This window comes from Gymnodraco acuticeps, unplaced genomic scaffold, assembly GCF_902827175.1.
Source record: "Gymnodraco acuticeps unplaced genomic scaffold, fGymAcu1.1, whole genome shotgun sequence".
In the NCBI taxonomy this organism is placed as follows: Eukaryota; Metazoa; Chordata; class Actinopteri; order Perciformes; family Bathydraconidae; genus Gymnodraco; species Gymnodraco acuticeps.
This window is the reverse complement of record NW_022991216.1, coordinates 3,772,459-3,895,974: the sequence shown is the minus strand read 5'-3', so window position 1 is coordinate 3,895,974 and position 123,516 is coordinate 3,772,459. Positions and strand designations below refer to the sequence as shown.

The 123,516-nt window shown below is 40.9% G+C and overlaps 1 protein-coding gene and 1 long non-coding RNA gene across 7 annotated transcripts in view; one reads left to right on the top strand and one right to left on the bottom strand.

Annotated features, from left to right (window-relative positions):
* Positions 1 to 16,360: 16,360 nt before the first annotated feature.
* Positions 16,361 to 75,079, top strand: zmp:0000000846 (tenascin). 4 transcript variants are annotated; one of them, XM_034238858.1, is made up of 28 exons: positions 49,155 to 49,651; positions 50,347 to 51,660; positions 51,980 to 52,243; positions 52,339 to 52,454; positions 53,608 to 53,761; positions 55,109 to 55,378; positions 57,507 to 57,692; positions 57,785 to 57,874; positions 58,071 to 58,334; positions 58,619 to 59,020; positions 59,944 to 60,369; positions 61,039 to 61,314; positions 62,650 to 62,922; positions 63,087 to 63,359; positions 64,024 to 64,296; positions 65,012 to 65,311; positions 66,312 to 66,584; positions 66,855 to 66,977; positions 67,496 to 67,639; positions 67,734 to 67,853; positions 68,416 to 68,559; positions 68,646 to 68,776; positions 69,436 to 69,568; positions 69,928 to 70,079; positions 70,729 to 70,825; positions 70,914 to 71,075; positions 73,764 to 73,927; positions 74,373 to 75,079. In XM_034238858.1, the coding sequence occupies exons 1-28, from the start codon at positions 49,189 to 49,191 to the stop codon at positions 74,481 to 74,483; spliced, it is 7,098 nt and encodes a 2,365-aa protein (XP_034094749.1). In that variant the 5' UTR covers positions 49,155 to 49,188; the 3' UTR covers positions 74,484 to 75,079. The 4 variants fall into 4 exon arrangements, with proteins under 4 accessions (XP_034094747.1, XP_034094748.1, XP_034094746.1 ...); XM_034238856.1 differs by lacking the exons at positions 58,619 to 59,020; positions 59,944 to 60,369; positions 61,039 to 61,314; ... (2 more) ...; positions 64,024 to 64,296; positions 65,012 to 65,311 and adding exons at positions 16,361 to 16,618; positions 17,361 to 17,615; positions 40,516 to 40,618; positions 42,347 to 42,560 and having other exon boundaries at positions 49,103 to 49,651; XM_034238857.1 differs by lacking the exons at positions 58,619 to 59,020; positions 59,944 to 60,369; positions 61,039 to 61,314; ... (3 more) ...; positions 65,012 to 65,311; positions 66,312 to 66,584 and adding exons at positions 16,361 to 16,618; positions 17,361 to 17,615; positions 40,516 to 40,618; positions 42,347 to 42,560 and having other exon boundaries at positions 49,103 to 49,651.
* A 45,251-nt stretch (positions 75,080 to 120,330) lies between these two features.
* Positions 120,331 to 123,516, bottom strand: part of LOC117561456 — a 4,994-nt gene continuing 1,808 nt past the window's right edge. Inside the window, exons 1-5 of one of the 3 annotated variants that reach the window (XR_004571378.1) lie at positions 122,354 to 122,517; positions 121,618 to 122,059; positions 121,310 to 121,481; positions 121,047 to 121,195; positions 120,331 to 120,901 (exon numbers count right to left, since the gene is read on the bottom strand). This is a non-coding gene — a long non-coding RNA (uncharacterized LOC117561456). Of the gene's footprint in view, positions 120,902 to 121,046; positions 121,196 to 121,309; positions 121,482 to 121,617; positions 122,518 to 123,516 lie in introns of those variants that run through there. The other 2 variants (XR_004571377.1, XR_004571376.1) reach the window with 2 other exon arrangements.

Sequence of the window (123,516 nt, the reverse complement as noted above, 5' to 3'; positions counted from 1 at the left end):
CTCCATAATTGCACTTGCTTCAGTTGCTTGCTACTTTCTAACGGCGGTGAGAGTGGTGCAGTGACTCTATCTATCGATTAGATTTATGATTCGAAAATTATAAAAGTAGTATCCGACTGAACAAAACGTGCATTTATCTAACAGGTTCGTTTTCCACTGACCTTATTTCGAGCTATTTTCCAAAATCCTATGGAGAAATCCCATTGCTTTTTTGTCGAGGGAAACCGAGCGCAGCTTTTTCCGGGTTTTAGGATGCGTCACTGCAACACTAAGTTGATGCGATTTGATTTGATTGTGAGGCAAGGGAAGCCAGCCGCCTCTGGCTTCCCTTGGCATGGCCCTGACTAATCACAGGTTGGCAGGGGCATGATGTGAGCCTTGTCTGATTGGTCAATCCCTCCATTTGTTTTCACCTGGTTTTCACCAAGGGAAGCCAGTTTCGGCTGGCCTCCTCTCGCAACAGAGATAATCTACTGTTTCACCATAACATCTAGAGGGGCGCTGTTTCACTCTTTGTAAAATACTCAATGAGAATGGGGGAGAGACGGGCCGGCAGCAACACACAACAAAGAATTTCCGAAACTAAACAAAGTGTTTTTATTTATTTATTCAAATTATAACTACAATCTGAAAAAACAGGGGAAGCCTGGCTTCCCTTGGCCTCCGGGAGAAAACGCCACTGCTTAGAATACCTCTAAACAACGGACATAAAATCATATTTTCATGTTAACAATATTGTATTTATTCCAGTTTAATGATTGTGATTGAAAAGCCTAAGGAGGCTAGTAAACATTGCAAAGAGGGATTTGTATTCCTTACTAATATTCATAAACTTAACCATGTTGTAGCCTGAGAAAGGCCATATCAAAGAATACATTTATTAACTACATTATCTAATTTAGCTGTAGCTTTTATAAACAACAACAAATACGTATTGTTCAGTCGTTGAACCAGGGACCTTGTGGTCATGAGTCAACTGCTTTCCAGCTGAGCCACAGCACACACACTAAAGCTCCCTGAAAACACTGCAACATATGTATTCCTGTATTTATTGATGTTTTTATTCCTACATTTATTTATGCTTGTATCTATTTATACTTATGACAAGTTCCGACCTCTATAAGTGAGGGTCTGAGCTCTCTTGATTCCATCGTGTCACCGGGCCCGGGTACAGGAAGGGTAATATGGTTCTTATTATACGGATATTATGAGCGTTGTGGTTCAACGGTTCAACCGATCTGAATCGCTTCCTGAAGCAGTCACGTGGTATCGACAGGCAGCGAGGCTTCGTTTGTCATCGATGACGTCACTGGCCAAAAACGATACAAGCCTCGATACATGCTTCACAAAAAGCTTCGGGGATTACTCGACACACGCTCCAAAGCCTCGTCGCAATACGTAACATCACTAACATCTACTTTACTTGACTATTCCCATGCTATGCTAAATTATACATCTACTCCACTGCTTTTCAGATAGCACAATTGTTGTATTTTTTGCTTGGATACTTCTATCTGACCGCTTTAGTTCCTTTTTCAGCATTAACGATACAAACTTGAAGTACATTTGAGGTGCTTATCTTGAGCATGCTCCATTCTACATGCTACTTTATATTAAAACAAAAATTCACAAGGAAATGTTCTACTTTTTACCTTACTACATTTATTTGACAGCTTTAGTTGCTTTACAAATATTTAAGGAGTTTAAAAATAATTTGTCTTGTTCATAATTGAGCTACCCAACAGTGCATAAGTGCTCAACATTTCTTCAGAGTGAATACTTGATGCCTTTTCAAAATGTAATTCTCTAAGTATTTAAAGTAATTTTTAAACACCATTGTGATTTGTCTTGTTGGTTGAATGGACAGCAAAAGTATTGTGAAGGTGTCACTTTTGGACGTTGGTCATTTTGAGTAAGTTCTGTTTTCATAAGGTTATATTTAATCAGCTATTTCACAAAGGTAATTATTCCACTTTATGGTCATTTGGGAGGCTGTGGCTAGGTCCTCTATTGAATTGTTACAATATTGAATTGTTTCTATTTTCCAGTTGTGCCTTAACCCCATTTGTTCAAGGTTTTAATATCAAAACTGTTTTGTAATTAAACGCTGACGTGTTTCTGTTTTCCAACACACGGAAAATCAAGAAAGTATTTTGTTGTTTTATTTGGAGGATTGAAAGTTTGTAGGCTCTCACAGTAGAGCAGGCATGGAATACACATTTGCATCCTCTTTCCAACACTCAAATATGGACCCGTGCTGAGTGGAAGAGATGACACACTCCGGCTGCACACATCCATCTGTTGATAAATGAATCTCCACAGTTGTTCCAGTGCTGTCCTCTCTGTTTGAGGACACGTAACTGTTGTTGGACTCAGTCAGTTGTTCTTGTGTGTTATTTAGATATATGAATCACTTAGGCTAATACTATAGTGTTTGGAACACCTAGTTCATTTATTTATGTGGCTTATTTGTATAGCTCACACCTGCATTGATACATATATTTTTTGAAAATACAGGGTTCTGGCCTCTTTCGGAGCTGGGCTGCTAACAAGAAGTGGAAATTCCTCTTTGTACTCATGAGAACCTGTTTCTCTGCTGGTGACTGCTAACAGGAAAGCAGATGGAGATTAAATGAACTTCTGACTGAGGAATTCCACTTGTCCTTCTGTTTTCCTCTCTCAGCTAACACTTTGGAAATGGAAACAGTAGTGTTTGGCCTCCAGTAATACACAGAAAGGTTTTTTTGGACCTGATGCAGACTCACTCAATCTGATGTCTTTTTAAATAACCCAAGACAGAAATTAAACTTGAAAGCAGACTCTGAGAAAGACAGTGGTTGAAGAAGCCTGAACACCTCACTACTTCTGCATCAAGTACTAATGGCAGCGTGTTCTTCAGACTAAACAATCAGAGTAATGAATGTGTTGTTTGGTTTTATTGAAACATACTGGGCTTTTTCCCCATGTGGAGTTACAGGAATTTTGATCCCGATTCTGTACAGAAGTATTTATCAAACTATATGTGTAGTTATTTACTGTAGACTTGCATTGTGCATCTTTTTTCTTTGAAGAGGTTAAAGGTCAGCTTTTAGTCATGAATTTGATTTGTCTATACATTTTAAATAGTCATTTTGAATTATTAACAATCTTTTCCCTCTCACCAAAAATGTTTTGGATAAAGATAAGGCTAATTTGTTCTCTGTGTAATACACTCTAATCTCAGAATCTGAAGTGAATGATGGTTTGCAACACATTCTTATTTTCATATTGAAAACGCCTTTCAGGTTCTCAGATCCCAATGTGACAACTTGAAATTGTTTGTTTTTTCGACTCTCCAAACCCAGAGGTATTTAGCTTACAATGATATACAGTTGCAAGAAAAAGTATGTGAACCCTTTGGATTCTCCACACATAGCGTTGTGTGTTCCTTCCAAACAACTCAACTTTGGTTTCATCTGTCCACAGAATATGTTGCCAGTAGTGCTGTGGAACATCCAGGTGCTCTTTTGCAAACTTCAAACGTGCAGCGATGTTTTTTCTGGACAGCAGTGGCTTCCTCCGTGGTGTACTCCCATGAACTCCATTCTCGTTCAGTGTTTTACGTATCGTAGATTCGTCAACAGAGATGTTAGCATGTGCCAGAGATTTCTTTAAGTCTCTAGCTGACACTCTAGGATTCTTCTTCACCTCATTGAGCATTCTGCGCTGTGCTCTTGCAGTCATCTTTACAGGATGGCCACTCCTAGGGAGAGCAGCAACAGTGCTGAACTTTCTCCATGTATAGACAACTTGTCTTACCGTGGACTGATGAACATCAAGGCTTTTAGAGATACTTTTGTAACCCTTTCCAGCTTTATGCAGGTCAACAATTCTTAATCGTAGGTCTTCTGAGAGCTCTTTTGTGCGAGGCATGGTTCACATCTGGCAATGCTTCTTAAGAATAGCACATTCAAAACTGGTGTGTATTTTTTATAGGGCAGGGCAGCTTTAACCAACACCTCCAATCTCGTCTCATTGATTGGACTCCAGGTTGGCTGACTCCTGACTCCAATTAGCTCTTGAAGAAGTCTTTAGCCTAGGGGTTCACATACTTTTTCCACCCTGCACTGTGAATGTTTACATGGTGTGTTCAATAAAAACATGAAAACATATAATTGTTTGTGTGGTATTAGTTTAAGCAGACTGTTTGTCTATTGTTGTGACTTAGATGAAGATCAGAACACATTTTATGACCAATTTATGCAGAAATCTAGGTAATTCCAAAGGGTTCACATACTTTTTCTTGCAACTGTACAATGGATAAACAGCTAATAATCAATTACCGAAATTAATACATTATTTCAAATGTATGAGAAAAATAATTATATTGGATTATAAAATGTGTTGTTTATATCTATAAGGTAGAGTGGTGCAGGGATGACGTATTTACCCAGAAGTAAGCTGTATGGGTTCCCTCGACAAAAAAGCAATGGGATTTCTCCATAGGATTTTGGAAAATAGCTCGAAATAAGGTCTGTGGAAAGCGAACTTGTTTGATAAATGCAAATTTTTTCAGCTGGATAATATCCACATGTCTACTCTACTTTTATAATTTTCGAATCATAAATCTAATCGCCAGAAGCAAAAGGCTAACGTTATGCTATAAACGAACTACAACAGGGTCGCACAACTTAAGAAAAGAAAAAAAAATGCACGTCCTGCAATGTCAATATCGCACATGGGATTATCGCCACGACACGATATATCGTACAGTCCTAGCGGGAGTGTTTACGTGTTCGGCGTAATAACGTACAACGTCCTCGACAACTTCTGTAGTCCTATTCAGCCACTTGTTAACAGCCATCGTTTTTCAGACACGTAAACTCTTCAAAAATCACCAGTCGAGCTATTTTCCAAAATGCTATGGAGAAATCCCATTGACTCTGAGACGAGGGAACCGGTAGTGGTAAAATGCTAACTCAGTTCCGGGTTTTAGGACTCGTCACTGCACCACTCTATTCCCTTGATGATTAAAATAAATCAGTCTAGATTTAGAGCTCGATAACTTTCCCTCTAATTTTTCTTTTACCCAACAACACATTTTTTGTTCCAGACACCCAGACACTAAGGTCAGACAGGAGTTGACCTAACAAATAATAAATCCATTAGCAACATCTGATGTCACCATTTTAAAATACTGTGTAATGCAACTTTACCCAGGCGAGAAGCTGAGACACTGGGCTCATTTCCTAGATATGTGGCTGTTTGAAAGATTGTGGTTGGAGAGTGCTTGTAAAGTTAATGAAGTGCATTCATTTAAAAATGAGGTGGTCTGCAGGAAGGAAGAGGGTGGAGGACTGTGGATGATGTGTTGGGTGTTCGTCTTCCACTCTGGTCCAAACTGGATTATCTCAACAACGTCTGAATGGATTGCCATATTTTTTTGTACAAACATCCAGAGGACGACATCATCCAAAAGATGGATTGGCATTTGGATGGTACTATCTCTGTTCTTTTTCAAGTTTTTCCTCCTTTTGCCTTATTATATGCCGATATATAAACTTAACACAAAAAGTAAGGAAATGTGTGTTTGGTACGTGATTTGATATGTTGTAGCAATGCTTTTCGGCGATCTTATACCGTTGGAAAGCCTGTTTTCCTACCTTTCCAATGGTACCACATCTGTGTGGAACAAGCATTTGTGGGATGAGCAGCAGAGCTGAGTATGTGGGGTGAGCCCATGACAAATGTGACAAATCTCCTCTGCCAATGCCAAACAGCTTTTTTTGCTGCTGACTCTTGATGATTGAAGTCTGATAAATAAAGACATATTGTCAACAATTTATTTATTAACAATTTATTTATTTAACAAGCAGCCTCAGTAGTGTGTGGAAGAACCAAACACAGCCACACAGCCTGTCCTCCTCATTCTGTCACCAGCCTGCTCACCCTCTCCTGAGAGGTCATCCACCCCGTCGTGTCACGTGACTTGAATTTTGTATTGAGCCGTCCCTTATAGATACTATCTCTTCACGTATGACGCAGAATTTTGAATTGAGCCGTCCCTTATAGATACTATCTCTTCACGTATGATGCACACACACAGAATTTTGAATTGCGGCATCCCTTATATATACTATCTCTCTACGTCTCCCTGTGACGGAACAACAACAAAAAATGCGGCGGTGTTTTCTTTTTGTTCCGTCACAGGAACACGCTTTGCTGGCAGCGAAAATAATCCCACCAGACTCCTTTGCCCCTCCAACAGAGGGATGTCCTTGTCTTTTTTCCTTTTCGTCATTTCAAGCGATAAAAACTCGATCTTCTCTTGAATTTGTTTTCAAATGGCGGCAAGACGCCCGCCTGGCGGAAACGCTGGGTAGCATCCCATTCTTCAACCAGCATTTTTTGATTAAGATTTATTGCCAAGAAGCATTGCTACCACAAAGAAATAATCTACCAAACACAAATGTCCTTACTTTTTGTGTTAAGTTTATATAAAAAAATACCAAGTGGTGGACGCTATATTCATTATTGTTTATGAATGATGCATTGATCAAAAGTACCTCTATACGAACCAAAATTATAATCGAATAGTACTGTTTACTTCAGCTTTAAGTGTCCTCTGTTCTCTAAACATTTACCTGTACTTTCATGGCTGGCGAAAAGCCGCACTCGTCACCCTTGAGATGAAGACATATTTTCATAATGACGATAGTGATGGCATGCCTTGTCTCGAATGTTTGTTGGCAGTTAGTCAAGGCGGATTAGAAGTAACACCTGCAGTTCCTCTGTTTATTTAGTCTTCATACTTTTGAAAGTCATATTTTAAGTCCTTGTCTTTAAAGCACCGGACACTGTTGTTGCCAGGAAGCAGTGCACTCAACTAAAATGGCCTCAATATTAGATTATTGTACGGCCCACTGGACATTAAGATATCTAGACTAGAGAAACCCAACAACCACTGTAGATGAGTCAACAAATATAAAAGCAAGTCAAATGGTCATAATTGGGAGTTTGCGGTGGGAGATAAACCTGAAAACAATTCTAGATAGACTTTACAGGAGCCACAGTTTCCTTTTCCGTGTCCTGGATGCTTTTTATTGCTTGAGTTTTAGCCAAGTGAGTTTTGTAGCATGTTTCAAGACAATGAAAATGCCTCAGCTGTTGTGCTATTTGTTTCTGTGAGAAAATCAACCGCTATTCATGATTTATAGATATAAGAATCATGACACTTCAGTGTTTAATGGTACCATAGATTATTGTGAATCAATACTCAACACAAACAAACAAAGTGTTTTGACTACTGACCGTTTTTGAGGACCTCAGAGCCGGGGGTAAGAATATAAAATCGTCCTTAATGTCTCATGTTTAAAAATCACAAACGTCATTCAGATTCCTTATTGTTAAAACATTCAGTCATCCATGGAAAATACTCAGTAAACAAGAACACTGATTGGCTGGCTTGCATTGAAATCAGGTCACTCCCTGGGGTCTTGTCAATACTAATTTAAAAGAGAGTATACTGTCACGCTATCTGCACAGAATGAACCACTGTGGTGTCAGGGGGCTGTGCTAACATATACAGTAGTTAATTTGTCCTACTGTATGTTTAAAACATTTATGTATCTTTTAGGACATTTGTAAAAGAAGTGTCATTGCAAACTTGAACTAAAAACATGTTTTCCAAAGTATTCAAGACATTCAGGTCATACAAATATTTTATGATTACTCATGAAAGGGGAATAAAAAAAGTTAAATAATGACTTCTGATGTATGTGAGCTCATTCTCTAAATACTATCTCTTGCAGTCCATCTCTGCGTTTTTCTGTGAAGAAAACATCAAACTCATCAATCTAACTCACTATTAACCTGTTCTTATGATCCTACTTTGAATACTTTACTTTTTGTGTTTTGATTTTTTTTTTTTTCCCCAACCATTTGGTAGAGTGGCTTATCCGTTTAGATAAAGTCATGTAAATTAACATTTAAGCCAACGGTTTTAGTTTTAATATTTGTTTTACTTGTACAAATCTGATTGACTTTCTCCCAATTGGTGATACTTGTCGAACTGTTGAGTAAATTGGAGTTGTGAGGACTTAAAGTAAGCTGTATTTGCCATTTGTATAGTGCCACTATTTATATTAGTAAAATAAAAAACACAGGAATTGAGTTACTGTGACTTTAATAATTAAAGTAGATATATTTAGTTGACAGAAATGGCCAACTATTACCATACTGTGAGTCAAGAATTCCACATTTCATTACTGTTTCTTTTCTTTTTTTCACCACATGACTCATCTTGCTGGGCTCCAGTGGACCTATTGACACTACTGGATGTGCTTGTTTCCGCTTTCCACTCTCTGTCAAATAATGTGCTAACTTCTAGGCTAAATCAGATTGAGCAATAATGTTTTTCAGGAATCAAATAACCGAGCAATTTGATTATCATTGAATATGATCAATGCTAAACTTTAGCGGTATTATTATCTTAAAAGTCATCATCTTCTCAAAAAAGTGACATCCTCCGAACAGATAGTTTTATTAGTGTTCACTTGGATGAAGTAGTCTTTTTCAACAACTTCCTGACAGGGTCTGAGATCTTGCAGGGCCTCCTTTGGCTTCTTTTTCTTTTTGGAAAGACTCCTGGAGACAAGAGGAAAATGTTTATATCCATTACATAATGAATCAGGTTGCCACAGTCAGACTAAGAGATATATATTGATAGCCTGGTAAATGTCTACAGTGGGAAAGAAAGCCTTCCGTCCATGACTTGGTAGAAAAACAGTACCTTTTATTAAAAGCTTTATCATATCGACAAACGTTTGCAGTCTATTAACTGCAGTATATTCCTCAAGAGGAATACATTACTAAATCAAGTAGGGATTTTAGATAACTTCCTCCATCCTAAATATTTTAACCAATTTATCAGGGTAAAAAATAGTTTTAAAAAAAAGCCTTAATATCAATAAACATTGTATTATGTAAGGGATAATGTGCAGTGACGCGGTCATTATGCCGATCTAGATCCCTCCGCTTCGCGTCGGGCTCCTGATCAGCCTGTCGGTGTTCTTTTCCCCATAATGACCAAGTCGCTGCACATTATCCCGCTTATTACATGGCCACATTCTCGACAAAGTAACGTTATGACTCCCAATATTAATTGAAATGCTTTTATGGATTTAGAAAATGATTTTATTGATTTAAAAAATAGTTGTATATTGATTTAAATTGACATGCATCCGCTAACAAAAATAGTCCGTTGTTACCGTTTGAACTAACGTAGCAACGGCAGGAACTGCTTCGATAGCGTTTTTGAGGAGCTTTTTGATTACAGATTTGAAAACATCGCTGCTTGCTTTAAAAGTAGCACAATTCATTATGTCAAACCTTGGAAAGTATCTAGATATCCCTGCCCTAATGCCAAAGTAACTGCACACTGAATAGGTGTCGCCGTTTGATGTCTATGTCTGGACCGCTGCGTAAAAAGGAGGGTTACTTCTCCGCTGTTTTCTTGTCCCTCTTGTCTTTTTCTTTTCTTCACTGGGGACTCATCAGCCACTAACCATTCCTCCAAATTACTGTGCTCTCCAAATATATTAAAATTAATGTTAAAATCTTCCATGTTGCTATCACACGACAGCGGAAAACTAAAGACAATCAGACAGTTTGCTTGCTTTTCAAACTGTTACATTTGAAAAACAGTTAGAGCGTCTCTTGTCTTGTCAGTTTGAAAAGCCAACGGTAGGAACTGCTTGCGTTTTTGAGGAGCTTTTTGATTACAGATTTGAAAACATCGCTCCTTGCTTTAAAAGTAGCAAAATGCATTATGTCAAACCTTGGAAAGTATCTAGATATCCCTGCCCTAATGACAAAGTAACTGGCAACTGAATATGTGTCGCCGTTTGATGTCTATGTCTGGACCGCTGCGTAAAAAGGAGGGTTTCTGCCCCGTTACTTCTGCGCTGTTTTTCATGTCCCAGTTCGGCCCAACTGTATACAGTTCAATCGACCGGACTTCTTTCTGAAGATGTGAGCGTCCTTAACAACGGTCAATAAGTCCTTGACAGTGGTCTGTCTGTTCGGTATTAACAACGTATCACGTGTTCTGAATTGACCAATCAGAATTGAGTATTCAACTAAGCCATGTAATAATGGACATCCTAAATATTTTAACCAATTTATCAGGGTAAAAAATAGTTTTAAAAAAAGCCTTAATATCAATAAACATTGTATTATTGCTTTATAATTATCAAGCATTAATGAGATCAACTTTTAACACTGAAATGTGTTAAAATAGGCACATATTTAACGAGATAATGGGTAATTTGCATATTTAAGGTAGATACAAGGTATCTAATGAAGTGGTTCATAAACTTGTTCATGTATTTATGTTAGGGCTGTCAGTTGATTAAAAATATTTAATCGCGATTAATCGCATGATTGTCCATAGTTAATCGCGATTAATCACAAATTAATCGCACATTTTTTATTTGTTCTAAATGTTCCTTAGAGGGATATTTTTCAAGTTTTTAATACTCTTATCAACATGAGTGGACAAATATGCTTTATGCAAATGTTTGTTTATCATCATTTGATCAATGACAAATATGCTCATGAATATTAAACATACCAACCTCAATTCAACCTGGAACCTCTCTCATACAATACTGTGTGTGTGTGTGTGTGTGTGTGTGTGTGTGTGTGTGTGTGTGTGTGTGTGTGTGTGTGTGTGTGTGTGTGTGTGTGTGTGTGTGTGTGTGTGTGTGTGTGTGTGTGTGTGTGTGTGTGTGTGGATCGTTGGAGCTATGTGCAACTCAAGGCATATGCTCGAACGGGAGCTGCCTGGACGCAGCAATCATGTTGCGCGCACTATCCGTGCTGAGTGTGCTGACTTTTCGTACAATGCCCCACTATCTGGCTGCCTGCATAAAGTCAAGTGCTCGGCGCAGTTGTCGGCGAAATGTCGCTCCTCTGTTTTCATTGAAACAGCTCCTTATATCCGTTAGCGCAGCTAGCTAGCACCAGATGCTAACAACAACAATACACGTAATCTCTCTCGCTCGCGCCACACATACACACACCCTCCCGGTCCTCCCGATGGCCAGTCGGTGCCTGCCGGTGAGCGTGGAAGTGTGGTCTGCCGCAAGCGGACGGCAGGAGCTCTGAATCTACGGGGCGGCCGAGGACAAAAAATACACATGCGTTAATCGCGTTAAAATAATTAGTGGCATTAATGTTGTTGAGAGACGGTTTCTACACGGACCACTATTGCGGTAAGCATGTTGTAACTTCCGGTTGTTGTTGTTGTGATCTCCGGGTATCCCGTGTGCCTGTTCTGTAGCTTATTATCTTAACTTAATCGATCATTTTCAAACTCTTGATCACGGCAACTACCTGACGTTGTAATCACACGTTACTACAGCTTAAGCACTCATAACTCTCCTTCTCTTAGCGACTGTAACTCCACAGTTGCCTACACTCTTTTCGGGTTTGCTAACAGTAGCTACTTTAGCTTGATAGCTAGCCATGGCTCTTTCCCCACCCTCGGGTGCTATTTCCTGCTCTTCCTGTCTCATGTTTGGTTACTTCCCTACCTCCTTTACTGGCACCGATACATGTGTTAAATGTAGTATAGTTGTTAGGTTGGAGGCGGGAATCATAGCCATAGAAGCCCGGCTCCGCATCTTAGAAAGTAACTCAGCTACAATAAAGCCCTTGTTAGCCGGTGCGGACCGGCAAAAGGTAGTTCCTATTAGCCGTCCCCCGGCAACTCCCGAGCAGCAGGGAGACTGGGTGACTGTTCAGAAGGGGCATAACGCGAAACCCGCAGGTCCCTACCAACCCGTTCACGTATCTAACAGATATTCCCCACTCAGCGAGACACCCGCTGAGAAGCCAACTCTGGTTATTGGTAGCTCTATTATGAGACACGTGAATTTAGAGACCAAAGCCTCCATCTCACATGCATTCCGGGGGCCAGAGCGGGCGACGTTGAGGCGCATCTTAAACTGCTGGCTAAAAATAAACGTAAATACAGTAGGATTGTTATTCACATTGGTGGTAATGATGTTCGTTTACACCAATCAGAATGCACCAAACTTAATGTGGAGTCGGTGTGTATATTATGCTAAACAATCTCTGGTCCCCTCCCCAATCTGATCAATGATGACATGTATAGCCGCATGTCATCATTTCAGCGCTGGTTGTCTTGGTCAGCAAACAATGTGGGCTTCGTAAATAATTGGCAGCCTTCTGGGGAAAACCTGGTCTGATTAAGAGAGACGCATTCATCCTACTTTGGAAGGTGCAAATCTCATTTCGGCAAATATTTCAGGGCTTTGTGGACAAACTGAAGTTGAATGTACTTATTGTAAGTCGCTTTGGATAAAAGCGTCAGCTAAATGCAATGTAATGTAATGTAATGTAATGTAATGTAATGTAATGTAATGAGACCAGGAGGCGGAGTCGCAGTCTTACACGCTTCTCTGCGCTCTCTCCTAGGCAATCATCCATAGGAATCCCGAACCCAGTAAAATACCCAATATTAGCGGTGTGTGTGTGCCCAAGGACAATTTAAGTTAAAACCGAGGTGTCAATAGAGGTGTCATACATAATAACCTAATAAAAGTAAATGTAACAACTACTACAGTGCAACAAAACAGGAAGATTAAATATGGTCTCTTAAACATAAGATCTCTAGCATCTAAAGCAATATTGGTAAATTATTTAATATCAGATTATAATATTGATATATATGCTGTCTCACTGAAACTTGGTTGAGACGTGAAGAATATGTCAGCATAAATGAGGCCACTCCACCCAGCCATATCAATACTCATATTGCCCGAGGCACGGGCCGAGGAGGTGGAGTTGCAGCAATCTTTGACTCAAGTTTACTTATCGAGAGCGGGGGGGTTGTTTAGAATTTTGACTTGAGCCGTCCCTTATAGCTATTGTCTTTTTACGTTAGTGAGCCGGATCATTTGGCTCGGCTCTCTTAAAGCGCCGGCTGTTTCGGCTCCCAAACGGCTCTTCATGTCACCACAGTCGCAGGCACAGCTCACACGCGTGCTCCACTAAAAAAACCCAGCTCATCGCGTCCAAATCGCGCACGTTCCGTGTTGTCCTGTAGCAGGTGCCTTCGATGTCGGGGAAACGATCTTCAATACTCCGAAAATAATCCCACCAGACTCCTTTGCCCCTCCAACAGAGGGATGTCCTTGTTCCTTTTCGTCATTTCAAGCGATAAAAACTCTCGATCTTCTCTCGAATTATTAATATTTTTTGAACGCCCTCGGCTCGCGTTCAGGGCGCCCCGAGCTGAATAAGGGCGTCAAATGACGGCAAGACGGCCCCCTGGCGGAAACGCTGCTTATCAATACTAAACCAAAATTAAATTATACCTCCTTTGAAAGTCTCGTTTTTAGTCTTACGATTCCAACCTGGAAAACTTTGCAGCCAATCTTATTTGTTACAGTGTACCGTGCACCAGGTCCTTATTCAGAATTCTTATCAGAATTCTCTGAGTTTTTTTATCAACTTTGGTACTTAAAACAGATAAAGTAATTATCGTAGGTGACTTTAATATTCATGTTGACGATGATACAAATAGCCTTACTGTTGCATTTAACTCTATATTAGATTCTGTTGGTTTCTGTCAGAGTGTAAATAAACCAACCCACTGCTATAATCACACTCTCGACCTTGTTCTGACTTATGGTATTGAAATTGAGCAACTATTAGTCAAACCGCATAATCCTGCTTTATCCGACCATTTCTTAGTAATTTTTGAAGTACTGTTACTAGACTATGCATTAGTCAAAAGCTCCTGCAGCAGAAACCTATCCGTTAGTGCTATAGCCAAATTTAAGGAAGAGATTCCACCAATACTTAACTCGATAGCATGTCTGCATGTAAGGGAGGAAACTTATACAAAATGTACACCACCCCAAATTGATCATGTTGTTGATAGTGCTACAGATGTGCTGCGAATAAAATTAGACTCTGTTGCTCCTTTGAAAAAGAAGAAAATAAAACAACATAGATTAGCTCCATGGCATAATGCCGAAACCCGCAAAATAAAGCAAAAGTCGAGACAACTTGAAAGAATATGGCGTTCCACTAAACTTGAAGAATCTCGTTTAATTTGGCATATTACTCTCAATGAATATAAGAAAGCACTGCGTAAAGCGAGAGCAGCTTACTACTCTTCATTAATAAATGAGAATAAGAATAATGCAAGATTTCTTTTCAGCACTGGAGCCAGGCTGACAGAGCCATAGCTCGATTGAGCCTTCTATTCCCATAGCACTCAGTAGCAATGATTTTATGTGCTTTTTTAACGATAAAATTGTTACTCAGAAACAAAATTAATGACCTCTTGCCTTTGACCAATATAGTGTTATCAACAGCTCCCGGAAACGTAAGTTCTAATATTACACTAGATAGTAAACTAGAATGCTTTTCAGCCATAAACCTTGAACAATTAAATTAAATGATTCTCTCTTCTAAACCATCAATGTGTATGTTAGACCCAATTCCAACTAAGCTGTTGAAGGAAGTTTTTCCATTAATTAGCACTTCTTTATTAAATATTATGAATATGTCTTTATTATCAGGCTATGTTCCACAATCATTCAAAGTAGCAGTGATAAAACCGCTTCTTAAAAAACACAACCTCGATCCAGATCCATTTTTAGCTAGACCTATTTCTAATCTTCCGTTCCTCTCAAAAATTCTTGAGAAAGCAGTCGCAAAACAGTTGTGTGATTACTTAAAAAACAATGATTTATTTCAAGATTTTCAGTCTGGCTTTAGAACACATCATAGCACAGAGACAGCTCTGGTTAAAGTCACAAATGACATTCTAATAGCCTCTGACAAGGGACTTGTCTCTATTCTTGTTTTGCTCGATCTCAGTGCTGCATTTGATACTATCGACCATGATATCTTATTGCAAAGACTAGAGCACTTACAGTAGTTGGCATACAGGGAACTGCTTTAGGCTGGTTTAGGTCCTATCTATCTGAACGCTCTCAGTTTGTACGTGTCAACGATGAACCAAAGTTAGCCATGGAGTGCCACAGGGCTCAGTGCTCGGACCTATTTTGTTCACATTATATATGCTTTATAGGCAATATTATAAGGAATCATTCTGTAAATGTTCATTGTTATGCGGATGATACTCAACTATATTTATCAATCAAGCCTGATGAAATTAATCATCTAAATAAAATTCAAGACTGCCTCAAGGACTTAAAAACGTGGATGACCTTAAATTTTTTTATGTTAAACACGACCAAAACTGAAGTTATTGTACTTGGCCCGAAGAATCTACGAAACAAATTATCTAAAGATATGCTAACTATGGATGGTATTAATTTGGCCTCCAGTGAGACTGTAAGGAATCTTAATGTTATATTTGATCAGGATTTATCCTTTAACGCCCACATAAAATCAATTTCAAGGACCGCCTACTTCCATCTACGTAACATTGCAAAAATCAGGCATATCTTGCCTCAAAACGATGCAGAGAAACTAGTCCATGCATTTTTTACTTCAAGGCTGGATTATTGTAACTCCTTATTATCAGGGTGTACCAAGAAGTCAGTCAAGTCGCTTCAGCTAATTCAAAATGCTGCAGCTCGTGTCTCGTGGCGGCAGACACCCTATCCGTTTTTAAGAGTGCGCTTAAGACCTTCCTTTTTGATAAAGCTTATAGTTAGGGCTGATTAGATTCAGCCCCTAGTTTTGCTGATATAGGCTTAGTTTGTCGGGGGACACCTTACTTCTTCCTTCTCTCTGTCTATACCTGTGTACTCTCATGTTCCGATTAACCCAGCTTCCCAAATTTCTTTCTTTTTGGTGTCTATATACGCTGGGATCCGGAGTCATGGATGATCCTGCGGTCCTGTGTCCTGCATTGCTAGCCCTGGATCTTGAGTCGTGGCTGTGGTCCGGGATCATAGGTCCTGGATGGATATCCTCGTGGATTCATCTTTCTATTATACACACATGCATTTCCAAACATTTGGACTACCTATGTTGCAAATGTATTATCTTTTCAATTTACACACGGCATCTATTGCACGTCTGTCCATCCTGGGAGAGGGATCCCTCCTCTGTTGCTCTCCCTGAGGTTTCGCCCATTTTCCCCTTTAAACTGGGTTTTCTCCGGAAGTTTTTCCTTGTACGATGTGAGGGTCTAAGGACAGAGGGTGTCGTATTGTCATTGGGGCTGCAACAACTAATCGACTTAATCGATTAAAATCGACTACCAAATGGTCGTCAATTAGTTGGTGACGTCATCACGTGTGTTTTACGCGCTGACGTCATCACGTTTTTTTACGCGCTAACGTCATCACCGGTGTTTTACGCGCTTACATGTAGATATTAATATACTGGAGTTTGATAAGCGGAATGGTCCGCTAAAAAACCGAGATAGAACAAGAAGCGTAATGGCAACACCTAAAACGAAAACCTCATAAGTGTGGGATCATTTCATACTTGACAATGTGAAAAAGGTTGTTAAGTGCAACATTTGCAAAGGCGATCTAGCCTGGCATGGGAGCACTTAATCAATGATGGAACATCTCAAAAGAAAGCATGTCGGAGTTCTGGAAGATGACTCCACTCGGTAAGTCAACTAACCTAGCTAGCTAGCAGTAGCTAGCCAATGTTTAAATTGCATGTCCTTGAACACAACTTTAGTTTTGATCACAAAACAGCAGGTAAGACGTATTTATATATATATATGGCTCTGTAAACGGAAGTTGTTTTCTTGCTCTTTCCTGGCTGCTAGTTCAGTGAGTTTGAAGTAGAAAATATCGCTTTTGCCAGTTATGTGCTGAATTAGCACCGAGCTAACGCTACATTAGCAGTTAGCACGTCTTACAATAGCTGAGTTTCTTCCCGTTAAGTGGGTAACTATGCATCATTAATAGGAGGCAGCGGGGGCTAACTATTTGTACACGTTGTATGGTTGCAATCAGTATAGAGCTGGAGATGTAATTGATCGAGTGCACAAGAGAACACCGGATAATTGGGAAAACATTTAATGTGTTTGTGTCCAAATGGGATGTGTAGAAGTTGTTGTTACTTGTTACGTCACCGGGTGGTGCTAGTGCACTAGCTACAATGGCGTGCAAAGGACACACTTCAATCATATGAGAATGATCTCCAGGATTTAACTTACTCGAACGATCTCCGGATTTGTTTTATCTCGTGATTTGACTTTTGCTAATTAAAGTGATAGGCATAACAAAGCTCAACTTCATTTAATGTGAAATCAAATGTAATTGATTGTATATGTATGTTTTTAGAAACTAATGTTACTCTTTTGCCTGACAATAAAATATGTATTTTTATATCAAATGCAGGCCAAAGAGGAGCTGTGCCAGTCCCACTGCCATGGATCAGTATCTTCAAAGGAAAAGGCCTGTATCTCACCAACAAGCCACTGCGCTAACAAACTCAATCCTGACCATGCTGGTCAAGGATATGAGCCAATGTCGATGGTTGATGGTGAAGGGTTTCGTGAAATGATCAGACAGTTTAACCCTGAATACATCCTTCCATCCAGAACCCACTTTACTCACCTGATGGAAAATAAATATGAAGCAACCTTACTGAAAGTAGGTACAAGTGTTTAACTCACACAGAAATATTAAACAACCTTTCTGAAGGTACAACAAGTGTTTATCACTCACTCACATTCACTCACTTTCTCACTCCCACAGGCACGCATAGACCCATAGAATATAATTTGCATTTGTATTTATTAATTGAAAAGTAGACTTCATGAATAAGAAATAAAATCACTGATACATAATTGTATTTAAATTAAAGTATAAAGTGTCCCAAACATCTTAAACTGATTATATGTTAGATGTTTACTGTATACACTGTATGCGCTTACATTTTTTTAACTAAGATCACATCTGATGTCTTTTAAGGTAAAGGAGACCATTAAGGAAGTCAAAAGCGCCCTCACACTGACAGCTGATGTCTGAACTAGTCGTGCAACAGAGGCATACCTTGGCGTGTCCTGCCATTTCATCAGTGAAGATTGGGAAATGAAGACGTTGAATCTTGCCACCATGCCTCTTGAGGAGAGGCATTCTGGTGTGAACATCATGACATGGCTGGAGGAGGTGATAGCTAAATATGACATCTTGCCTACCAAAATAAAAGCAGTAGTTCATGACAATGGGTCCAATATTGTGGCAGCAATCCGAATGCTGGAGGAAAAACACGGCTGGGCCTCTGTGCGCTGCAGTGGGCACACACTCCAGCTCATAGTTAACAATGCCCTCAAAGAGCCCAGCATCAGCAGAGCTGTAGGGGCTGCAAGACACTTGGTTGAACACTTCAGGAGAAGTGAGCTGCAGGCTTGGAATTTCGTCATTTTAGGGGCAAGGCCATTTGGCCTTCCCGTTCACATTTTTTTTAAGGGCACAAAGGCCACATGACAGGGCACAAAGGCCGTTTGGTTAAATTACGCTGGTCAATCAACATGACTGAAAAGTGTAGCACTAACGTCAACACCAGTCGTTTTACAAATGGCTGAATAGCAATAGTGTTTCTTAAACGTATACGTTAAGTTCAGCCATAAACCACATAAGTCAGGCATGTATTATATCAAAACCGCTTAGCAAGAAAAATACTAGATTCAAAGGTGACAGCTATCTGCTAGCTTGTAGAAGCAACACTAGATGTAGACCCCTTGAAGGGAAGACGTTAGCGCTATCCAAACTAGCTAGCTATCGCTAGTTTTCATGACAAAATGTAACGAGTCGACTTTAAATAGGCTAATACAATGGTAATTACCTATCAATAGTACTTTCTATAAACACGTAAATGTTAAGTCCTTTCAAATACTACCACATACTTCAGTTAAATCATATCAAAACAGCTTGGTCCGCTTGCTTACCTGTGCTTGTCTTGCTCCCGCGGCTGAGGAGGAGGCTGTCGGGCCCCTACAGGCATTTCTGACGGAACAATTACAGCAGAGCAATCGCTCTGATCCACAGACACGGGACTATCCTACTGTGCGCACTAATATGACTTTACTAGCATTGTTTACACGGCATGTCTGACGGAACAATCACAGCAGAGCAATCGCTCTGATCCACAGGCACGGCACTATCCTACTGCGCACACTAGTATGACTTCACTAGCGTTGTTTACACTGGAACTTTTGACAGGGGCACAAAGGCCACTTTGGCCGTGAATTGCATTTTTTTTCACAGGGCATCACGGCCAAAGTGCGGGGCAACGACGGCCATGGCCGTCGTGGCCGTCGTGAAATTTCCACCCTGGCGAGCTGGCAAATACAAAACTGAAGGTGAAACAGCAGCAAATGAACACACCACAGCATAAACTGATCCAGGATGTCAGTACAAGATGGAACAGTACATACTACATGGTAGAGAGACTCCTGGAATAGCGCTGGCCAGTTACTGCAACTCTATCCGATCCTGAGGTAACTCCAAGGGGCAAACAGTACTTTGACTTGAAGCCAGATCAATGGGTGCTGCTTGAAGAGCTGACACAAGGGTTGCAGGCTTTTCAATGTGCTACCGTTTACCTAAGTGGACAGGAGTATGCAACCGCTTCATGTCTTCCACAGCTGGTCAAAGGGCTGCAACGGTCCACACAGCAAACCCGTTTTGAGACGGGCGCAGGAAAAGCATTTTTGGCAAGTGCAGAAAAAGGGATAAACGAAAGATGGGGGTGTCTGAACACCATCTCAGCAGAGAAAGAAAACCCGATTGTTCTTTCAGCTTCCCTTGACCCAAGATTCAGAAAGCTGAAGTTTATGGGAGCTGAAGATGGCACACGGGTGCAAGGGTCAATTGAAGTCCTTGCAATCAAAGAGGTAAGGAGGTCTGAAATACAAGGCTGTGAGCAAGTTCATCAGCAGAGGGTCAGTGTTCCAGGCAGAGGGGACAAATCAGCACTGGATGACCTCCTTCAATCTGACACAGACAGTCTGAGTGAAGAAGAGGATGAATCTCACGAGGACCAAAAGCTCCAAATGGCAAGGAGCGAAGTTCAGACGTACTTCGCAGAGCCAGCCATTCACAAAAAAGATGACCCTCTGAGATGGTGGAGGGAAAATAAGGGGCGTTTCCCTGTATTGTCAAAGCTTGCAAGATCTTTCCTTTGCATTCCTGCAACATCAACCCCTTCTGAGCGAATCTTCTCTGTGGCGGGGAATATCTGCTCTCAGAAGAGAGCAAGCCTCTCCCGAGATCATGTGGAGATGCTGACTTTCCTCCATTTCAACCCAGAATAATCTAGCCTAGATGCAAGAGTGTTTATCCCTTTTAAGTTGAAATAGTTTTTTTATTTGATTAAGGGAAACTGCTGTAGTTTTTATTTTATATTGCTGCTGTCCTTGGTTTAAAAATGTTGACGGACAGATTTTTTATTTATCTTTTATATATTTCAGCAGAAAGTTTAACAAATATGTATTTTTTAATCAAGTATTTGTCTATTTTGTCTTCATTGTTAGTTTCCACATGCCTAACACAATCTCAAACCTACATTTAAAAGTTGATGGCTAAATAAGAGCATTTGAGAAATTGCTCAAGTAATTGTCCGAATAATCGATTAGTCGTTTCAGTAATCGATAGTTTAATCGATTATCAAATTAGTCGTTTGTTGCAGCCCTATACTGATATTCTGTACAAACTGTGAAGTCCACTGAGACAAATGTAACATTTGTGATATTGGGCTATATAAATAAACATTGATTGATTGATTGATAATGTTTTTTTTTTGCGTTATTAACGCGTTAACTTGACAGCCCTAATTTATGTATTTGTCCACAGTAGTGTTGCATGGTGTACCGATACTTAAAAGGTACCGCGATACCCTGCCGTTAAAAACGTTACGATTCCTCCGTTTCATTAGTATCGGTACTTTAAGAATGACGGGGAAAAGTACTCCGGTGAGAAATCGCTGTTTTAATAAGAGCCGTGTGCGTTCTGCGCTCTGCTTCCACTCCCTGCACTGCAGCCGTGCCTGCAGTCCCTCCAGTCCCTCCCCTCTCTCGTGCACGCGCCAGCTGCCAGAGCATGTGAGAAAACGAGAAGCATGGCTGCAAGTCGGAGTGCAACTGCCGCTGTGCCTCGGCTTGTTGACAAAAAAGACGCTAGAAGCTACATTTGGAAGTATTTTAGCTATATCTCTGACAGTGAGGGCAAGCCTACGGACACCACGAGGCCTGTCTGTAAGAAATGTATTAATTTTATTTAATACGAATTCTTGTCATTTATTTTATTTATTGTTCTCATTGTTTAAAAGTTTGTGTTATGGTTCTGGTGTGAAATAAAGCACAATAATTACATTTAAGACCGTTTCCCTTTTTTTAAGAAAAGTATCGAAAAATAATCGGAATCGCAGTTCTTGACTTGGTATCGGTATCGAAACCAAAATGTTGGTATCGTGACAACACTAGTCCACAGACTCCCATCCGAAAACATGTTGTGCAAGGGACCCTGTATACAAGATGATTGTTAAAATATTTTTAAAAATGCTGATCTACAAGCTCACAACGAGAAAGAACCGGTGTGTGTGTGTGTGTTACATAGTAAGAAATAGCTTACCTGGTGACATGTCATCAAACACCAAGGGCAATTTTCCCTCTCGCTGGGCATATGTAAGGATTCGGTCACTCATAGTAGCCCAGTTCTGAAACAGTTTTCCCACTGCCTCTGGATGAAGCTGCTGGAAGTCTTGTGATATCTGATACATTTTGAAAAACATGAAAAACAATAGAACAGTGTTTAAAGAAATTATATGGGCTTGTAGTACCTGTTAGGAAAAGGGTTAGGGGACAATTTGACAGCCAGTGTCACTTCAACAGGTCAATTATTAAATTATTACAAAGTATGTAGGGTCTAAGTGGTTAAACATAAACTTGTAGTGCATTGCAGAGTATCAGTCAAATTGTCACGATCTGTCTGTGTTGTGTTTTGTCATGTCTAGATCTGTCTTTGGTTTCCTGTTTTATTTTGAAAAGTGTTCACCCCCCCGTCTTGTCTGTTGCTTCCTGTCTCTGTGTTCCCTCCTGCCTGATAACCCGATTGTGTTCACCTTGTGCCCCTGGGACCTTCTCACTTCGGTTAAATGGATTCCTTGCGTCCCTCACTTGCGTAGTTTCCCTGTGACTAGTCTCTCCCACCAGGGAAGCATGGAGAGATGCAAGGAAACCACGAGAAGCAGGGAAATTAGTTTTAAGAGCAATGGGACGTCCTTTCCTCCGGAGCGTCACGTGAAGCGACGTCCGTTTGTGATGACGCTGCACAGCTGATCGTCTGACAGCAGCCAGCTCTGTCCCCGTTATTTCCACACACACCCCCGCCTCTGTTAGTACACATTTACTGACACAAACATTTGTATCATCTGTTGTAGACCCAAATACGTTAAATAAAATAAGAACTCATTCTCAAAAAAGATATGTCATGAAAATGTTTCCAATAAATGAAGAAAATTATTTTTGACCACTTTGTTGTTCAGATATATCACATATTTGTAACTAAATGATACATTAATTGAAACAAAACACAGTATAAACTGAGGAGTGACTCCTGTGAGGTTCATGTATTTTCTTCACTCCGCTGGGAAACTGCTCTCATGTCAAGAAGCATCAGATCAGTGCATGCACTGCCTCGTCCAATCAGTGAGCGATACACAGTAAGGGGGCGGGGCGAGTGTCTGAGGATTTCATCGAAAGATGGTCTGGTGGTTCCTCGGTTAAAGCTCCTCCATTATCGCTCCTCAGTCCTCCGGCAAAAATAAGGCCATTGGGACGCTACTCAAGATGACGCAGACAAATCAACTTCCGGTGAGACCGAGGAGCGAGGAAATTAAAAATAAGAGAAGTGAGAAGGTCCCCCTGTGTTTTCTCCTCCCTCCTCACCTGTGTCTTGTCTTCCTTCCTGTGTTTTCCCTCCTGTGTCTGATTGTGTTCACCTGTTGCCCTTGTGTTTCTGCCTTCCCTGCCCAGCTGAGTCTTGTCCTGTGATTACCCCTCTTTGTATTTAGTCTTGTCTTCCCCTGTGTTCCTTGTCGGTTCATTGTCTTTCCTGGCACCCTCCATGTTTGTCACGGTCGGTTTTTGTCTGGATGCTACCTTGTGCTACCTGTTTATGGATTCATGGTTTTGTTTTGTTTTTTCATTGTCAACAGCTTTTTGTAATTAAAGCTCACCTTTTGTTACACTTTGAAACCCGCTTTTCCTCAATCTACATTTGGGTCCTGCCTTACCTCAAATCCTAACACAAATAGACAAAACCGCAATAGCAAAATAATGTCTTACCATGCCAGGATTGTCTACAAGCCTAGGGAACTCAGTCAAGATTTCCGGGAGTCTTTTAGATCCATTGCTGCGAATCCACTTGCCTCTATGTAGCTGTTTGATTCAAGTATTCCTCAACTTGGGACACTGGATACCTATTGACCTTCATCCATTCAACCATTTCTAGAGGTTTTTGAGGAGGCACATCAGATTCTGTTGAATGATAAGTACAGAGGTCCTCAGATTCATTATAGCTGATTTAAAACATTTGGGGTTCTGGCCTACTTGGAGAGTGTGTGAAAAGTCGCCAATCGGTCCAGCGGTGCCTGAGACTAGCTTTTTAGAAGATGGATGGACAGAAGAGTCATGGGACCGAAAATATAATCCTTTGCATTTGTCCATTCTAGCCTGGCGGGGATAATTAACATTGGTTATTAGTGTTCCTCCTGTTGTTCTTGGTGGCGTGGTCGTTTCAGCATTCTCATGCGCTTCCTGACGTTCCTCAAGCGCTCCTCCAGGAAACCTGTAGCCGGTTTGTGATTTCGGCCAGGTGTGTATACCATGCTCCCTGTAAAAGAGAAAATTAGATTCAGCTTAAATTGGCCTGGCATAAACCATGAAGATGGTTACATGGGATTTTAAGGAGCAATCCAAAAATGTGCGTGTGACTGCACTAGGAAAACGTTTGAGCACATTTCTTTTAGGTGTGTGTGTATGGAGTGTTCTCCTTTATGTGTTGATTGATTAACTTACATAGCCACTGCCTGTACCATCCAAAAGGCAAGGGAATTCATACATCAATGCCGCGGCAAGGGCTTTCTTTGTGTCTGTGGATGGCCTGTTAAAATAGACGGTAGAAGTTTGTCAAAGAACGATGAGATGAGACGGTATTAGTAATCATTGTTACAAATATATGACGATTCAAATCCATGAATTGTGATGCGCTTTTAAAGTGCATTTGAGTTCTGCTGTTCACAGCATGCACTCCTTGGTTGTTTAATAATCTCAGCTGTTGTTGAAGGTGTGTGATAGCCAGTGTTGGACAGCAACATCGTACATTTACTTTACTTTACAAGTGAATTCCCTATCCTTTAAAAGTCATTGCAGTTAACTCATGGAGACAGTAGATTATACTGAAGAGTAGACACATTTTGTAGTATAACTTCCATCCAAGTGCAGGACGGCAGCGTTCATACGGCGGTCCCAGACGAACACGCCAGCTCTAATCCCTCTCTGTCTGGAAGCACTGACCTCTTTTGTTCAGTTGATGGCTTATTACCGGTATTGATTTTGGCTCCTTTATTTGTACAGACTTTCTGCAGTGAGGCAGATGACCCATGCACATATCAGCTACTGTTGGCTACACCAACAAACGCTACACATTTGTTCTGCTTAAGATCAATTAATTGTTTACTTCAATATCTTTTTTTGCTTTTTGCTACTGAATGCTCAGTCTTTATGGATTATGAGTGATGCTTTTGGATTTAACTCTACACTTGTTTTGGGCTTTTTGTGGTCACCTATTGATGGTGGATTCTTCTACAGGACCCATTTCATCTCCTGCAGTTGTTTCGGAGTTAACAAGGGGCACACGTTTTAAACTGTAAGTGCTAAGAAATGACTGGCTGTTTGCTTATGTTTTGGTCTAATTTAGCATGTGTAGTAATGCCATTGATCTGGGAGACTAAATGTGATCAGTACTGTGTCAAAAAATATGTACCAACTAGAAAGTGTATGGATATCCGCAGTCTAACTATACATCTTACTCAAGTATGATATTATGTATAGAACATGGTATTATTTTTTAGTTCTGTTCCTCTACGTTTGACAGCAAAAGTTACTAGCTAATTTGCAGCATCAGGTTATACATGTGAACCTCATATATTTGGATGTATTGTTTTAAATGATGCCATCTAGCAGTATATAAAGTCATTTGAAATGAGTACCTCCCTTAATAGCTGCAACAGTGATAGTAATAACAGTGCATGACATTAAGGATTTTTGGAGATGGCCCTGTGGGCCATCTAAGCTAATTTCCAGATGGCCCTGAGACCAATAGAGATTGCCCTGAAAAATGCGTGGACGAAATGACGCACAAAGGGTTTGGGGGGCCTCCCCCTAGAACATTTAGATTTGTGCAGGTCTTAGATGCTGTCTGGTGCATTCTCTAGACTGAATTATAAGATGAACCACCACAATATTGTATTGTACAATTTAAATTGTATTCTTCATTTCACTTGTTTGTTTGTTCTTGTTTGTCTTTGCTCGCTTGCATGCCCTGCATAGCTATAAGAAATACTTAAGTTGTTGGTCAAGACACTTTCCATCTGATGAAGGCGAATGCCTTCCCAGATGTAAAAAAGTAGAAAACATTACATTCAGTTATAACTGCCAAAACAAACATTATTTACACTATTATGGCCCCTATAATGTCACAGCAGGATTTGGAAAAACTTGTCCATGCTTTTATCTTCAGTAGACTCGACTACTGCAATGGTGTCTTCACAGGTCTCACTAAAAAATCTATTAGAAAGCTGCAGCTAATTCAGAACGCTGCTGCTCGAGTCCTCACTAACACTAAGAAAGTGGATCACATCACTCCAGTTCTGAAGTCTTTACACTGGCTTCCTGTGTGTCAAAGAATAGATTTCAAAATACTGCTGCTGGTTTATAAAGCACTGAATGGTTTAGGCCCAAAATACATTTCTGACCTCCTGCTAAATTATGAACCATCCAGATCTCTCAGGTCTTCAGGGACTGGTCAGCTTTCTGTCCCCAGAGTCAGAACTAAACATGGTAAAGCAGCGTTCAGTTATTATGCTCCAAATATCTGGAACAAACTCCCAGAAACCTGCAGGTCCGCTACAACTCTGACTACTTTTAAATCCAGGCTGAAGACTTTTCTTTTTGTCGCTGCTTTTAATTGAACTATTCATATCTTAGACTGCACTGTAACTTTTATCCATGTACTTTTTTCTTTTAATGTTTAATTGACTGCCATGTATTTTTTTCTTTTAATGTTTATTTTATTAGCTTTTCTTTTTAATGACTGATTTTAAATGCCATTTTCTTAATCTCTTTCATTTTTTGTAAAGCACTTTGAATTGCCTTGTGTTGAAAAGTGCTATATAAATAAACTTGCCTTGCCTTGCCTTGCCCTGTTAAAAATGTTTGTAATGTTATCTACTGTAAATTGGTCGAACGAATGCCTCCTCATCCGGAAGCTGACCGAGCAGACCCGAGCAGCAGTCGAGAGGAGCCGAGCGCATCCGCGAAGCACACAAAATGTCGACGTCAGAGTTCCCGTTAGCCGGCAAATCTAAATCTCTTCGGTCAAAATCTCCGGTCAAAATAATTTAAGAAGAGTATGTGACAGACATGAATAGTCAATACTAATGTCTAACACTTAATGTGGAGAAAGAGATGTCCTGTATGGGTTGATTGTGCGTTGATCTGTTGGTAATGCCTCGGGGTTCCGGTGGGCATGTAAACAAATGCATAATGCTGCGCTATACTTTGTGGCCTCACCCAGTTGTATAGCGACACTCAGGGGCGGACTGGCCATCGGGACGTTCGGGACGAATCCCGATGGGCCGGTAATGAAGTGGGCCGGTCGGACGATGTGTCTACAGAAGGTCCAGTTGTGATGGCCACGGTTCGCCACTGCATTTCACTATCACCTATGTTTCAGTTAATCCATCCCTGGGGCAGCTGAAGCCTCAACAGCTCCTTTCTGATTGATCACTTAAAGGTCCCATGACATGCTTTTACGGTTATTACCCGTCCCCTTGTGTGTTATGAAGCTTTTTCTGCATGTAAACGGTCTGCAAAGTCACAAACCCTCAAAGTACACCCTGTAGCGAGTACAACTCTAACACAGAAAATACCTGTCTATGCTGCCCCAGAACACCTTGTTGGAGATTTTAATTTGTTTTCTTCCTGAGTATAGTGACGTGACCATACCCAGGTCCAAATGGACCAATCCATGGAGCTCCTCACACACACACACTCACACAGCCTTATCTTTTCTCAGCCGCGGCTCCGTGGATCTCCACTCACAGTTCGCCACACACTCAAAGCCTGGCTGTGAGCGGTGTCTGTCTCGCTGTCTCGCAGACCCCACACAGCAACCAGGAAACGACACCAGTAATCCAGCTCACACTGTCCGCTCCGCGAGCCTCAAAGGGCGGAGCAGTGTCCCGCCAACACGGCACCCAGACCCCATGCAGCATTCTCAACTGGTGTCCTTTTCTGGTTGCTAACAAACGCCATTGTAACACATAAACACACATCAGAGCACAGTGGGCTCATAGGGAGGGGGGAGGGGCAGGAGCTCCAACAAGGCGTGTAGGACAGAGAGTGAATACACATACTATACAGAGATGCTGTATGAGAAAACCAATGTGATTTTGGAACATTGAACAATGTAAATCTATTCTAGTAGACCTCAACAATGGAATTATGATCAGTAGAAATGGCCATGGGACCTTTAATGCAAAACGTTTAGCAGAATCTTTCAAGTTTTAAGCAGGATATTCATGGCAATCATACTAAGAGCAACATCAACGGAAATGTCTCACCTCCCACATCTGATGGCAGCAGTGTAGTCATGGTAACTGCAGATTGTTTTGGGTGGCTTAGGCGAGGTCTTTTGATTAGGTGGGAAACTCCTTCAGTGACTTGACTCATTTCATTTTTCCAATAATTAATTTCTCTCAAAGCTTAGTGTTTGATCTTCTTTTTGCTCTCCCGTTTCAACTCTTTGTAAAGCGTCACTTCATCCATATTACAAAATGTAACCCCAATTTCTAACTATTTCCCATGCTTTCAGTCCAGCAAAAGAAATGCTCATCCCTTCCATAACATTTGGTTGGAGACATAAATCCTAGAGACAAATGGCTCCAAAGCTCAACAAATAATACAGAACTTATATGCATGGTTTCATACCAGTAGGGATCATTTAAAATAATGTTTATTTTTGCAATTTGGTTGACCTGTCCCTTTTATCAAATGCATGCTGCTTAAGCCAGTTTCTTGGCAATCCTCTGGTATTGCTGAAAAGAGGACTATATTAATATTTTAAATGGATCAAAGATGTTGATTGACGTGCATAAGTGAAGTAGTCCAGGAAACAGTCTGACAAGAGGTTTGTCAAACATAAAAGTTAACACCACAACACATGTTGGGTTTATGTGTTGTGGTAAAACACTTTTCATGTTTTGGACAGTTTTGAAGGGAAAAAAGATTTCTCAATCGAGTTACAGATCTCTTCCCCAAGGACTTAAAACCAATAAATATGTGACTTCATATTTGGAAGAACTTTACTCGTGTTCAGCAGACTCGGTGGTTTGTTGCTTGCCACAGTCTATGGCATATTCACTTTGTGGTTGACTGCATTTCCATCCTTGCAACAAGGCTTGGTTTGGCCCTGAGAAGTGTTTACATTGGAACGTCAATGTTTTTGAAACCTCAAGGGATAAGTTTACATCTTTTCTGAAGAGATTCTTTACAAACAGCTTGTAATGTTAGGTCAAAATTCAGCTGGAGGTGATATGAAGCCTTAGCAATCACATTAGGCAAATCAACTTGCTCCTTGGTAAACTGCAGCAAAAGACCGGAAAATCATCTGTTGGTGTCACTCCAAACCCTCCTGTGAAGTAATGGCAAAAGGATATAGGACATTGGAACATTAAAATTGCCATTACAGGTATTATAATTTATCCTGGGGTGGAAATCAGTGGGCCCACCAAATGTTGTGGCGATATTAACAGTTAGTAGGCTTTGTCCTCGGAGCATCATAAACATATGAACACAATCTCATGTCATTCCATTTAATGGTTGTTGAGATATTTCTGTCTGGTCTAACCAACATTGCTATAACTTTTTTTTGTCATTCTACTTGCATTTCTAAAAAGACATAGGCCTACTTCATTAGCATTGGGTTTGACAGGGTAGTTTGACCTACATTTCTCACATTGGAATAGTTTGAGAAAAGGATCTCTGCACTGCCAGTATGGGCAGCAGGAATATTGATTATAACTTTTTTATGTAAAATAAAAAACGGTTTAAATGGTTTTCTTGCTTATTGTTATGACTAAATGTATATACAGTTTTGATTACATTCCATTTGCCTTTTGAGTAAGAAGTCCAATAGACACATGGCATGGCGATGTTTAACTTAACGTAGACATGTTTATCCAGTAGTTTGATCTGAACTAACATTTTCAGATAAGCATGACATCAACTCTCCTCTGAGGCTGCGTGCAGAAGTTTAAATCACAAAGTAGACACTTCTTGATAACTCTTGGACTTCACTGTTTGAACTGAACTGTCAACACAACACACTTTTCTTAACGTCGCCATGTTTATCCAGTAGTTTGACATGAACTAGTGTTTCCAGTAACCAGATAAGCATGACATCACTTTGCTCTTCCCGGATGTGTGCACAATCAGAAAGTGTGTTTAGATCACAGAGCAGCTGCTTCTTGATAAACTCTTAGACTTTTTTGTTTGAGCTGACCTGTCAACGGAAATCCATCTTCATCTTAAATCATTCTTCTCACTATAATGGTAAATCAGTCTGCTGGAAATGGTTTTAAGGTGTCTGTTAGGTATTTAGTCTGAAGTACAATAAAAACAGCTCTTCAAGATAAAGATCTCTTCTGCAAACAAAACTATTTGAAATCTTAATCCTGTTTGAAACCAAAACAATAGCCGCGTTCACACCGCTGTACTTTTCCCACTTTAGTTCCGATATAGTTCCGAAATGTCACGTTCACACCAAAAAGAGCCGGAACTAAAATTAGTTAATCAGAACCTTTTTTACCCCCTTTTGCTAGAGAGCAGGTACTTTCGTGTGAGAAAAAGGTTCCTATGTCTGATTGGCTGGGCGGATTGCAAACCACGCCCCGTAAAACTCAAAAAAAGTTTTGTGAAGCCGCCATTTTATTATCCTGGCATTAGCATTATTAACATTAGCGCAGCGCACAAACGCAGAGAGACTAACTTATGGCAACACAAAAGAAAACATGGGAGCGGTGGAGATGAGGAGGTGTCGGCGTTCTGGCGATTTACTCGGAAGGCTTCAGTAGAAGCTGCTGGGAGTCCCAGCAGCTTCTACTGAAGCCAGTCCCCAACTCCGGGGACTTCCGGCCGAGGACTTCGGGTGGCAGTATACGCAGTGAAGTTGTTTGTGGCCTGCCAGTAAACCCAAAGCAGAAGAAGAAGAAGTGATGTCAGCGGCTTCATTTGCCTAATCCTTCCCCAGGAACTTATTCCGGTGTGAACGCGATCTGTACTTAGTTCATGAGAACTAAAGAGTTCGCAGTTCCTTTGTGGGAAAAGTACTGCGGTGTGAATGCGTCTATTGTAGTCTTCTTTTCTAGTTTCCAGATTTAGAATGACTTATAAGGAACAAATATTGTTAAAGTATTTTGTGTTGACCTCACCAACTCTTTCCTGCAAATTATGCTGACTGTGCTGTATTGAAGTGGTAAACATTTGGTAAAAATTGTGCATTTGTAACTATGATATAGCTTTCTGGATATTTGCATGAGGTTGTTATGGAAACACACTCTGCTGATAGGCAACTCGTTTTCTTTTTCTCCCTTTTCTGAGTTTGTCTGCAACACTTTTGTAAATGACATGACCTCATGTAGTAAATATTTAGTTGTACCCTGTGTTTCCTTCCACATTTTATACAAATATAATCATGAGCAAAAAATGTTGATGGCTTTCACGCATCAACAGCGCTGAAGAGAGATCGTCAAAGTGACCCTTAGCAAGACAAATCCCCTCAGCGCTCCTTGAAGCCAGGTTGGCGCCCTGCATGGCAGCCTATGACATCAGTGTGTAACTTATTGTATAACTGGGTGATGTTGGCATGTCGTGTGTGCAAAGCGATTTGAGTGTTTTGTAGACTCCAAAAGCACTATAAAAATGCAGTCCATTTACCATTTCATTTCTCCTTTAGTTGACTTTAGACTGCAGCTTCCTCTGTGGTACCCTTTATTCTAAGATCCTGTAAGAAGTTTATGAGCTGATGCATTGATATAATTCAGTCTTTGCTGCAGCATTGATTTACTTTAGTGACACCTGGATGCTAAAGCCCCCAGAAAGAGCTCCAGGCTTTGAAGCCCATCTAAATCGGCAAATTACAACTTCCGGGTCTGAATAGGGATGCCAATGGCCATACAAATATTTTTTTTCTTTTTACATACCTCGGGAGAGAGGCATCTGGAAATCAGCAGATATCTTTTTTAGGTAAATCCACTTCCCAGTTTGAACACGTCAAGTTATTTGTGTTTCTGTTTATGTGAACGAGCCCAAAGCGCTAACTTAATAGGCCAATAGATGCGGAAAATCATCGGAAGAGCCGGGTGACTTTATTACTCTGCATTTAAGGCCTCTTCAGATTAAGGTGCCATTAAGCAACTTTTATAGTAGTAAACAGGGCCGGGGCCTGCTTTTAATGACGTATACAGTTCAGGAATTGACCGATTATTGGCCACAGTATTCAGCATTTTTATAATGTAGTGAGGAACCAACGACACTTTCATCAGGGAAACCATGGACAGATCAGAAGAGAGGCTCAAACCCTGTACACAATTACAGTATAGAAGTCAGACCTGCTTAGTGTAGCTGAAGAAACACTGATGCCAAGTTGTTATAAATAAGTAGACAAGTTTAATCTTTGGTGACTTCAGTGTGCATATTTGTATAATAGATTAGCAGCTGGGAGTGTTATTGTCAGGGATATGGTGTTGGGGGTGCAGATGATGTGCGAAGTTGATGGCTTTATTGCAGATGGAGGGCCACTGCAAAACATCTTCTCCATGTAACGCTAGCCACATTGTACACATGTTCGGTTTCCATTGTTAATCCCACAGATGAGCCAAATTTCATTCATCTAATCCGACGGAACATCTCATTTATGAATACCCAACCTGCTTTTATCAGACATGAAAGGATCTCAAAAAGATAATGATCAGTTGCAGACAACTCTGTTCTTCCTGTCATCTGCAGAGAAACGGTGTGCTGTGCTGCCTCAATGTGCCCTGACAGCTAGTTTGAAATATACTGTATCTATCTACATTGTGTATTTATTTTAGGCTAGCTGTACACTTTATGCCCTCTATGGAGGTCAGCATTCTCTCACATCAGATACATAATTGACCTCTGTCTGTTCCCAGTTGACTATGATACCCTTGTAAGTGCTGCCATATTCTACTCCACTTAGTCATAACTACAGTTGTACCAAAATATAAAAATAAAAAATACAGTTTTCCTGGGAAATTACCCTGATATAAGGAAAGGATATCATAATAACTTTTTGTAAGAATTTTAAGAATTGTTATAGACTAGCCACAGAGGTTTTTTCAAGCCTATTGCTCAAACAGATGAAAAACGACAGACCTCACAGTGATAGATGTCACAGCAGGAGTGAGAACGATCACTTTATGCTCCCACACAGTTTCCATATGTGATGTCCAAGGGGAGACCACAGAGTTCCTGCAGCTGTGTGCATGAAAGCGCTGAGTAGCTGCTAACTAAGGCCAGACTGAGTCGCCTCTGTGAACAGCGGCCATCTCCCACCGCGGGGAAATGTCAGCTGAATGGAATGAGGCAGGCCTGGAAGCCGGGGAGTCCCTGCAGCTCAGCAGAGAGTACCCGTGTTATAACTTATCAGGAAGCGTTTTCAGCCGTGTGCCATACCTTTTGGAGAGACTATAACTTTGTTTGGATTCAAAATATTTAGCATCCAAAAGAGTAGAATCAACAGTGCAGATATAAACTAAAGAGTAGTCAACAACTTCTGTTGAACCAAAGAAAGTTTTCTATTGTTTTAGGATGCAAAGAATTGTGTTCTGTAGGCTATTCAATACTGCATTTTGGTAGGATGATACTGATATTACTTTGGATTAAAAACAAATATTATATTGATACTTGCAGTCCTAGGATATTTTCCCATCCTTAATCAAGGACTTCAGGAGCTTAATCAATGATAAAGCTTAATCAATGGTAACAATGTGATATTAATGTTAAAAACTGCTTTAGAGACACTATATGTTTTTGCAACTATGCAAGTTGTATGAAATTGAATGTAACAGTTTGCAAGTTTATATACTGCATGTAAACATTTTACGACTTTACAAATAAATATTTCCTCATAATGTAAATTGTGGGACTTTCAGAAAGTTTTTACTGATGGCAATTAGAAATATACACCAATTATCGTGTTGAGCCCCACGGCCCCGCGGGCGGGGGCAAAAACGCAACATCTGCAAGAAACAGAGTCTGAGGGCTTCTTAACATTTAACAAGCTATGAATGTGTCATACCCACTTAACGGGAAGAAACTCAGCTAACTGACGATATGAACAATTTTTACCGAAACAAAACACAAGGGTAATACCAAGCCTCTGAACGCACTTAGCACAGAACTCACGGTAGAAATACTTTATTACTTATCGGATCTGCATAAACAAGATATCAAATTAAAGCTGAGATTCCACAGATAGAGGTATAAGTATCATCACTGTGCGACCAAAACTCAGGGCAGCGAAGGCAAAACCAGACAACACACAGCGTAGCTTTACTGAGCCTTTGCTGTTTTTCTGATCAAAATGTGTGTTCAATGGCATTAAAACAAGAAAAACGCTGCTGAAGGTTAATCCAATGTGTCTGTGTCACTTTGAAAGGATTACTGCTAATCCATCATTCAATTTTTGTCAAAAACGGAGATTTTATATTAGCTGCTATTAGCTGCTATTAGAGCTCCAACCCAGCTTCCGGTTTTGGGCAAACTGCTTGCGCATCCCTGTCACTCCTCAATGGTAATGTTTAGATGGATCTTTAGGAACTTCCCCTCGATTCTATTGGCTCTAACGGTTCAAAAGAGATGTCAATCATCAAAATCGACCGAGGGGGGCCAGAGATATGGCAAATCCACCCAAATGACCCCAGACGTGTTTTTTTTGCTAAACTTCTCTAAAAAGGTCAAATGTCACTTGTTTTGCATCAATCTTGATACAGGGTACTTATTATATGTTATCTACTATCCCATAATTCTGAGTACTTTTTTGTTTTTGGACGGACACTACAATTTAAATTGTTTTACTATGTTCAATCTGAATTTACTTTAAAATAAAAAAGATCTATATTGATTCTGATTTTTCTACATCCAACTCACAGGTTTATCATTGCTTTGAGAAAAAAGATTATTCATTTACCCCTTTTAGAAGTGAAGATATAGTAATTTGTTCTGGGAATGTCATTTTCGAGCCTGAGACCTGAAAAACAGGCTTGGGGCTTAACAGGTTAAAGGAGAAAAGGGCTGTGCCAAAGGGTTCAATATCTTGCCAAAGATCACTTCTGGATATTGATCGACGGGCCACCGCTCTACCGCCTGAGCTACAGCCGCCCCCTACCACAGCCACTCGATAATTCATCTTTATTGAAGAAAGATTAAAAAATACTTGCAACCTACAACTTTCTCCAATCTTTTCATAGTGAACTATTAGATAGTGCTATTTCTTTAAGAGAAAAATACAGCGTGCATCAAGGGCAGTCATTGCTTTGCTTAAAGGGTCTCAAGCCAAAAAGCGAAATAAAACGTGTTTACTGCATTCAAATATATTTAAATATTTCTTCAACTGTCTGTTATTTAAAAGTTAGAAGCTGAATTGTTTCATAGAAATGTTATACAGAGCTTTAGCAGGATTGCGATTGGCATGAATGTCATCAACACCCGAGAGGGGATTACGGTCTAATGCAGTGATGTAAACACCAACAGAGCCTTAGCATAATTATTCTACATGATATCTGAGTCAACACGTTTACAGCTGCTTTCTGCTGTCTGTCGGGACTTTGCTGATGTATTTTGGAACAATGCTTGAAAGCCTAAGAAGATTTGTTGAGGGGGAAATGTTTCCACTGTCTTCTTTAGTTGGCACACTTCAGTGTTATTGTGAGAACAGTATTGTGCACATAGTATAAGCTAGACATGCCATTGTCTGCAAAACACATCAAAGAGGAGCTATGAGAATGTACTTTGTCATTGGTTGTATTAAAGATTATAAAGTTATTTATAGTTGGGTAATGATAAAGTCAAAGGAAATTAGTTTAATTTAAACTTCTGACTGTGGCAGATTATATCTATCTAAATGTTCTCTTTTCATTTCAGGACATTCTTTGTGTTGTTAATAACCCCTCAACATCTTCACTTTACAACACTGAGTGCATCGGGGCATGCAGTAATGACAAAAGACTCTCATAATGCAGTCAATGCATGTCTTTATCTTTCTTTGTGTGTTTTTAATTGACAGCGATAATTTCTCTCCCACCTGAAAAAGACAATTAACTTTAGAAATTGGATTTAGTTGACGAGAAATGCATTCCTTTTGAAGTTCGGCAGTGTTTTAAATCTGTTTAGGTGTTAAGTAATGATAACGTTATCTTAACAAGTTTATGTGAAATTGCCTATCTAATATGAATTTAGACTGATTTATTTGCCACTACTTTGGTCTAAAACTAAATGTCTCCACTACTAAATACTATAGCAATCCATCTCGTAGTTACGAGATGGATTGCCATAGTATTTAGTAGATGCATTTGCATTGTGTTCCCCTCAGGGTGAATTGTAAATACCTTGGTGATCCATTCGCTTTTCCTCTAGGGCCGTCATCAGGTCAATTTGTCTGGGTTCATGACCAAAAACATGCTCAACTAATAATTAATACATACTTGACACTTAAAGGTGGGGTAGGTAATTCACTTCAGAAACACTTTTTGTTATATTTCATGGAATGCTCTTAAAATCCCGATAGCAATGCATATATTAAATGCTTTGACACTAAATACATACAAAAATGTCATCTGTGGAAGCTGTGGCGCTGTAAAAAGCACGACCAATCATCTGAGCCGGCCCAGCTAAAGTAACTGGATGGCCTACCTGCCTGTCAGCCTTCCATCTCGTGCACAAACTTATCTCGTGCTCTCATCGGTCATGTGTACGTTCGTGTGTGTTGGAGGAGGGGCTCTGTAACGGCCCGTCCACACAGCGGCGTGCGTTGACGCTTCACCATTCACTTTGAATGGGGTGACGTCACTTTTCGCCGAACTGCATTGTGGGAAGCGACGCGGAGCGTTGCTGGCATGGCTCGCTGCAAAAGTTGAGCAATGTGCAACTTTTGAAGCCTCGGCAGAAGCATCAGCCAATCTAATCATATGCCAGTACAAGCTCTAGCCAATCAAACCGCTGCTTGTGTATCAGGGGCGGGAGATTCATGTGATTGGTTGTTGGTCGAGTTTCAGACACGTCCGCCGGCAAGCTTCAACGCACGCCACTGTGTGGACGGGCCGTAAGGAAGTCTGAAGGAAGGGGCAGATTTTTTTTCGGCTGCGTAGTTTCAAATTCTAGCGCACTCGAGCTGGTTTCTCCATTCTTACCTACCCTACCTTTAAGATGCATTCATCTAATACGCAATTTTCTCAATGCAAATTTTAGTTTGTATGGCAACCTATCCTGCTAGTTTGCGCAGCTTAGCACAGCTGACATGTGAGTGGTTGCCCATTTGAAAGGTCAGCAGCAATCCAGGGCAAGTTGACATAATTTGAACCTTGAGTGGTGCTTGGCAACAACCACTGATGTTTAGGTCATGGGTTGATGCCTGGTCATTTTCAGAAGATATAAACATGCTGTCCCTAAATCCAGGATAGTCACCTAGCATTGTCATTGCAAAAGAGTTAGCGTGATGACATTAACATTTAGCTCAAGCACTACTCTGCTAAGGTGCAGAGTTGTGCTTAAAGGTGGGGTAGTAAGTTTCAGAAACCGGCTCGAGTGCACTAAAATTTGAAAGTACACAGCCGAAAAGAATCCGCCCATTCCTTCAGACTTCCTTACAGAGCACCTCCTCCAACACACATGAACGCGCACATGACGTCAGCAGACTGGTGAAAGTGGCCGCCTGTTGCTGGCGAGTCATTGAAATACTGCTGCAATGCGAGATGGAAGGCTGACAGACAGGGCGGCAATCCGATTGGTTGTACTTTTTACAGTATTACGGGTTCCACAGATGACATTTTTTTTTAATGGATTTTTTGTCAAAGCATTTAAGATATTCATTGCTATCGGGATGTTAAGAGCATTCCATGGAATATAACAAAAAGTGTATCTCGAGCCGGTTTCTGAAACTTACCTACCCCACCTTTAAGTGCTAGTTTAAATCTTATTTTAAATTCACAAAAAGTAAACATTTATTGAATCACCACTAGAGGTAGCTTTAGAGAAGTGTGTACATGTTTCTATACCCATATGATTGTGCCACATTTATAATGCAGCTAGATGCTAGGCTTATCTAATACATTGATAATATAAGTTGTATGTGCCTGAAAGCAGCTCTGTATTCCTTCTCATCACTATATTAACTGTTGTGATGAATGACTGATCACTTATCTTATTAGTAATATCTGGCCCTGTGGTTGATAAGGCTCTCGAACTCAACCCTGCCAAACATAGCTGTTAACAAAGGGCCACATTCAGTAGAGATCATTCACCAATGTCACTATAATCCTTAAACTAATGCCTGGGAGTGCAGATCCTCTAATCTGTAAAGCGCACAAGCTCATTAGAGCTACCACACGGAGACAACAAAGGGATCTCCGTGCAGAGTTTGCCGTCCGTGCTTTTGGTTAAAGCTGCACAATCAGCAGCTCTCAGCAGATGTGCTGGCATCCTCCGGAGGGAGCAGAGAGGGATTTGTGATGCCTTCAGAGCCATATTAGTTCATGTTTGTGTGAGCTGTGACATCTCTGGTCTGCTTAGTGTTTGCACATGGCCTTTAGCTGACTCAGAGTCAGACTGATGACGATGTAGCACCACATATGAGGATGCATTGCGCTCCATCTTTCTTTCGTTTCTCGGTATGTACCACAGTTATTTTGTCAATTTACAGTAATGTATTCAGTTAAATAACTTGTAAACAAAAGCTTTCTATCAATTGTAACCTTACATGACAGGCAGTTTTTGACGACCAGCTGTTATCATGACACAAACGGTTGGCAGATATAGTTTTTACAAGTGACGTGTAAATGCCATTGGGTACCATGAGTTAAAGTGGGTTGTTAAAAACGAATGAGGTCTTCAAAGAATGCGTTGCTGTGTTTATGATTACTACTGTAAGCGCTTGTTGATAATACATCAGATGACCTCTGCTGGATGCCAAAATATAAAAGTCTGAACAAACAGATATAACACAATAAGATGTTGATCTTTATACGTGGTCTCTATTAGAAACCATGCAAGGCGAACGAAAGTTCTTAATGGCCTCCTTTGTGTGGGATAACACTATTTTAACTTCCATATAATACTGTTCCTTATTCCTTCTTTCTTGTAGTATTGTACTCTTCAACTAGAAAAGATCAGACAGTAGCCTACAGTTACCTATCCTATCTTAGAGCATCTTGCAAAACACACCCTATAATTGTAGAGCAGCATAATTAAACATCAAGTAAGTTACCATGTAAATATTCCACAGTAATCCATGTCTACATGAAAAAAGGACAGTCATGTTGCAATTTTTTTTTTTACATGTTCCATTCGTAACATTAAAACATAGTATTTTGTGCAAACCCAAAACAATATAAAGGTCCAGGTTAGGCAATTATTATCCGTGATTAAAACTATATTTTCCTGACCTCATTGTTTATTTGAGGTGAACAGTGGAGCCTGAACTACCCATAACATATTGAGCTCTATGATTAAAACCCTGTTCAAAGGTCAGACTGGAGACACTTTGTTTTTCTTTATGCCAGTTCAGTCTGTTAAGATTATAGAGAAGTCGACAAAGTAGCAGTCAGAACAACTGGATGGATTGGATGACTTGGCTATCCTTTCTAAGAAAGACTGCCACTCTTTAAACTACCAATGAATGTTTAGTCTTTCGAGACTACAATTATTTTCACTGCATAAAAGGAGAAAACTTAATTCGATGTATTAAAAACAGTTTATCTAAAATGGTTTAGATTGGCTCAGTGGGAGAGTCCTTTGACATTTCCTTTACAACCACCATGAAGTAGACATTTGTTGTTCTGAGTCAAATGTATTGACAACTATTGGATGGATTGGCTGGACATTTGGTACAAACATTCATATAAAACGTGCAACACCCTCATCTGAGTCCTACTAGAAGGTGGAAAGCGGCGCATAATAATAATAAGACCTACAAATAAAGAACAGACATCGCATCAAAGACAACAGACATATTTTCCAATGCAGGACCAGAGTACATACACTTATTCACATTCCGCTTCATATAGTCCCATCTTTCTTAATTTATACAATTTCTTTAACTGAAAAATACAAATACAATTCTTTAGATCCTTCTGTTGAGAATTCCACAATTTCACACCAACCACCGAAATACACATTTGCTTTAGAGTAGTCCTTGCATAAGGATGCTTAAGATGAAATGTCCTTCTGTGGTCTTCCTTGTCTGATCCAAAAACAAACAACTGTTGTAAATATACTGGTAACATTCTGCTTGTTGCCCTGAGCATTACTGATAATGTCTGCAGCTCAACTATCTCTTTGAGTTTCAAGAGTCCTGACTTAAAAAACAGTCTGTTGGTGTGTTCTCTTGAATCAGCTTTATGTATTATTCTTACTGCCCTTTTCTGTAATATTGACAATGGCTTTATGTTGCTCATATACGTGTTGCCCCACACTTCTATACAGTAAATATATGTTTTGGTGTTGTTGTGTTTTTCTTTTCTTTTCTTTCCGTTAACTGTGAAGTGGGAAATAAGTATTTTTTTGTGTTTCTCTTATTATCCTAAGATACCGTTATGTTTGGCTGTGAATACGTTTGTCTGTGAAAAAGAAATATGAAGGACAGACCATCTATTTCTATATTAAAGGTGCTAAACATCAGCATGTGAACAGAATCGTAGTGAGCGGCCTTGCTTGGCTGTAATTCTAATTGTTGTTAGTAGCAGACGTGGTAGCTTAAATGTCACATTCTTCAGATTGCCTTGTTGTAATCATAACTGCCATTTTGTTTATACTGTAGCTGCTATAGCAAAACCTGCCAAATGGTCTCTGTGTTTTTGCCTGAACCACATGGGTTGCGTAGTATGCGTGGAACACATGTGAAGTCTTAAATTAAAAGTGGCCACCGCGTGACCTATTTACTCTGGTCCATACACCATATTCTCATTCTTCAGGGCTCCCCTTCGGACCACATCCCTGGGGTCTTCTGGAGCCGAGTAGAACATTTGAATTGGATGAATGGTGACAGATTTTATGAGTGCACCTTCTGCCTCTGAGGTACTTGGACTCTGTTTCTAACATGCATACATTTCCTGTTTTGCTTCCCAACATCTTGAAAAACAGACACTTGTTGTCCTTGTGTCTTGTGGCTTTGTTTACCTGACCCGAGCATCCTCCAATGAAATGTGACAAATCTGCTTAGCTCTGTTGTGCCGTTAGATTAGTCAGGATGTATTGTTTAAGTTTGAGGCTCCTCCTTCTTGTGAGCTCATAAAAAAACAAGGCGAAACCAACATTTCCAATTGGACTTTGTTTATTTTGCTTTAATAATACCAACGTGCAAGTCAAATCTTAGATGCGCATTCCACATGTTGTTCATAAAGAGCTATTTACTGCTTGACTTTGTGTTTTGAAAGGTACACTGAACATGTTCGGGATCTGCGGATTTGTTTGTTTTGGTTTAGGAAAAATCGTAATGATCTTAACTTTAAGTACTATGACAAACAATTATACGTGAGGTTATTAGATGTGATAAGGAGTAAAGTCACAAGGTGACATTAGGTTGAATAACTTTTTAGTTGATGAACCGTTTAAGTCGTTTTGTTTTACCAAACATCTTTTCAAATCTGAGGATTAAACAAAGAAAAAGCATCAGCACATTCATTGATAATAACAATAAATATTTGTTGCCTTATCTGAATTATTCTACTCAATCTACTGGGGTTTTACTCTAGTTTTCACAACAAACTACCCACCAGCATGTCTTGAACATGTAAACCAGTCTCACAGAATCACTTTAAAGATTTAAACCTCATCCTGATCTAATCATATTAAGATTAAAGTGTGTGGCCACTGCGTCCGTATGGTGACATGTTGCCTGTTTCCCCTGCTGAGCTTCAAGTAGTCCTGCAGGTTTAAACTCAGGATTGGCCACAACTGAATCACATACTCCCTTACAGCTTGCCTTCCTTTGAATCCAAGATGTCTGGTTCATAATGTGTCTGTTTCCTGGTCATCCCTGCTGGTAAATGTATGAGACATGAACTGTCTGTGCAAGAAATATCTGTGTCTGAGCAATGAAACATTTACTGAAGGAGTAAGAGATGGGCTTCACTGTTTAACATCCACTTCAACACTTTGAAGTCACTTTTAATAAAGCGTCACTAGATAATTACTGGAACTATTCAATCAGGGAGCGTGCCACAGATTTATTCAATTAGGAGTGCTTGCATGCATAATAAAAATGTGGTTTCAGCTGCTGTATATATGAATCACTGTGACAGAGCTGGGGAAGGATTCACGCTAATGAAGTATGGAAATAAGTAGTAGGGATGATTGAGGAGAGGGCTTTCCTTGAATGTATTATATTTCAGTATATTTGAACAAAGATTATTATATATTTGTGCAAGACAAAATCATAAATCATTATTGCAGAGTTAATATGGTGAAAGAAAACCGTCTGTCCACTGTCTGTCTTCTGACTTCACATTCCTCTCATTCCCGGTTCTCCTTACTCATTTTCCTTCACAACCACAAGAGACTGCTTGCTCTGTCATGGCTCCCAGTAACACTGGCATCTCATTTAAAGGCAGCAGCCCGGCTCTGCATCCATTAGTTCAGGAGAGGGAGGGAGGAAAGGCTTTGGAGGGAGGGAAAATGACGACTATTTAAGGGTTGGTGTTTAAGCAACGGGGGTCTGACCTAAACTACTCCTCACACTTTAAAAGACATTTACTCCCACTCTCTCTCTCTCCCTCTCTGTGATTCTCCCTCACCCTCTGTCAGTAAAAGAGCTCCAGTGTGAGCTGTGAGGAAGATAAGGAAGCTGAGGGAGGATTGACTGACAGAGCTGCCACCTTGCTGAACAAGCTGCGAGACGGAGCAGTGACACAACAGAGCAAAGCATCATATATCTTGGCTTCAATGCATTTGTGAAGACCGTGAGGTGTGCCTCATCTTACCTGCACGGGCGTGGGTCAAGAAGATTGCAGAAACACAGGTAAGAAGATACTTTCATTTGCAATTTCATGTGACAAAAAAGGCAGTTTTCCTGACTTTTCTTTGCTTCTCTGAGATAAATTCCCTTTCAAAAGTAATATTTTATAAAAATAGTAGTAGCATACCTTTTTGTTGGCATTACATTTTGGTCAAGCACAGGTTACACCAGAGGGCTTTGATTATAGCTTAGCGGTACATTCTTGGTGTGTACTGCAACTTCTTCCCCAGTCAGACTCGCAAAGCAGCCAGTGCAGGATCAGAAATTATAACTGACTGCTGAGGGAGTACATGTGGAAGCTTTGATCGTCTTAGTAGGAAAGGGCCAGCAGCCAGCACGCTTCATGCCAAAAATGATCCTGTCAAGTTTTTGTGAGGTCATTGATCAATATTCCAAAAACTAAAAATACAAAAACGTCCATCTGCGTGTGTTTGTGTGCAAGTATCCCTTTGTCTGGGTAGCTTTTGCAGCCTGATGATTCATCACATTACTTTCTGCAATGCAATTTAGTTTTCATTGTGTGTCATTATTCCATATTCCATTAAATGAAAGGGAAAAACGGGTGGCAGGATTTGCCAACGTGGGCAGGGAGAAAAAAAGTACTTCATCCATTCAGTCCATTAGCGCTGCTTAATTGAAATTCAAGTCTGGTTTATGGTGGTTTTCACTCGTGAGCATTTCAGCCGAGGAAGATTATAATCATTTAGTTCCTCTGAGCTTTTTATTTTATCCCACAGCACATCTATAAATGATCGTCCCATTGGTAACTTTTCACTCCAGCTTTACTGCTATGTGTCTGTGCTGCAGTGAGGAAGGTGTCTGTGTGAAACAAACCTCTGTCAGGGACAGCTGGTTTAGTAGCTGCTGCACTCTAAAGGTGTGTTGGTTAGGGCGGGAGGCTGTGCACAGATGGCTGTTTTGTAATTAGTTTAATTTCTGGCTGATTCATATTGGCTTTTTTTCTCTTGGTCATTCACAAACAACAACACTAGAGCTGCAAAATGTCAAATTATGTATTATTATTTTTGTTTAGCATTACAGCTATAGACTAGGGCTGAAAACTATTTGTTCTGTATTGAATATTTAATTAATAATTTCTTCAGCAGATGAACAGTTCTTTTTGGAGTTTTAGACCTTCAGAAGTGCTATGGGTCTGTTTTCCTATGAGAGGGACCTCCTTTATTGGGATAATCCAACCAATAGTGTCACATTCAATGGGTGGCTGTAACACACCAAGATATGCTGCAATGTGCAACCTAACCAAATATATTGTGTTGCCTAAATGACTAAGAAAGCTTATATATATATATATATATATATATATATTCTGATTTTTTGCTTTTTTCTCACTCATAATAATAATTTTAACATAATTTATAAAAAAAAAGAAAAAATATCTCAAATAGTCTGTCATGTTCAACAGGGGCAAGAAGAAGCTTAAAAAAACTGTTCTGGTCTTACCCCCTTAGCATACATTTTCCTTTTAAATAAAATATTAGGTCATCGTCATCAACGACATGTTTGTCTTGTTAATTTGTTTGTTTGTTTTTTATAAAACAATCAGAAAGAAATTACTTTCACAATTACAAAAAATAACAAATGGGATTGTACAGGTCCTGTTCATAACCATTAATGATTTGGCTCCTAAATAATACTTTCAGTCTAAATAGACTTGTACAATATTTCAGTGCATCGTTACAGTTATTCCACAGACTAACACCTTTTGATGAGATGCAATGCAGTTTGGCATTTGTTCGTACGGGTGGTTTTTTGAAAATGCAGTTTCCTCTCAACATGTGCATGCTTTCTCTCTGTGTGAAAAGTCCCTGGATATTTGTAAGGTAGGTAATTGTTGATTTGCGGCTTTGAACATCATTTGAATAGTTTTACCAGGTCTTGTAGTTTTAGTGTTTTTAGTTTGATGAACAATTGATTTGTTGGTTCTCTGTACATAGTTTTATGTATAACTCGTATGGCTCTTTTTTGCAGGATGAAGATAGGATGTGTATTTGTTTTATATGTGTTCCCCCAAACTTCCACACAATACATCATGTATGGAAGTATGAACTGCTCATATGAAAGGAATACAAATGTGTCTCCTATTACAAATGTTTAAGCTTTTTCTTGTTGATTGAGAAGAGACTCCATAATTGCAGATATAAACTGAAGTCTGCGCCCTTTTCAGGCTCACATGGGAACACATAAAGCTCAGGTTTATTATTGTTAAAGAACCGCTTCAGGATATCTGTGCAGCAGTGGGGGAATGTGCAATCTGCTAATGAGGTGTTGCAACTTCTGTTATTGTTCTATTGGCTACACCAACTAGTCCAATTAACTTTTCTTAAGAAGATGTCCAGCTGTTCCAGATGCTATGAGAATCAGACCTTACCAACAAAAAAAAAGAACCGGTAAATTATCACAGATGGACAAACAAGCAGATTCACGATGATGACACTCCTTTATCAGCCGCAAATGATTTCCATGAGTGTGTCCAGACATGCTGCACTTGTGTTGCTCTTATTCATGTGAAATAAAGACCAAAATCAGTCCTTAACTGAATAATTGCACAGATAGAGATGATCAAAGACGACAAATGATGCATGCAGGGGCACTTTCAGTTTGTGTGGAAACAGGACAAGTAACTCATTTTATTTTCTTTAACTGAGAGAAACAGATGTCTTAAGACCAGGGCCAAGATTCCCGGTTTCTCTTTTCCACGCGGGAAAGTTCCCATCCCGCTGCCAGCATGGGGGAAGGATACTTAAGCTACACCAATTCTGGATTATAGCTTAGTGAACAGTTTAAATTGATTTAAATTTTTTTACTCACATTTTCTTCCCATGTCCAGAATTCACATGTCCTTAGTCAACCCATGGTCGATGTATTCTTGGCTTTTTACTGTAAGCACTCTGGCTACAATATCGAGTCCTTCTTGTATAAAAATCATATTTGTAATACTTTACAACATCTTCAGCTGAAAAATGAGTACCGAGGATCACAAAGGATTCTTACTTTACCTCTAAGACCGCAAATGATCAGTCTCTGTGTCTTGTAAAGTTTTCTAGAGGGAGACGCAAAACATATTGACAGCCCAAGTGTTTAGATTTACAACACCAGCTATAACATGCCTTTTATACTACCACTCACCAGATGTGCGAGAACTTGTGAAACCCAAGCTGAGTTTTATATATGTGTCTTTAGGCAGTGAAGGCATGCAAAGATGCTGGTGAGGAGAACAAAAGGTCAGGTCAAATGTCAAGAGGAGAAGGAAAGGAAAGAGTGTTAATTAGGGGTTCAAAGGCACTGAGGGTAATGGAAAAATATGTGTCGTTTGACTCAGGTAATGCATCGAGCTGCGTGTCAAATATTACCAAATGAAAACAAACCAAAATGGAAATGACATAATTCAGATGTCATGGAACTCCTGATCTGCATAAAATTGCTACTGTCGACTAGGGCTGTATCCGAATATTCGTTCGTTGGAGTACTATTGGGGTTTCAATTTCGTTATTCGGATATTCGTTTCGTTTGTTTTCCCGTTTTTTTTTTCAAATTGAATTTATTGAAATCTCCAATATCAACATAAGAGCTTGTGCCTCTTCGAGGGGTGCTAACACTTAACCATAAACGTTATTGTTTACTTTCTCCGTCTTTATGTAGATATTACTTTTCTCCGTTAATCTTCGTCACGTTGTTTCCAAAGCAAAAACAACTTCCTGTCAACAGCGCTAACTCTCCTTCAAAATAAAAGCATGTCCATAAATAGGAAGCCAAGCCAAATTACACAAGACATATTACAACTTCAACGAAAGTAACAAACACAATGCGATATATCCCTTTCAATTTCAAAGAACACAAATTGGGTTACATTAACAAATAACTATAAAACAACAATACTGTAGAATAACAAAATGAATGCCGTGAATACACCGAAATACACGTGTTGAAGCGGTTCGCTGCTGATTACTACGCACGGGCCGAATATTCGAATATTCGCTGCTGATTACTACTGAATATCCGGAGCCCGAAAAATGGTATTGTCGACTTGCTGTATTCAAAGACCGTAGGTCATTAGCCCGCAACCTTTGCTCAACTTCTCTCACATTCTGCTCTGATATTTCCTGCTGCCTAAAGTGCTTTTTCCAAAATATAAATTCCTAACCGAAGAATGTATTGCATCCTGTTTATAACTTTTCATATTTTGGACCAAAGATGAAAACAGAGCAGACTCAGCCTGCCCATTAATCCAACACCTTTCAGTCGTTAATTGTAAAAACAGACAAGAGACTAATTTCTCACTCAGAAGTCTACTGAATTCTGATAATATAGAGGATATTTAGAGCCTGAGGTTTCGGGTGAAAGGTAGACACAGGGTCAAGGCATGGGTTTACATTTTGAAAGCGGTGGGAGGCTAAACAGCGGGTATGTTTGTGCACGTTTTGGGTCCAATTTCTTTCATCTTTTGACTAATTGCTAAATTATGAAGCATGTTTGGTTCTTGGAAAAAGACAGCTTTCTTCTCTCCTTGTAACAACTTCATATATTCTTCCCTCATGTTTTGACTTATTATGGTTATACTTGTTTCCTTACTTCTCTTCCTGTTTAGAAACTCGTTTCATGTAGGCTTTTTTGTGTCTCTTTGACTTCCTTGTGTGTTTTTGCATTTGATGAAGTTGCTTTTTCATGTGCGGGTGCCATGACCTGTTTTGATTGTGTGTCTTGAGTATAAAATATGTTCTTTGTTGAAATAACCAAGTAGTAAGGAAAAGGTGACTGCAGTCATGGTTACATTGAGATGTACTGAAGCTGAATCGTTGTGGAACATCTGCTTTTGTTCCCTGGAAGATAAGGTTCAGCTTTGTCTCAATATATAGTTTCAAAAAGTCTTCATGGGAAACTAAATCCTGGTGCTCCACATGTCTTTTCATAGCTATCACTGCCTGAACAACTCCCTTCTGGAAATCATTTGTGAGCATGTGCAAACTTCTGTCAGCCACCAGTCCAAAAATCTGGACAAAATCCTGCATCACTTACAGAGATGATACCCGATTTATAGAGGTATAGTTTGCAGCTTCCCAGACATAGCAACAGACGTGCATTTGAACCTGAGGTCATACATCCTGTGAGGAAGAGTCCTGTGCACAGATACATTATGTCATTTGCACTCACTGTGGGGCTTTCTATTGATTTTCAGTATTCTTACTCAGGTTTTTCGGAAACTCAGTAATCCGAAGAGGCTTTCCTACGCTGAGCCTCCCACAAATTATAGCGTTCTTGGTGTCCAGCTGATGAAGTCATCGTGGGTGAGAAGGAGATCTGTGCATGGGATATATGTTGCCTATTTTGTTATATATGCTGTATCATGGAAAACAGCTGAGACTTTCGAACATGTGCATTGTGAAAGAAATTGATGGGCCAGAACAACTGTACATTCCTTGGTGTTGCAAACACTCTATTTCCATTGGGTAATCCAGAAAACACAAGTGAGAAAGTGTGAACACATGGAATGGCTGTTGACCTTTTTAAAAGTTCTGCGAATGTGAAGACTATTTGCAAAGCAGCAGTGTCTTTGTTTACCGTAGCAAAATCAAACAAAGATGATATCACTCACTTATCTCTATGTTTGGACTCATTTACCTACAGTAGCTTGTAGTATTATGTTGAGTGCAGTGACTCAGTTATTTATGTTGCACAAACTGTAAATAATAATCACACTTACTTGTGTGGTCCACGCTAGCCTGGAGTTGGTTTAATTAGTGTTAAGGGATTCTGGTACTTCTGACTGGACTCTGCTGTTTGTTCCAGTAAACATGTGTTTATGTTTGTTGCATCGTTGAAGTGGAATTTATAAAGATGTAGTTAAATCTCCAAAACAGTGGGAAAAACACTTCATAGTAATCCATTGTTTAGCAAACTGCAGTGCAGGTCAATTCTCAGACCCTTTTCATGTATGAGTTTATTTTTTAACACCAAAAGATTGCTATTTACAAAAGCACTGGGCTTAAAACAATGATAGGCAAGAACCTGGCAATAGGATTTATGATACACGTTTTTTTTAAATCTGCTTTAAACTGGAGTTAGTCTGTGAAATGGCTTCTCAGTCAGGTTGGGTCATATATACACATCAATAAACAGTTACACATTGACCATATTTACTTATTATTCTGTAAACGTTTTACATTTAAAGTTCTGCTTTAGGTGAAACATGGGTTTTTGGCTTGTGACCTCATTGCATCTATGTGCATTTGCATATCAGTCAGTAAGTAGAGAGCATTTCAACCAAATACTTTGATTGTATTTGTTATATTAAAATATTAGGAAAAATATGACATTTATAGGGGCCTATAACTGTTTCAGTTATCCAAAGATTATTGGAAAATCTGGTGTTCTATTCTGTTAACAGACAGAATATTAGGTTCATAAAAAAAAACTTTTAGTTAACTAATTGATTGGTTGAATGAAGTTTGAAGTATTGGTCTATTGTTGCAGCTCTACATCCCAATACAAATGCATCTGTAATAAAATGCTTTCTTTCTGTTTTCCAGAACTTTCATCTTAAATGAGGATTGGCCTTTAGTCAGAGTTAAATCGGATATTTTTTTAAATACATCAACGTCCCACATCATCTAGCATGGGTGCACGAGGCATTCTGGGCTGCCTCCTCCTGACTGCTTTGCTCAGCTTATCAAATGCCGGGCTCGTGAAGAAAATCCTCCGGCATCGACGACAGACTCTGGAATCCCCTAAAAAAGGACATAACATCACGCTCCCCAGTGCGGACCGTCCTGTAGTTTTCAACCACGTCTATAACATCAATGTTCCTGCCAGTGCCCTGTGCTCGGAGGATGTGGACACTCCAGAGAGTACGGACCTCCATCCTACAAATGCAGCAGTCGTTTCAGGCCTTCCCGGGACTGAGCACACAGTCAATGGGGAGAACCAGATCGTCTTCACCCACCGTATCAACATACCACGACGGGCCTGTGGCTGTACTGACGACATGCCCGGCCTGAAAGAGCTCCTAAGCCGACTGGAAATGCTCGAGGGAGAAGTTTCAACACTTAGAGATCAGTGCGGCAGTTCACAGGTCACAGGTAGGTGTCATTTGTCTTTCATGCTTTGTCTGGTATGTAGATTCTAGACAGTTCAGTAAAAATATTCCTTTGTTCCCAATGTCATTGTAAAGTGCTAAACTAAGAATACCAAATGGCACATCTGTTCAATTCATCTGTTGAGGAATTCCAATTGGGGAGTGTGATACTTCCATCTTCTTTACAGTTGAATGTTTTTTTTTCTTTTGATTAAATGACATGACATTCATGCTGACTATGAATTAATGTCTTCTTCCATAATATTTGCTAAAATAAGCTTTTGACCCTTTCTGACTAATGCAATCTTAAAGGATTGATTTATTATTCTTATTCCGTTTCTTAGTTAGAGAGGAGATGGATGCCAGTCTCAGCTAGAGCCAGCCACTGATTAGCTTAGCATAATCACTGGAAATAAGGGACATGGCACGAGTCGAAGAAGTAATCCTGCCGATAACCTGCCTTTTTAAACTGTTTTCTATTTTTCCTTTTACATGTTTAATTCATCAAAAGCAGTACATACATAGAGCGGTATCAATATTCTTGATACTTGCTAATTCTCAGGAAAGTGAATAAGCAATTGCTTTATTGAAAGAAGCTCACAAGCTGATTGTATTCAAACATTTCAAAATTGTAATACAAAAGAGATGATATTCCAAAAAACGTTTGTTAAAAAAAATCTTTCTACTTTCTTATCAAAGGTAAGTTGGGAACTAAACCCTACTGCAGTGGTCATGGGAACTACAGCACTGAAACCTGTGGCTGTATATGTGAGCCGGGCTGGAAACCACCCAACTGCTCTGATCCCGAGTGTCCTAATGACTGCCAGGACCGGGGCCTCTGCGTTGGCGGAAAGTGTGTGTGCTTCAAGGGATTCACCGGAAAGGACTGCGCACTCGACGACTGCCCTGTGGACTGCGGTACATACGGCCAGTGTGTGGGAGGTGAATGCATCTGCTCCTATGGTTACTATGGCGAAGACTGCTCTCAAACCAAGTGCCTCAACAACTGCCAAGGCCGTGGCCGCTGTGAAGACGGAGACTGCGTTTGTGATGAACCCTGGACTGGCCCTGACTGCTCTGAACTCATCTGCCCCAAAGCCTGCTATGACCGTGGACGCTGCGTGAATGGTACCTGCTACTGCAATGAGGGGTTCACCGGGGAGGACTGTGGAGAGCACACCTGTCCCAACAACTGCCTCAGTAATGGTTACTGTGTAGATGGCAAATGCGTGTGCGCTGCCGGCTTCAATGGAGAGGACTGCTCTCGAGTTATATGCCTCAACGACTGTAACGACAGAGGTACGTGCTTCAACGGGATGTGTATCTGCGATGCGGGCTATCAAGGCGCAGACTGCAGCCAGTTAGCATGCCTCAACAACTGTAACAACAGAGGCCAGTGCATAAACGGGCAATGTGACTGCGATGTTGGTTTCCAGGGAGATGATTGCTCTGAGCTTTCCTGTCCAAATGACTGCCGGCACAGGGGGCGCTGTGTGAACGGCCAGTGTGTGTGCGAGGAGGGCTTTGCTGGTGAGGACTGCAGCATCAGGACCTGCCCTTCAAACTGCTACGGCCGCGGTGAGTGTATCAAGGGGCGTTGTGTGTGTCATTCAGGCTTCACCGGTGAGGACTGTGCTGAGCTTAGCTGCCCTAACAATTGCCAGAACCGCGGCCGATGCATCGATGGGCAGTGTGTTTGTGATGAAGGCTTCAGTGGGGAGGCCTGTGGTCAGAAAGCTTGTCCCAACGACTGCCTGGCCCGGGGTTCCTGCGTCGACGGCAAGTGCATCTGTCCGGAAGGCTACTCGGGAGACGACTGCTCTGTGCACGCCTGCCCAGGTGACTGCAACAACAGGGGACACTGTATCAATGGAAAGTGCACGTGTGAGGCTGGATATGAAGGGGAAAGCTGTGCAGACCTTAGCTGCCCCAACAACTGCCAGGACAAAGGCCACTGTGAGAACGGACAGTGCGTATGCGATGAGGGATACATCGGAGAAGACTGCTCAGAAGGTAAGAAGCCATGTTAAGTTCACACAAAAAATAAAATATTTGGCAATCCGCAAATCCTGAATGTTTCCATGTGTTAAGTATATGTACTATTCATTTAAATCCAGAGTGATGTCACTTCCTCCCTTTCTCCAATTTCTCTCACCACTCTTGATATAAACTATTTCAGTGAACATAGTTTTCATAGTCAATGTCTGCATTTGTTCGCAATATGGCAGTTCTTGACACCACAGCTGGTGTTTGAATTAGCTCCGCTTGGTGGATTGAGGGCGTGAGAAACTGTCAAAGAAAACACACCCCTCCTTTCGTTCTTTTTTTCCAGTGTCTTCTCCGAAGGACCTTACTTTAGGCGAGGTCACCCCTGACACGGTGGACCTGAACTGGGAAAACGAGATGCTGGTAACAGAGTACCTTGTGACGTATGTGCCCACCAGAACTGGTGGTCTTCAACAAGAGTTCATTGTGCCAGGAGACAAAACTGCTGCCACCGTCAAAGAGCTTGAGCCTGGCATCGAGTATCTGATCAGTGTCTACGCTGTTCTAAGCAACAAGAAGAGCATCCCCGTCAGTGCGCGGGTGGCAACAGGTATATGCTAGTTTATTGTAAAAAAGAAAAGAAAGAAGAAGATGTATCCTAGCTACCAATAATCAGTAAATAATGTATTTTGTTCATCCCTGCAGCACTTCCACAGCCAGAGGGTTTAATCTTCAAATCAGTGAGAGAGAGCTCTGTGGAGGTGATGTGGGACCAGGTGGACATCTCCTTTGATGGCTGGGAGATCTATTTCCGCAATACGGTCAGTCTGTCCTATCTCCTTTAAAGGCTTGCACAGGATTTTATTAAGTGACAGGGGAAAATGTGATAAAGCTCCTCAAGCTTATTGGAAGTCTCAGCAAAACATGGATTTATTTCAGTGCTAAAATTGCTTTGACATATGGGAAAAACCTCAGAGAGGGCAAGTCCGGATGTCATAGAATTGTGGGTAAATCTGCTGCTTAGAATTCCAGCCAGTAATTCTTCGAGAATAAGTTACTGTGTCAGCTGATAATTCAGAAGCTTTTTCACATTTTGTAGCTGCTGCAGAGTATTAACCTATTTTTATATATGCATGTCTTCTCCTGACCATGTTCATTTTGATATTAGGCTTTGGGATGTAGATTACCACACAACCAGTCTCTGTACTTTCACATTCCTGTGTAGCGTGTTGATGTGTTTTGCATTGATGTGCCAACAGTGCTAATTTGTTTGCATGCAGCTTTGTTTTTTTGTATGCTCTCTACCTGACTTCTAACTTATTATTACAATAAGGAACTTTAAACATGAGTCGCAAGAACTGGTAGTGTGGCCTCTTAAGATTTAACTGAGTAAATATTACCCCAGGTTGATTTCTTCTGGAAAAAGCTGATTAGTTGCACATTTTCACAACAAATACACAATAATAATAATTCAATCCAAACTTTAATTTAACAAAACTCTAATCTCCGTGTTTCAATTTAAATGTTCAAAATATAAAAATATATAATTGTCACTGCTGAAGAATACACCTTGAACTCAACTGCATGCACACAGAGAAAGTAATGTCTTCTCTACCATTACTCAGCATGTACTGTCACATCAATGTTTTTTTTAAATACATATCAACTTAAAGGAAATAATTATACATTTTCAATAATGCATTTATTTGTTTCCTCGATTAGATTTAGACAATAAAGATCCAAACCGCTTTCCTAACTTTTTGAATTTGAAATGCCAGCATAAAAGCTAGTAAGCATTTTCCAAACAAAAAATGCCATGACTCTAGATAGTGACCTGCTGGATGTAAACTTGACTTGTAGAATAGTTCAGCCTACTGCAGTTAGTGCATGTTAACCTGTTTTTCTCCCAGTAACCTATGTGCTAGTCCTGAACAGGATGTTTCACATTCGTTTGTGCATTATGTATCCTTGCAGAAAGAAGAAAATGGAAAAATCGTGAGCACCCTTCCACCTGATCAAAACCAGTTTATCCAGTCAGGACTTGGACCAGGACAGGAGTATGAAGTCTCTGTTAACATCATCAAGAACAACACAAGAGGACCCCAGACAATTGAAAAAGTCATGACCAGTGAGTTTGTGTCTGTAAACTTAAATTTATTTTTGCATTATTAAGAGTGAACAGGTGAGATTAGATGTTCAAAATCATGCAGTTTCTACCTAAATCAAAGTTCAAACTGTATGATTATGTAATTTCTCTGTTCCCTATGGCAGCTTTTAGCAATTCGGTACTAAAAAAACCTTCCCTTTCCTCGAGCACAGAGCTAAAAAAATACATTAATGTCAAAGAGGGAAATTCCATAATGAAAAGAAGAGTAATAACAGGAAATCCCCTCTGGCTCTCCATTCGTCCATCGTACAGATTTGAGCTTAAGAGTAATAACTCGGACAAGTTAAATGTCAGCCTCGCATGATTTTTCATTTTCACTAAATCTTGCTTTCAGCTCTTGTCCTCTGCTTGGTGAAGTTTTATAGCTGTGTTACTCCATACATTAGGTTTTTTAAACACTTTAAGTATGCAATCGATATGTCACGCCAGGCCAAACAACTTTCATTGTGCATGGAAAAGCCATTTAGTTTAGACGTTGGTGTGTTTTTGCACTCTGGGTAACACGCCGTTTCATTTCTGATGTCATTTATTTGTCTTGGCTGAAACTAGACACAGCCCTCATAAATGAATAATAGAAGTCCCGTTAATCCTTTCAGACCCTTTTCACCCCCAGTTGTCTGTTTAACACTGAGAAAAGATACCGCCCCCACATGTTAACACAGGAAATGTGTCAGGCAGTAAACATAAAGCCAGACTGAAAAGGAAGCACATTATATTTCATTAAAGCCTTTTCCCAGGTTGATCCAACTTATTGCTTCATCTTATAAGAGAGCCAAGTTCAGGCTTATGAGAGATCTTTTATTTTTAAAGGCTCAAAATACCATGTCAGGAGTGATAATGTTTGCGTTTAATATTGATCTCACACCAATGTAAGAGATTTTGTCTTGATTGTTTTTGAATTGTACTATTGGCAGTTAACACATTCCTACAGAGACGTATTCAATCTTTGCTGAGAACAACTTTGCAGACCCTTATCTGCTTGATACTAATAAACTAAATGACTGCATCATTTGGGAAATAAGCGTATTTGCTTGCTGACAAATAGACCTACAGTTGTCTTTATTACTTTTCATCAGCAAATGTAAACTTTTTTTATAACGAACAGCATTAAAACCTTTTTTAACTGTTTACTGAAATATCGGTCCACCAGTTTAATATATTTTAAATATATATATCTTAAATATTATGGACATCTTTTAAGGACTGTCAACCGAATTCTTACTTAATTGTAAGTTTCATAATGAATCAAACATTTCTCATGCATCCTTTCCCCTCTCCCTTTTCTCTCTCACCTGAATCCCTCCCCAGAGATTGACGGCCCCCGGCAGGTGGAGGTGAAGGACGTGACGGACTCCTCTGCTCTGGTCAGCTGGTCTCTGCCGGTGGCTCCGATGGACAGACTCACCTTGGCCTACAGGCCTAGCTCTGAGCCTTCACAAGAAGCCATAGTGGGGGTTTCCATCCCGGAGACTCAGTACAGCATTGACAGCCTGAAGCCAGACACCGAGTACACCGTGTCGCTCATCTCCAGGCGCACAGACGTCTCCAGTGACCCTGTCATTGCCACGTTCACTACAGGTAGGTTTATGATCAGTCACTGCAGATTTAAATCTTCTTTCATTCTTAAGCTGCACGTACAGTATTTGCTTGTGTGATTTGCATGACACAATACAAGGCTATTTGTCTTTGTCTGTCAACAAATCCCAGAAAAATACCAAAACTACACATTTATCCGACTTAAGTATTGTGTGTGTATATCAAATAATAATGTATACCTACCTCCTCTGTGCCATAGAGCTCAGTTGTTGTTGTTGGAAAACTATTAGAAATAACATATTTGAGCCACACTGCTACCCTGGATGACATGTTCCTTTATTATCAGACAGTAGATGTGTATTTTGAATAATTTCCACATACCATGTTATTTAGACCTAAATACACTACAGAACCAAATGTATCCGAATCAGGTTTATTACCAGGTAGGTTGACACGTACGAGGAATTTGACTTGAGGTCATGGTGCATACATAAAAGTAAAAAAAAAACTATTTTAAGAAAACTATAATAACATTACAAAATATTAAAAATAATACAAAATATAGTGAAATATAACAATATTTACATAGAAATAGAATGGAATAAAATATAGAATACAATTTGGCAGTAATAAAAAAAAAAACAGATATTGTGTGCATTAATGTAATGCATAGAGATTGTAGATGAATTTTCTGTTAGAAATTGTCCCCAATAAATGCAAAATGTCCTCTTGTTTCATACATTTGTCTAAAAATACAGTCACAGGCTGTTTTAAGTTATAACCATCGTTATAACCAGTGGCGTTTTTATATGTACAAAAGTGGTGGGGCACAATAAACTTAGATATATATAAGCTTCTGCAGTGACGTGCAGTGAGGTTCGTGGCTGGTGAGGCACTGGCACCGACTCTTCAGCTTTACAAATATTATATTTTGACCTAAATCAAAATATAATATTATTTTCAAAAGCTTTTTTAGTCTGATGCTTCGATTAATTTTAAACAGACAGTTCAACAAAAGGATACCCAAAAAAATTAATTTTATCATTTACATATTGAATTGTTTTCTCTTAGTAAGATCCCATTTTCAATAAAATTGTGGTCTTACCTTGACTTGAAGATGAAGTCCATTTGCCTGTCCTTCAGGACAAAAATCTCTATTACTTTTTTGTAAAAGTCCTCCTTATCTTCTTGTAGTTTCAAAAGTCTATCATAAATCTAATCGATAGATTAGATCTAATCTAATCGATAGATTTATGATTAGAAAATTATAAAAGTAGGGTAGACATGTGGATATTATCCGGCTGAACAAAACGTGCATTTATCTAACAGGTACGTTTCCCACAGATCTTATTTTGAGCTATTTTCTAAAATCCTATGGAGAAATCTCATTGCTTTTTTGTCGAGGGAACCCATGCGCAGCTTACTTCCGGGTTTTAGGACGCGTCTCTCGTCTGCTCTTCACACACCACACTTTTCGCGGCACACATACTTACAGCCAATCAGCTCAGAATTATGTGAGATGACGTATGGTGGGGATGGCAGCACTATGCCCCTATGGTCATTATTTTTTTGCCACACACATTAAATAGGAAAATACTCTGAGCATGCGCAGTGTAGTTTTTACAGTCACCATTCACTTAGACAGTGAGAGGGAGGGGCAGGATCGGGTTTTGTCCCACATGGCTCTAAACAGCTCAATAGGCACACACTGTAGACACTAATTAGAAGAACACAGACTAAAACAGCAATGTACAGACGAATCAGATGATTAAACATGATCTTAAAATATATTTTATATATATTTTAATTAATTTTTTTGTAATCATTATTTTTAATACTTTCTGCTGACACTAGTGGGGCTGTGCCACTGGTTATAACTGACTTAAAAAACTGAAATCTCCCTTTTCTAGATTAAACCATTCAGTAGGAACCAGTGAGTTGGAAATATAACAAATATAGAATAGCACATGCTAGTCCGTGGATATATTGTACAGAATGTAAATCCATGTCTAATGATTTGAAATGTGCACATCAGTTTTTACACTGCAATTGGATTGGCCCAATTTCCAATATTTGCCGAGATAATAAAGTAAATGTCTAATAAATCTTAAGTTTGGGATCATAAGGTGGATTCTCCTAATATGATTGTAAATGTATTTACGTTTATCAGCCCTGGATGCACCCAAGGACCTGAAGGCCGTGTCACAGACAGACGAGAGCATCACCCTGCAGTGGACCAACAGTCAGGCTGATGTTGGCAACTATCTGGTGAAATACACTCCCCTCTCTGGAGCCACTCATGGGGAGGAACTGTTTCCTCGAGGGCCAGGAGACACCACAAAAGCTACTATCACTGGTGAGGGTCACATACAATAAACACAACCACATATGACTTGTGTTAGTCATACCACCTGGTCATTAATGTCCTCCCATCCCTCTGTGTGGCAGGGCTGAAGCCAGGGACGGAGTATGGGATTGGTGTGACGGCGGTGAAGAATGACAGAGAGAGCTTCCCTGCTACTACAAATGCAGCAACTGGTGAGGAGAGAGCAGCTGTCCAAACAGTCCTTCTTCACACCCCTTCTTAAATACACAAACAACCATGTTTGTTGATACAAATTGGGTGATGAAATTAAACTAATGGGGGGGGGGAACGATTTATGATCTGTGCTGAGCATGCTGCAGAAGTGAGAAAGATTTACCATCAGAGGTTTTTGACACTTTCTTGTTTTAGATATCGATCCTCCCAGAGATTTCAAAGAAATTGAGTCAACAGAGACCTCCCTCACGCTGAGCTGGCAGAAACCTCAGGCCAAGGTCGGTGCCTACAGTCTGGTGTACGTCTCCAGGGATGGAGAGGTGGAGCAGGTGGAGATCCCGCCCACTGAGACCAGCCATGTCTTGTACAACCTGATTCCTGGAATGAGCTACACCGTCACTTTAGCTGCTGAGAGGGGGCTCAAGAGGAGCACACCGGTCACATTATCTGCAACCACAGGTGGGTAGGGAGCAATTTTACCACCATACAATCTTGAAAAAAACGTTTTCAAAGAGGAATGATACCGATTTATTTGTGCAAAACCAGTTTATTTTTCATTCATGTTTATAATCTCAATTGTAAGTCACTCAGTATTTTATTGGTATATGTATATGCTTAAAATAAGCTAAACATTTAAACTTAACAGATTTGATGATTTAACTATCAAGAAACACACAAGAAATGATATGCACTTGCACCAAAAATAACGCAGTCTGGATTTGTGCCTTTTCCCCCCCTTGTAGCCACTTTTACATTTTATTTAGCAGACTCAGACGACCGTGATCTAATGACTCCTTCAGGCTCGGAGGACAATGTCATTAGCTTTGTGCATTTAGATCCCTCAGAGTCCCAGTTTTCAGTTGAGACGGAGCCCGAGGAGGAGCATGGGAAGTTGACTATCTCGGGCATCACGCCTGACGGATTTGACCTCTCTTGGGAACTGAAGGCTCATAGTGTCTATGATAGTTTGGCAGTAGAATATAAAGACACTCAGCGGTTATGGGATGTGAGAGAAGTCCAACTTCCCGGAGATGCCACTGGCTTTAGAATCGAGGGACTGAATGCATCGAAAGAATATCAAATAAAACTTTATGGAAATATCAATAGCCAAAGATCTTCGCTACTTGAAGCTGTTGCAGTCACAGGTATTATACGCTTTACTTTTAGTTTATAGGGGACATTTGATCCTGTTTGAAACTGTCTCCTTTTAGTGCAAAATGTTCGTTTGAATAGTTGCTTGCATCCGAATAGCCATATGACTTGCATGCTGGTTTCTCATTATTTTAGATTCTCAGCAAGAAGATTTCATTTTGTCAGAGCAACCGTCCTCGGTATAATCGTTGGCACGAGACAGTATGAAGACAAACCCAACATAGATGATATTATCTTAACACAGCTCATGGGTATTCAATACTGCAGCTTAAGGTTGCTGCCAAACATTTAAATACAAGAAGAAATTAACACTGGGAATTGGTGGGCGTTATGTCCTCCCTGAGCCATTGACACCTTCAGATACAAGGGGTTTTAATACTCTATCTGTCCCAATTTCTTCCTGCATTTGAGCTTTGAAATGCAACCATTTTGCTCTTTGAAAGCTAAGTCCATCTGCATCATTTATCGCCTTCATTCGCAATAACAAGAGCAGTCTCAGAAGATGACACAGTACGTCACTCGCATGTCAATCAAGTGACTCAGACCAGTTATTCTTTTGGACAGCAGCAAGAAAGCAGCAGAAAAAAGTCTATGCATGGCTTTACAACATATTTGAAGTCAACTTTGTACTTCCACTCTGATGGACTACTCAGATGCTTCAAAAATTAATAACACTGCCTCTAGTGCTATTCATTTCTTAGCTGATGCTTGATGATAAACTGTGGGCCTGGAAAAACACGGATTAAACCACAAAATCTTCACAAATAATGTAAATTAAGGACGTAGCTTCAAGCGGAATAATATGAATACTACAATAACTTGTATTCTTCTTTTTTACCCAGTTTCTTTTTCACAGATTTTCTTTCAGCAGAGCCGGTAACATATTCATTCTTTAACCTGCTTTTATTCACTGTAGCACCCAAACCTACCTCTCCAGATGTTCTTATGATGAGCGTGAAAGATGCTCCAACAACTGCTCTGGATACTGAAGCAGTTCGAAACCCAGATCCCCTCCGTCCCCTAAACACTTCTGATACTGAAGTGATGAGTTCTGGGGCTGAGCCTGAGAGCTCCATCCTGGTAGTATTGGGAGACCTCACAGTCAATGTGTCTTCCACCGGCTTAAGCCTGGCGTGGTCGGCGCCTGACAAGGCTTTTGAAAGCTTTTTGGTGGAGCTCAGAGCTCCATCAGGGCCAACAGAGGCTCATGTAACCACACTTCCAGGAGGTGTGAGAAAGGCTGAAATAGAGGGATTGTCCCCCTCCACAAAATATAATATTACAGTTCAAGGGCTGGTGGAAGGGAAGCGGTCTTTACCTCTCACAGTTTTTGCTACTACAGGTACATGGAGCTAATATTTCTTCTTTTGTAGGCATTTACCACCACCCATCATCATCATCATCATCCCATCCATTGACTTTTTATGTTCTCATATTTCAGGATGATTGTACAAACTGTTGCTGTTTTATTGTAAAACACATTCATCTTTTTTCCCTTACATTCCTTTGCTTTACTTTTTCCATGGCGGAGTATTGGGGCCACAAAAAAACGAGCAAGATTTAGATTAATATTTCCAGAAAAATTCCTTACATTTAAATAAATAAAGTCTTAAACTTTTAAGATAAAAGTCCTGATATTTTTAGGGAAAACATTTTATTTCAAGAAGATAGTTCTGATATTTTATTATTAAAGTATTTTTTAGAAAAGAATGACACCATATTTAAAAATGAAAGTCAAAATGTTTTGAGAATAAGTTGTATTATTTCGAGATTAAATGCATAATATTTTAAGAAAATTGCGAAAATGTTTAAAGTTTAAAGTAAAAAAATATTATAACTTTTTTCTGGTGATTTTTCAACTTTGTTTCTGTTTTAGTTTGACTCCCTAAAATCTAAAACACTTGTTTTCTATATCATTGGCCTGATAAAAATGTGCCTTTAAAAGCTTTTTGACAGATTTACAATCCATCTTGCCATTCAGTTGACCCGCTCTGATCTGTCTATCTAGCAGAGGAGCTGAAGCCCATGGTGGGGAACCTCACCATCTCTGACATTACATGGGACGGCTTCACTGCGTCCTGGAGCCCCATGGGTGGGGAATTTGAAAGCTTTGTCATTGAGGTAACAAACTTGGATAATTTCAAAGAGAGCCAGAACCTCAGTCTGTCCGGAGATGCTTTCAGCCTGGGCCTCTCCGGACTCAACCCCAACACCAGCTACATGGTTGGCCTGTTTGGGATGTATCAGGGCTCCTTCCTGGAACCCGTGTACACTGAAGCCACCACAGGTACCTGCAACTTGCAGCGTTGCAGTGTTTTTGTCCTTTAACTCTTTAACTTCCACTCTTTCCTTTTTCTGGTTTTTAACTTTCTATTTTAGTCCATGTCTGTGAAGCATACACTGACACTAGAACCTCTGTGGACCATCCACACCTCGCTGCATGAAATCAGAACAACCTAATAACCTAATTCTGTGTTTTTGTACATCTTAACCAACATGCCGTGAACCATTCTTTACCCTCCAGCCACTGTTTCGGTCTAGCTGAGAGAGGGCAGGGTGATGGACCCATGCCGCATCACTGAGCAAAGCAAACGCCCCTCAAATGTTCACCCTTACCCCGAACGGCTCCCTCCATCCCAGTTACAAAAGTGCATGAAGCCCCCTCCCCCACTTCCTCTACCATCCCCTGCATTGTGGTGAGGTTTGACGCTGATGTGATGCAATGATTGCAAAAGCAAAACCAATAACTTTCACCATCACACGCCTGTCACACCATGACAGCGTGACCATCTCATTCCATCCCATCAACACTCATTCAGTGTATAATTGATTAACCTTGAGGGATCATTTGCTCATGTATGTGCACGTGAATTTTAGTGAGTTCATTTAGTCTTTGTGAAATAGTTTGTAGAGTTTGATGCAGAACGTCAAAGTAAATATCCTTATTTCCTTTTGAACTACTAGGTGGCAAATAATTCAATCTTAATCAAGACCGTTATTAAGGTAAAAAGCTAATAATATAATGTGAGGTTAACAGTACACATTGTTTTACATCTGAAAGATGGGCTATTTGATCTGCTGCATGTTTGCAAAGCAACTGACTGATTTGTGACTGCATGTAAAAGAAAAAGTGTAGCTGTCCTCTTTGAATTGCTCTGGTGCAACATTATGCAGAATTTGTCTTGTTCATAATGTTAGGACATCAACTGCATGATCAGACCTCCCTGTACATGCATGACAAATTATTTTTATTTATACTATTCAATTTCTTCCTTCGCCATATTTTCAATTTTTGATCAACACTTTTAAACTTGCAGGCAAGTAATCTTCAGCTAGTTTCCCTTTGCCATTAAATGTTTCTCCATCTAACTATTATCAGTTTTTCAATAAAAGCAATAGGCGTAACTGGTTCAAATTCAAGCTCCTAAATTCATGTTGATGGCAGAATAAAAGCATGTATTTAATCTTTTAAGCTTCAGGAATAACAACTTGGAGGGTGGTGAGTTGTCTGTAACGCTATACACAATTCTATCAAACCAACCATTTCCTACTTCAATCTGAATGTATTCTGCAAAAATGTTGCAAAACAAAATGAAAAACTAATAATGATTTCTCTCTTTAGTGCATCTACCAGTGCTTGGAGAACTTTATATCTCTAACTTAACGTCAGAGAGCTTTTCAATCTCCTGGAACGGCACTGATGGCAAATTTGATGGTTATATCCTGGAGATAATTGATTCTGATTGGCTAACGGAGCCAAAGGAATATAACATTTCCCACAATGCAAAGTCCCATGACGTCAAAGGGCTCAGGCCCACCACTGACTATGTAGCCTACTTCTATGGGACATACAAGGGATCCCGAACAAGTGCTGTCAGTATTGTTGCATCAACAGGTATTTTGATTTATTTTATTACAAAGGAAAGGGTTCAATATTATTAGTTTTTAAATATTCTTATTTGCACTTTAAAGTTGAGTTGGGCCTGTTTTAATATAGACTCAAACATGCTTTCTATGTCAATAAATGAATATATCTTATATTTTTCTCTCCCCTTGTAGCTGAAGAGCCTGATTTGTCCAAGCTAGTTGTTTCAAACATTACCTCAGACAGATTTTCTCTGTCGTGGCGGACAGGAGAGAAGGCTTTTGATAACTTTATAGTAGAAGTCAGAGAGTCTGCTTTGCCCTCGCAGGCAATGGGGCGCGCTCTGCCCAGAGACGTGCACTCCACAGTCATGGCCGGGCTCAAAGCCAGCACAAGCTACAACATAAAGCTGTACGCCAGCGCTGGTGGCCAGAACACACAGCCCCTGTTTGAAGTAGCTACAACAGGTACCCCTCACATGTAGGCCTGTCATGATAACTACTTTTGTTGGACGATATTGTAAAAGTCAACTTTATTGCCAATGTGTGATCCAAACAGGGAAATCAAAATGCTATTTCCCACCGTCCCAAAAAATACAAATTTAGGAAGATATATAATTATTGGCGTTAAATAATATTGTCATTTCAAGGCCATTTTTGGCCACTGATATAATGAGCGAAGAGCCCACTTTGACTTTAACAACTAATTATTTAAAATGTTCAGACATTGAAATATATAAGTTGATAACATACAATGATCAAGTTTATTTCCATAAATCGAACAATAAATTGATCATAATTAAATAATTGATCTCATGTAAAAACCATAAAGGATATTTCCCTATATATATATAGAGACAATAAGCTGACAGCGTAAAAAGGAACAAAATGATCGATTTTAGTCAATAAGACAATATTGTGAAAATGATTACTAACATCTACATATTCTACATTACTGGATTATGTAGAAAATATCAAGGTGATGTCATTACTGTATATCGTACAATTTTTAAAGAAAGTAATTATCGTGACGGGCCTAAATACATGCTTTCTTTTACACTTCATCCACATCCAACCACATTGTGATTTAGCAGCACAACATAACTGAAAGGCTGTGTTTCCTTCTGTTCAGAGGACGTCCCACTGTTGGGGCCCCTAGCTGCTTCATCCGTGAGCCCACATAACCTCAGCCTGTCCTGGAGCACTGTGTCAGGTCACTTTGATGGCTTTGTTATCCGGGTCAGTGACCCTGAGCAGCAGTCTGATACACTGGAGTTCAGACTGCCTCGTGACGCCCGTAACTTAACGGTCTCTAGCCTGATGGATGCCACAGGCTATGATATTGAACTGTATGGTATCTCTCATGGGCGCCAAACTGCCACTGTATTAACCCACGCCGTCACAGGTACGACGTATTTTACTCATATCTTAAACTCTCTTCAGTTGGTTTTTGATCAGGTTTTTCATAAAAACTCTTAATGGAATTAAGTATGTTTTGGTCTCCTGCTATACCAAAATGACTATCTTAATGCATTTCAGGCCTAGGATCCACAGATAACAAAAAAGTCCTGCATTAAAAAACATCACTGGATTATTATACAGTACTTGTTAGCGAGAACTGTGGTAAGATGCAGCAACACTTATAGCCATTAGATGACTGTGATTTGCTTTGTCCTTTTTGTACTAGACCATTTTGTCTTCACTACTCGTGATCAACGGCTTTAAGCATCTTTAACATCTGAGAAATCTCAGCGTTATTGCTGTACATTTTTGCTAATTTTCACCCTTTTGGTTTTGTGGCTCCAGACAGGATGTGGAATTTCAAACGATAGTGACATGCTTTTTTTTAGTCATTTTTATATATTGTAGAACTACATAAAACTTTATGATGCATGCGAAATGTGCCCTTAATGTGTTTTGGCCCTCAATTTCAGAGGTATTCAAATCTGATTTTCACATCTTAAATTTCATTTTGCCTCATTTAAATCTCAAAAAAAGGAACAGCTTTTATTATATGCTTTTGCAACCATTGCACACATTATCCACCTAATAGGAAATTGTTCCCCTTCCCACATGTGTTCCCTTCTCACAAAAAAAAAATCAAACCCACTCCTCTCCAGCGCCTTTGCCTGGAGTGGAAAACTTGAGCATTTCCAGAATCACCCCCTTCGGCTTCCGTGTGTCGTGGGAGGTGAAGCAGCAGGAGGCTTTAGCCCCCTCTAGTGGCGGCTTCAGGCATTTTCAAATAGTGGTGACAGACTCCGGCTGGCTGCTGGAGCCTCAGGAGTTCACTGTGCCGGGAAACCAAAGTGACCTGGACATCTGGGGCCTCATCACCGGCATAGGCTATGAGGTCAGGCTGACCGGGGTGTCAGAGTCAGGGCTCCTCTCTCGGCCTCTCACTACAGTGGCTGTGACAGGTACCACACAGTACACTGCAGGCCCTTGCTACTAAAGAAGTCAGAAGTACCTATTCTGAAGTTTCACCATTACAACTTGGCAGCTGGCATCATTTGTTTATATAAATGTTTTTGTGTTTATATAAACTATAATACTAGAAGATTTGATTCAACAAAATGTGCTTGGGGATGATACATTTGGTAAACTGCCATGTTTTCAATGGTGAGGCTTCAGCTCCTGTACTGTTTGTCTAATCCTAACTCGTATTTAAAACAAATCTTTTTCAGAATGATCTCACCTTTCTTCTGTTTTAAGCATTTGCTTCGTCACCGGGGGAAGAGATGTGGACCCCCGCCTGTTTTCTTCTTAACTTGAAAATATGAGCAAGCAAATTTGCTTGTTTTCATATTTTAAAAGTGTTTTCCTTCAGATATCTGATTGGTGCTACACAGACGTCTTTGGGCGTCTTTTTAAAGTAACTCCCACCATGCTGCTAACTCATGCTGGTTTATTTATCTGACTGGAGTGAATATTACAAAAGGATCAGACTTAGGAAAACACTGATTAATCAACAAGACATTCTCGGCATGAAATGTCAATTGATTTATTTTCTCTTCTCATTTGTTTCATCGTCTTTGAATGCACTGAATGCATCGAGGCTGGCCTTGAAGACGCATGGGGACCTTGTCTCAACTGGTGTTTGCGAAATCAAACAAATCCTTTAGAGCCTTTAAAGGACTTTGACCCTGTTAACTGACATAAATAAAGGTTTACAAAAAGTATCTTGTCTTTTCAATTCCCCCAAGCCTTTGTAGCCCGTGTGCTGTGGTTTTAACTGATTTACACTAACGGACGCCTCAGCATGTCGGATTGGAGGTGACAAAAAGGCTGGAATATAACCCTGTCTTCCACCTGGACACCTTCTTGCCTGATTGCCTACTTCTTCCATACTTCAGAATTTGATGAATATTTCTGGGAAAACTTCAAAACTTCTGCATCGTTTCCCCCCTGTCTAATCAGAGGCTGAGCCGGAGGTGGAGCATCTTTTTGTGTCGGACGCCACGGCTGAAGGTTTTCGTCTGTCATGGACGTCTGATGAAGACTTGTTTGACAGATTTGTGATCAAAATAAGAGACAGTAAAAGACTAGCCCACCCTCACGAGTACAGTGTCCGCGGTGATGAAAGGACCAAGGTTTTAACTGGACTCATGAGTGGCACCGAGTATGAAATAGAGCTTTCCGGTGTCACATTGGATCGACGCTCACAACCTATTTTCGGGGTTGCTCAGACAGGTATATAAAACCACAGCAGTGTGCCATTTAAGACTAACTACTAAACCTTTATGTGTGTGATCTGCTGCCTGATAACTGAACCCACAGTCCAACTAAAAATCTTTATTCCTCATATTTAGGCTTAACTCCATGTCCAATGGAATGGTCTTTTGGGATCTTTCATGTTTATAGTTTTCTTCTATTTACGCAGTGTTATTAGCCATATTTCCTTCACCTAAATAACCTTTCTTCTGCTTATCTGTCTGCACATTTCTATTTGTACTTTTCTAGGCCTCAGTACTCCAAATGGACTGAGCTTTTCTGAAGTGATAGACTCCTCAGCTGTGGTCCACTGGTCCATGCCTCGCTTTCCAGTGGATAACTACAGAATCACCTACGTGCCCTTTGAAGGAGGTAAGAGGTCAATCTGTGTTTTTCTGTTTCTATAGATAATGACGGATATAAATCAGTATTTCGGGTCTAGATTTGAATGTATTTATCTTGTTTAATTTTGTTATTTGATATTGAAATTATAGTTTACAGCAGTTTCAAGATTCAAGGCTTTTATTGTCATTTGTACATAGCTACAGTGTAGTTATGTCAATGAAAATCTTAGGTCACAGGCTCCACCAACAGTGCAACACAATAAAACAGATAAAATAGTGCAAGTAAATACAAATAAATTGAAGTTGAAGGAAATTAAGCCTTGTTAGTGGCATGGCTCTAGGGAGTGTGGACTGTCAATCCACCATTTTGGTTGAGGCTGAAACATCTCAAGAACTATCCCATGGATTGCAATAAACTGTAGTGAATACATTCTACAACAGAGCTTAGTCATAGATAGAAGAATGTAGGTAAACCGTCAAATCCATGTACAGTATGTTATTTGGTTATTATTGCAGGACCCATATTTTGTTGTGTATCTCCTGCAGGAAGCCCGCTGATGGTGACTGTGGATGGCGACGTGTTCGAGGCTCTGCTGCCCAATATGAGCCCAGGCAGAAAGTACCAGGTGACTGTGAGTGCTATGAAGGGCCTGGAGGAAAGTGACCCCAACACTGACACTGTAATCACAGGTTGGCTTCTTCGTCTTCTTCTTTTTTAAAACACTTGATGACGTTGGAGTCGGTTCGTGGAAAATGTAATTGTTCTTGTTTGTGTGTCCTGCAGCGCTGGACAGACCTCAGGGCCTGACTGCAGCTAATGTCACTGACACGTCCGCCCTGCTGCTATGGCAACCGTCTGTCGCCACTGTGGATGGCTACATCATTACTTACAGTGCTGACTCGGGTGTGTCTCTGTTCTCATTTATTTATATAGTACATGCAATATCCTGTCATTTAGTCAAGAAGCAGAATTAGTTCATTAAAAAAATTAAAAAAACCCATCTATGCTAATAGATCGTTTTTAATATATTTAGCAGGATGAGGAAATGGCACTTTGGTATGGTATTTTAGGACAGACTTTTACATCGTCATGATTTTTGAAAAATAAGTACAAATGCATTCTACAGTATATCATTTGTTTTTTTTAATGCTTCGGTTTACTTACTTTTTTATTGATATTGAATTGATTCTACTATATTACTATCGTTATGCACATTGGTCTACGTTTCCCAAAACTGCAATGAAACATATAGTACATACAGACTATAGTACATACATCTTTAACCTAAAGACCAACCATTGTATCATGAGAAAGTTCACTTTACAGCCAGTAATAGTTTTTATCAATATAAAAAAAATGATTGAACGAGTCCAAAGGGTTTTCTAAACATACAACCTATGACTAATTTAGATGTATTCTGATGATGTGATTTGGATTATTGATGTGGGTGTGTCCTTCCTCTCAGTGTCCCCCGTGGTGGAGCATGTTTCTGGGAACACGGTGGAGTTTGAGATGGGCTCTCTGGTTCCTGCAACCCACTACACAGTTGGAGTTCACGCTATGAGAGACGCTCAGAAGAGTGACTCTGCTGACACTGAATTCACCACCGGTAGGCTTGTAGAGAGAGGAAATGTGTAAAAATGATTGTCTATCTTGAAGGAATGCTAAATCCACGGTGTGATTTTGTGTTTTCAGATGTGGATCCTCCTCATGATCTGAGGGCTATTAACGTCCAAACTGACGGTGCGACTCTCACATGGAAACCTCCGCAGGCGGCAGTGACTGGTTACATTCTCACCTTTGACTCTGCTGATGGAGTAATCAGGGTGTGTACATTACTGACGACACTGAGGGTTTTGGGTTTAAACAAACACAACTTTAGACTGCATAAACTCACTGTTACTGAGGTTTTCCAAAGCACACCATCAGGTGTTGGATTCATTTCCTACATTCTTGGCAGCTATTGTTTTTCTTCTCACCTGCCTCTCAGGGATACTGTAATAATCACTCAAAGAAAAGCAGAACATATTTTTACTAAAGTGTCCATCATGATTCAAGAAACGTCTGACATTTTATAACAATATTCCTTCAAAAATTAAAATGCCCTTAAATCCTTTATAAACAGGTGTGTAATATCTGGTATGGATTATGAGTCACAAGGTCATATGACTATTGAAAAGAAACAAGACTTTTCCATGAAAATCTTGGACTCAAATCTTTAGTCTAGTAATCCTAAATGCCTAGTCTAGAAATGCTGTTGATACAAAAATAATTAAGGCTTTTCAATACAAATCAGCAGAATTTTTACAACAGAATAACTCTAAAATCCTAGAAGAAGGCGTGTCCTACTTGTCCAGTGTTGCATTTATTTTTGTTTTCCATACAAAAATGAAATGATGTATATGTTTACATATTGCAGTCAACTCTCCAGTATGGTCTTGCTCTCTGTAAATGTTTTTTTCTCAATGTGTGTGCACGGATTCAGGAAGTGGTGCTAAGCCCGACAGCGTCCTCTTATAACATGGCTCAGCTCACCGACTCCACAGAGTACAATGTGAAACTCCAGGCCATCGCTGGACCCCAGAGGAGTCGTCATGTGACCACCGTCTTCACTACCAGTAAGGACAGAAAGAAACACGTGCATGCTAACACTGTCTCCCTTTTGTTTGTCATTATTCTTCTAAAAAGTGACGTCATTGATGATATTCTTGTAGCAGTTAAAGTTTTTTTTTTTTAAAGCAACCCTCCAGATGCACTTTGAAATATATTACCTTTCCTAGCGCAGATTCCTTCCCTTCAACCTGATACTGCACCTGTGATTATGTTTCTTTCTGTGTCACAATGGAAAAACCTTTTATTTTTCCGTTCTTCTCTTTTTCAAAACCTTCTTTCTTTCCAAAGTCCATACTCACTCACGACACTGTATACTGTCTTGAAGGTTATCCTGCTAAGATGTCTTTTTAATGTGTGCTGCCAGTTGGACAGTTGTACAGACACGCTAAAGACTGCGCTGAGATTTTACTGAACGGAGAGACGACCTCTGGGCTTTACACCATCAGCGTGGGAGGAGAGGAGAGCCAGCCCATCCAGGTCTACTGTGACATGACCACAGACGGAGGAGGCTGGATGGTGAGTGACTCAGCCTGCTGGACTCCATTCAAAGGCACTTTTGCAACCTAGACTGGCAAAAAAATCATATTGAGAGAAACAGTCATATTTAATGCAATAAAGGCATAAAATGCTGCTTTCAGACTCTCAAACGTTTCCCAGCTTTTTTCTGTTTTATAATATTAAAATAAAAATCTTTGGGTTTTGGAATGGCAAAACAAGACATTGAGAAACTAGGATGGACATTCCTCACTATTTCCTTTTTATAGGCATGGCAAGGCACGTTTATTTATAAAGCACATTTCAACACCATGCAATTCAAAGGGCTTTTTAAAAAATCATTAAAACATTGAGACATAGTGCAAAAGAAAGAGCTTATAAAATTACATTTAGAAAAAGTCCCTAAAACAATAAAAATGAAAACCAGCGAAATAAAATAACCAAATATAAGTCCAGTGTAAGATATGAAAAACAATTGTTTAATCTAGAAAACAATCAGCAGTTTAATCCATAATGAAAATAATTGATCATTCCAGCTGTAAAATGACATTGAATCTGATATTATCATACTGGCTGTTTTCTCTAATAATGATAATCAGAAACCATGGTGACCTTCGTTGTTCTTTGTTATGATGTATATAATGCTGTTGTGACACTCTGTCCTCTTCAGGTTTTCCTCAGACGGCAGAATGGAAAGCTGGAGTTCTTCAGGAACTGGAAGAACTACACTGCTGGCTTTGGAAACATGAGCGATGAGTTCTGGCTGGGTACGAGCTCCCGTCTTCTAGCCTCATCTGTCTGTCTTTCTCTTCTTAGTCAGTACCTTCACAACTCACACATATTATATTACTCCAGGTCTTTCCAACCTTCATAAAATCACAAATTCTGGCCATTATGATCTGCGAGTGGACATGAGGGATGAAGGAGAATCGGCCTACGCTCAGTACGACAAGTTCACGATTGCAGAACCAAGAACCCGCTACAAAGTCTACATGGGAGCGTACAGTGGAACAGCAGGTGGGTATTAGTTTAAAGGATAAGATTGTCTTTTTGTGGATTACACTTATTTGAGTTCACCAATGATAGTTAGAAGAGAAAGTCAATCCTCTCTAATGTCTGTCGAGTAAACAGTAGCAGCTGAAAACAGGGCAAAAAGTGGCGTAAGAAAAGTCACCTACCAGCGTCACTAAAGCTCATTTATTAACACTTTATATCTTGTTCGGTTCATTTGTAAAATAAAGAACTGCAAATTGGGCTTCATGTTACAAGCGTACATATAGTATGGCACACACATCTTTGTATAACGAAACCGTTATAGTTTTACACCTCAAGTTTTTAACAAATTAACTAAACGAGATATAACGTGGATATTTAGTAGACAGATTGTGTTTCCCCATTTGCATTATCTATGCTTAACTAGGCTAATAGTTCATATTCAGCAATACATTCTTGAAGGTTTCCTTTAAGCCCCTGTCACACTGTCCCGAAGTTGACACCCGATGGACACACGAATATGGAATTGTGAATTTCGCACGAAGATGGCCCCGAACCACACACGAAGGCAACATTTACATTACATTTAAGACATACAACGGCAACGAAAGTAACACAAACAATTATGTTAAAGTACTATGATACAGTACTGATATCTTCAGACTTTGTTCTTTACTTTCTCCGTCTTTATATGTAGAAGATATTACGTTTTCTCCGTCATGTTGTTGTTTCCATAGCAACAACAACTTCCTGTCAACTCGCCTTCAAAACAATATATTATATCCTTTTCAGTTTCACAGAACACAAATTGGGTTATTTACATAATATGTTTACATGATTTTGTTGTGCAATAAAACAACCTGATGGACACACGATAAAGGAAATGTTCAAATTCGGCTCTGATCGTAGCAACATCGGGCTATTCGTGAGGGCATCTTAAGCCTTCGTATGACCGCCGGTGGAGTTTCTCAGGCTCCGGCAGCAACTTCGTGAGCGGTGACAAAATCTTTGACATGCCAAAAAATAGCCGAAGGACCTTGAGAAGGTTCATTTTCGTGTTGAATTCGTGTGTCAATTTTGCCCTTCGTAAGGCCATCGTTAGGGCATCTTGTTATCATCGGTGCCATTGGGCATTTGCCCCGATCAGAGTGAGGGCAAATCCCCGATGGCACCGATGATAACACGAAGATGACACGACTTGACAAGATGCCCTCACGAGTGCCTTACGAAGTTGCCGCTCACGAAGTTGCCGCTCACGAAGATGCTGCCGGAGCCTGAGAAACTCCACCGGCGGTCATACGATGGCTTAAGGCGAGACACGGCAGGCAAAAACATCGTTTTTCAAGTACTGGTCAATTTTGAGATTTTGTGCTATTTTGATTCCATAACATGTTTTCTTTCAGGCTTTTGGAAGGAAAACGTACAAAATACACATTTAAGTGTTTATTTTACTATAGTTTGTCTATTTGCGTCTGTAGATTTCTCCTAAATTCACCAAAAGTTAGCATTCTAACGTAACATAAAGTACCGCGACCGCTGTGTGCACCATGTCAACAGAGGTATCGCTGGAAAGCTGTGTCTCTCCTGCACAATCTCATCGGATCCAAATATGGTCATTTCCTTTGTATCAGCAACCAATCGTGAAAGCAAAAAGGGGTCTTAAACCAAGAAACGAAATCTCATTGGCTGGTGTCAATTTCTGACAACGTGATTCGTTCAGATGCGTCACGTGGTGTGCTAAAACACTTCCTGGTTAGCTTTCAGCTAGAAATTGAAATCTCAAAATGCCAAAAGAACGGCGAAAAAAACGTTCACAGAGAAGACGACAACAATTGTCACTTGCACGAAGCAAGGTTATAAAAACAAAATGACCCTGAACATGAAATACCTTCACGGAGTGCGTCGATGCGCAAGCTATCATCCAAAGAACAGGAGGGTTTAGCTAGCGCCTCACTGCAATCTTTAAAGGTCGTTTTCTCAAATTGAGTTTTTTCTCCTACTCTGAGTTCGAAATTTCAACTTCAGTAGCACGTACATACACCAAACCTTCCAGTTATCTTCCTATCAATATTATGAAGGCTTTTACAGAAGGGTTTGTTCATATATAATTCATAGCCTGAATTATACAACATTGTATACCTAAAAACATGGCGAAAATGGATATTTTAGGGCTGTTGACAGTATTTTCTGATTTATGGAGTGATAAAAAGAGATATCCAATATCCTTTCTGTAAAAGCCTTAGATACTAATATGACTACAAAATGAAACAAGAATTTTGAATCTGGCTGTATCCAAAGTTCAGATTTCGATTCCTGAAATGTGTTAAAATATGTGCATATTTAATGAGATAATGGCTAATTTGCATATTTAAACATGCTATTTCAGAAAATTTGTAATACAAAAGACAATTGCCTTATTGTAAGTAATTAACTGGAGAAATTTCTAGCTGATACCTTTAAGTTAAAAAAATTACCCTATTCACCTGGGGTGTCTCGCCTTAAGATGCCCTCACGAATGGCCCGATGTTGCTACTACGATCACAGCCGAATTTGAACATTTTCTTTATCGTGTGTCCATCGGGTGTCAATTTCGGGACAGTGTGACAGGGGCTTTAGGAAAGGCCTCTATAACACAATTAACTCAATCTTATCAGACTGCTTTTAATGAATACACTCCCGTTCACATGAGCTGTGTGTTGATATGTTCACCAGGGGACTCCATGACGTACCACCAGGGTCGACCTTTCTCCACCTACGACAACGATAACGATATTGCTGTCACCAACTGCGCCTTGTCCTACAAAGGAGCCTTTTGGTATAAAAACTGTCATCGTGTCAACCTCATGGGGAAATATGGGGATCTCAGTCACAGTAAGGTACGTGTGTTTTATTCAAGTCTCATGTTATCGCTTTCTTGATAAGGGAAACATTTAAAAAAGATTTGCGACATTGAAGGTAAGAAAAGGAAAGTAAATTCACATATTATAAATTGTTCAGTCAACATTTTTGTTAAGGTTTACAACTCAGGGGGACTATCTACCCCTAGTTCTTTGTACTGGCGTTATAACTTGCTATTAAAAGTATTTTAAATCATAACATTGTATTCTCTGATTTAAAATACGGTATTTTCTTAAAGGAAATGGGTGATCTACATCAAATATTCCACACTCTTCCCAACATTTCTGACTTTTTTGGAACTGTTAGCTGTTAAGAAACAAATCAGATATTTATTTGTGTTGGATGTACGGTGCAGGGGAACAGCTGACATGTCAGATATGTCTATTGAAGGCCTTTGTACCATGATTTGCGTTCTTTTTGCAGGGGATCAACTGGTTCCACTGGAAGGGCCACGAACACTCAATTGAATTTGCAGAGATGAAGATTAGGCCGAATAACTTCAGAAATGTGGAGAACAGAAAAAAACGATCATAGACTTGTGTGAACCCCCTCCTCATCTACACCCCATCAGTCATAAATACAAATGTTTAATAAAATACTCACGAAACAAAAGACAATCACACTGAATGTAATTGCATTTTGGCTGTGAGACATGAACATGGCAACATTTCCACCAAAGAAGCAAACAGTGTTTTGTACAGCCATCCCAGACTGGCACTGTTGGTATGTGTGGTTATAGATATTTGAAGGCAGCGCTAAGTCTGATGAGCGTGAATGGACATGCACCATGTGTTATTTGGATAAACATCTGTAGTGAGGAATTCATTGTAAAAGTGTGTAAATTCATCCACTGATCAGCAACATGTCAAAGGCACATAGTCAGAATCACACCCCACAAGACATTATGTATAAATGTTGAATCAGTTAAATCCCTCTGTCAGATATTGACCAGGATAAATGAAGACAATGATACATCATATTTAATATACTGAAAAATAAACGTATGTATTTAATGTAAAACCAACAGACCGTTTGGAGACCACTAACGTCACTACATTCATATTTAAATGTTTAAAGAAAGATGCTCTGTAACCTTCAATAAAAATAAAAATGATAGTTTGATAAAAGTCTGTGTGAGCTGTTCTTTTAATTTTTATAAATTAGTCTTCATCTTTTTCATTGTAGAGTCCTTGCCAGCAGATGGCAGTGTGTACTCTCTAAAAGCTCTATGTGATGGATTGTATGTTGCTGCCTAGTGTATTTAGAAGTGTATTTTACAGAGAAACCAACTATGAAGTGTCAAAATAATTGGCCTTTAAAAGCAGCAAAAATAAGTCCTTTGGAGGGTATTAAAGACTTTATTTAAATGCAACACATTTAACCGAAAATCGGTTAAATTCAAGTTATTTTTATTTATTAAACATTTGTACAACAGGGTAGCATGATGAAGTGTAAAGTATAATTTTCTGGATTATACTTGGGTATTTTATGCATTTATTTCATAGTGACCCCACTTACTGGCTTTGGAGCAGCCTAAAATGTCTGAACCAGGATCCAAAGTTCAGTTTAAAATCAGGGTTATCTTTCTTTTTTTGCAAGTGGAGCCTATTGTGCAAGCTGCACCAAGTTTAAATAAATCAATATGTTTACTTTTCAGTTGTCATCCAATCCAAGTATTGCATTGCTCAACAAAGACAGAAATAAGAGTTTTAAATGAGCCATGATTTAATTCAATATGACCGATCTAAGTGTCCTACTTGTGTTGTATTTTTAGTCATGTTAGTCTTGAACAGGTCACGGTGTTCAGATCCTATCTCAAGTTGGATTTCATCTGCAGCAACATGTCCTCTTTGCACACGTCTCTGTTTGTTTGTTTTGCAGACCAGTTTAATGGGGACATGTTGGCCTTTTGCATCCGATCCTCCTGGGGGTCAGTGTGCATGTTTGGTCCTGTCATAATCACAGCAGAGGTTTTTGGAATATTTTCGTGCTGTTCAGAGAAGCCTGACACACTCAGCTGTCGAAGGATTAGGGTGTTGGAACATTTAGTTTGAATATGACAATGAGGAATGAGGAGATGTCGGCTGGCATGGAGCGGGGAGTTTTCCCCATGAAGGTTTCGAAATAACTGTTGGCCTGGATTTCTACCTATGCAAATTGCTGAGATCAAATTTCATCCTGAGACGTTTCTAAATTAGGACCCTGAGGTCAAGAGTCAAGTGTGTAATAAAGCCCCCCAGAGTAACAGTACTCTTAGAAATCCCAAGTCTACCCCTCAATGTTGAGAAGGAGATTATACAATTGCCTGACACTCATGTTCGTCAAAATCAGCTCAATATTCCCCCTGACCCCGATCACCTCCTGTTGTCAGGTGGACAGATAAGAGCCGATAACAGCGCATGTTAAGAGATTATTAGTATTGTGAGGGGTTAACTTGGTGAGATAACTCCAAATCAAGGAACCAGAGAACGAATCAAGGAAATGGCTAGATTTTAGGTTGCTAATGTTTTTAGACCTCTGTCTGTTGGTCGTTTGCCAACACTTTGGTTGAAACTGAAATATCTCAACAAATATTTGATTGGTTTGAATTGTGTGCATCCATGATGCCCGGAGGATGAATGACTTTGATGATCATCTTTTAAAGAAAAAAGATTATGCCCCACTAGCAGGTTCTCATTTGGATTTGATTTACGTCACGTTTGGTTCAGCATTCATGATCCCCAGAGGATGAATAATATAAAGGTTAATGATCCCTAACTCTTCATAGCATCCATCATCAGATCAAAACTTGCATTTCTATTTTGTGTTTTTATATCACCAGAACTACTGACATTTACATTGGCCTCATCTCTAATTCGTGTATAGTGCAAATGTTAATTTGAAACAACATTTTAAAAAAGAAAAGTAGTTGCAGCTTTTGCTCCTTAATATTGAACTCACTAAATTCAAGGTTTAGTTATTAGTTATCTAAAACAGGGTTGTACAATGTGTAAATTACTAAGTGTTTTTTGATTTATTTTTATTTTTATTTTCTTGTGCATGTTATTCCTTTATTTGCTAGTGAAAGTGGAGAGAATTCTACAGGAAATGTGGTGATAACACCTTAATACAATCTCAAAGTTAATTATAATTCATTAATCATCCTGGAGAGCAAAAGCACTTGTAGAAACCTGCTGAATAACAGTTACACTGAACAAAAATATAAATGCAACACTTTTGTTTTTGCTCCCATTTTTCATGAGATGAACTCAAAGATCTAAAACATTTTCTATATACACAAAATAACCATTTCTCTCAAATATTGTTCATAAATCTGAAAAAATCTGTGATAGTGAGCACTTCTCCTTTGCCGAGATAATCCATCCCACCTCACAGGTGTGGCATATCAAGATGCTGATTAGACAGCATGATTATTGCACAGGTGTGCCTTAGGCTGGCCACAATAAAAGGCCACTCTGAAATGTTCAGTTTTATCACACAGCACAATGCCACAGATGTCGCAAGTTTTGAGGGAGCGTGCAATTGGCATGCTGACAGCAGGAATGTCCACCAGAGCTGTTGCCCGTGAATTGAATGTTCATTTCTCTACCATAAGCCGTCTCCAAAGGCTTTTCAGAGAATTTGGCAGTACATCCAACCGGCCTCACAACCGCAGACCACGTGTAACCACACCAGCCCAGGACCTCCACATCAAGCATGTTCACCTCCAAGATCGTCTGAGACCAGCCACTCGGACAGCTGCTGCAACAATCGGTTTGCATAACCAAAGAATTTCTGCACAAACTGTCAGAAACCATCTCAGGGAAGCTCATCTGCATGCTTGTCGTCCTCATCGGGGTCTCGACCTGACTCCGGTTCGTCGTCGTAACCGACTTGAGTGGGCAAATGCTCACATTCGATGGCGTCTGGCACGTTGGAGAGGTGTTCTCTTCACGGATGAATCCCGGTTTTCACTGTTATGGGCAGATGGCAGACAGCGTGTGTGGCGTCGTGTGGGTGAGCGGTTTTCTGATGTCAATGTTGTGAATCGAGTGGCCCATGGTGGTGGTGGGGTTATGGTATGGGCAGGTGTATGTTATGGACGACGAACACAGGTGCATTTTATTGATGGCATTGTGAATGCACAGAGATACCGTGACGAGATCCTGAGGCCCATTGTTGTGCCTTTTATTGTGGCCAGCCTAAGGCACACCTGTGCAATAATCATGCTGTCTAATCAGCAGAGGTGGGAGTAAGTCCTACATGTGCAAGTCATGAGCAAGTCTCAAGTCTTGACCTACAAGTATCAAGCAAGTCCCAAGTCACTGTGGTGAGAGTCAGTCAAGTCATTGCTCAGGTCAAGCAAGTCAAGTCATACACAATTCTGATGAATAAGCCCAGTTTCCGCATTTAAATCAGTTAAAAAACAGTGGTTATGAAAATGGATTCAACCCACACTATGATCTTCATTACATACACAGTTAATCATTTGAAATCTAATTTAGACCGATGACAATCATATTAGATCAATATTAACCCTAGAACTGCAGACAATATAGCTAGGACTAAAAAAGTCTGTTCAAAAAGGCAGAACTCCAGGTAAGAAAATCATACACAGGGATGCAAACACAGGTATGGTGAAAAAAGAGAGAACTATTCGAAGCAGAAAAAAAACAGTGTCAAATATACCATCTGACAAAGGCCTGTGCTATAATGCTTCAATTAACTGGCTCTTCTTTATAATATACTCTGATCAATAGGAGACAGAGATGTTAAGTTATAAATCAAGGGTTTTTATTATTATTTACAGCAGGGGTGGGGAACTTAACGTGAAGAGACGTTACGCTCGTGTTGTGTTCAATGAACCTGTCATTGGCCAGGAAAAACAGGCACTCGCTTGTTTAATTATTTTGCGGTCTAGATTTCTTCTTCTTTTTTGAAGAACAAATCTTCCCCCCCAACGAAAACTCTTCGGTTCTCCACGAATTACACGAGTCACCCAAATCAGCGTTAAAAAAGCGGGAGGCGCCGAAAAGCGACTAATTTGCATTTGCCATTACACATATTTAATTTCAATTTATGTTAACACTTGAACCGCCAACAGCGTCAGCGCCCACATAGATATCATTTTCAAATCATTTAATTTGTTCCTCTTCATAATTTCCTTATAAACTAAGTAGGACGATATACAACTCACTTAATTGGGTTAATTTAGAAATTGCTTCAGTTTATCATCATAACAGATCAAAAAGTTCAGATTCATTTTACAATAAATCAAGGAATGATGCACTTCTACAAAAAAAACCATCATAATTAAAACATTTAAACAAACTACTAAAAGTAGATGAACTACATTATTCAAAAATGTACAGTAACTTCTGATAATAACACAGGAGAAATAAACGAGACATCTCTTTTTCTCTCTCTCTCTCTCTTGGCGGTTCTAGTGTTCATTTACCGTGTTTTCTTCTCTTTGCTTAATCGATTTGAAACCAAGTTTAACGTAGCTTAAACTTAACGTTAGCTTTCTAGCTAACACAACACATGCACGCACCTTTCTCTGTGGGGTTTTTTGTAGTGACGAATGAAGTTGGATGTTGTGGTGGCCGTGTCACTGATCTTTATGCTGCAGACCCTGCATATCGATGTTCTCTTCTTATTACCGTCATCGACAAAATAATCCTTGAATCCAAACTTCACTATTTGTGGAGTAAAGCTAGCCGCTGCCATGTTAACTGACACTCCTGCCTTCTAGTGGGTTGCCAGGTTTGCGCGCACGGTGCTATAATCACGTTTTTCGAAAAAACTAAACGTAATATCTCACTACAAAAACAAACGCAAATATTTAATTTTAAACAGTCAAGTCCTTTCAAGTCATCTATCTCAAGCTTAAGTCAAGTCTCAAGTCATGAATACCAAGTCAAAGTCAAGTCTTTTATCAATGTTAGTCAAGCAAGTCTCAAGTCAAAAAATATGCGACTCGAGTCCCCACCTCTGCTAATCAGCATCTTGATATGCCACACCTGTGAGGTGGGATGGATTATCTCGGCAAAGGAGAAGTGCTCACTATCACAGATTTTTTCAGATTTGTGAACAATATTTGAGAGAAATGGTTATTTTGTGTATATAGAAAATGTTTTAGATCTTTGAGTTCATCTCATGAAAAATGGGAGCAAAAACAAAAGTGTTGCATTTATATTTTTGTTCAGTGTACATATACGTATACACTGTTCAGACTCAGCTCTCAGCGCTTAAGCTTCTTTTAAATGTGGATAAAACCAAGTTAATGCTCTTTTCAAAAGCTAAAAAGTCACCAGAGCCTGTTTTAGATATTGTAACCATGCAAGGAAAAAAACTTGAAGTGGTAACTTCTTACAAATACCTTGGTATCTGGCTTGATGACTGTCTTTCTTTTAAACTGCATGTAAATAACCTGCTTAAAAAACTGAGGGTTAGGCTAGGTTTTTTTTATAGAAACAAGTCCTGTTTCTCTCTTGAGGCCAGGAAAAGGCTAGTCACTGTGACCTTTTTACCTGTGCTGGACTATGGTGATCTATTTTATATGAATGCGCCGGCCAATTACCTCACCAAGATAGATGCCGCCTATCATAGTGCACTAAGGTTTGTGACAGACTGTAAGACTTTGACTCATCATTGTACCCTGTATACAAGGGCAGGGTTGCTTTCACTTACTGTACGGCGGCTAAATCACTGGTATCTTTTTATTTATAAAGCAATGTTAGGGAAACTTCCGTCTTACATCTGTTCCCTGATCTCACAGCGTATTGTAAATGGCTACTGTCTGAGATCTAAAGCTGTGGTTGTATTACATGTGCCAACTGCTAGGACTGTATTAGGAAATACAGCTTTTAGATGCGCAGCGCCGCTAGCATGGAACAGTCTACAAAAGGAATGGAAGCTAAGCAGTTTGATTCCATTTCATGTTTTTAAAGCTAGGATAGACGCTATACAATCAGAAAATATTGGTGTCTGTAAATGCTACTAGTATACAAACTGTAGTATCATATAATGTCCTTTGTTTTCTGTCATGTTTGTATTAATGTTTGGAACTAATTGAAGCAGGTCACCATTGTAAAAGAGGTCTATGATCTCAATGGGTTTTATCTGTATAAATAAAGGTTTTGAATTGAATTGAATATATATTTCCTAGAGGCTGATGTATCCTTCCCTCAGCAGGCTTCAGCTGAAAGTGGGACCTGCCTTAATTCATGTGAACCAAAATTAGCCAACAGTTCTAGGAACTGACATGGTGTTGCTACACGTTGTGATACTCTCAGTATTTGCATACTGTTATATCATTGTTTACACAAAGAGCTGCCTCAAATGTACACAGCCAACTCTCCTGCTGTTGCAATGACCTACAGAAAATCTTTAAACAGTCTGTTTCCATGCAGTTAAATAACATTTTATATGTTTTGTGCATTGTCATGTTTAATAGGGTGCTGTTTCCCCAGCATGCTACCATACAGAAAAGGGGTTCTTAAGTATTCTAAAGACTGTAGTTTACTTCATGGGGTCAAAAAAGAGGCGATGAAAATGGGATTTCCTTATGTGCAAAGGTTACTGTGTTGCCTAAGAAAACCTGTTTGCATTAGTCACGCCATGCAGCCTCGCTGAAGCATGCTGCTCTGCCATTAATCATGTTTTTCAAGGAAACCTTTTCCCAAGAATCTGTGCTATATTTGAATTGGCTCTGCTCTCAGGTGCAGAGTCCCTGGCACTGTGTGAACATGTATCTAAATCATCTGTTCACGGCCCTGTCAAAGCACACCGCACTACTTTCCATCCTGCCGTTAAACGTATGTAATGAAAAATCTGTAATTTCATGCCCAGTGTGATTATTCTGTGCTGAGTGAGTTTCTTGTGCATGTGCTCTGAATTGCAAATGAGTGTGGCATAAAAAAAACACGCTGCAATTCTATATATCAGGAACAGATACTAAACCAGTGGTTCTCAAAGTGGGGGGTGCGCCCCCCCTGGGGGGCGCAGAGGCATGCCAGGGGGGGCGCGAGAGACCAGGAGGAAAAATGGTTATAAAAAAAAAAAAAAAAGATAAAGATTTGTTTTTATAAATTGAAAATATTATTGATTCGAAAATAATATGATGCAATACTATTACGTCTGGGTCTCTGTGTTTCATTAAAGCTCGGCTCTGTGTGTGTGTGTGTGTGTGTGTGTGTGTGTGTGTGTGTGTGTGTGTGTGTGTGTGTGTGTGTGTGTGTGTGTGTGTGTGTGTGTGTGTGTGTGTGTGTGTGTGTGTGTGTGTGTGTGTGTGTGTGTGTGTGTGTGTGTGTGTGTGTGTGTGTGTGTGTGTGTGTGTGTGTGTGTGTGTGTGTGTGTGTGTGTGTGTGTGTGTGTGTGTGTGTGTGTGTGTGTGTGTGTGTGTGTGTGTGTGTGTGTGTGTGTGTGTGTGTGTGTGTGTGTGTGTGTGTGTGTGGTGGTGTGTGTGATGTGTGTGTAGGAGGCTGTGTGGTGTAATGTGTGTGTGTGTGGTATTAAACTTGATGTAATGTGTGTGTGTGTGTGATGTGTGGTGTGATTGGTGTGCTGCTGTGGTGGATGTGGTGGTGTGTGTGTGATGTGTGTGTGTGTGTGTGTGGGTGTGTGTGTGTGATCGATGCTGGTGGGTGTGTGTGTGTGTGTGTGTGCATGTGTGTAGTGTGTGTGGTGTGTGTGTGTGTGTGTGTGTGTGTGTGTGTGCTGTGTGTAGTGGTGTGTGTGCTGTGTGTGTGTGTGTGTGTGCTGTGTGTGTGTGTGTGTGTGTGTGGTGTGTGTGTGTGTGTGTGTGTGTGTTGTGTGTGTGTGACTGTGTGCTGTGTAGTGTGTGATGTGGAACGTGGACGCGCATTATGTGTGAGAGAGAGAGAGAAGAGAGCGCACCGGGTACCGGAGATCGTTGTTGTTAGCTTCTGGTGCTAGCGAGCTACGCTAACGGATATGAGGAGTTTTTTCAAACAACAAAGTGGAGGAGAGCCCTCTCCTGTCAGACTGAGAGACTCAGTGAACTAAAGGACTCTCTCAGTGTTATCTCAGTGGGTCTCAAATATTTTGGTCACCATTAATGTAAACAATTATTTCCGAGGCACACGTTTATATGATCATTATAGTTATAAAAAAATAAGAGAATAAATGAAAAACAGGTATGAAATACTATATAACAGTAAAACAAGAATAAAGTTTAAAAGGGTGATTTGTAAAATATCCATAAAGAAAAAGTAAATCTGTTTACAGTTCTGTTTCAAATGGGTGTTGAAAGAGGTATCCATAGATCTCTTAATTTTGCTCTCAAAGTGCACCAGATTGATGCATTTAACTTCAATATTTAAAAATAAATCTTCCCGGACGAGCTTGCCCCCGGATCGCCCTATGTGAGGTCCACACACCACCTATAAAATAGCACTTGACCCCTGCTTACACCTATATGCCGTGAGCTGATTATCGAGCCTTCATTGTAACTATCACACTGTGTATTTGCGTGGGGAGTGTTGCAGTAGAACAGAGGTGCCCAGTACGTCAATGCTGGTAGATCGCGAGTCATTCATTAAAAAAAAATCCAGTTCCGTTAAAATAGACAAAACAGGTTTTGATCCCGCCTCCCTACCACTTAATTCAGGAGTTTACTTGATTGACAGAAAAAGCGACCTATCGCTTTCCAGTCTGTTAACCCAGAATGCAAAGCGATACAAAATCAGTCAAATCCCGGGAAAACTCAAATTAAGTTAAAGAGACTAACAAGAGACAAACAACCAAATGAGTGCGGGACCGAGCAAGAAGCTAAAGACATACCACTTCCACCCAGAATGGGAGGAAGAATATTTGTTTGTGATGTCACATTCAAAGGTTATTTGCCTTATTTGTAAAGCAAGCGTCGCTCTGCCAAAGAAAGGTAACGTGGAGAGGCATTATCGGAGTGTTCACAAGGCATATGACAGCGACTTCCCTCCAAGTAGCGAGTTGAGAAAGGTCATGTATTATTGCTACACAAACATTATCTCGCAGTCTTAGTGTCGCCAACTCGTTTCTAACATGCAAAAAGACAAACAAATGCGTCTATGGTCGGTGTATTTTCGACCTTTCCAATCCAGACGAGATCTCTCTCCCCCGTCTGTGAGCGAGAGGGCGGGGCAGTTTACACACACGCGGCTGCTACATGCAGCAACACACGGCGGGGATGTCGGAGAGAAGCGCTCCAAGGTGTGGTTAAATGTTACCCGTCTTGAGGCGGACAATGCTCCTTGCCAAGAGTGTTTAGCATGTAAGGGCGGTAACACGAGCAATTTATCTAAACATTTATCAAAAGTGCTCCACATCCAGACGGAGGAATGCAACGGCTCGACTGTCTTTCTAGCAGCTCTGCAGCCCCATCCACGAGTAACGTTTCCACGTCAGGTCTTATTATGTATGCTAGCAGCAACACACGGAGTTAACTCAATGATACAAACATGGGTTAATGATTAGAGGTAACTGAGTTACTCTTTATTTTGTTAAAGTTTCAGCTATTCTGTTTACAGTTCTGTCATCAGATTATTTAATACGATTTGTTAAAACATTGTTGTTTCTTTTGATGCGAAATATTATTTATTTTATTTAAATAAAAAGCAATGTTAATTTTGTAAACAATTTGTTAATTTAATAATATATGTATTTTTGAATCAAGTATTAATCTTTATTGTCTTCATTGTTAGTTTCCACATGCCTAAAACAACCTCAAGCTAAATCTAAAAGTTGATGGCTAAACAAGAGCGTTTGAGAAATTGTGCAAGGCATACAGTAATAGTCCGAATAGTCGATTAATCGTTTCATTAATCGATAGATTAATCGATTATCAAATTAGTCGTTTGTTGCAGCCCTATTGTAGTTATCCCATGTATAAATAAAACGTGTTATTCAGCAACCCTTGCAATTTGGGATTTTATTTTTGGTTGGTAGACCTCGGTGAGCTGGTCATTTCAAAAGTAGCTCACCAGCCCAAAAAGTGTGGGCACCCCTGCAGTAGAACATTCCACTGTAGCGACCGGTACATTAATGAGAAACCCTAAATGTTTGAGCACCCTCTATGAAACGTCAAGCTACCCCACAGCACCCCCAAAAAAAATCTCTGGCGCCGCCACTGAGCCTGACTATTTGTGTTGGGGGGGCCCGACTTTTTTTCTCCAAAGGGGGGGCCTGACAGAAAAAGGTTGAGAACCACTGTACTAAACCTAGTTTGGGGTATTTTTCATATTAGTTTTCAGGATTACAAAAGGTTAGATGCTAAAGAAAAGCAAATAAAATAAGTTTGATTCAAAGCTCACCGTAAATCATGTGACATTGCATACTTTGTCTGTGGGATGCTCAAAACTAACTTTAAACTGTGGGCAATGCACACACTGTACACTATAACCAAACATTGTATTAATAAATAATATACAGGGTGTCCGCGGGGTCTTACAAAGTATTAAAAGTTAATAAATCAATTTAACAAAAATTAAAGGTGGGGTAGGTAAGTTTGAGAAACCGGCTCGAGATACACTTTTTGTTATATTCCATGGAATGCTCTTAACATCCCGATAGCAATGAATATATTAAGTGCTTTGACAAAAAATCCATTAAAAAAATTCATCTGTGGAACTGTAAAAAGCACGACCAATCATTTTAGCCGGTGTCAGTACCATTATGTGCTCGGGATGTCACTACCAAGCCCCCAGGAAGTTCGCCGGACTCAGATGAAAATATTCGTGGTGGCCAAACGGTGGTACTACACTTCCGTTTGGTTGCCAGGCCCGGAAACACTTTTTCCCATTGACTTACATGGGGAAAGAGTGGTCTGTAAATCGTTGGATAATTTTTTTTAAACTAAATAAACTACCCAGTATGAACACTTGTATAGCCCTTATTAAAAACATTCGTTCCTCAAGTTTTAAAAATGTGCTAATAACGTTATTCTGAGAGTTATTTCCCTCTGCATTATGAACGCGCATCTAACCCACGGGACCACGCCGCCCGGCACGTTCATGTTACGTGTTCAGCATAATCAGAGCACACTGTGCTCACAGGGAGGGCAGTGGCGTTTTCTCCCGGAGGCCAAGGGAAGCCAGGCTTCCCCTGTTTTTTCGGATTGTAGTTATAATTTAAATAAATAACTAAAAACACTTTGTTTTGTTTCGATAATTCTCCTTTGCTGTGTGTTGCTGCCGGCCCGTCTCTCCCCCATTCTCATTGAGTATTTTACAAAGACTGAAACAAACAGCGCCCCTCTAGATGTTATGGTGAAACAGTAGATTGCACTCACTGTTGCGAGAGGAGGCCAGCCGAATCTGGCTTCCCGTGGTGAAAAAAAATGGAGGGATTGACCAATCAGATGAGGCCCACGTGATGCCCCTGCCAACCTGTGATTGGTCAGGGCCATGCCAAGGGAAGCCAGCCGCCTCTTGCTTCCCTTCAGAGGCGGCTGGCGATTTGATTGGACACTGCCATCCAATCAAATCACATCAACATCAGTTTTAATACTGTAACTGTCATCACCGCCGTTAGAAATTATCAAGCAAATGAAGCATTATGGAGGGTGGAGATTTGGCGTACTTAATCAAACATAACTTTACTAAACTTCCGCTACAGCAGCAACTAAAAATTAAATCAGATGACAGGCCAATGCCCGCACTCGAGCTGTGTGTACACCAGTCTATGGTGTACACAGAGGAAAAAGGGAGAGAATCGGACGTTCAATGAGGACAATTATGTCCGCACGGAGTGGCTAACTGGAAGCGCTAAACTTCAGCATCTATTTTGCTGGCCATGTCTTCTTTTTGACAAGGATTCGTGCTCCCTGAACAATCCTTGGGCAACTTCAGGATTCATCGACCTTGCCAACCTGTCACGGGCAATTGAGAGTCACGGTAAATCCAAAAATCACATAGATTGTGTGATTGTCTGCATACATTAATAAGTAAAATGCTTAAATTAATAACGAGAGAGTTTCAGCTAGAGAGTGCGTGCGGACCTTTCGGTTAGATAACAGGCGTGTGCAAGTCCTGCATCTGTGTGATACAAATGTGTGTAAAATGATACCGGGCGCTGTAATCACTCATCTGGTTACGTTATTGACCATCCCCCCGACCCAAAAAATGGGCTTCCCCTACATTTTTACCCACGCCACACTACTGAGGGAGGGTGGGGGCTGGAGCTACAACGAGCCGTTAAAGGCAGAGAGTGAAATTCAGTGAATACAATACACGTAGTTTACAGAGATGCTGTATGAGAAACCAATGTGAGTTGCGTTTATCTTTACCCATGGATGCACAATAAGAACGGACCCATATCGTCTTACTGCCATCCCACGGAGCTGTAATAATGGATATATTGCACATGTTTGCTGTAATTCATTGTTATACTACATGGGCTGTATGATTAAATATTGTACCGTAAATGTTGTATTAAATAAAGTTAATATTACCGACGTTAGATTAACGTCCCTGTAGCTTCGTATTGCACTAAGAAGCTGATTGCACTGTATATATATATATAGATATATATCTATATATATAGATATATATATAAATGAAGCATTAGCATTAGCGTTTCATGCTAAATGATATATATTTGAGACCCACTGAGATAACACTGAGAGAGTCCTTTAGTTCACTGAGTCTCTCAGTCTGACAGGAGAGGGCTCTCCTCCACTTTGTTGTTGAAAAAACTCCTTATATCCGTTAGCGTAGCTCGCTAGCACCAGAAGCTAACAACAACGATCTCCGGTACCGGTGCGCTCTCTCTCTCTCGCTCGCGCACACATATTGGCTCGTTACACACACACACACACACACACACACACACACACACACACACACACACACACACACACACACACACACACACACACACACACACACACACACACACACACACACTAGGGCTGCTCGATTATGGCAATAATCAAGATTATGTTGGTCAATAATTAATATCACGATTATTAAATATGATTATTCATTGACTTTGAAAACATCCATTTATTGAACTTTAAAACAAATAATAATTTGAACAGTATCTTTTTAACTGTTATAATTCAACTGAAAAACCAATACAAAAATGTATTAAATAAATGATACATTACTAAAAAATCAATTAGATCAAATATGTTGTAGTGCACTGTCACAACCTAGCAAATCAAAATAATCGTTTTTTCCGATGTTGTTTTCGTAATTGTGGCAGGCCAAAATCGTAATTGCGATTAAAATATTATTAATTGCATAGCCCTAACACACACACACACACACACACACACACACACACACAAGCACACAGACACATACTTTTTGTCTAACACGCTAACACAGTTCTGTACTGTTATGCTATTATGTTCAGTCACTGTTCTTATGTTGAACATGAATACATTTACTTTGTAAGTGATTATGGGACGTATTTCTTCTTTCATATACATTTTCCTTCATACTTTATTGCCGTGAAATAGGTCTTAAATTCTATTCAAAGTGGTCTTAAAAAGGTGTTATTTGAGTTGGCGAAACCTGCAGGAACCCTGTACAATAAAAAGTCCTGCATTCAAAATGTTACAAGTAAAAGTACAAAAGTATTAGCATCAAAATATAGTTAAAGTACCACCTGCAGAGGGATCTAGATGCAGGTGTTCTTTATAGAGACCGCCTCGCTGCACATTATCCCTTGCATAAAGATAGATTGTGGGTCCCTTACAACATGTTGTACACAGTGGAAATATTGATTAGAAAATTGATTATTAAATTATTAATGTGACTAATAAAGAGCAATTTGATTATTAAGTATTATTCTGTTGATCGATGTCATTACATTTGGTGAAAAACACATAATGACTTGTTTATGACTCGTTTTGTCAAAGTTTAGGACTTGGACTTGACTTGAACTTGCCCATCCTGACTTGAGACTCGACTTGGACTTGAGCGCAAAGACTTGAGACTTGACTCGGACTTGAGCGCAAAGACTTGAGACTTGACTCGGACTTGCAAAACAATGACTTGGTCCCACCTCTGGTATGAGATGGAGAGCTCTCTGGCTGGAACTGGCGAGACAGGGCGTCAGGTTTGATGTTCTTAGAACCAGGTCTGTATGAAAGAGAAAAATCAAAGCCTGTGAAAAACAGAGCCCATCTGGCTTGACGAGAGTTCAGCCGCTTAGCTGAACGGATGTACTCCAAATTGTTGTGATCAGTCCAGACCACAAAAGGCTGCTCTGCTCCCTCCAACCAGTGTCTCCATTCTTCCAGGGCAAGTTTCACTGCCAACAGTTCTCGATTTCCAATGTCATAATTTCTTTCTGCTGGGGACAGTGATGAGGGAATGAGTAACAGGTGAGGGGAAGGGCTGGGGCGACCAGGTGAGGGAAGTGAGCCTGGAGGAAGGCCGGATCTGAAATGACAGGAGAGTTTAGATGAGCCACCAAACAAACAATAATAGAAGTGTCTAACTTGTGACAGACCCGCCCTATTGGTGTATGATCAAATTTGATTTCTAATTTTAAATAAAAGGAAATAAATTCACAGTTATTGTCAAACAGGAGTTAAATCAATTTCTCGCTTATTGTAAGAATGTATTTCACCATATTCATATTTAAATGATCAGGAAATTGTAATGATAATAATAAATCACCTCCCTCATTCAGATTAATGTTGATTGTTATTTTTTATGTTTGAATGTCAAAAAAGAACAATCGACAGTGTTGTAGAGCCGATGAATGGGAGTCAGCAGGATGATTCTGGCCCTTTCTCATTTCTCTAACTCCCCTCCTCGACTCCCCTCCTCGATACTTAGTCCCGCCCACAGGAGATGCGAGCGGAGGAGCCGAGGAGGGGAACCGAGGAGAGAGGAGGGGAAGCAGCAGGCGGTTAGAGAAATGAGAACTCCTCTCCTCTGATACCTCATTCACACCAACGCAACTCCGGTTCAAGCTCCGTGCTAGAGCTTTTCAGGTTCAGAACCGGTTCTTCGGTTTAGCTCCGGCTCTTTTCACACCGCCCAGAGTCCGACTGGTGCTGCGTCATGACGTAACCGTTTGCGTGCCTGCCAAACCGCGCGGAAACCCCTCACAGCTGACACCGACAACAACAACAATGGCCGATTGTGCTCCAGCTTCCTCTGTACCTCTTCGGCAGACCAGATTCCCAGTAAGTAGCTGGTCTCTTCAGTGGACCACTGCTGCTTGTTAAGTTTCTCCATCGTTGTGTACAAACTGGATAAAACGTGGGCTTTTTGTTGTTGTTCAGGAGTTGATCTGCCCCTGCCCCCGCCTCGACGTAAGCGTGACGTATGTGTGTAAAATGATACCGGGTGCTGTAATCACTCATCTGGTTACGTTATTACATTGACCACCACACCCCCGACCCAAAAGAAAGCACGTATTATTGGCTTCCCCTCATTTTTTCCCCACGGTGTGGTGGTCAATGTAATAACGTAAACAGATGAGTGATTACTGCACCCGGTATCATTTTACACACATTTGTATCATACAGATGCAGGACTTACACACGCCTGTTATCTAACCGACAGGTCCGCGTCCGCACGCACTCTCCAGCCCAAACTCTAATAAGCATTCATTCACAAACTAAATCAGGATACCTTTAACGTTTTACGTCCGATTCGCTCCTTTTTTCCTCGCTGTACCTGCTCCAGTTTGGGCATTGGCCTGTCATCAGATTGTATTTGTTGTTGCTGCTGTAGCGGAAGTTTAGTACAATTATTTTTGATGAAATACTCCAAATCTCCACCCTCCATAATTGCACTTGTTTCAGTTGCTTGCTACTTTCTAACGCCGGTGAGAGTGGTGCAGTGACGCTATCTATCTTCTATCGATTAGATTTATGATTCGAAAATTATAAAAGTAAGGTAGACATGTGGATATTATCCGACTGAACAAAACGTGCATTTATCTAACAGGTTCGTTTCCACTGACCTTATTTCGAGCTATTTTCCAAAATCCTATGGAGAAATCCCATTGCTTTTTTGTCGAGGGAAACCGAGCACAGCTTACTTCTGGGTTTTAGGACTCGTCACTGCACCACTAAGTTAATGCGATTTGATTGGATTGTGAGGCAAGGGAAGCCAGCCGCCTCATCTGATTGGTCAATTCCTCCATTTTTTTTCACCAAGGGAAGCCAGATTCGGCTGGCCTCCTCTCGCAACAGTGAGTGCAATCTACTGTTTCACCATAACATCTAGAGGGGCGCGGTTTGTTTCACTCTTTGTAAAATACTCAATGAGAATGGGGGAGAGACGGGCCGGCAGCAACACACAGCAAAGGAGAATTATCGAAACAAAACAAAGTGTTTTTATTTATTTATTTAAATTATAACTACAATCCGAAAAAACAGGGGAAGCCTGGCTTCCCTTGGCCTCCGGGAGAAAACGCCACTGCCTTCAACATGGCGCGCTGAAATTCATTTCCGGGTCACTACCGGAGGACCGAGGAGTCGAGGAGGGGGATTTGATGAAATGAGAAAGGGCCCTTGTATACACGCAACACAAGCTAGAATGACAACACAACACAGGTGCACTCACTAACTCGTCCGTGGTGCAATACACACTATATAACCCAGTGAATTGTGTCCGGTAAATGTCACCAGTGCAGGGGCGGATCTACGGGGGGGGCAAGGGGGGGCAGCTGCCCCCCCCACTGTAGAGCCTTGCCCCCCCAGCTGCCCCCCTAACTTTTCTTTCCCTAAAACTGTACTAAAACAAACTTACACTATTTCCACAAGCTTCTCAAGCAACAAAACAAGCATTACATTAGTTAAAAGTGAATCATTTTAAATATAATTTTAGGCCCGTTAAAAACGCAGCTACGGCCCTGCATTAAACTGCGGAGCGGCGTTCACACAGACCGCGGCTCACACCGCTGCAGAGAGGGAGCGAGCTGTCCCAGCACCTATGCATCAGCTTCCCCTGGGGGCATTTCCCTTTCCACTAGTTTTGTTTTTACTAAGGACGAGAGCTTGAAACTAAATATTAATAAAACGCTGCCGTTTGAATCGATAGCGTTTAACAGACGGGCGCTGTTTGGGGCGTTACGTTACAAAATACTACGCAGACAGCATTAGCTGGGAGATCGATCACTTTGCTAAACTATGCGGTACTATTAAATCCACGTAAACTACACATCACAGCAATGAGGCCAGATCAATGAAACCAGGATACATCCTTTACTCTAAAAACTGGATCCAAACACAGCTGCCTGTGTGCGCTTGATCAATACTTTCTGATGTTATATGATATGCTACATATTAGCTAGGCTACATGGCCCTAACGCGTAAAGTTATACAAGCATTTGTACCAGTGCTTTTCACAAGTAGACTCTTGCAGGCCAGAGTATAGGAGTGATTCAACAACAACACAAAGACATATGAGAAGTGATCAGGACGAACAGAAAGAGGAAAAGGAAAAGAGAGTTCACTGAAGAGACCAGGAGGGTCAGAGCAGGAGGAAGAGGAGGAGATGAAGAGACCAGGAGGGTCAGAGCAGGAGGAGGAGATGAAGACATTAGTGAAGAAGAAGAAGAAATGTATGTGAGGAATAAAGATGAAGTATCAGAAAGAGGGACAGAGGCAGGGATCAGGAGGCAGATGAAACTCCAGCTGTACCACATGGTATGTTCTTATTCTCCTTACATATTCCATCACAGCAGCACAATCTAGCAGCTCTTAGTATTGACAAATATTGATTGAAATGTGTTGCTGCACAGGTCACCTTCAGCTCTCTGAAGAGATGGGTGATGTCATTTGTGTACTTAATTATAAATTGAAATGTTGAGCTTGTCAATCTTAATCTGAAAATACAAAAACTGAAATATAGGTAAGAGAAGAAACTGACACTTTTGTGATGTAATTCCCTCAATGCAGATCACACATGGACTGATCCATTATTTTAATAGGAGGGTAAATGGTATGGCGTGACGGGGTTGAAACAAACTGAGGGACAATATTGCAATTTCATAGATAATTCAAGTATTTTTTCAGAATTTATTTTTGATCAGTTAAAGTTGACAAGCATATGATTATATTAGCAGCAACATTTTGGGATAATTGGCCATTTTGATTGGTTTGATATTAAATTAATATGTAATAATGCTTAGTGAGGACATGCAAATATGTCTGTCTAATACTAAGAAAACCAATTTTTTAAAAACAAAATATATATTTAGTTTTACATTGTAATGCAAAAAAACCTGTTCCATTAATTCATTGCTTTAAAATACATTTTGTAGTTTCCTTTCATTTAAAATGGTTGAGGTAAGCTTGGGGGACTCAAAGGGCACCCGATTGTTTGTCTGAACACTAGTGCTGGGGGGAAGCGATTATTTTTAAAACGATTAATCGGGCGATTATTTGATCGATTAGTCGACTAATCTAACGATTATTTTTCTGTTGTTCAATTCATAAAAAACGTAATGTAAAAAAAACGTAATGTAAAAAACATTTTTTTTCACGATACTGTGTCTCAGGGGATCTTAATATTTAAGAACCTATGAATGTGTTATACCAGATTAACGGAAATAATCTCAGCTAACTGACGATACAAACCATGTTTACCAAAACAAAACACAAGTCTCATAAGAAGCATCTAAATGACCCCTGAGCGAAAAATGCTAACGGACATTGGCACAGAACTCAAGATAAAAGTACCCTTATTACTTATCGTAGCTGCACATACAATATATCCGATTAAAGCTGAGACTCCACAGATTATGTAGGTATATAGTATCATCACTGAGTGATCCGGACTCGCGACAGGGGAAGCAAATACAGTCATCACAACACGTACCTTCACAGAGCTTCTAGGGAGATCGTCTCACCACCGTAGCTGTCAATCTGATCAAAAGACGTGTTCAATGGCATTAAAATGAGAAAAAACGCGGCTGAATCGGTTAATCCATAGGTTTTTAACGTCTATGTATAAAAAAATGATTGAATTTATAATCCATAATTCCATTTTATGTAAAAATCGGAGAGCAAATGCTAGCTGCTAATGGTAGCCACCACAGCTAGCTGCTGCTTCTGCTAGGCTATGTCTCAGTGAGATATAAATATATAAATATCTTTGCGTTTTGGACTAACTTTAAAATATTCCCATGCTTTTGAAGACCTAGGGCGAGATGTTTTCGTTTGAGGGCTTCGTGCGCAATCCTGTGAGGAGGAGGTGGTAGCCGTTTCAGTCTCCATTGTGTTTGAAGTGCGATTGCGAACTGCTTGTTGCTTTGGGTGACCCACGTGTGTGTAGCGACGCGTCGACGCGGAAATATGTCGTCGACGATATTTGGAAGTAGTGCTACAGCACTACTGAACACCTTGTTTCTCTTGTGCATTAAGAACACTTGTGTTAGGGCATTAATTAACAATAAATAGGTTATATACAGTATAAAATACCACGTACTGTCCGCCCTCCCATGCCACCCTGGCATGACCTCTTGCCCCCCCTTTTCCCCCCCATGTAAAATGTTCTAGAACCGCCCTGCACCAGTGTAAACATAATTATGTAAATAACCCAATTTGTGTTCTGTGAAACGGAAAATGATATTACATTGTTTTTGTTACTTTCGTTGCAGTGTCTTAAATGTAATTTAGGTTAACTTCCTGTTTTATTTAGAATTATTATTATTACCTCTTGGGTTGCCGTACAGCCAATGCGTGACGTCATTGGTAAGCGTAACGGACCCCGAGCACATATGGTACTGACACCGGGGTTGCGGTCGATAGTTTAAAAATCAGCTCCTAAATTCTAACTAGGGATGCTCCGATCGATCGGTCACCGATTGATATCGGCCGATACTCACTCTCTACCGATCGATCGGTGCTCTCTAAACATGCCGATCGCGAGAGCCGATCGCATGACGTAAAATACATGACACTCTTCTCTGTGTGCGGCAAAACAAGCTCGCCAAAATGGCTTCACCGGTCTGGCATTATTTTAAGGTGTCCGAAAAAGACAGTAAAATAGCGGTATGCAATGTGTGTGAAGCAGAAATCATGCAGCTCCGCCCGCCGGACAGGTAAGCGCACGAAACACACACACAGGGAGAACCAGACCGCAGTTAATTTCCTCATATTCCAAACGAGAAATTACGGTAGCAAATCACCCGGTTCTTTACGACCAGAACTATTAACGGGATACAAACCGGAGGAACCAGGCATGGAGGGAGGTGGCAGAGACAGTGGGTGAAACTGGTAAGTTTTCGCCTGTTTGGGGAGTTTATACATATATATATTGCTCGCATAAAATCCCCGGGGTTTTTTGCTTTGTATGTCGGGGGCGGGAGATTAATGTGATTGGTTGTTGGTCGAGTTAGACCTAACACACTTAGCTATTTTATCTACCTCTGGAACAAGCTAAACTAGTTATTATAAATATATTTATTCTTCATTGTCGGGTCACTCATTACTGGATCAGTGAGCTGCATGAGATACTGACAGGCTGTCAGGAGGGGGAGAGAGAGGGAGAGAGGAAAAGAGAGCGCTTCCGCTAATTTCTCCCGTGTTATTATCCAAAGTGAATGTAAACTTGAATAATGTACATCATTTGAATGTAATAATTAAGTTGATTGTTGTTTGTGGAAGCTCCAGTGAATGAGCCCCATTAACTGAGTTTTAAACATCATTTTAAATGGAAGATTTAAAGTGATGTTTAAATCTTCCATTTAGGCCCCGCCCACTCGATCGGATCGGCGATCGGTATCGGCCGATACTGATTCCGGCGATCGGCCCCGAAATTGGCGATCGGAGCATCCCTAGTTCTAACCCTATCTCCTATTCCTTGACCTCTGAGTGAAACGTCACAGGGTTAAGGGATAGTGGATAGGATAATTCAAAAGGACTTAGGAGAAGAGACTGCGGTACTTTAGAGAATCCGAATGCACTTTCACTATCCGACGTGTTTATGATGCGCCAGCGGACGTCATTGTGTGCGTCTGCTGCTGTGGGGAACCTATGGAAACTACAGTTTTCTATACAGCGGACTACAACATGGATGTTTAATAAGGCAAGGCAAGGCAAGGCAAGGCAAGGCAAGTTTATTTATATAGCACTTTTCAACACAAGGCAATTCAAAGTGCTTTACAAAAAATGAAAGAGATTAAGAAAATGGCATTTAAAATCAGTCATTAAAAAGAAAAGCTAATAAAATAAACATTAAAAGAAAAAATACATGGATAAAAGTTACAGTGCTGTCAATTAAACATTAAAAGAAAAAAGTACATGGATAAAAGTTACAGTGCAGTCTAAGATATGAATAGTTCAATTAAAAGCAGCGACAAAAAGAAAAGTCTTCAGCCTGGATTTAAAAGTAGTCAGAGTTGCAGCGGACCTGCAGGTTTCTGGGAGTTTGTTCCAGATATTTGGAGCATAATAACTGAACGCTGCTTTACCATGTTTAGTTCTGACTCTGGGGACAGAAAGCTGACCAGTCCCTGAAGACCTGAGAGATCTGGATGGTTCATAATTTAGCAGGAGGTCAGAAATGTATTTTGGGCCTAAACCATTCAGTGCTTTATAAACCAGCAGCAGTATTTTGAAATCTATTTTAAGATCTATAATAAGAACGGCGGACTCATCTAGAGACTCTGCACAGTGCTCTGATGCTGTTGTTTTATGTTTTATGAACGTGGACAACAGAGAAACATATTCTTCATGACCAAAGTTGGAATTGAAATAAAAAAGGAAAGTGAAATTTATGCTCGTCACCCTCTCCCTCCGGTCCACATTAATACAAATAATCTCAATACGTATGATTGTATGAACCATAAAAAGATCTTAAAATCAATACAAGGGACATTCTACCAGAAACGTATATTATCTGTCCTGGGATTGTTACAGTGAATACAAATTATAATCTATAAAATATCTTAAAACTGATGTGATAGTTGTGTTTTGTGAGTTGTTTGTACATAGGTCTGTGATTCATTAGGGTTTCAGATGTTTTTTAATTTATTGAAAAACACTTTTGAAAAATAGAAGTTCTTAAAAATGGCCTGTCCCCAGCCAAATTGGAGCGAGGGGTTTACATTTCTTAATGAACTTAAAACTTTTATTTTAAAAACAAACGTCATTAATAACACATTTAACTTGTTATCTTTTACCACAGTTCATTGAAAACATTGGATAATGCTTACATTTGACCAAAAAATTGTGTTTTACAACAGTCCCCATGTTTTCGGTCAGTCCTGTCACGCTTCATAAAATACTCCTTAAAAAATTGTGTAATACACCTTTAAGAACATGATTGTGAAGGAGTTACATCATCTGACTGAGGAGGAGCTGTCCTTGAGGTGGGTAAATTCTGTCCTTGAATTTTAATATTTTAATCTTGTTTTTACACCTTTTTTTTTTACGTGGACAAGCTAAAGGGTCAGGTGCTGTCACGTTCAAATAAAAAAGGATTATATTGTTTTTAAAAAATGTATTAAAGTTCACTAAAATCCCTTGCTAGAAAGCTAACTATTTTTAAGCTAACATGTTGAAATGCTGAGTAATGGCAGTTAAAATGGCCGACGGTCAGGCCCTGTCACGTCAGGCCCTGTCACGTCAGGCCCTGTCACTGTCACAAAACAGCCAAACACTTCAGAGACATATTTTGTATATCTGAGACCTCTAATATATATTAATGAAAAACAGTATAATAGGGGACCTTTAAATACCTGTTAATATTATAATGGGGGTTATTATCTGTAAGTAACAATGGCAGTAATTTGTTTTAATTCATGGAAATTGCAGTTGAATGGCTTTTGAAAAGGAGTGCAGACCGTTTGGTGAGCCATGGCTGTGACATTAACAATGCAATGGGTCTGTTTGAAGCCTTGGTAAACACAGGCACCACTATTAAACTGTTCTATGTAACTGAAGAGTCCATTGACATGGCAATAAAGAACATGCCAGAAAGCATCCCCCAAGTCCCCTCAACAATGAGAATACACCAGATTCTCACAACCTCTCCTGGACAGATGTTGTACCGGGATGTGAGCTGTATGTGCACTGTAGACAAGATTTACCATTGCACATGCTATAACACAAAGGCATTCAGCTTCAACAAACCAACGACCACACCAACAATAGAAGAGATAACATGGGGTCCAGATGTTATACAAAAGTGGTGTGTAATAAAATATGACAGTGACTTCTATCCTGGCATCATTACTGCCATTGATGAGGTTCAAGTGCAAATGCAAATGCATGCACAGCGCTGGAGTAAACAGGTTATTTTGGCCTGCAAGAGAAGACATGATCTGGTACCTATTTGAGGATGTGCTTTGTTTCATTCAACCGCCTCAGCCTGTGACCAGCCGTCATCATGAGATAAAAAAAGAAGTTTGGGCCAAATTGGCAAAATAGAAGATGAAAAAATGTTTCCTCGTACGTGTCATTAGCTCCAATTGAAATAATGACATGCATGCAGTGTGTTTTGGTTTTGTTCGCTTTCAAAAACACCTGAAACCCTTGTGAATCACAGACCTATGTACAAACAACTCACAAAACACTACTATCTCATCAGTTTTAAGATCTGTTATGTATTATAAATTTGTATTCGCTGTAACAATCCCAGGACAGATTCTGGTAGAATGTCCCTTCTACGAGAAGTGCTTTTCTATTTCATGTTAATGTTCATTGTGTCTGGTCATTTGACTGTTAAATGCAATTGTATTGAACTGTTAAATTACTTGTTTTTAAGCTGACAAATAATGAATTATTAGATGAAATGAATTGTAAATTACCAATGTTAAGTTGTAATATGTGTTTATTAAAACAATGCTTCGAGCAGTTATCAATACATTTCTATCAAATCTTATCGTGTGTCCTTAAATGATTATTACCACATCAGTCTAATATTGAATCATGATAATAATTTTAAAAAGGAAAACTTACCAAAACAAGATTTAAAAAATACAAACATACATGTTCTGAATCAATTCAATCTATTAAGTCAGCCCTGTCACAAGCTGTCAACCCTGTCACGTAGTGCTGTAGCGACGAGTCGACTTCAAAATATCGTCAACGACATATTTCCGCGTCGACGCGTCGCCACCATAGACTGTATATATGGTCGCCACACACACGTGGGTCACCCAAAGCAACAAGCAGTTCGCAATCGCACTTCTAACACAATGGAGACTGAAACGGCTATCACCTCCTCCTCACAGGATTGCGCACGAAGCCCTCAAACGATAACATCTCGCCCTAGGTCTTCAAAAGCATGGGAATATTTTAAAGTTAGTCCAAAACGCAAAGATATTTATATATTTATATCTCACTGAGACTGCTGCTTGACCGGAAGCAGCAGCTAGCTGTGGTGGCAACCATTAGCAGCTAGCATTTGCTCTCCGATTTGTACATAAAAATGGAATTATGGATTATAAATTCAATAATTTGTTTATACATAGACGTTAAAAACCTATGGATTAACCGATTCAGCCGCGTTTTTTCTCATTTTAATGCCATTGAACACGTATTTTGATCAGATTGACAGCTACGGCGGTGAGACGATCTCCCTAGAAGCTCTGTGAAGGTACGTGTTGTGATGACTGTATTTGCTTCCCCTGTCGCGAGTCCGGATCACTCAGTGATGATACTATGTACCTACATAATCTGTGGAGTCTCAGCTTTAATCGGATATTTTGTATGTGCAGCTACGATAAGTAATAAGGGTACTTTTATCTTGAGTTCTGTGCCAATTCCGTTAGCATTTTTCGCTCAGGGGTCATTTAGATAGCATTTTAGTTTGCTTCTTATGAGACTTGTGTTTTGTTTTGTGTTGGTAAACATGGTTTGTATCGTCAGTTAGCTGAGATTATTTCCGTTAATCTGGTATAACACATTAATAGGTTCTTAAATATTAAGATCCCCTGAGACACAGTATCGTGACAACATTTTTTTTTACATTACGTTTTTTTTACATTACGTTTTTTATGAATTGAACAACAGAAAAATAATCGTTCGATTAGTCGACTAATCGATCAAATAATCGCCCGATTAATCGTTTTCAAAATAATCGTTTCCCCCCAGCACTACTGTCACACAGGAAATTATAATACAGAAATATTTTTTTTTTTTTAAGTGAAATAACCTCTACAATTGTGAGCTTGGAGGTGGTGGGTCATATCCACATTAGCTGTTTAGAAAAATAATTGGTATAAAAGTATTTTCTTTACAACAATATGACTACCTGGTGATTATTCTTTCCTTACCGTCCACTACAGTTAACTGATAGGTTGCTAAGAATTCTTAAAAGGATTAAAAAAATTTTTTTAGATACAATCAGGGACATGTCATCAATGGGAAAATGTTATTTGTATTAAAAAAATATATTAGGAAGCCATTCTACCGTACTCACATTTGTCTGTGACAGGGCCTGACATCTTAAGGGTGAAACTCGTTTAAAAATGGATTTTATTCAATAATAAAAACATGCTGAGATGGGACAATATGTGTTCCTAACAGTTTAACATGTTCTCCATATGACCTGTTATTGAAATTGAAAGAAAGAAATAATTTTTCTTCAGTATATTTAGATGTGGAAATATACGTTTCTGGTAGAATGACTCACAAATGTATTTATTATAAACGTTAGTCTTTAACACCTATCACTGTGTACATCACCATTCAAACGTCTTTTAAAAGTTGAACAAACCCCACACAGCTCAGTGAAATGTTGACTTTATTTGATCATTTCAGTAAAAACTAACGTTCATATTTCTCTTTTTGATTATAATACTGATGAACGTTCAAAACAAAGCACTTTGGCAACTTACCACATACGTTTTAAAATGCTTAATAAGCACCGTAACTTTCATGATATCATTTCTCCGTCATAATCGTTTGTTTCCGTGAACGGCCGACTGTTGTGTGACGCAAATGCTGCGGCTGCAAGGCATTGTGCGGCAGCATTTTCTCCTCTCCTTTCGGTTAGGGAGGTCCAGTGGTTCCTAGGCTAAAAGAGATTATAAAGGAAGTTTGAAACCTCCTTTCTATTTCGTCCCTACTGACCGCCAGAGGCGGTGCTTTAGCACTGGATATGTCCATCGCGCGCATGCGCAGCTCGAGTACCAATAACAACAAAGTCACCTGTGACCCACGTGACACCGGCTATATCAGCCGGTGTCGTCAGAGGATCTGTTTCTTTCATCTTCTCGCTGCGCGAGAGTACCTTGGCTACATTTTTGTAGCCTACAGGCAGCGTTCGTTCAGATGGAACATTTGTCAAGGATTCTCTGCAAACAGCTGGCTGCGTGCAGCTTCGCGACTCATCCAGTCGGGGCCGCGGGCTTACCCGTCCTCCAGGAGCTGTGGACAGGTTGGTGTCGGCTTGGTTGGTGATGGCAGTGTCTCCGCTCCCTCTCCCAGCCTAGTTGTCCTGATTACTGTCTGTTTGCTTTTGGGCTTGAACTTTTTTGGTGACGGAGGTGTTTCCGCTCCCTCTCCCAGGAGTTGCCCTTGCTGTGCTTTTGTACTTGTTCTGGCCGCGGCGTTGTGCCAAAATTCATTAGCATTGAGCTGTGTTTCTTGTTTGGCTAGTTAGCAGTAGCGGCTGCAGCCACTCGGCTGACGCCGGGTTAAGCACCGGAGTTTCCCGTGCTGTTTTATCTTTAGAAGCCAGTTTCTGGTCTTAGCTTTGTGTTAAAGCTTCTTGATTTTACCCAGCTAGGTGAAGGCAGTGCTCTCGCTCCCGCTCCCTCTGCCGGTAACGTGGGTGTAGCTACATCCCTTTTTCTGTTCGGCGAGTAGCAGCACCGCTCTACTCTTCCCGTTCAGCAAGTAGCTGGTGAAGGCTGTGTTCCCGCACCCGCTCCCGGTTACGCTGCATCTGGCATTCATCTTTAATTTAACCAGTGAAGGCAGTGTTCTCGCCCCCGCTCCTGGTAGACGCTAGACTGCCTTGTTTATTCCGTTAAGCAGGTAGCTGGTGAAGGCTGTGTTCCCGCACCCGCTCCCGGTTACGCTGCATCTGGCATTCGTCTTTAATTTAACCAGTGAAGGCAGTGATCTCGCCCCCGCTCCTGGTAGATGCTAAACTGCCTTGTTTATTCTGTTAAGCAGGTAGCAGGTGAAGGCTGTGTTCCCGCACCCTCTCCTGGTTACGCTGCATCTGGCATTCGTCTTTAATTTAACCAGTGAAGGCAGTGATCTCGCCCCCGCTCCTGGTAGACGCTAAACTGCCTTGTTTTTTCCGTTAAGCAGGTAGCTGGTGAAGGCTGTGTTCCCGCACCCGCTCCCGGTTACGCTGCATCTGGCATTCGTCTTTAATTTAACCAGTGAAGGCAGTGTTCTCGCCCCCGCTCCTGGTAGACGCTAAACTGCCTTGTTTTTTCCGTTAAGCAGGTAGCTGGTGAAGGCTGTGTTCCCGCACCCGCTCCCGGTTACGCTGCATCTGGCATTCGTCTTAATTTAACCAGTGAAGGCAGTGTTCTCGCCCCCGCTCCTGGTAGACGCTAAACTGCCTGGGTTCCGTTAAGCAGGTAGCTGGTGAAGGCAGTGTTCTCGCCCCCGCTCCTGGTAAACTGCCTTAGTTATTAATCCAGCTAGGTGAAGGCAGTGCTCTCGCTCCCGCTCCCTCTGCCGGTAACGTGGGTGTAATTACATCCCTCTTTCTGTTTGGCGAGTAGCGGCGTGGCTCTACTCTTTCCGTTAAGCAGGTAGCGGGTGAAGGCTGTGTTCCCGCACCCGCTCCCGGCTACTCTGCATCTGGCTACCTACAGAATGGCTCATTCATGTAGCGCCTGTATGGCTTCTCTTGAGCCCGAGGACGGCCACGACCGCTGCCCCTCTTGCCTCGGCCTCGAGCATCTAAGGGAGGCTCTCACGGTAGGTGCCTGCATGAACTGTAGCTGCATGCCCCGGGCACTCAGAGTGGCTAGAATCACTGAGGTGGAACGTCTGGCGGCAGCCAACGGACACCTCTCTTGGTCACATCATCCTCCAGATCAGTTCGGCCGTCCCCGTCGACTTGAGGGAGCGATGGCCATGGGTGACCCCCCAATAGGAGGACTAGAAACAGGCTGTCCTCTAAAGTGGATCAGCTCGCTACCGACATGGACACGATGAAGTCGCTCCTCTTGGCCCTTCAGCCAGGGCCCGGTATAGGGGCTGCTAGTGTGCCGCCTGCCCCTCCTTCGGTTGCCGCCCCTCCTTCGGTTGCCGCCCCTCCTTTGGTTGCCGCACCTCTGTATGAGGATGCCTTGTCGCTAGCGGCTTCGGCTAACCTCTTCAATGAAGAGACGGAGGACGAGGTCCCGCTCGAGGAGGCTTCCCTCTCCTCTGCTCAGGGGTCTCTGCAGGGCGTGGAGGATGACTCCATGGCGGCCATTATTCGTACGGCCCTGGCGCACCTGCAGATTCCGGTTCCGCAGGCCGACTTGGTTCAGGCTAGTGCCTTCTTCAGGCGTAGCCCAGCCCCTGTCCCCTTCACCGTTCCTCCTTCAGAGGAGTACCTGAGGGAGCTCCAGGCATGCTGGAGGGACACCAGGGCCCTCTGCCGCACTGGCTCTGATGCCCGGACCTTGGCTGCCATGCAGGACCCGGCGAGGGTGGGGCTGGGTGGCATGCCACCCATTGAGCCTGCCATCGCCTCCCTGATTCTGGCTCCTGACGAGATGCCCTCGGCCTCAGTGCAGGGTTACAGATGGGCTGCTCTGTAGGGCCTTCGACGCAGCGGCACGCATGGGTCGTATAGGGAACTCCCTCTCCCATCTAATGTTGGCCGTCTCCACCTCGCTGCAGCAGGCTCCGGCCGAGCCTTCTTTGCTGGGCCTCAGTGATGCATCACTGCAGGCCTTTGCCCTAATGACTAGGGAATTGGGACGAGTTATGTCCTTTCTGGTACAGACTCGTCGCCAGGTTTGGCTGGCCCAGTCACCACTAACGGAGACATGTAGGAGAGTTCTCCGTAGCATGCCAGTCGAGCCAGGGGAGCTGTTTGGGTCAGCTGCCCTGGAGGCGCTGGAGCGCGCTGCCCAAGCTAGGCAGACCAGGCAGCAGCTCTCGGGTCTTCGCAGACCCGTGGCCACTCCCAGCAGGCCCAGGGGCCGCTCTAGCAGCCGCACTCAGCCACTTACAGGGGTGGTCTGCAGAGGTCCCAGCGGCCCACTCAACCGACCAATGACTTTCGTGCCCCAGGTCGCCTGGCTTCCAGGCGGCCTCGTGCTTCAGAGCCTTACCGGCGCCCCCCAGGGGGCTCCAGGGGTCGGGGGGCTAGGCCCTGAAGTCCCGGGGCCGGTCGTCGGCTGTTTTTCCCAGCAGCAGCTCAGCTACTGGGCTGCCTGTACTTCCGACCCTTGGGTGGTTTCCATCCTAACCCAGGGCTACGAATTGCAGTTCCGACGCCGGCCCCTAGCCTTCGGCCGGGTCAGAATGACAGTCGTCAAGGTCGTCTTAGCTCTGGCCCAAGAGTTGTCCGTCCTCTTGGCCAAGGGCGCAATCGAGCCAGTGGACCCCCTGCTTCAGGGCGGGGGGTTCTACTCGGCGTACTTTCTTGTGAGCAAGAAAGTTGGCGGATTCCGTCCAGTTCGGGACCTTAGAGGAATCAACAGATTCCTGAAGGTACTGCCCTTCCATATGCTAATCACAGCAGACACCCTTCGTGTTGTCGCACAGGGGGAGTGGTTCACAACCGTGGACTTGAGGGACGCCTACTTCCACGTGCCAATTGCATCCCATCACCGGAAGTTCTTGAGGTTCGCCTTTCAGGGCCGACATTATCAGTTCTGGGTGCTTCCCTTTGGTCTCTCCCTCTCTCCAAGGGTGTTCACCAGGGTTGTTGCGGCAGCGCTCGCTCCCCTGCAGGCACAGGGCGTGAAGGTCCTGCCATATCTGGACGACTGGCTGGTTTGCGCGCCGTCCCGGGCCCAAGTGGCCCACGATACTCTCATCCCACGTAGCCCGGTTGGGCCTAACAGTGAACACCGGGAAGAGTTGCCTGGACCCTTCCCAACAGGTCACTTACCTGGGGATGGTCCTAGATTTGGTCGCCATGAGGGCCTACTTGACACCTCGTCGTGTGGACGACATTTCCCACCATCTTCGCATCTTCAGACTGGGCAAGAGGGTGCCTTACATCCAGTTCCTCCGGCTCTTAGGCAGACTGACAGCTGCCTCAGCCGTTGTGCCCACGGGCCTGCTGTCACTGCGCCCCATGCAGATGTGGCTGAACAACTTTCACTTGGACGCCAAGCGGCACAGGCACAAGAGAGTCAGGGTGTCTCAGCGGTGCCTCCACTCTCTGTCCCGCTGGAGGGACAGGGCCTATCTTCTGATGGGTGTGCCCATGGGCGCCATCCCATTCCGCCGGGAGACTGTCACTGTGGATGCGTGTCTCTCGGGGTGGGGTGCGGTGTGGAAGGGCAGGACTGTGCAGGGTCAGTGGTCTGCCCAGGAAGGTGCACGCCATATCAATGTGCTGGAGCTTCGGGCGGTGTTGCTCGCACTCATGCACTTTTTACCCCAACTGGCGGGCAGGCATGTGCTCGTTCGTTCGGACAACATGTCCGCCGTTGCCCAAACCAACCACCAGGGGGGCACCAGGTCCGCACAGCTGCTCCGCGTTTCACAGAGCCTCTTGCCTTGGGCGCTACCCCGCCTTGCCAGTCTGCGGGCAGTCTTTCTGCCAGGAGACCTGAATCAGGTCGCAGATTTCCTCTCACGGCGCAAGCCTCCACCGGGGGAGTGGAGGCTTCACCCAGAGGTGGTGGAGACAATTTGGAGCCTTTTCGGCAGGGCCGAGGTGGACCTCTTTGCCTCGGAAGAGTCGAGACACTGCCCCCTCTGGTTCTCCTGGACGGAGGTGACCAGCCCGTTGGGTCAGGATGCCCTGGCGCACGACTGGCCGGACACTCTCCTGTATGCCTTCCCACCGCTGCCTCTGATACTGCAGACGCTTCAGAGGGTCCTTACTCAGGGGCACAGGTTCCTTCTGGTCGCCCCCCGCTGGCCGGGGAGAGTCTTGTTCCCACTGTTGCGCAGTCTCTGCTGCAGCCCACCTTGGCGTCTCCCCGACAGGAAGGACCTTCTGTCACAGCTCAAGGGTCAGATTTGGCATCCCGACCCTCACCGCCTTCAGCTCTGGGTTTTGCCTCTGCAGGGCCCAACCCACTGTTGAGCGGTGTCACGGCATCTGTCAGGGAAACTATCCTGAATGCCAGAGCTCCATCCACTCGGGCACAGTATGAGTGCAAATGGAAGCTCTTCTCCCACTGGTGTGTGAGTAAGGCTGAGAATCCGGGACATTGCTCCGTGGCTACCATTTTAGAGTTCCTGCAGTCCCTTCTGGATAGTGGACGTTCTCACTCCACTTTGAAGGTGTATATGGCTGCTATCTCTGCCCGACATGTCGGAGTCGATGGCGCCACAGTGGGGCGCCACAGGTTGGTGTTCCTCTTTCTAAGAGGGGCTCTACGGCAGCGTCCCCCTAGCACCCCAAGGGCCCCGGCTTGGGACCTGCCCCTAGTGCTGGATGCCCTATCATCTCCTCCCTTCGAGCCCCTGGCCCAGGTCGGGCTTAAGTGGCTGTCCCTGAAGGCAGCATTTCTGCTTGCCATAACCTCAGGTAAGCGAGTCGGAGAGCTTCATGCCCTCTCCGTAAGCAGTACATGCCTGAGGTGGAACTCAGATGGCTCGGGTGTCACCCTCTTGCCGAATGTGGCGTTCCTGCCCAAGGTGCTTCCACTAGCCCACTCCAATCGGCCTATCCAGCTTGCACGCTTTAACATTCCACAGGAGAGCGGCACACCTGAGTTGCTGTACCCTGTGCGTGCCCTGAGGGCGTATATTGATGATACAGCCTGTATACGGCAGTCAGAGCAGCTCTTCGTTTGCCATGGCGGCACTAGGAAGGGTCGTGCTCTCTCGAAACAGCGGCTGTCCCACTGGGTGGTTGATACCATCACATATGCCTATGGGGCCAGTGGACGCCCCCCGCCATCAGGGGCTATATCAACTCCTAAGCATCCCCGGGACAACATCACTAGCCCCGCCCCTAAAAAGGTGTGAACTTGAGCCAATCAAGGACTACTACTACTAGGTCGTCCTTAGACGAGTTTGCCAATGGGTTCGCCAATCCTCACGGTCCTCCATACACCCGGCCAGCTCTGTGGAGCTTTCCACCCCCACATCCTTCCTCAGCACCTCCACGTATGTTGGCGTGGGGCGCCCTCTTGGTCGGTGCCCATGTGTTGGCTCCCAGAGTACTAACTTGCCAGCTGGAAGTTCCTGGTGTCGATGGCAGTGACCTGCAAATTTCAGTTTCCTGGATGCCACCTTGTCACTCAGCCTGGGTAGCCCACCAGGACTAGCCCCGCTCCTAAATTTTTGAGAGATTTCTGAGGAGATTTTTTTTCATGCACCCCCAACCCACCCCACCCCACCCCGAGTCGTTCCCTCAAAGTATATTTCATTTCTGCGGGAATCACTGTAAGTGCTTGGATTCTTCATGACATGGTTGGTATAGGTTATCCAGTGCTAAAGCACCGCCTCTGGCGGTCAGTAGGGACGAAATAGAACGATAGTTACGGCTGTAACTACGGTTCTATGAGTCTCGAATGACCACCACAGTATCCTGTCACTCAGAATTCTTGTGTGCTCGCGAGAAGATTCTGGGAACAGATCCTCTGACGACACCGGCTGATATATATATATATATATGTTATGTGGGTCACAGGTGACTTTGTTGTTATTGGTACTCGAGCTGCGCATGCGCGCGATGGACATATCCAGTGCTAAAGCACCGCCTCTGGCGGTCATCCGGGACTCATAGAACCGTAGTTACAGCCGTAACTATCGTTCCTTTCATTTAGAGAATTGGAACGGCACTTAACATGGCTGCCACTGAGGGACTTCCGGGTCATTTCACTCCGTTAAGAAGGTTCCTAAGCTAAATGGACTATTCGACTGCAGCCCTGCTGTGTATTTTCAAATTCTAGCGCACTCGAGCTAGTTTCTCCAAAATTACCTACCCCACCTTTAAGGCTATTAAAAAGTATTAAACAGGATTTTCCAAGGTATTACATTTTGTAGCTTGTATTCAATAAGTATATAAATTGTCCAAAGAGGTTGTATTCTAAAGTTTGCCTGAATGTAATCATTGCGTAGTTGGTGTAGTGTGATTCTGTGTAGTTTAGTGGGAATGCTGATACAGCATTCCAACTATCTGTTATGCTTATGCTACGCACAAAATTATTTATCATTCCGCCGGGTTATTTTGCACCATTTCTTCTCCCACATTCCACATCGCAGAAACTCCGTTCAAACATCAAAACGTTCAGCTCGGTCGGGAATCGATGGCTATTACTTTTCTCATTCATAACTTTCATAATTCCAGTGATACATCCCATAATTCATCACATTTTTAACATGGAAGTCAATGGAGAAACTCTTCAGACTTGAACAATCTTCATGCAACTTCAACTGCTAACTGCTCCTTACTTAAAAATGTTACACATCTTTCTGACATTTTTCGTGTAACACAACTTTAAAATCTGATTTGTACTTTTAGAGATATTAAACATTGTTCAGACCTTGGTAAAGAGGCCTTCTTCAGATTTTAGAGTGCGTGATGTCACAGCTAGAGTGGAGGACAGATTTAATTTTGCCTTCATATTTTCTTTTAAACCTGCCATAATTCCAAAACCCTACATTCCTGAGATGTAATTGTTCATGGGAAACGTAAGAAAACATCTTGTAGCTTGAAAAATCAAATTAAGCAAAAATAAATAAACAAAATGCCTCTTGAGGGCATGAAGTGAAAAAAACGTTCAACATGTCTCCATTAAACCCCATTGTAAATTCAGCCTCATCATTCCCCACCACAGCAGCCGCACACCTTTAGTTAATCTGCCAAAAATATGTGCCCAGAACAGTCTCATAATACACACATGCACACAGAAGGATTCACACTTGTATTTCATGATCCGCAAAAGGATTCACACTTGTATTTCCGGATCCACACTTGAGTTTTTCAATGAACAACATAAATGTGTTCCGTTTCATATACATGTAAATAAAATCCAAATACAGAAAAAAGTTTGACATATGTAGTTTTGATCCTCACATATTTGTTTTCCGTTTAAAAGGGCCCATTGCATGGTCCTTTCTACTGATCATAATACCATTGTTGAGGGATATTACCAGTGGTGTAGTGGGGATTTTTTTACTGGGGGGACGCTATTTTAATTAGGTCATCCCAAACAATGCCACACAAGTGCGCATGCGCGCAGTGCACTCACAAAACGGGCAGACAGGTCCACAGAAACTACCGGTATGCTTAGTCCTACTTTAGTTACTGTACTGCAAAAAGCAGACGGCGCTGCGCTCAACACACACACAGACTCAAAACCATGGACACACTGGCACATAGTTACATAAACAATTGATAGGCCTAAATTGCATAAGCTACAGTATTGCAACTAAGCAGACAGTGCTGCTTCTCTCTCTCTCCACTTTCAAAATCTATTTAAAACTCATAACAAACCAACAAAATGTCCAAAGTTGTCTTGAAATTAACTTATTAAATAAACAAAACGAAAAATATAGCCATACTTATGCAAACTGTGAAGTAAAAACTTCTTTGCAGCAATGTTGAGCGCATCATCAAATGAGGGAAACTGGATTCGCCTGTCAATACACTGATATTTATTGAGAGCCTGAACGGCCGGAGAGTTCACAGCATATCACAGTTCTCATGTAAGATCCCAGCAAACTCTGCCCCAAAAGCGCCAAGCACCCATCTATACAAAGAGAAGAGGAGGGCCCTAAAACACGCGGGTTTTCCTTTAATGCATGCCAGATGTCGAGACAAAGACTCGTTGCATTGTAAACCCACATGAGCCAAGCTTCTCCCCCACAAGACATCAGATGACCTCTTGACCTGTGTCTTCCTGAGAAGCTATGGATCACATTACAGGCAGGAATACACTTTAACCATTAAACAGATTCCCGAGGACAAATCACTAAACACTATATACTTTAACAAGACCAAAATATTCCTTTACAGATCCACCCTTTTATCAATTTATGATAATCAATTAACATTAGTCTAAAGAATATTTCAGTCAATACTTAAGTCAATAAGCGTCTTCAGAGTTGTGTGGGCTCACTCACATTAATTACATCAAAAGTAGAACAAGATTGAAAACACTTCAATCACCATGACAAGATACAATCAATCATAATAAAATCATCTCTCTTCAGTGTTTGGCATCATTTGTCAAACAGCACAATAATAAACACGTGAAATACAACAATATTATAGCAAAATATATGTTTCAAAAATAAGATATTTTATCATTTATCCCTCAGTTAATCTCATTCATCAAACACAAATTCTAAATCAGCTTACATCTCAAAGATTTACTTCAAGGCAATTACTTATTAAAACACAATTAGAATTTAGGATTTATAATAAATCCAATTGAGGTATAAATCAGACTTCAACTATCAATCATTATGTCATCTCAAAATCTGAAGGGAAAACTAAACAATTCTCAAAATGTTTAACAATCTGAAGAATCAAACATTTTATTGTATAACGACCTGAAAAGGAAAAAATCAAAACATCTGTTCTTTATTCAGAGCATCAACTGTAATCAATATCAAAACATCTGTTCTTTATTCAGAGCATCAACTGTAATCAATATCAAAACATCTGTTCTTACCTGGTAATGATTAAGGATAGTAACATTGTCTGTTATAATATTAGAAATATCTTATTGTTCAATACCTTATAAATCTGAAAATATCAATTAATTAATTAGTTTAGTGTGAAAGTGTAATCTGATAAAATATATTTATCACCACTATTTAACACATATCTGTTCATTGGGAATACAAAAACAATCATTAATTGTACATCTGTAATCATCTGGTCATTCAATTCAAATGTTATCTTTGTATCAGAGCTAGAAGACATGTTTTCCTCCTCTCTTTATGACACAGAATGTCTGGTGTGTAAAGGCATCCTGATACTGTAGATTAGCACTGAGGTGCTGATTGGCTCAAAACTCTTCTTCATCAGAGCGCCATAACTCAATTATCTGTAGATTAGCACTGAGGTGCTGATTGGCTCAAAACTCTTCTTCATCAGAGCGCCATATCTCAATCCCCCCCAATTGCTCTGCTTTTGTGGCTCAATTCAGTGAGCACTTTATGATCTCCCAGTGAAACAGAGGCTCATCTTTCTGTATTCTTTCTGCTATCTGCTTGAGAGCAGTGCACCTGCCTATTCCAAGTGGCACATCCAGATGCCCCCCCCTGTGATGGGAGAGGTTATGAAAACATCTGCTCCTCCAAGAAACATGAAAACCTTGTATGACGACCTCTGAAGCCATCGCTCGTCCTGCGAGCGAAAATGAAGAAGCATCCCATCTCATCAGAAAGTTGAAGATTAGAATCCTCTCATCTCGAACGACCTCCTTGCCCGTGGATAAGTTGCTCTCTGCAGCCGCAGAGTGTGATCCTCTCTCTCTGACCCTTGGCCTTCAGAGCTCTCCTAGTTATTGGGTTAACACTTGATAGGGATGTTTTCCTGAGTGCAGACAACTCAAGGTAATGGATTAGCACATTATCATTCAATTACAAAAATAGGATAGGCCCCCTCAGAATGATTTGGGAGCCTTCCTGAGACATGCACATTATAAATGTAAGGTTTGTGTTAGTCATTTAACATGCAAGAATCATATACTCATCAGTCCAAAGCAGATAAATGTTATTTTAAGTTAAATGTGAGCTAGTCCCTGTGGAATAACCCTTTCTCAATGATTCTAGATGTTATATTAATTCACCATTTACCGTTTGATCAAGGATTAGTTTATCAGAAGTACATTTCCTCTTCCATAAAACATAGGTTTGAGAAATGAATGTTCCAATATGAAATCAATTGCTCAATTTCTCAATATAATTTGACTCTTCCCTCCCTTTTCTTACATATTGTCACATATGAAATAATAACTCAGGAGTCTATTTAAGCATGGTATTGTCTATATAAGCTATTAATCGAGAAAACTCAGAGTGAGTATGCAACTCGCAAATATCTCTCCTCCTTCCTATCCCTCTTTACTCACTTTCCCATCTCTTTCTCTCTTATTTCTGTTAGATATGAAGGAAAAAACATACACGTCCATGTAAGCATCTGAGTTACCACCGTTACCAAACGGTGTGCCCACTGTGTGCCGTGAGGCAAGTCCGGGTGTGCCGTGGGATTTTGTGACAACCATACATTATTTTTTCAATATACAACTATACAAAAATAATCATTTATTTTTTAATTTACTATATCAGTACTTTGTAGGTTTATGTACGTAATCTGCGCGACTTGCGCGTCCACATCTCCACGTGCAGTGCTGCATAAACATGGCTGAGTCAGCGATAACTATCGAGGGGTGGAGGTATGCCCATTATTTTTATATCACGCAGTCTATTCTTCTTCTCTGTCTTCCGGTTGTTGCCTGTATTAAATGACAAATACACACTACCGCCATGGATTTGATATGAACGAGGCGGCAGTTAGCAGCTAGCGGCTAGCTAGTAATGATCTAGTGATATCGGTAATATTAACTCCATTTAATACAACATTTACGGTACAAGATTCAATCATACAGCCCATGTAGTATGACAATGAATTACAGCAAACATGTGCAATATATCCATTATTACAGCTCCGTGGGATGGCAGTAAGACGATATGGATCCGTTCCCATTGTGCATCCATGGGTAAAGATAAACGCAACTCACATTGGTTCCTCATACAGCATCTCTGTAAACTACGTGTATTCACTGAATTTCACTCTCTGCCTTTAACGCTCGTTGTAGCTCCAAAAACTCCAGCCAGAGCCTGGCTCCAGCACCCTCCCTGTGAGCACAGTGTGCTCTGATTGGTCGAGACACGTAACATGAACGTGCCAGGCTGCGCGGTCCCGTGGATTAGATGCGCGTTCATAATGCAGAGGGAAATAACTCTCAGAATAACGTTATTAGCAAATGTTTTACAACTTGAGGAACTAATGTTTTTTAATAAGGGCTATACAAGTGTTCATACTGGGTAGTTTATTTAGTTAAAAAAATTATCCAACGAGTTACAGACCACTCTTTCCCCATGTAAGTCAATGGGAAAAGTGTTTCCGGGCCTGGCAACCAAACCGGAAGTGTAGTACCGCCGTTTGGCCAGCACGAATATTTTCATCTGAGTCCGGCGCACTACCTGGGGGCTTGACTACCGCCGCCTGCTGGTAAGGAAAGTTATTGCCACTCACGCATGCGCAGTTTGTACGTGCTCGGCGAGGAAAGTAACGAGTAAAGTACCGAGTTACTTTATGTAGATAGTAACGAAGTAGTGTAATATATTACATTTTTTAAAGTAATACATTTATAATTTGTAGTTCCGGACCATGGACAATGCAGCTTCCTTGCATTGACAGTTGTCTGTGCTGAATTTCTGCTGAGTTTCCTTTGCCTCATTTTCTATTTTGTGACCTGTCTGGTGTAAATGAGTGTGTTGCTGGTTTGATGAAGCCTAATTTGATAAAGTTTCAAATTAATTTCGGAAATATTTCGTAATATAGTTGTCTTTGTCACATTTTATTTGGCATTAGTAAATAATTATGCACATTTACAGATACTTTACATAATATGAGTGATAACACGTGTTATAAGGGCTATCTTTTCACAATAGGTGTGCCTTGAGATTTTTTTTACTTGTCCTTTGGTGTGCCTTGGGCACAACAAAGTTTGGGAACCACTGGCATAAATGATAGTGGGCGTCTGAGGGTGTCATTACTGAGAAATGTCAAAGAAATTCAAAACCTTACATTTTAAAACAGGTTTGCATTCCTCCACTTAAGGTGACGTTATCATTGGAAACAATAAAACCGAACTATTTTGATGTAGAATTTATAAATTGAATCGTTAGAGCAGAACAAAATGGTTGTATTGTAGCCTGAGTTCCGTGCAGCCCTAGTTTCAACAGGTGTAAACATGGTCCATATAATGTGAATACATGCAGAAGTAGACAGTAAGAGGCCCCTGACATCAGGCGTATTTGTTAAAATAGTAGGGGCTCTTCACTCTGCATAGCAGTATGAATAGCCTTAAAAAAACAAACAACCCACTCCGTGGTAACGAGAGTCATATTTCTGACCCATATGCCCTAAGTGAAGCCGTTAGTCTCATCTAACTGACCCAAGGGTTGGTGCTGGTGTGACAGTTCCAAGTGTTCAGAGCAGAATTCCAGCTTCCAGTTCATGGCTCGGTGGGGGGGAGCAGACCCACGTGAGACAGTGTCAATGGCTGTATTGTTCAGTGTGAGGAGCGTCATTCTCTCTGGGAGCAGGAAATGGTGTCCATTCTCGGACCAAACCATTAATGTCATGTAGAGCAGCCATAGCATCTCTGTGACTGCACTCAGCCGGACTGTAGCAGGGTAGAACTGGGTGACTCTTAGTGAAGCTGTCCAACGCCATTAGACAAAATGGAACCACGTGCTAACAAAAGGACACAGGGTCATCAATGTCTCTCTTTACCATTGGCCTAATCATAAACAAATTAGTGGGAAAAATGTGGAACACTAATCCATCATGTGGAATGTTGAGTTAATTTAAATAATTACTTATGGGTTGAAATCAAATTAACATTAACATTAGAACCAAAGTCAGTTAACAAATTTGACTTGCACAGATCAGTAATCAATACACCATTTTTTCCAGCTCCGTGATGAAAACGATAACAGGCAGGGATGCAAACTTGTCATCAATAAAATATTATTGGGGTATGGACAGGGTTGCTAACTTTGGGTACCTGGCTGGAGTGAGATTTTGATATCATGGGTTTAATTACACACATGCGCACGAAGCGACTGCTATCGTGTCCGTAGCGGGACCTTAGCATATATTTAGGATATATATATATAATATATATATACAAATACACAATATTGGACACAGACTATAAAGGGCACACAGTTTCATTCACTAATGAAAGTCAAACACATGTTTGTTTCCACTGTTTTATTGTGTGCCTGTCGCGATAAGCAACTTATTGACTTATCGGCTCCCGAGTATTTGTGTTAGATAATCTATGGTAGGGCTAACCCATACAGTGGTGGGGCTCAAATCAGTATTTGAAATGTAATTACATACACGCTATATCGCCCCCTTGTCAGTGAAACGCCACGCGTGAGGTTTAGAATATTTCCCTGTCTCAATCCTAATTGAACTGTATTAAAATAAAATAAAAACATTTGTCTTGTAGTAAATAAAAAGGCGACCTGGAGCCAATCCTGCCATTTCCTCACAAGTGAAAGAGTTGACATGCTGAAAACCCAACCCCCGCAGGGGGTCTGGGGGGATTCTCCCCCAGGAGATTTTTGAAATACTAACATAAAATACACATTCTTTCTTGAGATGAAAAAAATAAATCCATCTATTACTGCACGACATATTTAAATGAAGCTGAACCTGCTGCTCCTCACAGAGGGACGAGTCTGTTTGAATTACTTTACATTTTTGGATACGGATGGATTGCCCCCCTTTGTTCTGTGTGTCAAAATGGAAGATAGCCCACACACCTGTCAATCATCAAACCGTGGGGTCTTATTTCATTATGTGATGATTTCTATCAACACGTAATGTTGTATCGATGTATATAGAGATGTACTACCGCAAAAGTATTCCCCGTCGGGACTTCCTGCAACAACACCACGCCGTTATAATACAGTGCTGAGAATGAACGCACTCTTGAACGCCGTTATGTACAGCGCTGAGAATGAACGCGTTCTCAATTACGTTCATCTAGCGGAAATACAGTACGTTCAGTTCACGTTCGCCCAAAATATGAACGCGTTCATGTACATTACTGCCTACGGATGTGTTCGTTAATATTAGCTGTGTGGTCCGGAGTGACTGTGGCACAGACTGGACCGCTGGAGAACAGCTGTTAGAACGGGGTGTTCAGAGCAGAGCTCCCTGTTGGAGCGGCAGAGCTTGAAGCGAACTGAAAATTTTTCTGGCAAACGTTAGCTTAGGTACTCAGATCTTGTTCTTGAGTAAACGTAGAAGTACCAGAGTGTAGGAATACTATGTTACAGTAAAAGTACTGCATTCAAAATGTTACTCAAGTAAAAGTATAAAGGTATTGTCATCAAAATATAGTGAAAATAGCGACAGTAGAAGTAGTCACTGTGCAGATTGGTTTATTTCAGAATACTATATATGATATGTTTTATAATGATTGATCATGAAAGTGTTCTCAAAGCTGGTGAAGGTGCAGCTAGTTTGAATGACTTTGTATACTGCAGGGTAGCTGGTGGATTTACTCCAGGTGGAACTAAAGTCTGATTCAACACTTGATTAGATTTCACATCATTCATCCAGATCTGAAAGTAACTAAAAGGTATTAATACATGTAGTGGAGTAGAAATACACCATGTACCACTGAACTGTAGTGGAGCGGATGGCTAAAATGGCAAAACATTTAAATACTCAAATAAAATACCAGTATCTCAAAATTGTGCCCAAGTATAGTACTTGTTAAGTTTATGAACTTAGTTACACCAGTGGCTATGCAGATAGAAAGACTAAGCCATGCACAGAGGCATGAAAATACATTTTGAAAATGCTCAACAGTACTGGCAAAATTAGAAACTGACTGCTGCAATTAGATGTTCCTCTTTGTGCTGTGGTCATAAAACCCCCAATGGGTCGCGCCGTGGTCTGCTTCAGATTATCTTCTCCTTCCAGAGGTCACGCCTGTCTCTGACCCCGGGTCTTGCGTTTTATTTTATTTTCTTCTTCTGCAGCACCAAGCAGAGTATAGAAAAGGATGTTGAACTATATTTAAAACTGTAATTGAACTTCAACTCATATCCATTATCTGATTCCAGTGGCCAGTTGGAAACAGATAATGACAAAGTTTTCATTTTGCATCAATCGTGCAAAAAGGTTTAATCACCATTGTGTCTAAGTCTTGTCTTATCTGCTTTGTTTCGGAATGTGTTCAATGCATTAGGTTATTTTATTTTCATTATTACCATACAATACATAGATTAAGAATAAATGAAACAAATAATACAACATTGACCTATTTGAGCAGACAGATGACCCGCAGTGATGCCTCTGAGGTTCCCGGGTGTAAAACAGAGGCTTTTTTGCTATTTATTTTCCTTTTGCGGAAATTTAGATTCATTTTACCTTGGCTGTGGACTGATTCATTTATTAGTTGTTAGAAAGCATGCACAAGACGGCAGGTATACAAACAAACACGAAACAATTATACAAACAAACATGAACCCGCAACAAATATCAGGTGACAGCTAAACTCATCCAGTTTAATTTTAATCCGAATTAGGGAAACTTCAGCGGGGGTAGGGAAATATCAGTACTTATTTTTACTTATTGTTTTTATTTTTATTTTTATTTTTTTAAACAAAATCCAATTCAATAATCCGTAAATTTATTAAACACAGTGTGAATGTAATATTCTGCCACCACCCTTCCCATTTAATAGCTCAATTTAGTTCTTGAGCTTATGGTGTGATTAACAGAAAATACAAGTCTGTGTTGTTAAACATTAATTCTGTTGATGAGCAATAAACTACCTTATTCTCAATCAAAACCACTATGCAAATGTAGTGGTAAAACTGCTCAACCGACCGAGAGCAGAGATATTAATTAATTAAATTAATTCTAAGAACGGAATCTGCTGAAGAGTAATAACCACATTATTCTCAATCAACAACCACTATGCTAATTTAGTGGTGCTCTGCCCTCCCCGATCCGGAGAGCAGAGACTTTTAATGAATTCAGTACCCTTTATTTTAACAACAGCCAAATTTAACAACCCCTCAGTTTATGAAACACAGCGTGACGTAATATTTCGTATCACGTTTCCCGTTAATAAGAGTTCTGTTTAGTTCCAAAACTCATAATGGTGCGATTTAAGAAGATACGACACTGTGCTTTGTTTATCCTCGTGTGTGCTGCTCCCCACAGGGGGGGGGGGGGAGGGGAATTACCCACACCCTGCACCCGCAGCAGCAACAGGAAAATTTCGAGGCGAGTGGATTTAACTAGTTAAACCGTTGAAATCTCCAGAATTCGGCGATTCGTTTCAGTACAAATCTTTACATTGCTTTTAAACCGAAGTTCCACATTACTGATGCCCTCTTTAAGGTCTCTCCGAATATTTGCCGTGCACACACACAGAGGAAACCAAAAATATTGCATCTATCTGTTCCACAGGTAATTTTATACCGTCAATCACAGAGTCTGGCGAGGCAATGTCAAAATATAGATTTGAAATTACACTCACCAGCTCGACGATTTGTTGGTAACTGTTCGTGATGCCAAAATGTGAAGTAAAAACTTCTTTGCAGCAATGTTGAGCGCATCATCAAATGAGGGAAACTGGATTCGCCTGTCAATACACTGATATTTATTGAGAGCCTGAACGGCCGGAGAGTTCACAGCATATCACAGTTCTCATGTAAGATCCCAGCAAACTCTGCCCCAAAAGCGCCAAGCACCCATCTATACAAAGAGAAGAGGAGGGCCCTAAAACACGCGGGTTTTCCTTTAATGCATGCCAGATGTCGAGACAAAGACTCGTTGCATTGTAAACCCACATGAGCCAAGCTTCTCCCCCACAAGACATCAGATGACCTCTTGACCTGTGTCTTCCTGAGAAGCTATGGATCACATTACAGGCAGGAATACACTTTAACCATTAAACAGATTCCCGAGGACAAATCACTAAACACTATATACTTTAACAAGACCAAAATATTCCTTTACACAAACAACATTGAATCTGGACTTGACATTATTCTGATTAGGCCTAGCCTACATTGCAAATAAGCAGACAGCGCTGCTTTTCAAACACACACACACACACACACCTTGGGTTTTGAAGACTGATAAATCCGAAATGGATGAACAAACTTTGCAGCCCAGTTTCCCAGCTTTGCAGTCTATCCACGGGTATTCCTCTTGTTTCCTCCGCCACATCTCCTCCGTCCATACCTCTGGGAAAGGTGAGCTTGAGATAGCCAGGGGAACGTTGCTAGCGCAGCTAACGTGCACGTTAGCTAGCATTATCCACGTCTTTAGGCGGCTCTTCTGATGATGTATTACTAGCAGCTTCACTTGTAGCTTCGGTGCTGCTAGCCTCTTTCTTCTTGTGAATTATATTCTTTTTAGAAAATAAGTCAAGTAAAACATGTTAGCCTGCCATTATAGAGCTTTTTCGTTAGTGTTCTTGAGGGAAAGAGCTGCCGCAAAATCGGCGGGCGCGGCGAGCTGGCTCGCCGTGGGTGTGTCAGTGACCGCGGGGTCACGAGCGTGATGATGAATCATACTTTTTTAAGGAAATCGTTTTTATTTTTTATTATAATTACTGTGAAATGTATTATGTTTTCGTCATTATTACAACAAATACACACTTGCAACTGATAACACTGGCAATGATTTTATATTTATTAGACTTAAAAAAAAGATCATGCTCCAAATAAGTGGGGGTACGGCGTACCCCCGCGTCCAACGCCCACTACACCACTGGATATTACAATAGAAAAATACTGTGCAATTTTCCAAACTCATATTGGTTTCTCATACATTATCTCTGCTTAGTATGAGTTTTCACTCCCTGTGCTAAACGGCTCGATGGAGTTCCTGCCCCCACCCTCCTGTGCGTCCAGTGTGCTCCGATTGGTCAGCTCTGCCACTCTGTTCTGATTAGTCAACCACCAGAGAGGCTCTGCCCCTGTTGACATCTGCCGTAAAGTGGTTTAGCGGGTACTTAGCAACATAGCAATACTAGATTTGAGAATCGATAGTTATATAGATAAATAGATAGCTTACATATAGCATACAATTTCGAACCTCAGTTCGATCCTAGAATAGACCAAATCGCGAGTCTTGCCTCGCCGTTCACTAGAGCAGACCAAACAGTGTCATTGTGGTACGTTTTTATCTAGTATATGTCTTACATTTCAGATGTCATCAGATGTACCTACAACTGTTGTTATTTAGGTGCCGTTGTGGAAACTGCGCTTTGATGCCAAGTGACGGAGAAAACGTGTGCTGCAATAGCATAAGAAAGGTAGCCTAGCTTAGTTACATTATGTCGGCAGCTAGCTGAAAACACCAACAGTAGCACACATATACAGCATACATATTTTTCAAGTCAATAAACTATTATATGCACTTTTATTACTTCCTTAGTAATTGAATGTTTATTTTGTAAACCTTTCCCATAGTTGGTTTAATTGCTAAACGTGTTTTGTAACACATCTTACCTTCATAGGTTGTAACACGCATGCTGCAAGTTCCAGAACCCATTAACTGCATGGTTGACCACCCAGGACTAGAGCCTAACTGCTTGAACCCATACACCCTGCAGAATCTCCACAATATTTATAAATATAGTTTCGGACCTTTGACAAATACAACGGAAGAAGAGTAAGTTATTGTTACCTGTAATAAACTACTACCGTTTGATGAAAAATCAAATCATGGTTTGCTATATATGAATGATATGTTATCGGAGCAAATAATTCAGGAAAGAAAGGCTCCTAAGTATTTCCATCAAACTTTATTTTTACAAATGTACAAAATGTGTGAATGTATATTTATACACTGTACATCATCCATTCCTCTCCTGATAAGCGTTTTCGATATTTTGCGTATCGCAGCTTTGTAAGCTGGTGCTGGGGATATTTAGGGCGAGGCATCAGAGTGGTGATTCCGTCGTGTGTTGTGCTCCGGATCCGCCAGGAGTTTCCAGATCTGGCTGGACAATATGTAGGATTTCGACCTCCTTTGGGGGGAAACGGGAGAAACAGCTGACAATCATTTCCTCCTTGGGGGGCCTGTCAAATTGAGTTGACAGGTCCTCTGGGACGTGGATTCGTTTCAGCTCGTCCACAAAGGGTGTAGGGTCCAGAAAGACTTTGTGAAACACAAGCCTCGTCAGCTCATCCACATAGACTGAAAAAGAAAGCATTGTATTTGTTATTGTTATTCACTTTTTGTATTTAATGTAATACTTTTATTGTTCATTGTATCTTTAATCATTTGAAATGTAAGTTCTGTTAATAATAATAAAAATAAAAACAAATATTTCACAACTTACTGTATGTAGGGTCGTTCTTAACAGGCTTGACCGTACACTCTCCCCTCTTTGATTTTGGATAAGCCAATTTGAAGACAAGTTTTCCTGCAGCAGTTGTCGCTTGGTCACGCCCAGCATTCTCGTTGTGATGCATTGCTGCTAGACACAACCTATAGAATAGCAAAATAAAATGAGACTTTGTGTTATGACAAAATAAAACCCTCATGCCACTAAACAGTGACTGTGTTATAAGATGCTACAGAATAAAGTATACAGTGTATTACCTGCACAACATTCCAATGAAGGGGAAAACCACATTTTTTGGGGTAAAACGCAGAATTAAGTTGTGGAAGGACTCCAGGGATGAGGTCTGGTAGTGATGGCTTAGCTTTAGCACATCTTTGAGAACTCTCTTGTTGGCGAGTATCGTTTCAACTCTGGCGAGTGTTATTGAGCCTTGAGTAAAATGACAAAGACATTAGGTAAATCACCAGCACATTAGAACATTACAACAATAATTTGCCATAACAACAATGTTATATTTTCATTCTATATTGTTGATCTTATGAAGGAAGTGAAATATTGAACTTACCACCTTTTAGGTAAGGTTTATTTGCATCGCTTGCGGCTCCTACAGGATCCTACGATTGTTGGTCGAGCCCAAGTGCTGTACATGTAATAAAAGCACAATTAAGGTAATGTATCTGTGATTTGTCAGCGTTATAGTCTACCTTTGCTTCTCACGTGTGCCGATTTCAGTGTTCCCCGGGCCAACTGTGTAGTAACAGAAATGGCGGACACTTTACATTCCAACAGACCGTGTCTCAACCCTCTGAGTTCCCACACAAACAGTCTGTGGACGGTCTGTTTGACATCCGACTGTACTGGAGCGGTGGGTATTGTGTTCCTGCTGTGATGTACTCTAAGAAAGATACACATAGTATTCATACAATTAATTTTGTATCCGAGGAAAACAGTCAATTTCATAAAAGCAACACTTTTACAATTACAATGTTCTACAGATAGTCTGCTACCTTTTCCCATGTAGCGTAATATTTCAGACTCTTTGTAGCACAGTAGCATAGCTGCTAGGACCGCCAACTTCAATGTAATTATGTTTGGCGACTGACCGTACGTTAAATCAGCCAGAGTATACTGTCTATGAGTATTTCGTGTGTGTTTGCAGACGAAATTCTCCAGCTATGATTATCAGTAATCAACACAGTTAGCTTGCCAGCTAATATGCTAACCTAATATGCAGTTTAACAGCTAGTCTAGGCTTAGCAAGAACATCTTACAATTGCAATATTATACAGTTAGTCTGCTACGTTCGGTCATTCATTGTAGCTGGCATGAAAACAATGTTTTTCATAACATCTCTAGGTTAGAGCTTCTAGCTTATTAATGGTAGCTCGGTAGAATACACGAACGGCAACTGTAATTACGGCACCTCAGTTGTTTCCCCGACTCAGACTGCAAGGAATCTGGGTGTGACCCTAGATAACAACCTGTCCTTCACTGCAAACATCGCTGCTACAACCCGTTGCTGCAGATACACGCTTTACAACATCAGGAAGATACGTCCCCAGCTGACACAGAAAGCGACTCAGGTTCTGGTCCAGGCTCTCGTCATCTCACGCCTAGACTACTGCAACTCCCTCCTGGCTGGTCTACCTGCATGTGTCATCCGACCTCTGCAGCTCATCCAGAATGCAGCGGCTCGTCTGGTCTTCAACCTTCCTAAATTCTCCCACACCACTCCGCTCCTCCGCTCCCTTCACTGGCTTCCGGTAACTGCTAGAATCCACTTCAAGACACTGGTACTTGCTTACCATGCTGCGAATGGATCTGGCCCTTCCTACATCCAGGACATGGTTAAACCGTACACCCCAGCGCGTGCACTACGCTCTGCATCAGCCAAACGACTCGTTGCACCCTCGCTGCGAGGGGGACCCAAGTTCCCATCGGCGAAAACACGTGGGTTTGCTGTCCTGGCTCCAAGATGGTGGAATGAGCTCCCCATTGACATCAGGACGGCAGATAGCTTGCACATCTTCCGGCGCAAACTGAAAACTCATCTCTTTCGACTCCACTTCGAGCGTTAGGCAAGGCAAGGCAAGGCAAGTTTATTTATATAGCACTTTTCAACACAAGGCAATTCAAAGTGCTTTACAAAAAATGAAAGAGATTAAGAAAATGGCATTTAAAATCAGTCATTAAAAAGAAAAGCTAATAAAATAAACATTAAAAGAAAAAATACATGGATAAAAGTTACAGTGCAGTCAATTAAACATTAAAAGAAAAAAAAAAAAACTATTAACGAAGCACTTTTATACTAATAAAGGACTGGCTTACCTAAAGCCAGTTGAGTAGCACTTGAAATGTTTGGCTCTATGAAACCTGATGTACTTATATGATTCTGTTTTCTTCAAGGTTGTGTCTTCCTGGTCGAATGTACTTATTGTAAGTCGCTTTGGATAAAAGCGTCAGC

What these genes read in the sequence shown, in the direction of transcription:
- zmp:0000000846 (XM_034238858.1), top strand. Translation starts at nt 49,189, where the DNA reads ATGGGTGCACGAGGCATTCTGGGCTGCCTCCTCCTGACTGCTTTGCTC. An exon ending in CAGTGCGCGGGTGGCAACAG is followed by an intron (nt 52,244 to 52,338) that starts GTATATGCTAGT and finishes TCATCCCTGCAG; the next exon opens with CACTTCCACAGCCAGAGGGT. An exon ending in CAGTATTGTTGCATCAACAG is followed by an intron (nt 62,923 to 63,086) that starts GTATTTTGATTT and finishes CTCCCCTTGTAG; the next exon opens with CTGAAGAGCCTGATTTGTCC.